Source organism: Ambystoma mexicanum, chromosome 1p (genome assembly GCF_040938575.1).
Source record: "Ambystoma mexicanum isolate Mex_15411 chromosome 1p, UKY_AmexF1_1, whole genome shotgun sequence".
Classification (NCBI taxonomy): Eukaryota; Metazoa; Chordata; class Amphibia; order Caudata; family Ambystomatidae; genus Ambystoma; species Ambystoma mexicanum.
This window is the reverse complement of record NC_090921.1, coordinates 783,458,569-783,602,747: the sequence shown is the minus strand read 5'-3', so window position 1 is coordinate 783,602,747 and position 144,179 is coordinate 783,458,569. Positions and strand designations below refer to the sequence as shown.

The window sequence follows — 144,179 nt, the reverse complement described above, 5'->3', positions numbered from 1 at the left end:
CGCAAAGTTTGGTGCTGTTTCTCCAAGAAGGGGTACAATTAGATGGTGGGGGGTCAAAAGCTATTTAAAAGGCGTATACATTTGGTGCTGTTTCACAAAACTTTGCAAAAGGATTTGAGGCTCAGATTGGAATGTTTTTGCAAAGTTTGGTGGGATTTTGTCAAGAAAGGGCAAAATTAGAGGAATGTTTGAACATTTTTGGTTGGTTTATAACTTTGTTGCTGTTTGACGAATATGTAGCAAAGTTAGGCAGAAAGATTATAGATTACAGACCCAACCTTGAATGTTTGTGCAAAGTCTGAATGGATTTTGTCAAGGCAATGGCTAAATTATATGACAATTTTTTGTATGTACATTTTGACACTTTTCAAAAAATAAAACATTAATGGATTTGCAGCAAACCTGTGCAAGGAGCATTGTCAAGGACCCAAAATCATGGTTTCACAAATGTGTCCGTGTTTTATTTTTTGGAAAGTGTCATAATGTAGGTACAATGGATTTTGTGAAGATATGGTAAGTTATATGACTATTTTTTGTACGTACATTTTGACACTTTTCAAAAACTGAAACATGGACGGATTTGCAGCAAATCTGTGTAAGGAGTATTGGCAGGGACTCGAAAGCATGGTTTTGCAAATTTGCCTGTGTTTTATTTTTTTTAAAGTGTTATAACGTAGGGACAGAAAATAGTGATATAACTTTGGTGACTGAGGTATAGCCGGTGGCTATGGGCAGTGGTGAGATTGTCCGGGTCATGGCCAAAGGCCATGACCCGGACAATCTGGCTAGTGCCCATGACCACAAGGGACCGACTATGGGGTTAAAGAGGGCATGGCCACCAGGGACCGGCTATGTGGGAATGTTTTTCAAAAACGGGATAGGTTTGAATGGGAACAGAAATTCTGCTTGTGGCTACAGCCTGAAGTGCAGGACAGAATTGCAGCAAATATGCAAGAGGTGCATCAGCAAGAACCTCAAAGCATGGTTTTGCAAATTTGTCCTGTGTTTTATTTTTTTGAAAGTGTCAAAATATAAGTACACAACCCAGTGATACACCTTTGGTGCCTGGCCCTCAGCAAGGAGAAATGTGTACTCTGATTTGCTTATTGCGGCATGCGGCATGGCCAAAGCCCTAGGATTGAATGGGAACAAATATTCTGCTTGTGGCTACAGCCTGAAGTGCTGGACTGGATTACAATAAACTTGTGCAACAAGCATGTTTTTGCAGATCTGTCTTGTGTTTTATTTTTCCAAAGTGTCAGAATGTAAGTACAAAAACTAGTGATATAAATTTGGTGTCTGGGTAGTGGTTCTGGCCCTCGGCAAACACAACTGTGTACTCTGATTTGCTTATTGGGGGAATGTGGCATGGCTGAAGCCTATGCCCCATGGATTTGGAGACTGGCCATGGTTGCAAGCCATGAGCACTGGACAGTGGTTACATTATTAGGGTCTTGTGGACACTGACCTAGGATGCAGGGTAGGTGCAGTGAATAATAGGGGTGGTTTGGTTCGGCTGGAGTAATGGTCGAGCATCATGCCGAAGGCAATTCAACGATGACTTGCATCCCCAGCTGCTGATAACAACACACATAGGTATGTGTTGCAAAAAATATGTTTGTTAAAGGAGGTTTATAGTTCTTTCATATAAGTTAAAACTGGAATTATTAATAACTTATATACAGTGATGTTACATCATGAAACATTTTCACTTATAAAAACCTATTCAATTGACAGAAAACACTTTGTTAAAGGGACATTCTGGTTAAGATGCACCCCATCCTTGGGACTCCTCCATCGCAGTAGTTAGCCAGTGGCCTCCCACCCTGGCATCCCTTGGCATTTCCCTCCAGGGCTCCCATGAGCACTTGCGCATCCATACTGCCCCTTCTATTTATGCACTTCTCTCACTGCACAATGCATATGTGCATTTATAGGAGCACTGTGTACACAACGTATTTGTATAGGTATGGGAAATGCAGATTTGTAGAACGTTGTTTAAGTGGCAGTTGGTGTGTGGAACGTTTAATAATATGGTTATATGTAGAGTTTTTTTACGTGATTGGTGGATGGATGTGGGACTGTTTGAAAGCAGTCACTGAGGGAGTGTTACATATATACAAGTAAAAAGGGTAGAAGGTCTGTCCTGCACGATGGTGTGCACGTGCCATCTGGGTGTTTTAATGCTGCATGGCCTGGAAAGGGGAATGCAGAGACAACGGATAGTCGGGAAGGTCCATGGATTATGGTACTTATTGTATGCTAGAGAAAAGTATTTGGATCAGAAAATTGTTTCTGTCCTTTTATCTTTTTCTCTAGTACACAATTGTTAATTATTACCATAATAGAACGTCTTATTGGGTCTCACTACTTTACTGAGAAATGTAAAGTAGATGGAGTCTATAAGATTATTTTTTTAGTTCTATTTTTTAACTGTGAAAAGTGGTTCCTAAAGGAAGCTTTTTTTTATGTTTTTTGATTTTGTATATTTATATACTTTTTTTTAAGGAGAGGCCAGGAAGTAAGGTGTGGGAGGGAAATGAGGGAAGGAGCACCAACCACAGATAAGGGGGGGTGTATAGGGCAAGATGTTGGGCGTGCGTTAAATGTAAAGTAGGGGGCAGTGTTTCTCATGCTCTTTGATTACAGCCTTGAAAGCACTTCAGAAGTGGAGGGTTGCAATATTTACAGAGTACTGTTGTCTTGGAAAGATATGGACCAAGATCCTCTTTTATGGTTTGCAAGGTAGCTGGCGGGATCTTCTGCCCCACAGGAGTGGCCTGTATGGTGGCATTAGCGGTTGAGGAAGATGAGGTAGAAGAAGACAGCCTACTACTTCCTGAGAAAGGAGCAGCATTTCTGAGAGCATCCTGGTGGTTGGATTTGGTGTTGCGTCGAATGGAGGTGGTCCCGTAAGAGCACTGCCCAGGTTGTCCGTGACTGAATGCAGTGTTGCACTCAGTGCATTTCACCTTTTTAGCCTTAGCCTTCGGTACACCCCCAAAGGTGGTAAAGAACCGCCACACCCATGTGTGGCTCTGGGAGCTGGAGGTAGGCACTTGGTCTATCTCATCTTCCTGGTCCTCTTGATTGTTTTCTGCATCATTGTGGTTTTTCTGTTGGGGAGGTCCTCTAGGTGGTGGTGGTGATGTTGGTGTTGGAGATTCCTGTGGATGAGGAATAGTCACGACTGATGCATTTTTAAACTTAAGTAGCAGTTGTGCTAATATTCTTCCAAGTATGTGCTCTCTTGTAGATTGGAAATGGAAAATCAGTAAGAATAGGTGTGGGAGGTGTGCAAGCGTATATCTCTGCTGAAAATGCAGTTTGGAACTGTTCACAAAGCGCGGACCCATTCGCAAAGTGTGGACCCATTCCCAAACATGTCATCAAGCTGCACGCATGCATGTGGTCACGTGACACTCTCCGAAAAGTCTACGATGATGTCAGACATTTGCGAACGTCGGCAAACAGAAAACGGTGCAAAACAGTTTCAGAAAAAGCATAGAAGTGGTAAATATGTTGGTAGTAGGTGGGGAATGGCACAGATTTTACTTGAAACTTTCTAGATTGACTGAAAATGCTGGTATATTGGGGTAAGTATGATAGTAGGAAGTTGTAGCACATTAGGGTGCACTGGCAAAAACCTATGAATTTCAGTGAAAAATCTTTGTTAAAGGGACATTGTGGTTATGTTGCACTAATAAAAACCTTTGAAATTCAGTGAAAATTCTTTATTAAAGGGATATTATGGTTACAAGTAAAACCGAAAACCCCCAGAAATTCACCAGTTATGTTAAACTAAGCAAGTATAACTTGCGCCACCACTGTGTACTGCTAAGACAGTGGACATCAAGTTCAATGACAGAATATCAAAATTCAAAAGATGCTATATATATATAGACATTACCCTTGTCGTATGTTGTTAAGTAATTTGCTTAGGAGTACCTCAGCTCATTGTGGGTGCGATTTCTCGCCGTCACCATAACCAGTACAATGAGGGACCCTGCAATAACTCAGACAGAAAAGAGCCAAGTAAACATTACTTTATTAATGCACAAGCATTCGCGAATGGGCCGCAAGTTCAAACGTCTCGCAAAGCAAGTCGTCGAAGTGCCGCGCCTTCCTCTACACATCGTGCTCTTTTATACTTTTCTGTTTACATTGCCTTGCACATAGCACACGTCCACCCCAGGGCGGATCTCCAGTTGGAGTTTATCTGAAGTATCCAGTTGGAGTTTGACGAACAACCATTGCACATTTGTTATCGTGGTCTATCGTGGTTTCCTGTTATCCCGGTCTTCACATTCTTTCGTGCCCCTTTGTGCCCGTATCTCTGTGCTCGAGGCCATGCTTACTCATTCCTTCCCCCCACCCGTAGTCTGCAGATAGTTTTAGCAGGCTCAGCATGCTTCGACATACAGTGACCAAACACAATTCTTCTGTTAAAAACAAGTTCTTGCCGGGTCAGCAGGTCTTAAACGCCGCCGTATAAAAGAGAAGGCCTCTTCTTTTAGCAAAAAGTACATTCATTTAACACATATGGTGATTAGTACAAACTCCAAGTGTGAGCACAACGTTACATATGCATGCGTACCTTCAATCCACCCTTTGCTCACACTTGAGCATCAATCTAAGCAGTCCTAGCATAAGCAGATGGCAGGAAAGCAACATCATAACATAATGTATGTACCATAATCTTCTCCAGGCCTCCCATGTCAAAAAATTCCTGTTGTACATGGCTTTTATCCATTGGATTTAGGCGCGTTATGCTGGAAGAACACATGGAAACACAGCACGACACACATACCGGGAAGCAATGGATGCAGAGACAAATTCCTACAACGATTGCCGCTAGAACCAGTATGGGCGTAAGGAGCTGCCACCCGATTTCTTTTAGGAGCTTCATCCACCAGCTATCTCCTGACCCTTCCTCCTGGTGGATACTATCCGCTATTTTATGTAGTTTGTTTATTCCATCTAAGATTCCTGTACTTTCTTCTGGTATGTAAACACAACATTGGGACCCCACCATGAAACAGACCCCGCCCCTTTCTGCAGTGAGTATGTCTAAGACATACCTATTCTGGAGAGCCACTAGCCGAATTGCTTTCATTTCATAAGTGATGTTTTCCATTAGGTCTGCGGATTCTTCGATTACGAACTCAAGGGCCCTGCTTAGCTTTTGGATTTCTTGACTGTTCATAAAGATGCCCGCTGGAGGAACCAGGGCCCCCATCAGATCTATAAACGTTTCCCATCCTGTAGGTTGATACGTAGGAATTTTTGGGTTTACTGCTCGTTTATTTCTGCTGTGTATTTCTTTATGCAGAGTAGACGGGGCATATACCATCACAGCCGGCATTATTCTGGCTATGTAACATACCCCAACAAAATCTTTCGCTAACCACAAATAAGCCCTCTTGTTACAGACGTAGGCATGTCCTTCTATCTGTAACAATCCCTTCGTGTAGTTATTTAGATTCACCATTTGACTGCACCCCGAGATCATTCTTTGATTACCTCTTGCGCTTCTCTTAAAACATATATTCTTTGGCCTAAACTCTTGTGTGATGGTGATAGGGGGAGGAGGTTCTCTTACTATCTGTACCATAGCAGGTGCAAGCCCGATTCCCTCAGTTTTGATTTTATAGCGTATCTTTTCCATTAGAAGGGTTTTGTTCTCTCCTCTAACATAACAAGCGGTATTCGGTATCATGTATTGCTGTGCTGACACTATTCTCATGTAAATTAATGTACACCCGGCATCCTCAGTAACTGGCGACGCGTACACTGGGATGCCTTCACTGCTATGTCGGGGCATGTGGGTGCAGATCCAGCAATCAGTTTTATTCACTACCCCATATGTTGTGTTTATTATCTTCACCTATTCATTTTTAGCATAGTCTTCCGGGTCGTGTTGGTCATAGGCATCTCGATTCCTGCTCTTGACCCGATCTATTCTCCCTGTTCCGTTTGACACGGGTAACAAGTTCTTTAATTCATATCTAGATGGATGTTCCAAATACCAGAATAATATGGCGAACGCTATTAATACTACTATCGAGTATACAAAAAAATAAGATTTTGTTCCTTGTGGTGCAAAGTGGTGTTTTTCTCTTACCTTCTGTGTTTGGGGAGCATACATTTATCTGCTCAGGGATTAAACCAGCATATACGGGTGCAGACATAATTCAGTATGTGGCTCAATTATAGGTACGTATGCGTATCAGATGCAACCTAGCGATATAGCTGTATTCCCTATTTAAAGCACCAGTGTCCTTATTACTCTAATAGTGGTAGGTCTCACTGAAAACCTTCATCTGATCTGTCCCACGCCTCGTAGTGCCTGTCCCATGAGGGGAACGCCGGAGGCCCTTCAGGCCACAAGCCCGTTGTCTTCAGTAAGGCACAATCCTGCTAAAACCAACTAGAGAGTCCAAATGTTCATCTCCCTAATGATCAAAGTTCAAAATAGTGTCCTTACACGTTGCTTGGCACATACACGTCACGGGATCGGAGATGATGGGCACACCTACTAATGGCGTCTGGCAGTACTGTTGCAACCTGGGGTTTGTTGGTTCCATTTTCTGGAAGAATCAGTAGTGGAAGCGTCTTCTTGACGTGATTCACATGGTACCAGTGCGGTTTGCCATCAACTTTTACCGCAGTTTGTGTTGCGAGGAGCACTTGAAACGGGCCCTTCCATCTGGGTTGCAGTCCGCTGGTGCGATCGAAGGCTTTTATAACAACCCAGTCACCGGGCTGCACGTCGTGACCTTCTCCTATCAGAGGAGATGGAGCTACTGCGTTCACCTGTGCATTAATAGAAATCAGTCTATTAGTTAACCCAATACAGTACTGTTGTAATGCAGGCCATGCTTGCTCAGACAATCTCTTAGGTGATATGGGAGTCCCCATACTTGGTGGACGCCCCATAACAATTTCGAAAGGAGATAAACCATGTGTACGCTTAGGCATAGTACGCATACTCAATAATGCAATAGGCAATGCATCCGGCCATTTCAGTCCCGTTTCAGCACAAGCCTTTGCCAGTTTGTTCTTCAGTACCTTATTTGTGCCCTCTATAATCCCAGCTGATTGAGGATGAAAAACTGCATGGAAGCGTTGATCAATACCAAGGGCCTTGCAAACTTTGCGTACTACTTCACCAGTAAAATGAGTCCCATTGTCAGACCATAGATATCTGGGGACCATATACAAGGGCACCCAGTGTTTCAATATGCATTGTGCTGTGGAGGTGGCACTATTGTCCCGCAGGGGATATGCTTCCACCCATCCTGAGAACCCACATCTCATCACCAAACAGTAGGAATGTTTATTTACAGGCTCCAGCTGTATAAAGTCCATATACACCACCTCAAAAGGGCAGGTGGGTAACTTACTGTGGCCCGCCGGGGCTGGTACACCTTTCCCCACATTGTATAGAACACATATTTCACATTGTTTTGCCCATTGACGACAATACATTCCCAATCTTTTGTTGTACCACACAGCACTCAAAACTTCTTCCATAGTCCTTGCGTTAACGTGAGTTGGACCATGAGCCACACTCACTATCACAGGTAAGTATGCATCAGGTAGTACCCAAGTATTCGTATTGGTATTTGCCCATAGCCCATCTACCGTCTCCTCGTATTGATCATCCTTGTGCCAAGATAGTCTTTCTTCAATGGTTGCATCTGCTTGGATTTCCTTTACGCGCTCCTTCGTCCCTTCCATAGTCACATCCCTCCCCACTATGAGTTGTCGGGCCTCCCACCATGTATCCCTTGTGGCAGCTAGTTTAGCCATCTGGTCGGCTAAGGAGTTTCCTTGTGTGACATAATCTAGAGTCCTTTTATGCGCTGGGCATTTCACTATGGCCACCATCTTGGGCAATGTAAGGGCTTGTAATAATTCAGCAATCAATTGGGCATGTTTAATAGTATCACCTTGGGAGGTTAAAAACCCACGCTCTCCCCAGAGTTTACCAAAACTGGAAACCACCCCATGAGCGTAGGCTGAATCAGTATAAATTGTCACTTTCATACCGCTGCTTAACACTAATGCTCTCGTTAGCGCAATCAATTCTGGTGCCTGGGCCGATTTTTCACACACTTTCCCACTCTCAATCAACCGCTCCCCTGTGGTTACAGCATACCCTGCTGTTGTCTCCCCATTTGGCAGTTTGAAACAGGAACCATCACAGAATAATATACCCTCATTATCAACCAGCGGGGTGTCTTGCAGGTCTGCTCTACCCTTAGTGTGTTCTTCCATTTGGATCACACAATCATGCCTAATGTCATTAGGTGAGACGGGCAAAGGAAGCAGTGTCGCTGGATTCAAAGTGTTACATCGTTCGATTTTTACATTACTGGCAAACAGAATCATCTCATACTGTGTGAGTCTAGCTGTGGTCAAATGCTGTGTATGCACTCTATTCAGGAGAACGTCCACCGCATGTGGGACTTTTACTGTCACTTCGCTCCCTAGGATGATACCTGCACTTTGTTTTAGGGCTGCCGCTGCTGCGGCCACTGCTCTCATGCATGGGGGTAGGCCTCGAGCTACTGAGTCCAGAGCACTGGAGAAATATGCACATGGTCTCTGTTTACCCCCTTGTTCCTGCGTTAAGACTGACACAGCGCAACCTTCCTGTTCATCAACGAAAAGGCAAAATCTCTTGGTATAATCAGGTGTGCCTAAGGCCGGTGCGTGGCATAGAACATCTTTCATAGCTGTCAGGGCTTTTTCCATCTCAGGTGTCCATTCTAATGGTCCGTTTTCTTGTACTTCTTTTAAGGCTTTTAGCATGGGCTGGATCAATACAGAGAAATCAGGAATCCAGTGCCTACAATAGGATAAAACACCAATTATCCTTCGGAGACCTTTTGCCGTGTCGGGGCCTTTTATGGACTGTATCAAAGCAATGCGATCAGTAGACAGAGTTCGCCCCTCTTCGGACAACTCAAAGCCTAAATAATGGACCTTTTGTTTTACATACTGCAGTTTGGCTAGGGCTACCTTGTGCTTATTCTCTGCTAAGTGCATTAGCACCAATCTGGTCACATAATGGCATTCCTCTTCGGTGGCTGCACATAATAGCAAATCATCAACATATTGTATCAGAGCAGTGTTAGCGGGTAGGGCTAGGTTATCCATCTGTGTTTTTAGTGCTTGGCTGAATATGGCAGGACTTTCTGTATATCCCTGCGGGGCTCTAGTAAATTGGTACTGTCTATCTCGAAGAGTGAAACTAAACAGGTACCTGCTTTCTTCGGCAATAGGAATGCTGAAGAAGGCATTTTTCAAATCAATTACCGTAAACCATTTCGCTATTTTGGGAATTAAAGTGAGTACACTTGCAATATTAGGGACAACTGGATATCTGGGTTCTACTATTTTGTTTATCTCCCTCAAATCAATAATGAAACGATAGGGTACGGCTTCATCACCTTTCTTGTGTACTGGAAGGATCGGAGAGTTACAAGGGCTATCATTTGTTGGCTCTACCACCCCTAACCGTATCATATCCTGTACTATTTGATATAGTGCCTGCTCTCCCTCGTGTGATATGCGATATTGTTTTATCCTGGGCAACCTGGCACCGGGCTTTAGTTTGATTACTACTGGGGAAACATCCAACACCCCTACATCATTCCCATGAGTGGCCCATAGTTCATTCGGGATGTCTTGGAGTTCCGGGGGCAGGGTTTGCGTTACTCCTATCATACCCATAGGTTTGCTTATAGTCATTCTCACCCCCTGAGGGGAGCAATATATTGTGGCCCCTAGTGTCTTTAATGCATCAATACCTAACAAGTTTTCTGGGCAGTGATTGGTCAATAGCCACCCATTCTCCCATTTTACCGCATGAAGTTCCGCTTCTACTATTTCACTTACAGGAGTCTTTATTGGATTTCCCCCAAATCCAAGTGATACCTTGCTTTTATCCGATAATGGGACAGCGGGGACGGCTCTGATATTCACGGAACTGTTTCCAGCTCCCATGTCTACCAGACATCTCAAGTTTCGGTGGGGGCCGATCCTAATGGAGGCATAAGGCCCCCTCTGATCTATAGGTACTTGTACCACTCCCGCTGTCTCATTTCGGCCTCCTCAGGACATATCACTTGTGTTATCCTGGAAGTCGTCATTATAGTATACCCCTTCCCCACATCCTTCGCCCTGGCATACACCTTGTACTTGTGTTGTTTGCCGTGGCTGATACAGTAGATTGGGGGGAGGCGGGGCCGGCCAGGGAACATCCCCTCTTGCTTGTCCGTCAAAGGCATTGGGTTGAGGGGGTTTAAACATTCTATTGTCTTGGTTGCCGTACCCACCAGTCCCATTTCCTGGGGCAAATGTTGTCTGTGAAGGGGGCCGTACGCCCCTTCCTCTCCCACCACTCTGGGGACACTGGGATTTCCAGTGTCCGGGTCTCTTGCAGAAGGCACATACATCTTGGGGTAGCCCATCCCTCCTCCCATATAGCGCACCTCCTTGCACTGTACCTCTACCTGTCCCTTGGCCCCCTATCATGTTGCTACTATAGCCCTGTGACGGGCCGTTATTATTGTAGTTATACCTACCTTGGGGCCCTTGATGCAACTGTTGCATCAACACTTTGGTTTTTAGATCCTTCTCTTGTCGTGCCTTTTGTTGTCCCTTTACTCTTTCCCCTCTTTCACAATACCTGGCCATTTCGAGGAGATCCCGGGGGTTTCTAGTCATCCACGTACTTTCTGCCTTCCTAATGTTCTCCTGGATTGGCCCGTGGAGCCCTTCTATAAAGTTGTGGCAAAGTACCGTTGGCCCGTCTCAGACCCTATCTCTAGCCCATTGTGTGCTTTAAATGCTGCTTCGTAACGCAGGAAGTACTGTGCTACTTCCTCACTTGCGCCCTGTATCACAGCAGACAGTTTCTCCACATTCACATCAAATGGGGGTAATACCTTTTCTAGAGCCCTCAGGACTGCCATGCCATGCCCCCTTAGGGGTTCGGGATATTCCTCATGCAGTTTCCTATTTTTACTCGCCTCCATTACATCTTTCCATTTTATTGTATCATTGTCTTTGGCACGAAAGGGGGTCCATATTTCCTCTGGGACAATAGCTAACAATATGTTATCTACATCCTCTACAGTAAATAACCCGGGTCTGAATAGCTTTCCTACTTCTTTGTAGAATCCTGCCGGGTCTATACGGGGGTCGGGGATGGACTTGGTGATATGCATCAATTCTATTCGAGATAAGGGGACATACACATAGGTGCGCATTATGTTACCAGTAACTGCATCTATGGTGGGTTGACACTCTCTCATTGGCATTGATAGTAACTGTTCCGTGTTTGTTTGTTCACTTACAAGGGCCTGCACTGGTGATGAAGCAGAGGACTGGTGACTAAGGTTTTTCTCTTTTATTTTTTTATAATCTTTTAACAGTTTCTCCACCTTAGCCATTCTCCATTCTTCCGCCCCAGAATCATCCACTCTTATATTAGGTAGCAGTTTCTTATCCAATTCCGTCTTAATCCTATTCCACTGGGACACATATCTAGGCTCCTTTTCCTCTTCTATATCATCCACCCTAATAAGAAGATATTTAATTACGTTTACTTGTATAGGCCAGCCAAGGCCCTCCATCAGACTCACCAGGGTGGACATGGACTGCGAGTGTATGGATGCTATCATACGATTAGCTACGTTTTGGCCCGCCTGGTCTGCATCTTTGAGTTTATCCTCTCTTTCCCTCACCTCTCTTTCCCATGCCCTCTTTTCCTTCTCCCATTCAACACCGCCCCTTATGACTTCCGCTATTATGTCGGACATACATCCCCATAACTGAACACTGGACGCAGTCACTGGTAGTAACGCAACAGCGTCCTGATATGCTGAGGGGAGATCTGCAGTACTCTGTCCTCTCAATTTACAGTTACCTTCATGAAAGGTATATAGTTTAGTGGCCACTGTCCTAAATTCCAAAGGTGTCAAACGCCCCAATTGGTCCCGTAGGCTGTCATTGAGGGGTGTGCCATACAGCCCGGTCATAAGGATTTGCAAGTCTCCATCTCTATCCTTTTCTACAGTAGTCGTTCTCCTATGGTCTATCAACCTATCTGGGTCTCCATACTTCATTGGGAATTCCGCCCTCTCACCCTCACCTTCTCTCGGAGGAGCCGTAGCCCCTGGAAATAACAATTCAGTCGTTGTTTGTTCTGCTTCTAGTCCTATCACATCTTCATACCGAGGCGCCGGCAAGGCAGGATACATACCCCCGCTATTCTTAATCATCATACGTCTATCCAACTGGTCTAGTTTCTCATCCTTCTCTTTTATCTCTAGGTCACGTAATTTTTGATGTACTGTTCTCTTCTGCCCCTTTGCCTTTTGTTTGTTCTGAGCATTGCGCCTGTGCATTGCTTCTACCCTCCATAGTCGTATAGCCTCAAACTGTGTGGGTCTGACCCGTCTTTTTACTAATTCTATTTCTACTTTGGATATGCGGTCCACATCAAAGGACCCGGTGTCTGGCCATTTATGCTCAATCGAATCTTTTGTATATTCAGACCACTCCCTTAAGAACAATGTTGAATTCAATCCATGTTTAATCAACATATCAAATGCAGGGGTTCCTTCAAGAGGGGCATAGTGTCTCTTGCCTATACCACTCTTGCTGGAAGCCGCTTGACCCATTTTGTTGGTATACCGCAATTGCCTAAAAACACTCACCTTTCCCAAATGTGCATTAATAGGCTAACATTAACAGTACATCCTCCTGACATATATCGCCATACCAATATCAATACATCACCGTTTCATCATTATTATTACATAGACGGACATACCACCGTCCTCTTCATAAACCCTAAATCGTTATTTCCTTATTCCATCATGCATCCATCCATACCATTTACCTTAAGGGTCCCGCCAGAGTGTTCCGGACCCGAAGAGCGACAGCCTGCTGTTCCACCGCCGACGGAGCCGGAAAAACAAGGATGACGCGTTGGTTGCAATCAAAGGTGCGGATTCAGTTGTTGGGGCCCCGTGATCAATTCCTTCTCCGGTTCCGCCGCAGCGTTCCTCACCCAGTGACGGACTGTCGCTCCTTCGCATCCCACTTCTGACACCAAAATTGTGGGTGCGATTTCTCGCCGTCACCATAACCAGTACAATGAGGGACCCTGCAATAACTCAGACAGAAAAGAGCCAAGTAAACATTACTTTATTAATGCACAAGCATTCGCGAATGGGCCGCAAGTTCAAACGTCTCGCAAAGCAAGTCGTCGAAGTGCCGCGCCTTCCTCTACACATCGTGCTCTTTTATACTTTTCTGTTTACATTGCCTTGCACATAGCACACGTCCACCCCAGGGCGGATCTCCAGTTGGAGTTTATCTGAAGTATCCAGTTGGAGTTTGACGAACAACCATTGCACATTTGTTATCGTGGTCTATCGTGGTTTCCTGTTATCCCGGTCTTCACATTCTTTCGTGCCCCTTTGTGCCCGTATCTCTGTGCTCGAGGCCATGCTTACTCATTCCTTCCCCCCACTCGTAGTCTGCAGATAGTTTTAGCAGGCTCAGCATGCTTCGACATACAGTGACCAAACACAATTCTTCTGTTAAAAACAAGTTCTTGCCGGGTCAGCAGGTCTTAAACGCCGCCGTATAAAAGAGAAGGCCTCTTCTTTTAGCAAAAAGTACATTCATTTAACGCATATGGTGATTAGTACAAACTCCAAGTGTGAGCACAACGTTACATATGCATGCGTACCTTCATCATGGTGCACATACACAGGGCAATGAACAGGCCTAAGACACACAATTCATTTGTATACATGAAGATGAACTTTTATGTTATTGACATTTTCTGGTGATGTTGATTCTGTCCTCCTTACTGGAGTTTGCCTGTATGTGCCTCACATTTCTATACATACACTTCATATGTATTATTTGTACTAACACACGTCTGTAGTAAGTCTTCAATTGTTAGCTATTTATTCCACAATTAACATCAGTTAAAATTCTGATAGGATTGAAGTTATTATTTAACAGGCCATATTATCAAATCAAAAAATTCTTTACTTCTATGGTGCATGGTGGCACCATTGCCTATGTGTATGTATGATTACGTTCCTGTATTAACAACAACACTCCAATATAATGTTTTGTTTAGATAAGTACATTTTTTAATACATTAAGTAGTTCATGATAGATCTCCCAATCACCCCTCACATCTTGTTACCAACAATATAAACAGAACACCTTGTAAAGACTTTTCATCAAAATTAAAGTAATATGTGATGTCATCGATTACATTTGTGATGTCACCTTTGATGTACTGGGTGTTAGTCTTACCAGTGCACAGTGGTGGCGCGAGTTATGGTTGCTTAGCTTAACATCATTGGCAAATTTCTGGGAGTTTTCGGTTTTACTTGTAACCATAATGTCTCTTTAAAAAAAGTTTTTTCATAGAATTTCATAGGTTTTTATTAGGGCAAATTGACCATAACGTCCCTTTAACAATGTTTTTTCACTGAATATACATATATACAACAGAATTGCTTGCTGTATAAATGCACGATTTCTACCTCCCCCGGGCCACTTTGGGCTACTTTGCCCACGTCAATTTGGGAAAAGCACACACATTTCCTTTTTATAGGCGGACCCCCTACTTTTGTCTGTGGCCCCCACTACACCCCCCCTAAATTTGATTCCTGGAGTCACTACTGTGGAAAGCAACAGATTTGTAAAAGCCCTCAAAGGTGTATAGATACCGCACTGAGAAAGTGTCGCTGGAAATGCCCGGCCAAGAGCAGCCGGTCCCATGGATTGGCCCAGGGGTAGGGTCATGGGGCATGGACCTAGCTAGGGGGTCAGTACTCCTCCTTTTCAGAATCCCTTTTTGTTGCGGCACCCTGCAAGAAATGAACGCACCCAGTCGCCCACCATCCCTGCAGCATTGGACCCAGTCATATGCAGCATCCAAACAATGTAATGTATGATTAATAAAGTGTCTTTTCTTCTGTCGCACGGGCAGTGGTCACACTAGCGACCAAGCTCATTGGCCAATTACAACTATGATGTAACACACCCCTCCAGTTACCCTCTGTGTGGTGAAAGGCAGGGGTGCATCTCAGACAAGAAATGTCACTTCCCCCAGACCGAAGAGGAGGAATGGCAGCCCAAGCCAGGGGTCACCCGCACAATCGTGAGTAGTCACGGTGGCAAATTAAATGGTTGTGAAGTTAAAGCCTAAGAAGAACAATCGCAACTCGCGGGAAGGCAGAACAACCAGGGCAACAAAGAGCCTGTGAAACTTCAATCGACAGGTCGCTTGTGGTGAAATGTGAAATAAAATGTGTTCCCAATTTTGACACTGTTGTAAAAATGTTAATAAACCTGCAGCCTTTTAATTCTTCACATATCAAATCTAGAGGCCTCTGTTATTTATGTCCAAAGCGCACTGGATCTGAAATCGAGAATTGGTTGCAGCAGCAGGAAAGTAGCTGAGTGTCAAGGTGTCCGGTTTTCCTTCGAAGCCTTGCATGTTACTTAAAGATGGCTGCTTCCTGGGCATAAAATAGATACATTCAGCAGGAAACTTCATACACGAGGCTGGAAATGGGCTGGGGATACAGGGCGATCTCCTGTATACCTTCTCCGGGAACTGCAGCACAGAACAGCTTCTCATCGGCACGGCCACCCGAGTTATGGGACTTTGCCACACCTACCACCATCAGACACCCAGCACTATGAAAGTGGCCAAAAGGTGATACAAAACAGTTTTATGCAGCATCCACATGAATAAAGAAAGAAAGAAATTTCCCGGTCTCAGGCAAGGATAGCATAAACAAAATGTAAGGTCTTAGGATAACCCACTTAAACGCCTTCAGTCTCCAGACTGCAGGGCGGAAGCACGAGGCAACAAGAGAGCAGGTATGAAGGAGCACAGTACGTCACGCTTCAGCCCATCGGGTGGTGGACTATGATCGTCTATGGAGCTGCGACGGAAGAGGTAAGAATAGAGCGAGAGCGGAGGAACACGGGGGATCTGCGTGGTGGAGTGTAATGCTCACCTGTGTTCCGGATCTTGTGGGGTGGTGTGTGGAAGTCCAGTGAAGGTCCCCCACCACTCCCACACCAATCCCAAATGGCGTTTATAGGGCACTTGTGGGATCCGCGCAGGAGGTGTGGGGCTGTTCTGATGTCCTCCTCCCTGTCTGGCAAACTGTGTTGGTTGCGAAGGCTCCCTGTAAGGCAAACGAGAGCATGAATTGGGTAGCCGTTGTGCACACCCTCCCCTGTTTTCCCCTTGATGAGAGTGTGTTTACCTTGGTGAGGGGTGAAGGCTGCCAGAAAGCTAACTTGGCCAAGTTACTTCACTGGGTCGAGCGGCGCAGTCGTGTTATGGTGAGGGATCTACAGCATTCAATGTTCCATTGTTTTGCCCTTGGAATGTCTATTTAATGTCCCAATGTTTTGTACTTGCAATGTCTACTAGTCCTAGAACTTGTGTCTGATGTCTTCTTCTTTGCTTGTTTCTTTCAGAGCAGCATCCGGATGCAGTTCCAGTCCAGCACAAGCTTCGGAGCAGCACAGTACGGAGCTTGAAGCAGTAAGGTAGAAATAAGTGTCTATAGCTCCAGTAATGCGGTGCTAGCCCTTGGGCAGATGCCCTTACTAATCACCGTCTTCCTTGGTGTAGGCATGTGAGTTGCAGAGCTGGATCCAGGGGTGCCAGGAGCCAGAAGAGATCAGACAGATAAGTGCTTATTTTCTTGTTTCTTCTTCTTCAGTTTCTTTTTCTCCAGGTGCTGGTCATAAAGTTCTAGAGGATGGGTGCTTGAGGATGGGTGGGGTTTACATAGCCTTACCCATCAAGATGGGTCCAAGATTTCCTGATCCATGAGTTTTCAAAATCTTGCATGATTACAGGTGAATGGGGTCCTTTGATCCAAAATGGCCTTCTTGGCACGCCGCTCGCGCACTGAACCTGTCCACGTCTCTGCATCAAGGACGACCATATGGGGGCCTTAAGGTGGGCTTGTCTGTGTCCCTTTGGGGGTGCTGCTGTGAGTGACTCTATTGTGGGTGTTGTGGGTAGCCCTGCTGGGGCCTGCAGCTCATGTCATGACAGGGAGAAGGGTACCGTGACGTGGAGCGGGAAGGAAATTGCAGGGGAATGCCACCTGAAAATGACCAGGGGAGCAGAAGGATAAAGAGCAACCTTGTGGGGGCGTCCTTTACCCCATTACTGGGCAGTCTGCTGCAACGTCGCTCTTTCAAAAGTAAGATAGGGGCCTACGTACTACCAAACACCAGGGAGCACACAGACATGATGGAGGAAAGTATCCCAAGAGCAGCTACTTCCCACATGAAGAAAGGTCTTGTAGTCAGGGAAATGTGCATTTTGTCAAAGAAATTCTTACAGAAAATCCATTATATTAACTAATGAGAAAATAAAAAAATACATTTCAATATGTTTGCGTTGATCATCATCCAGTTCTGAAAAGAAACTATTTAGCTCAATCACAACATTATAAATGTGCGACTGTACAGATGTTATAAAAAGAAAACAACTACAGCCCCAGATTTGTATCAATCCACGTATTTCCGGCCCCCAATGGCCTGTGTCAGGGTGTATCTTCACGAAAGATATATATATATTTTTTTGTAAATTTGTTTTTATTGGAAATTTTTCAAATGCATACAGCTTAATCATCAACCATGAATGCAGAAACAAACCCCCCCTCTCTCTGCCATCCCCCTCTCACCCCCAGCCTCCCTCTCCCCTCCATAACTATTCGGGATGGAAGCAATCAGCGAGCTTCTGTTTCTTGTAGCATGTGTCCTTAGGAAGAAGAATCCTGGCGGCTTGAAGTCTGTCATTTATAGGCCTCGAGGAAGGGCGCCCATTCAGTTTCTCTGTTAGGTAGGTGGTCGTGCAGGAGGCTAGTTATATTTTACATCTCGTACAGGTCTTTGGCTTTTCTTGCCCAGGTAGTCTCGGTTGGTATAGCGGGCAATTTCCAGCTGATCGTGATGCACGCCCTAGCCGCCAGTAATAGGAAGTGGGTTATGTGTGGAACCTTCCTCCATCGCTCTTCTTGCTGTTCCAGACCAAATAGGACTAGCTTGGGGTTTAGCTCTCTGGGGATCCCTTCAATCTTCCTAATCCACGCTAACACCTCCTTCCAGTATGCCTGGGAATCACATTCACTCCAGCACATAGGACTCGTTTGGGCGAACATTTTCGAGAGCCTCTTTGGATCGAATTGCCACCTGTGTAATCATTTTAGACCATGGAGTTTGTATTGGTCAGAGAGCGACGTCCTGTGTGCTGATCTGCATAGCACTGACCAAAGGTTATCTGTTATTGGGCCCATATCTGTTTCCCATCTTTTTCGGAGTCTCTCTGTTTTGCATTTCCTCGTATCGTTGATTGTCTTGTATAATTTTGAGATGAGACCCTTGGTGTGGGTCGATTCATTTAGAATTTTTCCAGGGGGGTGAGGTCTCTCATAAGGTTAGTATTTCATTCGCCGCTGACAGCGACTCTTTCAATTGGAGAAATTTGAATACATCCAGTGGCCCCATCTGCAGGCCAGCCTCTAGGTCTTCAATTGATATGCACCCCTTGGGTTTTATTAGCTGGCCCACCTTTTCGAGACCGGCTTCGTACCAATCCTGGAATCGTTGTGGCTGAGTTATGTAATTGCGAATCGGGGGGGGCTCAGATACAGCTCATAGGTGAAGGCCATGACGTAAGTCCCTTAATTTCCCCCTTCTGCCACCATAGCCGCAGGAGATATCCCATTGCAAAGTGTTCAATGACGCTTTTCGGGAATGAGTTCTTCGGCTCCCATAGCCACTCTCCCAAGGAAACCAGCCTCATTCTGTAGTTTTCGATTGATACCCATTGATTTTGCTTGTCTTGTCGTAGGTGTGGGAATATGGCCCTGAACTGGGCTGCCCGGTACTAAGTGTACATATCAGGGAGCCCTGTTCCTCCCTTTTCCTTTGGTTGGGTCAGGGTGGCGTATGAGATTCTCAGCTTTTTCCCTTCCCACAAGAATCTGAGGAATGATCTCTTTATCTCTGTAAAATGGAATTCTGGTGTGGCAATGGCGAGCATTTGGTATTGGTATAGTAACTTGGGGAGCACTACCATTTTTATGGCATTGAGCCGTCCTAGCCAGGATATTGTAAGTTTGGACCAACGCTCTAAGTCTTTAGTTATTTCTATCATCGGGGGGGGGGGGGCGCAAGTTAGAATCATAGAGTTTTTCTCTGGTCCTCGTGATATTGATTCCCAAGTATCGCAAAGTTTGCCGTGACGTTGGTATGCCTCCCACTATCGTTGAGTCGTTCCCCTGATGTTCCGGGGACTTGTAAAGAAAGAGTGTTGATTTGTCAGGGTTGACTTTGAGTCCGACCCATTTACCAAATTCTTGGATTGTCCGCAGGACTTTCGGGATATCATTTTGTGGGTTTGCCAAGTAGAGGAGGTTGTCGTCCGCAAACATTGCTAACTTGTATTCATTCTCCCCTATTGTTACCCCACATATTGTTTTTTCTCTCCTGATGTTGTTACTTAGGGGCTCGATGGATAGGGCATATAGAAGTGGAGAGAGGGGACATCTTTGCCTGTTTCCCCTGTATATGGCGAATTCTCTTGATGTAGCATTGTTGACGAACTCCCTTCCTGTTGGGTTCATTTATAAGGCTTTGATCCCTCTTATCAACATCTCCCCGAAGCCCATGTTCCTCAACACGCACCACAGGAACTCCCACTATACCCTGTTGGAGGCTTTCTCAGAGGCCATGCTTAGGAGGGCTTGGTTACCCTCGATGGTCCCTGTATGTTCCCTTAAGTTAAAGGTTTTTCGCATTGCATCCGCTCCTTGTCTGTCTTTTATGAAGCCCACCTGGTCAGGGTGAAGCAGGCAGGGCATGATGTCCTCCATCCCTGTCGCAATCACTCTGGTGTATATTTTAGCATCCGCATTCAGGAGCAATATTAGTCAGTAAGACTTGTGGGGTCCCTCCCTGCCTTGGGGATTACTACTATGTGCGCAGTTGAAAACGATGGGGGAGCATGGCCCGACTCGCTTAAAGAGTGAGGACATGTGGTGGGAGAGGTTTCCTGTGAACTGTTTGTAGAACCCCATGGTGAATCTGTCCTTCCCCGGTGCCCCTCCCTGCGGGAGTCTTTTGATTGCTGCCTCAACTTCTTCTGGGGTGATGTCCGAATCGAGGAGGGATTGTCCCGGTTCTTGTTCACCTCACCTCCCCATTATCATTGGTCTGGAAGTATTCGTCTATCTCTTTGCCCAGTTCTTGTGCATAAATATTGTCCCTCCATGGGGAGACATTGCATCTCCATGTTGTGTTTCTGCGCCCCAATCCCTCCGGCTCTAGGGATGTTTTTACCATATCATGGTCCAGCCAAGCTACCGGTCGTATAGTGCTGTTATGGACCCTGGACTGGTTTTCTTTGTCAATCAGCAAGTAGTCGATCCTAGAGAATGTGTCATGCACTTCTGACTTGAATGTGTAGCCCCGTTTCCCAGGATTGCAGTATCTCCAGGCATCAATCAGCCCCTCCATCTCTAGTGTAGCCTTAAATCTACCTGGGTCCTCCCTCGGGATGCTCTTGTTCATTATTCCTGTCTGTTGCCTATCCAATTGGGGGTCTGCCCATGCATTAAAGTCCCCTCCCAACAACACACAAAGAGACTAGGGGAGTTTAATGACCCAAGAGTTTATCCCCTAAGAGAACACCATAGACAATTAAATACTACAAAACTCTCTAGTCTCTGTATTTTCTCCTTATAGGCTAGACATTAAACAAACAGTTCATTGAACAAATAAAGAATTGTCCAGTTTCCTTATCCATATAATGTAAAATTATATTACATTTTATTACATTGTAATTCAACACAATGTGCACAATTCAATAAAACACATAAAAATACATAACATCAATTCATATCACAATTATCATTTCAAACACATTACAAAATGCCACAAACTGCATAAAAACACATATTATCCATAAAACTACTTTGCCAAATTGCTATAACATCTATAGTGCAAAACACCTCAACCAATGTTGTCTGGCAGATAAAGTGAACAAGGTATTTCTAGTCTCTTTATCTCCCCATAACTGAGATCAATTAAACAAATCCCTATATGCCATCAGGGTTCTAACATAATTTAATAATAAATTCAATCCACTGTTAATCAATACAGTGTCCTTTCAGCCCAACATGTTTCGTTCTTTATTTAATTATACATATTCCACGAGAACTTCTTCAGGGGATCAACAACATTTGGTTAATTAGCACACAATTTTGAAGTAGCGAAAACCACCACCACTATTGCAGCTTATAGGTCCAGACCCTATAGGAGAAAACACAGATATATAGCTGTCATTAATACTGCTATAACACATATCCTTACCACATAGGTCTTTGAATAAACCCGGGAAGCGCTTACAGGTATTTTAAAAATGAATACTTCATTAACCGGTACCGTGTGGGTGTCTTCACAAATAGACCACAACCTAATGTGATACATGACTTATGGTCAGGGAGTCCACAAAAACTGTGTGTGTTACAAAAAACGTTTTGTGTCAATCACTCACACACATTTATTTACAATAAGGCCATATGCACAGACTAAATTCACAATTACTTCTATTGGACATAACTTTCACTTCTACATTGCACTCTCCATTCATTTAAACCTAAAATAATGCAAAACACCTACATATGCCTTAGGTATTAGTCCTCACTACCTTTGGCAACACTTAATCCAGTGCATAGCCCCTTTCACTAGAAAAAAACGGTTTCAATCACACCTCATATGCACTCAGTGTTGCATATATCTCATACCATGTCAATTTATCACAAGGGCTTCAAAGCGTTATAACATCCAATCTTGGAAATGCCCGCCTAGTCCACTGGTACGGCATTCTGTTTGTCAAAATCTCTTCTCATCCGCCTATCCTGCTCAGTGCTGGAAAACGTGCCCTCTAAGTGAGAAAAAGAAACACAGGCCCAACGTCAGTAATCTGACCTTTAAAACAACAAAATGGGTCTTGTGTCCAGTTTACATAGCCCCTATCCTTAAAATATTCTTACTGTTTACAAACAATAACTTACTGTGTTCACGGCAGTGACTAACCCGTCAGCAGTAGAAATCCCCCTGTTGAAGTCCCCTCCCATCATGATCAAGTCTTCCCCCCTCACCTTCAGGGATGCTAGAGCTCCTTCATTCAATGGACCCTGCCCTTGATTGGGCGTGTACACTCCTGTGAGTGCTATTTGGGCGGTTTCCCATTTGCCTCTGATTATAAGGCGCCTGCCTTCTAGTGAGGGCTCCACCGCCTGAATCTCTTGTTGAGGAGAATTCCCACTCCCCCTTTTTTGCGCTCTCCCGATGCCCAGAATGTTTGTCCCACTGTTTTTCCCCTTCCCCTTTGTTCCTCTCCCGCCTTGAGTCTCTTCTCTTGTATGAACAGCACATCGAGCTCCGCCCTCTCAAACTCTCTCACCAGTAGGGATCTTTTAGTAGGTGAGTTGAGCCCCTTCACGTTCAGAGTGCCCACCCTTAGGGTAGCTCCTCCCAGATGGGCATTGGAGCTTTTTGTTTCCCCTAGGTTGGATCCTATTCCTCCGGGTAGTAGAGCACATTTTGCCCTACATATTGCTTAGTCCTCCCAGGATTCCGTGCCTCCCTCTTAATTTTGCTAAGCCGCTTGCTCACCCTTTCCATTCCTCCCACTGCGTTAACCATAACTGATCCCCGTTTGGGAAACCTCCCCCTAACACTGGGGCCCGGACCCCTGGTTTGGTTTCCCGTCCTTGCTTGTCACCCCCCTCGCTTAACCGTATAACTAATTAAACTTGTCAACTGAACCTTTGCCCTTGTTGATGGCTCAGTTCTTTGAGTTGGAGACGCCCATTCAAAACTGAGGGCCAGCAAGATTTAACCCCCCCCCAGCCTCAACAAGGGTGATTTCTGACTCTACTATACCTCTTTTACCTTGTTCGCGTGTGTTGCCAATTGTGCAGCTTGCTTGGTTGGTGCAGGTCTGTGTGACGTGGTGCATTTGGGGCCATCTTTGTATGGCTTCTCATGGGGGTTTCGCTGGCGAGATTGGACTCGGTTTAAAGTATTTTCGACCTCCCTTGCTTCTCTTCTGCCTCTGTGACACTTCTGATCTCTCGCTCCTCTGTGTTGACTGCGAACTCGAGGGGCCTACGGGCCCCCTGTCATCATTTTGATTCTCCAGGCTGTGCAGGACTTGTATTGCTTCCTCAGGGGTTGTGACCCTATAATCTTCTCCTTTGTGTTCGAAGGTCAAGTCGAATGGATAGCCCCATCTGTATCGGATTGATTGGTCAGTGAGCCACGTGGTTAGGGATCTGCATGCTCTCCTCCTCGCCAGCGTGAAGCTTGATAGATCTTGAAATTTTTTTATTTGAGAGCCTTGGAAAGCAATTTCCTGTTTCTGCTTAGCCCGGGCTAGGATCTCCGTCTTTTCTTTGTATCTCAGAAATTTGACTACAACTGAGCGGGGCCCTTTACCAAATGCCCTGCCTCCTCTGTGGGCTCTTTCAATGCAAACTTCTTTCACCCCCTCATCTTCAAAAACTTGGTTGATTATGTCTTGGACAGTTTTTTCCACTTGCTGAGAGGTTTCTCCATCCTTCTCCTTTAGACCCAGTATTCTCAGGTTCAGTTTCCTTTCTCTGTTTTCCATGTCGTCAATTTTGAGTGCCAGTTCCTCCTCTTTTAGTTCAATATCTGTCATTCCGGCATTCAAGTTCATTTCCATTACGTCCTCATTGGTTTGATTGTGCTGGAGATTTTCAACCTTCCCTTCAATAATGTCCACTTTTCCACATATTTCTGATATGGAGGTTTGGATGTCTGATCGCAGTGCTTTTATTTCCACCAGGATTCCTGCGATGTCGATTTTGGTGGCTACTGTGGCCATTTTGTCTGATGTCTGTACCGTGGTTCATTGGACACTTGTTGCTGTTCTCCGATATTGCTGCAGCTTTTTGATGCCCCCCTCTGTGGGCATGTGAAAGTCACTGACTTCCTCCACTCTGATTGCTAGTCCAGAGCTTTGTGCTGATCCAGTTACCCCTCTAGTGCCGTGATCCCGTGCTCCATCCGGCTCCAGTTATTATTTTTGGGTTGCTGGCAGGGTGTTGTTTCCAGCTGGCTTTTCTTTCTGTGCCTCTATCCCGAGTAGTTCACAACAATCAGGCAGCTTGGTGGTGTCTAGGATTGGCCCCTGTGCCCCATCTATCTCCCCCTTTGCCTCTGGGGAGTTGCATTGCTTGGTGCCCCTTTTTGCCACCTCTATGCTGCCTCTTTCTTCTCTGGCTTGCCCCCTGCCGCCGAGGCACTCACAGCCCCTATCCTCCCTGAGCCTTTTGTAAATTTGGGGCTTCGCAGTCAAAGTGGGGTCCCCCTCACTGTTCATGGTCTCCCTGTTGTCTAGGGCTCTCAGAATCCGGGCTCCTGTGTCTCCGTGCTAACTTCTGCCATGGTTCTCCCACAGCGTTTTCAGCCTCCCCTCCCTGCTTTGGGCTTAGCTCCAGGTGTGGCTTGTGCGCTATTCTTCTCTGTGTGTCACTTTAATGTGTGTGCCCTACGCAGGTTGTCAGCTCTACACCCCACTCTCTATCGTGCCTGGGCTTGGGTCTGCATACGCTCTACGGGGGCCCCTCCGTGCCACCAGCACCTGGGAGCTGCTGTCTCAGATCCGCTGTGGGTCTGCTTTCGGGGCGCACTAACCTTCTCCTTGGCGTGGATCTCTCTGCCCTCGCTCTGTCACCTCCCGTTAGGATGCCACGGGGGTCTCCACTGCTTGAGCCGTCCTCACTGGATCTCCCCCTGGTCTTCCTTCCTGCAGCGCTGGTCCAGCGCCGTCTGCACCACTCTCTCTGCCCGGAGCTGATGTGGACCTCTCCATGCCGTCTTCTGGGTTCTCCTGCGAGGCAGTCTCCCGCAAGCTGCTCAGGTCTGCTGCGGCTCCAAGGGTTTCTCCGGGCTGATTCTTCTACGCCTCACCATGATCCCGGCCGGGTCTCAGGATTCTCCACTGGAGGCCGGAGCCTCTCCGCGGCATGTTCATCAAGATTACTGGTTCGTTGCGGGCTGGATCAACTGCCTTATGCGTCTGCCATTTTTTCTTTTTTTTTTTGGATCTTTGCTGGCAGGGATGGGCAGCTTCACAAGTTTGTCATTAACAACTCGTTTCTTCTTCTTTTTTGGCCTGTTTCTCTCCTGCTTTGGTTTTCTCTTCTATTTGCAGGTATTTCTCACTGCTTTTTATCCTTGGGTCTGCTCTAACTCATCGCAAATGTCTCCTCGAGGCTGGGCACCGAACTTTAGGTGGCCATTGCCCTCAGCGCCCCCTGGTGGTCTCCATGAAAGATATTTTAGAAGACATTTTGCCCCATTTAAACAGCACCACCAGCATTCTACATTTCAGATGGTAAAGCTCAATTTCAGGCTTGGTAAGCGCAATCACAGGGCAATTTCTAACCAACTTGGTGCCCAGGGCGAAACACTAGAATGCTACGGTGTGACCAGCGGGGTCTGAGAGCCCACTGGCCCTGTGTTGAAGACATTTTGTTCGTACCACCTCACTTGTATTTCACAAGGGGCAATACTAGACTAACTATATTAATTATTTTCTGATAGAAGGTTATCAATCAAGATGGACAGTCTGGTAAGCTCCTATTGTAATCTTTCAAAATACCTCTTTGAGAGTCGGAATGGGGGACAAATAGCACCAATGAGTGTTCCTGTCTTCTTTGCATTACATCACAGAACATTTCAGAAATATAACAGTCAGAGATCTCTATATTGGATAAACAAGTCTGTGATAAATGGGTTGGATGTGTTAATCTCTAAATACATAACAGACACATGGCTTGGTGCTCACATCAATGTTCACAGCACTCACCCTAACATTAAAATGTTTGTAACCATGAACCATACATAGTCATTCGGACAGCTTTCACTGTTGGTTGCGAGTATAACATAGCTGTAACATCATCAGCCACCCAAATGGGGTACAAGGACTCTTTTGCTTCTCTTTTCTGGAGAATTGTAGATGACGAGGGGCTGGTTCTCAGTGTGAGCATAACCAGCCCCCAATACAGAAACATCTTTAGGGAATTATATCTATAGACTGGAAAGGATACCTCATAACAGACACCCAATAAACACTGCACAAAAAGGATACACAGAAAGCAGTGTACCTCTTACAAACCTTAGCCTGACCAGTAATAAACTGATGAAGCGTTTTTAACAAAAGCAGCGTCTAATCAGGGTCGGATTGGCCCCTTGGCCTGTGGCCGGGCCGAAATCGTCGCTGGGGATTGGGGGCCAGTTTCTGGCTAGGCCTGGGCCGGTTTGGAAGAAGAAAAAGTATTTAAAAAAATATATTTTTTTTCAAAAATATATTTTTTTCTCAAAAAAGCCTTTCATCCTTCTTAGGTTGATAAATGAGTACCAACACAGGTTGGGTGATATTGTATGCATATTTGTTCTATAAAAAAGAACTTAAGCGTAAGAGCTATACAATAACATATTATCTATCATTTGGCCTTGGACATCTGCTTGGATTCAAAGTAATTTAGTGTACTTAGGAGCAATCCTATTTGAAGTCACTTCCTGTTTTGTCAAGGGGTGAAGGGTCGTGTTTCATCGCTTCCCGGGATGTCACTTTGGGGTGGGGTCAAATGACATCACTTCTTGTGATGTCATCAGAGGTTAAGGGCCGTGAGGCAAGGGGTGGGCCACTTTTTTCAGACGAGGGGTGGGCCACTTTTTTTGGGGTGACCGGGCCTATTTCTTCTCCCAGTCCGACCCTGCGTCTAATGCATGGTAAAGGGTCCACAGTCCCTCAGCCACTACCACCTGACGCTTACGCAGGCCTAAGGGATTATTCCTGCAAAAAAGAGCAGGCCCATACTTTATCTAACAGAACTGGCATTAGCATCTCTTATTATTGCTGGCCTGCAGCTAGTGAAAATCATGGTGTGGCAGTGTAGAAAAGGCGTTTGGCATACAGGATGTACAATTTGAGGCAACTTCTTTGATTACTTGATTTGTTTAAGTGTAGGCACAGTATGGCATACTCGTCAGAGCCACATACACACAACGTCCCAGTTTGCTATTGTTTGGACATGGGACGCATCAGACAAAAACAGGCTGTTATATAGAAGACTACTACATAGACGCCATTAACCAACAGGGTGGTGACTTGTGCAGCGCACAAATCATTGCTGCACTCATATCACTGCTGCCTTCATGATGACACACAATGAACCCTGCTTTCTGAATCAAGGTGCCAAGTCACATTGAGGTGCCATCTGGTGTGCCCTAGGCAGTGGTCAGCTTGTTAAGAAAATGAAAAGACCTTTGACGCTGAGCGGTTGTATTAAGTCCATGTCCCAAAGCAGCCACTATAATACTTGAGCAAGACAATTACAATTAACCTTCCCAGGCAGGCACCATATGTAACTAAAAATAAACCAAAAAAACGTTTTGGTTTGTCAAATAAAAAGACTTGAAAATAAAGAACATAGTTGAAAACTTTTTCTGTGTGGCACGTTAATTCTCTTGGAAGAATGCGTAGATTTGGGCAGCTAACTGATTCTTTGTTCTGGCCTTGTTCAGTTCTTAACACTGAAATGTTAAGCACATACTATGTAAAAACAATGGCTTGTTAAATGAGCCATCACTTACAAATTGCCCCCACTTGGAAGGATGTCAACACCAAGAGTGAGGGGCCCAGTGTGTGCCTGCAAAGCATCTCAGAGGCTGCTTCTGAATATGCATTCCTTTGTTTTTATCAAAGAAATGCTTGCATTTTTCACCAGCGAGCTCAGAGGCAGCCGTCTGGGTGGGCCACTTCCTGCGCCCCTCCCTGCCCTCAGCAATTTAGTTCTGCTCGCAGGGCAGTCGCCCCACTTCGCCCGCCCCAAGAAACGGGTCTGCGTAAATAACAGAAACCTGTACAGGAATTCAGGCAATGTGACAATCACATCAAACCACCAGTGCTTTATGTTAAATGAGAACCAGTGCACCAGGGGTATAGCAGGGGAGAAAAAGAGAACAAAGTTGCAAGTTACTGGCTATCCAATTGAGTAACGCACCGCATCAATTCTTCGCGTGCACACAGCACACCATTTCTCACTAGCCAAGACGTAAATTATCTCTAGCGAGTGAACATTTTTCACACTGGGTATAGACACGAATGTATGTCAGGTTCCTAATGGAAGTCAGCTGCAGGAAGAGCGCCTGCCTCTAACAGAATTGATTAGACCACACTAGAGTACAGCCGCCAGTGTAGCTACCGTACACTGCATAACGAGCATGGCCACATGAGGGCATGCTGTGTAGTCTAAGTTGACAGTAAAGCACAAGATAAGTCAGTGTTGGTCTGCGATTGGCAGATAAAGAGGAATGCCTGCTGACATTTCTCAAGCTATCAGAGGTCGAGTTTATTCAGTGAGTAGAGGCACTGGGACGTTTGATACATTTGGGAATTATGTGCTCAGATTGGTTACGTGTACAACATCGGGCCACCACTTTTATGAATGATGCATTTCCCTTTTAATCTGTGGATTGTGCCTACTGCCACTCGCCTGAGGTGAGATAGAAGACCACACAACACACATCAGGACCACCCTACAGTCACTCTCCCTGACTTTTCCTACTGTTATCGCCAGTTTTGCATCAATTGAAGGGTTTTTACATCCACTTCCTGTGATTTCATCCGGAACAAGGGTTGTGTGATGTCACTATTTGTAATGTCATCACAGGCAAAGGTTACATGCTTTCACTTCCGGTGATGTTATAAGCTGCTCAGTGCCATGTGATACCATCCGTGTGGCCGCTCCGATTTTGTGGAATTGACACTAGTGGCTGCTACTCATTACCTCCATGTCCCTCTTCCTCGTCCCAGTACACATCTTTATTATTCATTTATTTATTGTTCGCTTGTTTGGCACTTATACAGCAAGTACATACTGTTTCAAAGCACCCACAGGGCGAAAGGAGGGAACAAGGGAGTGATACATATTGAATACACAACAGAGGAGGTGAAAGGAAAAAAGGACAAACCTACTATGCCCTGTGAGTATTCAGAATGTGAAAGTGCAGCACGTCAATGAGGTATCAATGAGGTATCCTCCCTCCCACAGGAACCCTTCTTCTATTTCATTTTCCTTCCACCCTTGACCCCTTGTGTCATGCCCCTCCCTTGGGGATATAACTCCCCTAACCCCAGTTAAAAAATTACCTGCCCCGGGCAGGGACTTACCTTCACAGGATCCACTTCTTCCTCTCCCAGTGTAGCCAGAGGAGGCACTGGTACTTACCTGACTGTGGGCCTGCTGAGTTAAAACCCTGTGTATCTTCTCTGGGTCGATGCTCCTGGGACCCCTGCAGACGGAGGGGATCCCGGTTGATGGGACTCCTGGGGCCGCATCCCTGCCAGGCACTGGGCGCGGCCTGTGAGGAAGAATGTAGACGTTGAGTCACATCACATTTAGAACGGCAGCTCAGTGGAGTTGGGGCAGCCATTCTGGACTCAGGAGCATAATGGAGGGAACCCAGCAAAGCGGCTGCCCTTCCTTCAATGTGACTAGACTCTGGTTGTACCGGGGTGGGGGAAGGAGCTGGGGGAGGGCTCCCAGATCAGCCATGCTGACGGCCCGTCTTGATTATGCAGCTGGCTGCCATGCTTGCCACGCTCCTGTGATTACTTTAAAATGGGGCTGAATCTCTGGCTTCTGTGTTAGTACACCAAAATATTTTATCATGGGGAACCACACAAAGAAAAAGACGGATACAAAACCAAAACCTCCGTCCTCCTCTAGAGGCAAACATCAGCTTTGAGGTTATACAGCCCGCAGACGGGGAAGGGACAGGCCTCAGAAACAGCCGAAGCCCTGATAAGACCTGTTGGGAGATGCGTTAGGTGGTTTTGACGTCTATGGCTCTGCCAGTCCAAAGTTCCCTGGACCAATCAGACAGTAAGATGGGGGGGCTACTGTATCGAGCTGAAGACTGTCTCGACACCTTCAGGTATTGTCAGGACCCCTCCACCCAGAAACAGCATCAAGGAAAGAGCAATACAGCATCTTCTCAAGAAGGCAATTTAGGGAACCTGTTCAATGGTATTCCTGGTACCCAAACCAGAGGGCAAAGTTCAGGCTAATTATAGACTTGAAGACACTAAACCGCTCCATCATGATTTGCCATTTGAAATTGGAATGTCTTCAGAGGGTGATTGCGCTGATCCAGGAAGGGGATTTCCGGGCATCATTGGATCTACACAATGCCTATTTCCATGTACCGATATGGAAAAGACACCAACAGTTCCTGAGGTTCCTTGTAGGCGAGACGCAATTCGGCCGAAAACAGCTTGCAGCATCTTTACAAAGATCATGGGCCCAGTAGTGGAAACTCTTCATCTTCAAAGTGCCAAGGTTTTCCCCAACCTGGACGATCAGCTACTGAAGGCTTCATCCATGGAAGTGTTGAGCCATCATGTTCAGCTGACTTGGAGGACTCTGAAGGAGTTCGGGCGGCTCGTCATTTGGGGCACGTTTAATTTAGCCCCATTTCAGCATCCCCAATTTATCGATTCCTGATTTTGGACCCTATGGGGAGGGTCTTTCTGCCAATGGCAAGGCCATCCAATCTACAGAAGTCGCTCCGGTCTCTGTTGTCATCGAAGAGAATAGTGAGAGAGTTCCTCAGAACTCTGGGGCATATGGCTCCATGCATCTTTCTGGTACCTTGGGCCCGCCTCCATCTGAGACCATTGTTGTACAACCTACATCGTTTTTGGAAGGAGGAAGATCAGGATTTCGAATGATGGATTTAGATAACCTCATCCTTGAGGAGGAAATGACAGCGGTGGTTTCAACTGAACAACCTACTTAAGTGCTTCCCGCTGGCACAGCCCTGGCTGACCATTGTTACCAATGATACTAGCATGAAGGGCTGGGAGGTAGTACTGGGAACCAGCCACTTGAAGAAGAGTGGTCGGTCAGGGAGGCATCCCACTCTTCCAATTGGGGGTGCAGCTCATCAGCGCGGATCAGGCATTTGCCCCTGCCTTGAAGGGCAGAGCAGTTCTTCTACAAATGGTCAACACTACAACACTTTGCTATATTAACAAACAGGGGGGATGTCAATACAGAGCCCCGGGCCTGTTATGATATGATATGATAAGTCATTTGTAAAGCGCCTGTACACATGCTCAGAACTGACCAACCATACCTTAGATTTAGACGGAATGTCCTCACCTGGCTACGGACCAATGATACCTAACCTCACCTCCTCATGACCTAACTGATATCCGACTCACACCCATGACTGTTCTCCTTAAGGTTTTCTTTGCCTGATTATATTAACTGTATATGTTCTCTGTTATCACTTGTCTGTATCTTGGGTATATCCATTGGGACTATTCATCACTGCAAACATATGCTAGTATCGATGTTATCATTGCCTGTAACCTGTTTTCACACATGTATGTACCACTTAGCTCTGTAACTAAGCTTCTTAAGTTTCCTTGTAATGCTTGCGCCCAGCACCCGAGGGTTTTGGTTTGCGCCATATTAAATAAATAAACAAACAAACAAACAAACATGTGTTACTAGGCGCGACAAACAACCTAGGGTTTTGGGCAGAAAATAACTTTCTGTCCCTCAGGGCTGTTCATATCAGGGGCCTGGACAACATGGTAGCATACAGACTGAGCAGGGTCTTCCTGTGCAGGGAGTGGGAAATTCCGGAGAAAGCCTTCCTCTCCATTCGCAACAAGTTTGTGACACCTTGGATGGATCAGTTTGCTTCCCCCAGAACAAGAAAACCCTCAGGTTCGGTTTCCAATTCATGTGCCGAAAAGCACAGGGGACAGATGCAATGGTTATTCCTTGGCCGGAGGGCCTACTATATGCCTTTATGCCTGTCCCCTTGGTCCAACAGTATTATTGAAAATCAGGGAGACTGAAGTAGTTGTCATTCTGATTCTCCTGGAATTGGTGGTACCTCCTGTGTTTTTCCTTCCGAGATATCCAGTGCCGGTACCGAAAGCTCTGGGGTGGTTCAGTCCTGAGGGGTTTGGACATTTGAACGGGAGAAGCTTCAGAGAAGGGGGCTATCCCAAAGACTGGCAGAATGTATTCAAAGGGATACAACACTGTCTATTTTGAAGTCTTATTCCAGACATTTAGGGTATTTCAGGCCTAAGAAATGAGTTGATCTTGTGTGGACCTGAGTACTCTCCAGTTCCTCGAAGGAACTTTTGATGTGGGGTTAGCTTTTACTGCATGAAGGGCCCAGTGGGTGGCTTCTAGTGCTTTCCAGGTTTAACCGGGTCAGGACCTGCCGAGTGTTCCTTGCATCCAGGCTGCTGAAAGGTATCTCTCTACCTAGACCTGTAACTGCTTCTGGGTTACTCCCCTGGGACCGCCCTCTTGTTTTCAAAACCTTTTTCAAGTCTGCTCCCTTTGAGCCATTAGAGGAGGATTCCCTAAAGTTGTTGTCCTTTTTGGTGGCAATCAAGTCAGCCAGAATATTGGGGTAAATACGTGCTTTAACATGTAGACTTCCATATTCACTTATTCAGGACATCTTATTTCTTCGCTGAGACCCTTCTTTACCCCCCAAAGTTGTTTCTATATTCCACATGCCACAAGAGGTGGTTTTCTCTGCCTTCTTCCCCAACCCTGCGTCTCAGAAGGAGGTGGGCTGGAGCCATCTTGATGTTTGAAGGTCAGTACATATGTATTTGGAATGTTCCAGTCCCTTCAGAAAAGCTGATAGTCTCTTTGTCTCTTTTGGGGGGAATCGGCAGGGGTCCAGGGTATAATTCCCTACAATTAGAAGGTGGATGAGGGACACTATATCATTGGCCTATCAATCCACTGGTACTCCACCCCCCCCCCCCCCTCTGAGTCCAGGGAAGATTCACAGGGGCAAAGGCTCAGGGTGTGTCAATTGATGAACTTTGCAGGGTGGCCACTTAATCCATATCTATTTTTTTTTGCATGTCACTACTGCTTGAATCTTCACAGGGTGGGTGAAGGTGACTTCGGTTCTGACTGTCTGGGGGTTGGTATACAGTGAACCCTGAGTGTTCCTAGTGATGATGTTCATATAGTGGTGCTGGGTGGTGTGCATAGCCTTTTGGCTTGTGTGTGTCCCATTCACCACATTCAGTTGGTATACCTCATACATATGTACAGGGGTGAGGAAGAGGTTTGTGGAGGCGATGGGGAAATATTAACGGTAATCTTCATTATTGCTAATCCAACTCTTCCTTAGCCCAGTACTTATGTCTCGCCTCTCCCTCCTGACGTGGCTTAATGGGGCTATGACTTGGTTATGCTTATGTGGGGTAGGCCGGGCTTAGGGATACGTATATCTCCAAGGGAGGGGTGGGGCGCAAGGGGTCAAAGGTGGAAGGACAAAAAAATAGAAGAAGGGTTCCTGAGGGATGTGGGTCACCTCATAGATATGTACTGGGACGAGGGAAAGTTGGACTAGGAGTAATGAAGATTACCAGTAAGTAAACCCCACATTACCCTTTAGTCCCAGATCATTTCTCTTTCAAAGTTTTGTCATGGAATAGTATTGTAGGCAAAGTGAAGGTGAGGAGTTTGGCTGCGGGCAGGGTGTTGGGTGAGCATTTATTGCCTTCTTTTGCTCTGGGAAGAAAGTCGGCATGGCATTGAATTGTTTCCTTTTTTTAGTTTAGCCCATGGAGCTCATTTTCAATGGGGTGTCAAATTAATGGAAGCCGTAAAAGGCATTTTACGCCTTCCATTAGCGTCACACCCCATTTTCATTCATTTGTATGGCGAAGAGAAGGGACAGAACACAACTTATGTTTCTGCAGCCTCCCTTACTTTCCCCATACAAATGCCCCAGCATTTGCACTGGCATGCATTTCCATGCCATCTCAAATGCTGGGGTTCCCTATGGAGCCTGACTGCTTTATGTGCTAGCAGGCGGACTGCGTAGGGATCCATTGTAAACGCTGCCTACCATGCTTGCATGCAAGCAGCATTTACAATCACAATTAAACACTGCCTGCCATGTGCGTATTTCAGGTAGCGTTCAGTTTTGATTGTAAACCCTACCTCCCATGCGTGTACATGGTAGTCAGCGTTGACACATTTGCACGGCACAGTGCAAATGTGCAAAGCAGAAGGCGGCGCACACGCATGTACACTGCCTTATGCGCACTCTGCAGGACAAATGACCAAACTTTGGTGGCGGGGAGTCACCTATGTGTATGTCTACATGTAACGACTCCTCTCTGCCAAATTATGCAATGGAGCAATATTATCTCCCATGTGTTGGACAAAGGAGTTGATTTACCTTAGTTATTGTTATATTCTTGCCATCTGTGGGGATCCATGCTGTGACGTCCTGAAACGTCTTGCAATTTGAAGAAATGTAATTCAGCTCATGTGTATCCCTGGTCGACAAGAGTCGTGCTTGTTAATGGTGCAAAGCTGGTTTGTGTAGCTACAACCTCCTCCTAGAAGTGAGTGAGCAAAGAGAGCTACAAAGTGCCTGTACATGTGTGGAAATTAAACTGCACTCTGGAATTAACCAACGGTTGCTCTGGTGGAAGCCATGCTACTAACTGGGACATACCTGGATGTAAGAGCCCAAAGCATTGATACGGGGCTGCTAGAAAAACAGCCTCACTGCCAGTGATGTACCAGAATGTTGCCAAGTGTCCACCATTACACTTTCTTTTCACTGTGCACCAGGGAGGAGGGCACCACTGAAGAGGAACTGCCTCCTCTGTGGTGTACGTGTGTGTGTATTACTCTTTTTTTGGGGGGGGGGGCATACACTTGAGAGCCGAGCCAAGTAGAACAAGTGGTGAATAGTATGAACACCAGAGTGTGACTAGACAAAGGTCACATGTCGTTAATAATATGCACCACTAGGGGCACTATTGAGTACCACAATAAGGTCGCACCAGGGTAGATGTGCTTTAGACACCCTCGGATCGGTCAACACATTCACAGTGGTTCAAAGTAATTTTCAGCCAGAAATATACTCATACCGTGGTGCATATATTTGCCTCCCTGGCTCCCTCCTTGCCTGCATTCTGCAACGACTCCTTTGCCACTGGCTCCTTCCCCTCAAACACTCCCTTGTGCATCTCCTCCTAAAAAAGCCGTCTGCGGACACTTCCTGCCCAGCTAACTACCACCCTATCTCCATTACCCCCTTCTTGGGCAAACCCCTGGAGAAGATGTTCATCACCCAACTAATGCATCACACTGAATCTGTTGGCTGTCTCCACTACCACCAACATGGCTTCAGAGCAGCCAGAGGCACAGAAACTGTGCAGATTTTCTCTTAAACCTCAACTCCAACTCTCTTTCCGTTCTCATCCTCCTCGATCTGTCCACTGTCTTTGACACTGTCAATCATGCCACCCTCATAAATCAACTCCGTGATACCCGTGGCATCACGGACCGAGCACTGGGCTGGTTGACCTCTTTCATTTCAGATCGGCCCTCCCAGGTTCAACTGGGCCCTTTTCTCTCCTCTACCTCACTCTATCTCTCGCCGTGGCTTTTCAACATTTACATTGCCGCTCTTGCCCACTTGATATTCACTTTCTCTCCTCATATCCAGTTTTATGCTGTTGACTCACAGCTGTCCTTTAAGCTTCCCTCCTCTACCTCCTCTCCTTCCTCTCTCACTCCTGACTGAATGACTGCTATTCAGGCATGGTGTGCTGCTAATGATCTCCCCCTTAATGCCAGTAAGATTGAAATCCTCCTCATTGGGACTACTGCACCTTCTTTCCCTCCCACTCTCTGGCTGCCCTCCTTGGTCCCCCTCCCCCTTGTGTGAAGCAAAAAACCTGGGTGTCATCTTCAACTCCACTTTTCCCTTCTCACCTCATATCGCTGACCTTGCCAAGAAGGCCAACTTTCAGCTTCATCTCCTCAGAGGCATTCTCCTTTTCTTCACCTTCCCCCAGAAATTCAATGTCTCCAGAGCTCTGGTTCTCTCCAGGCTGGACTACTTCAACAGCGTCTTCCTCAATCTGCCTCTTTCCACCCTCTGCCCTCTTCACCTAATCCAGAATAGGACTGCAAGACTTATCCTTGGGCTCAAGCCCAGAGACCGCATTCCCTCCAGCCCTAAAATCTCTCTATTGGATCCCGGTGGCTGTGAGGAACAAATTCAAGACCATTTGCATCATCCATAAGGCTTTCTGGGGCCTGTGACCTGGCTCCATCCAACTCTATCTCCCAAAAGGCCTCCCTTCAAGAGTCCTTCAGTCCTCTAGCTCCAACTCTCTGCCGATCATATATTTCTCCAAGCAGATAGTGGGGGTAGATCTCTTTCTTCAGCAGGAGCCTCCATCTGGAATGGCCTCCCTGCCTCTCTCAGACTTGAGCCGAATCTTCTTATGTTCCGGAAGCTCCTCAAGACTTTCCTTTTCTCCTCCTTCCCTCTCTGCCTCTCTGCCTCCTTTGCTAATTCCCCACTGTTGCTGCGACTGGTTCCCAGCTCCTTATGAGTCTTACAGGGGCCAGGCCCTCCTCGACCAGTCTCCCCTAGACCCCCTATAACCAGCACTTGCTCTCGGGCACCCTTCCCTGACCAGCCACTGAGTCTGGTCCGCCCCCGCCCCTGCACTAGTTGACCCACACCCCTGGTTCCCCGGGCACTTGCCCTCCTGGGCTCCCTCTAGCACTTGCCCAGTCCCTTGGGCTTCCTCCCTCCTGCACTCCTACCTCTCACCCTTCCCTTATCCCATCCTTTCTCCCTGACCTGCCTCCTCCCCTTGCACTGTTACTGCACTTACACGATCCGAATGTCACAAAGTCTAGTAGAACCATTATTGTTGTTTTCTCCTATGCCTCCCCCCCCCCCCCGTACCTCCTTTGTCTTGCGGTGCCTGAAACACCTTTCCCTGTAAAGGCACAATATAAAGGCTCAATAAATAAAAGAAAAACGTGTTAATGTTATTGTTACTTTTTCATGGTTGTAGTATTATAACATTCTATTTTTGATAGGTCACTATTTATATATTAGTCATATGGTAACTAACATTAAAAAGCTATTTTTGTACAATACTGTATGTCTGTTAGGGTAACATGAGTTCTTTTTAGTTGATTTGTCTTTTTTTAGCAAGTATTATAATTTTTATTAAAACACAGCATGCTGCTTGGGCACCTCTAGGTTTTCATAGTTATATTTAAACTAGCTGCCCACTTGGCTATTTTGGGTTGCAATCCTTATGGGACTAGTGGTGTGAAGCACCATGCTGACCACAGTGCTTCTCTGATTGGATTAGGAGCCTTCCCCAGCATCATGATTTGCAAATGGTCAGACAGCTACTAAGTAATGGTAATGGGTTATTTATAACACGGTTAATACCCAGAGGTTTCTAAGCGCGGACCCCGGGATCGAGCTTGTGTTGCTCTGCGTCATCTTGCTTCCAAGACGAGCGCGTTGCCCTGAGCTATCCTCCAGAGAACAAAGTAGGGTATGTCGGCCACACTTCAGCTTTCTCTGATATCCTGAGCCCCTTTGCCTGACAGCAGAGTAGTATCAAGGCCTGGTATTTCTGGGTGGCCCATGCCTGCGAAAGAGGACTTTTCTGGTGACCTTCTGCACATTCCCAGTAAACTACTGCTAACACACCCTGAAGGTCTCCGCAGGAAGGGAGACTTCCAAAAAACACCTCAGTTCTGCAGAGTTTAAGTTGTGAAAAGCCCCCAGATAAAGAGCTGGCTTCCTCATTGTGACTTGAGATTAATGTTGAGTTGTTGCGGTTGTCACCCTTCAGTGGAACCTGTGAGATTGTCTCAGAGAAGACCTTCTGCTGGCTGGACCTTTCCTTGACGTTGACCAACCGGACTAGTGTGGTTCCCCCCTCCCCCCACCCCACACCCCCACATGCATGCTAAAGGACTTTGACAGAAAGATGGAATGAGAGAGTTGCTGTGAGTAGAGGCCTTTCTTGAGTGCACTGTGACGATCGCCCACTTGCTCGCGGGGTCTTCACCAGTTGCCAATCCTGGAGCGCCTCTGGCCGGCCAGCTCTCTCGTTTCCACATTTTACCAACACTTGTAAGCAGGCAGAGAGCAGGATACAGCACATCGTTTCCTTTTTTCCTACATTGATAAATGCACCAATAAACAAAAAATAAAAAAACCTACTACAAAGGACTAGAGTGGAACACATTAAGCATGTAACAATGGATGTAACAACTGAGCAAACAATTCATGAGATCACCCGCTCCTCTACAAAGCAGGGAAGAGAGGCACAGATGGGGGCCACAAGTGGATCCCCTGAGATACCAATGGAGGAAGTTTACCGTGATTCGGTGATTTGTTGCTCCTACGTTTGACTCTCTAAGTTTGACACAAAGTGGCAGCTCCCCCCAGGACTCTGGTAGAGGCAGGGCACTCATTGGAGGTCAAACTAAGGATTGCATGGACCCAGTTGGGAGTAGAACCTTCACCAGAAGAGAAGCCATGATCTCTGTGCGCCTCCCAAGAGGATCACGAACCTTAGGGATCGAGAGCAGGTGCGGGTTCCACAAAATGTTGCACCATATAGGTGCAAATGGAAGGTCCCAGGGCTGCACCCTGGAAGCAGTCAGGCACAGAGGCTACTCTCTCTCCCATGACCTCATTCCAGACATGGTCATTAGCAATCTGTGTAGAGCCCTTAAGCCCCACAAAGCAATCTTCAGATGACTGTTCATGGATGCCTCCTTGGGTACATGCCCTGCCAACTTTACCTTTACCAGGTCCCCACCTGAAAAGAAGACGCATGTATTGCTTGATAACTATCATAATCATCCTTCATTCGCTCCTGATTGAAAACCATTTCTCACGTGCGTCCTGCACATTTAAGAGGGGCAACGTATCCATGTTACAATGATTGATAAGCCAGCACAGTTTGCATGACAAGGGCGTGTGCCTCCCACTCGTGATCTCAAATGGCGAAGTTCCTGTGGTAGAGTGAGTCATTATTCTATACATGAAAAGCATTTCCCCTATGGCATCTTGCATGCCATCTGACCCCCACACCCTTGCACGACTTCTATAGTGTCTGTGAATCAATGGAATTATTTAACCATACTGTTGTCCTGGGGCGGTAGAGTGTGGTGGTTTGATGTGAAATGCCCCTAGCTCTGTTGAATAGTGTATTTTCTTCTAAGGTGAGCTGTATCCATTGTCCAACATTTTAATCTCTGGGCACCACTCTCCAAGAGTAGGTCACAGAGGAATTCTGTTACAATGAAGCTGATGCTAGAACGAACACATTTTACTTTGGCCCATTTATAAAACATTGTTGATGAGTAAAATGCCAAACCTCCCTCCGGTGCACATTTACGAGAAAGGCACACCAGACTGATTTCTAGCTTACACCAGTGGCTCTCGAGGATGCCCACTGGGGTCAGGAGGGCACACCAGGCCATAAGAGCATTGTCCACAAGGGTTTACAGGATATTGGTTCACACATATTTCACTGTGTGAGTCTATGGCAGGACACCAAAAGTCCATATGCACTACTCTTTTGATTTTGGTGATACCCAAGTGGCCCTAATGGCCCACCTGCTGAAGCCTGTCTCCAACGCCTTTAGGTGACACCACTTGATCTATTTTCCAAAAAATGCCAATCTGCACATATAGCCACGCCAGCATTGAGAAAATATAGTTACTCCAGTTCCAAGACTTGGAGGAGACCGCGTCATTTGATGGAGGTGCGTGACACTTGCTTGAACACCTTCCAGCCATTTTCTCTTGTTATGCGTCCCACAGTGATTGCTGGAATGTCATCAATGGCCATAAAATTTGTGGAACCTCACTGAAAACCTGGCAAGTTAACACTTGCCACAACTCTGGACACAAAGACTGCTGTAAGTAGTTGCCGGAAGCCCTGCAATCAATGTGTAGCACAATGGAGGTGTCCCAGAAATATTGTCTGAAATGGTGTACACCCCATACACACACGAGAGTCTCTCTCTCAATGGCAGAGTGATTCATCTCTTGAGACTTCAGGGCGCTGGAAGCAAAATACACTGTAAATTCCCATGTTTCTTGTATCTGTCAGAAGACAACATCCAAACCCTTACTGCTGGTGTTCACAGTGAGGATTGTTCAGTTGTCCATTGAGAATAGATGCCGGGTAGGCACTTCAACCATTAACTATTTTGCTGTCATAAAAGCAATTTGCTGTTCTTCCCTTCAAATATAGCAACTTCTTTCCTTCATCGGCCTGTGAAGGGGTTCCACCACTTTGGTGTAATCCGGTGCACATTTGCATAAAACTCACAGAGTCCAAGGAATGAGAGCAGTTATTCTATTGTGAATCGTGCAGAAAGACCAGAATGTCGTTCTGGAAATAGACTATTACTCTGATGTTTCTAAAAAGATTGTCCATCGTCTGCTGGAAAACAGAGGTACTCGATGCCAAACCAATGGGTTTCCAGTAGAACAAACAAAGTGACAAATGTACATAGCTCTTTCAATGGCTGGGAGGGCTCTACCCATTCTATGTTGATCTCAAGTCAAGAGCAAAGAAGAATGACACATCCTTAATGTGGCTCCTCATCTACCCTAAATTGGACAAGGGGTGAATGTAAACCTTGATATTGTGGTTGAGGCTACACAGGTCGACACACATCCTGATGTCTTTCTGGTCAACTTTTCAGGCCACCACAATGGGTGCCAACCACTCCGTGGACTCGACCCTCTCTATGATTCCATTCCTACTCATGTCTTTGAGGAGAGAATCAAGCTTGTCTTGCAAGTCGAAGGGCTCTTTGCCCATACAGTATTCCGCTTATGTAGTGATTGAATTGTGTGCAAAGAGATGCTTGAAAACTATCAATATTTCAATAGTATCTGTGAACACTTCCATGAACGGCTTGATCATTGACCATAGATGACCCTGCGGTCTGGAAATTGTTCTTTTTCCAGCTCACACTCCAGTGTGTCCACATGTTGTGGTTGGGTTTGGGCATTTGATTTGTCAACCATGTGATGCTGGAAATCCATTGGAGGGACATGGCCTCCAGATCGTTGTCCTTTATTGCTTTATCATGTATATTCTGTCTTGTTTTCCGCACAGGAGTTCACGTGGGACTCCTGGCGGTGCGGCTCTTCCTCTTTTTGGTTTGGTGAAAAGACCTTTGGGATAACTTTATGGAACCCATGGGTGGGAGTACGACCCTGTACTCCTGGTGTATGTTTTTGTGGAACCTGTGTATGGCCCACAGAGCAGGGTATGGACTGGTGGCAGCTCCATGTTGAATTTGACAGGTGCTCTGAGCATCCTCCATTTCGGGGATACCCAGACCCTGCCATTGGAATCAGTTGATTCCTGATAGGAAACAAGATGGCCCCTGTGGCCTCTTGCTTTCTAGCACCTGTTACCTTATTTTCCCAAAGTCCCGGGAAACCCTGACTCTGTCCCTTCCCCCTGACTGGCTGTTGGGTGGAAGTTCCATATATGGTAGTGTGGGAAAGTCCAGGCCAGACTGGCTGGAGCCTTCCCAATGACTTTATGTTGTGGGTATGCCCGTGGAATGGGACCTGGGTGAATGGAGTGTGTGACGTATACGCATTTCATTTTATGGGTGTCTAGTATCAGGTGTTTGACACCATGACTGAGACAGCCCTGCCGGAAACTGGGATGAATGCAGTGTGGTATGCTGAATGGCACAGTGCTTGTCCAAATCCACATTCCGTGTTGTGAGTGTCTGGATGGAGAAGAATGGCCTAAATGCACTGTGAGCCTAACTGGCTGCCTGACTGCCTGAATTCTCTTCTGAATGATTGGTCGCCTGAGTGTGAACCAGCAAAGTGAATGGGAGATCACCAATATATCTGGGGGCCTCTCACTGATGGAAATCGTTCAGAAGCTGAGGTTTATACTTGATGCTTAACCTTGAAGCCCGCTGGAAGAAGAATAATTGCTGCTGCTGTCTTTCACTAATCTAAAAGCTGCGTGACTGTCTAGGAACTGATCCAAAAGAGGACCTGGCTAGGAGACCTCTTCCCGAGCTAGGAGGGACCATCGTGCACCATCTGATCTTTGCCAAAGCTCCCTGGATGTCAGACCTTCGAAAGGCTGCCGACCGGAGAAGGGGACCGCCGCAGAATCACAAAGCGAAGCACCCGGACATTGAAGTCCATCAATGTCGATGACCGCCGTCGCCGACTGGAGCCACATTGCTCCTTTGCTTAAGACATTTGATTCAAGGACTCCCTTGCTCATCACCATCGACTGCTTTCGTCCTGCCAGAGAAAGTCAGGCCGCTGACGACTGAGGAGAATCTGCCAGTGTGTTTCCCCCCACCTGAAGACCACAGAGACGCTGACGACCCGATGCCCTTTCTGAGCCAAAGTTCTTCATCGACTCTTTGCAGCAACAAACACTCGTCGTTGAGGTGCACCGCACGTCTCAGCTTGCAGGATGTTTTCAACCGATCGTCAACAAGCACCGCAAGAACCGAAGTTGCAGCCGCAATGACAGTGTTCGCCCTTTTTCTTCACTGACTCTCAACAACCCGTGGCTCCTGCCTTAAAGGGAGTGCACTCAAGAAGGGCCTGTCGACGACTCACTGAAGAACTCTACGAGACCAGGTACATTGGGGTCGTAGAACCTTTAGAAGGAATCAAGACTATATTAAGCATAATTGGACTGGGCTTGTCAATACACTTCATTTACAGGTTGCCCAGGTGGGGGATCCTCACCAAGAACTGTCTGTAGGTATCGGGAGTCAGTGTTCTGCCATTGCTTGATTTAACTTGCTTTCTTTCTGTGTCTATCGTTGATTCATCTTATAATCTGATTTGTATGCCATTTGAACTGTTAGCAGTTGATGCATTTTAAAGGAATCAATAGTTAAGAGTGGTACCATGTAGACCTGTATATATTTGCCATTATAGTATTGCCAGAGTGCAGGGTGTGTTATTGTGATTGTGTATATAAAGTGAACCTTATTAATATAAAGACTGTGTTTTCACTAAAATAGTGTGTGGACATCCCTTTGTGGGGGCTTGGGGACTACACTTATTTAAGAACCAGCCCGCATCACCTCCTGAGAGCTTAAGCCTAGATTGCTCGACCATAGCTACCGAATAGAGAATCGTGGCTGGGGTGCTCTGGGCCTCTCCTCTGCCATATAGAGAGCAGGAGTACAGATAACCCCCTCTGGTGCTTTACAAACCATAAGGACCATAAGACCATATAGACTTCCGATGCTGAAGGTGTGTAATGTAGAATGCTCCTTGATGCTTCCAGGTGGAAACTGGGGTCCTCCGGTGGCAACATAGACATTGTCAGTATGCTCCATCCTCTGTATTCCCTCATGCCCCGGAAACTGGGAACAATACTGATAGAAAATCCTGAAAATGCAGAGATGGCCACCATACAAAGGCTACGTATAAACTTGCAATTTCTCCCTATAAGGTTTCTGAGAAATCACAAAGCTTAGTTATCTGGAATGCGCCATTAGGGAAGTTGCATTCCCCCCGGTGGCCCACTTGCACCATTGGTATTGGTCTTAGAAAAGAGTATTCCTCCTTTGGCCATCCAACAGCAGTATCATGTCACTCAGTTTATCTTATAAATCGTTGTTGGTGAACATTTCATCATCTTGGGCGTCCGAGCTAGCAGCATTGGGACCTGGGCCCTGGCTGTCTGTTGGCGCTGCCCCTCACTAACACACCAGAGAGAAATTATTCATCCTCCCACAGACTGAACACCTCCGGGCCCAGACTTTACACTTCTGGAAGTGCTTGGTACTGCCCCATCTAAAGCATTGGTCGGCACCTGGCGGTCTTTGTCCTCCTTTGACCTGATGTGTGCCCTGGTCTCTGCTCTCTCTCTTCTTCTTGCCTGATGCTCAGGCATCACCTTCCTTTGCTTTGGGAGGATTCACAACACACACAAAGTGGAGTTGTTACATATTTTTCTCTGTGATGGTGGCTGTACTCCACACCATGGGCTGCTGAACCCACTTCACTAGTGAGTTTTTTTTGCCCAGAGTAAGGTCCACGGACAACAGCAACCGCTCACAGACATTCTCATCATTGGTGGGCACCACCAGCTGATGCCCCATGACCAGTGTCGTCGCTAGGGCGATCCTGAGGAGGTGGGCCATGCCCCTCCTCTGAAATCTTAGGCACCGCCCCCCACTGCCTCAGCTGGGCTACTTTCTCTGCGCTGTCTGCAGTGCTGTGTCCGTCAGCACAGCATACACACAGGGCCGCAATCAATGCTGGCGCACAACAATGAAGAGCTGTTAAGTTCCCCCTGCAGCCAAAAGCAGTCCCTCCAATCAGAATGTAGTGCACGAAACCGCTAATGATGGGTCATTAGTGACCTAATAGTTTAGTGCCTACATTCTGATGAGAGGGGAGGTGCAGTGGGGTGTGATAAATGGTGTGCACAAAATATTCTCTTCAGGAATGCTTCTGACGTCACACATTGCCCTTTTATAGGCGCCCCCTACTTTTGTCTGTGCCCCCCTCTCTGCCCCTCCTAAATTTGATTCCTGGCGACACCACTGCCCAGGACCTCGTATTGGAATTGAGTAATCTTGCATGTTGTGGTGATTGTCCAAAGGGAAGCAACGTATTGTTCTATCGTCTCAATTGGAAGCCGCTCGCTCGCCGCTCGCTCGTGTACAACCGGTGGATCTTGATGGCAGTCTTCACTTTCCGTTTCAGTGCTTATTAAACCACAGAATTGTTTCTTCAAACACACCAAGAGGAGCCATTACAGGAGGACAAAGTTATGGCCAGGTGATGCCTGCAGACCTTCTCCGTCCTCAGCCAGGATGTCCCTTTTCTTCCATGATGTGTGGTCCGACACCGTCCGCGTCATCAGACGTGTCCGAGGAGGCGAAAAATTAGGTTTTCACCTCTGATACCGAATGAGCGGAACTCTGAGCCACCGTAGAGACTTGACTGGAGGCTCCATGGGCTAAAGCGTGAGCGCAGCTATTGTTCCTGACTTTTCCAACCATGCACTTTACTGAAGTGACTTCAGTATGGGGCAGCAGTGTACTATCAGTGCCCACATGCGTTGGTGGGTTCTACATGGATGAGAAAGCCAGTTTAGAGCGGTGAGAGGCCGCTGAGCGTGGGCCGCTGTGAGTGCTGGCCCATACTACTATTGACGTGTAACCAAGCATCACGGACACCGACAGCATTGCGCATTTTCAAGCTGTCTAGCCAGAGGCTACGACGCAAGAGGCGTGGCATGCACAGGCCGCAATGCACACACCAGGGGCCAAAAAGTGAGGAGCTGTGTCCTTGAAAGGGGGTGCGAGTAATGGGAAACAGCCAGGGACGTCATTTCACCAAAATGCCAGGGGTAGTGGAAGTGACATCACACAACTCTTGACCTCTGATGACATCACAGTAAGTGATGTCATTTGACCCCACCCTGAAGTGATATCGCTGGAAGCGATGGAACACGACCTTTCACCCCTTGATAAAACAGGAAGTGGCATCACATAGCATTGTTCCTAAGTACATTACGAAAAAGATGGTTATGATATCACTATAATGTGACATACATTTCATACAAGAATGGATTGCCATATGTATCTTTAAGATCAGTGTGTATAGGCCCATATTACCAAATTACTGTGAATGCAAGCAGACGTTTATGGACAAATAATATGGATGTGTTATTATATAGCACTTATGCTCAAGCGCTTTATATAGAAAAAATATACACACAATATCACCCAACCTGTGTTGGTAATCGATGAAAGGTTAAGTTGTTTAAGAACAGACTAAATCAGTGACTCACCCCCTGAAGTGTGCCAGAAATAAACCTTTGATGAGTCTAGCAATTATTGTATAGAATTCCAGAAAGACACATTATTTGGTATTCCTATTCTTTCTTATTTAGGGTCAATGCTGAAAGTGTTAGACTTCTGGAACCCCTGCTAATTTTTTTTAGAGGTCTTTAGAGGCCTGAACAAGAAAACAGCCACTCCAGTAGCAAAGAGCCATATGGCGCTGGCCACAGCCCAGGAGCTGCATTACATTTTTTTTTTAAATAAACTTTTTTACATTTCTTTTTTTTTTTTTAGGGGTAGCAAGGGAGACCACAGCGGTAGTAAGGGAGACCCCAGGGGTCAGAGTTGCGACCCCTGTTGACCCTTAAATGACATCCCTGGAAACAGCTGGAGGGTAGGCTGCAGCCAACCATCTGATGCCCATGTAGTGGGCAACTTACCGGAAGAAGAGGTGCAAGCAGCCATGGAAGTAAGATGCCAGAAACAACGCTGGCCAGGTGTGTGGATTCTTCACAGTGGGTGCACGTTCACTACATGGGCCAAAGAGGCAAGTTGTCACTAGTGAAATAAGGATGGCAGCACAGAGCAAAGCCTTTATTTTGTGCACAGCTGAGCAGCCACTTGCCCGCTGGCCTTCACCAACGGACAGCCCTGGGACTTCTGCTGGCCAGCGCTCCCTGTTCCACATTCTACCGTGCTGGTAGTTGCGGGGCAGGGTACAACAGAGTTCAACTTCCAGAACCTTTTCTGTGCAGGACCTACCTGTGTGTCTACCGGACTGAAGGCCCCAGGTTGACTCCTCCAGAGTCAGCCTTTCTGGGACCATCTGACCTCTCCAACAGGTGCTCCTAATGCGCTGTTCAGCAGTAAGCAGTGGGCTCCCCTGTTAACTGCACTTGGAAACCATCTCCTCTACCCAAGAAGACCGAGTGCCACCCTTGGGTATGGTAGAGGGGTATCAGGTCTTGTGCCCGCAATCTTTTGAACACGCACAACAAACACCAATTTTAAAAGCCCACCCTCTGCAACCACAGCCCACTCTTCTCAGAGTGGCCACCAGGAAGTCTCACACACAAGGGAGGAGGTGTGTCTGTTTGTCTGCAGTGGTGGAAATGGAAAAAACATTGGTGGAGGATTCCACAAGGGTTGGGGTGGCGCGAAGTTTGGGGAGGTTGCTGCCCGACGAGGGCGAGTTTAGGGGGGCGGAGCTGGCAGTTGACCTCCGATCAAAGGAAATGTCCAAAATGGAAGTTTTAAACAGCGCTATTTCTTTCTTGCTGCTTCTTTTCCAAACTATGTATCAATTCCACTTTAAACAACTTCCAATGCACTGCTGATGAGTTACTTCACTATGCGGATAATAGTTTTGACCAGTGTTGCTGAGTAAATATTCTTTAAAATGCACAATTTGCATCCCTTTTTTATTAGAAAAACCTCCCGCTTGGGTACTATTCAAACAGGGTGATTCCTGTTCTCCATAAGCAACGTTTTCTTTTACTTGAACCACACCCGGCACAGCTCCTGCAGCTCCCCTCTGAAAGCATTTGGGTGGCTGCATCATGTGTGATAGTTTCATTGTTAACAGGGGTATTTATTTATTCATGCAATGTTTGTCGGAAACCTTTATATTTATTTATTTATGCAATGTTTGTCGGATACAGGTAACCGTCCATGTATCCGACAAACATTGCATAAATAAATAAACCGCTTCGTGGCTGAGGACTAACTTCCTCTTGTGACCCATTGCACAGGGTCCCCAGAGGAAGTTACAGTTTGCTCGCGGGCGCTGTCTCTGTCCGGATCCCGAGATCCGGCTACACATCTGGTGCAGGATCTCGGTTCGGCGAGAGCCGACACAATCTACAGCGCTGTTTGTCTGTGTGTGTGCAGAGTGTCTCAGTGTTTATAGAGGGGAAGGGAGGCACTGGGGGAGCGACAAGAACGGGGACTCGGTGCTTTAGATGAACGTATATTTAAGCAAACACTAAACGCACAGTACACAGAGCTGTACTGTGAGTGAATGCTCCATGCACAAATAGGTTGGTGAGGTGAAGCTGGTGGGGATCACGTTCGTCACTCGTGTTTCGAATGTCGCGCTACTAAACATTAGGTGCATACTTATGGCTACAAGATAAAGGATATGTACTATGCGACCTACTGTATTTTCTGAAAAATGTCTTGGTGAACATGAACGTGCATTTTGTAGAACAGTTGTGAGCATAGAATGAAGTTAGTTTTTTGAATAGTCCAGTTAATTTGGTTGATATGTTTTCCTCCTTCACAATATACTAATATGGTGTTTTGACTAATGTTGTTGAAAACCCCTGAAGAAGGGAGCTCGCTCCCGAAACACGTTGGGTTTTTAACTGGGAAATACTGAAATTTAAAAAAGATGCACTTCACAATATTGAAAACTACTAGTCATTAAGGAATATGTGTTTATAAATTATGATGTAATTGAATTGAAAATTAGCCTTCTTCAGAAACGAGCTACATTGATTAAAGTCAATTTTTGAAATATTGCCTGTTTCTACAGGACAAAAAGCGTGGACAGGGGACAGGAGACGCCATCGATTTGGAGACCAATTCTGTTGTAAACATACTGTCACCATTTTTCGGTGCTTCGGGTGACAATATATTTACGCAAATATCAATATTCAGGTGAGTAGGTCTCTGCACCCGCGGCAGAAGGGCACGCAGAAAAGGGTGCTCTTCGACTTAACATCTGCGCTGTGATTCGATTCAGTTTGTGATGCAAGCGCAAGGCAAATACATCAAATCAAAGGGACCAGCGCCAAAGGTGCTGTGCCAAAACCCCCGGCACCGAAAAGGCTGTGCTGAAACACAGAATACCATCAAACGCATCCGATAGAGAGAAAGTACCGCTCGCATGGGAGCAGTTCATTGTGGGCACCATGGGGCCTGTTTGCTAAGGGCGGGACTGGTGGGGGAGTGGCTCAAAGGGCCCAGTACCGCACGTTGGAGGCACTTGTAAGGCTGCCTCTAAAAAAGGTCTTTTTTGGGAGCAGCTTTCAATGGGCGGTTTTATGACAGAACCAGAAGAAGGTGACAGCCTCTTAATTATGCTTCCACACAAAGGGTACAACATTGTTACATCGACAGTTCATTTTTCGATTCGTTTTTTGCCAACAGGTTTTTGCTGAAAAAGCTCATCGGGAAATATGAGGGGGGTAAGGTAATAGCAGGGGCGGGTACAGGGGGATAGTCTAGCAATTATTGTATAGAATTCCAGAAAGACACATTATTTGGTATTCCTATTCTTTCTTATTTAGGGTCAGTGCTGAAAGTGTTAGACTTCTGGAACCCAGGGGGGTTGGGATTTGTGGGTGGAAACCCCCCAAAAATAATTGTTTTGGTTTGTTTTTTCGGCAAAATACGTTCGGCAAAAAACGAATTGAAAAATGAACTGTCGATGTAGGGACATAGAGCCGCTTAAAGATAGTGAGAGGTGTGTGTCATGCACTCATAGATGTTCCATGTGTGCAGCACCTGTACACAAGATGTAACCTGGGACCTTTTTCAGGATCAAGCAGGCAACATCAATATCAGTCCTTCCCCAGCCACTCCCTGGCTGCCATGTTGCCAGAACAGACAAGCTCTAATGGTCCAAAACCCACCAGTAAAGTGTATGACCTCCAGCATCCCTTGGGATCAGAATGGACCTGTCCAGATGCTTGCATGACTGTGCTCCTGATACTCCTCGTTCGCCCCTCCCCCCCTTCTTCCAAGACATTTGTCTTTGTTGCCAAGACCACGACCCTTGTTCATTGTGTAAAGGCAGGGCCCTGACCAAGACCTGGATGGGCCCTGTTGGTGATCAGGGTCCTTGTCTGCTGGGTGGATTTTCCCTGTGGAACCATCCTACATCAGGACTGCGTCGTTGTCCGAGACGTCTCTGGCACCAGAAACTGGGTATCATTGTAACCTTCCCTCTTGCGACCGGAGCAGCGAGGTATCCAGCCTCCTTGCCTCGACACAGTTGCTAACCCAGAAAAGATCTCCTATTTTGGGAGTATGATTCTGGCCTGGTTTCCGCACTGGAAGTATCGAGATCCATGCTTGCATATCCAGGACCGGCGCCTCGGTTCCCTCGTCCAGAGGTTTTAGACCTCCCTTTTTCAAATGCTAGGTCACTCCTTATGTGGTCTTTGACTATTTTCCAAAGTGCACTGAGGCATATGATTTCTTATATTAAAGTAATTATTTTCACTTAAAAATAATGAGCTGGGCCATGGTCGTGTGTTGACCTTTGCGTCAAAGAAACGTTAGTTATATCGTGTGCCACTCCAGCGCCTCTTCCAAAGCTTCTGTCTTCCAGTTTGACCTCTTTATCGTGGGCCAACCTAGGAAGCGTTAGAGAGGATTGCTAGGGCATTAGCAAACCCATCCTGGATTAGGGGTGGACAGAACCACTCAGACCCTTTTTTCTCACATGGTCTGGGAGCAGGCCGAGCAGGGATGTCAATTGTCCAGAATAGTCTGTATTTTATGCAGGCAAAGTACCTTGGCCATTCTGATTGCTACAGTGGCTCAAAAGTAGAATGAATGGAATGTCCAGTCGGGTTTCATTTTGGGATTGGCGAGAACGTCAAGTGTTCCATTCAATCGACTGGCCTGAAGGTGGTACAGATGCCCTTTGGGCATGATTAGGACAACAGAGTAGAGGGCCCAAAGGCCCTTCATTTTGCAAATTCCTGTCCGCAAGCTCGGGTGTTCCACAGACACCTAGCTAGTCCCCGGGGTGCCGACTACGCGGGTGCCTCGGCACTCTGCAGGAAAAGCAATATGTGTGAAATGTCCCTATTTCTACAATGGTACTTTCCCAAAATCTGGCCACCGACACCACGGGGGATTTTAAAAAGTTGTCTCCATTGGCTCGATCTAAAGAAGCAAAGGCAAAAGTGCGAAACTGTCGGCCTGACTCTCCTGCCATTTCAGCAGTCCAGCAGATAGCTTTACACTACGTGTAGCGCAATTGTAGCATTAATTCGCATACGTGCCCCTAGCGCCCTCCACAGAGCTTAGAGCTATGTTTAAAATGTTCTAAGAGTTTTGTTCTGGGCCATTCACTTGTTGGCGACTCTGGCCCTGCTTGTTGTTTCCGATAGGCTAGGAAGAGAGCTCTCTGCATTCATTCCCTGTCCTACCACTCTGGCTGTGTTCACAGTCCAGGGCTCTGGGCTCTGAAGCCACTCTACCACTCTCCATTTTCGTTTGGAGTGGGACCTATTTCACACTCACTGATTCGTTTTTAGCATGTGATAAATGCCCGGCTGAAATGCTGGGTTGTCGAATCTTTGACCGTTTACTTGGGTGATGTTGATGATGCTGGAATCAAGAAAGCTGGAGTCATTAAATAGCTTTTATACATGGCATAAAGTAACCCTTAGAATATCTTACACGAATATAAGATCACATAACTATGAGGTAACTTGCAAAATTCTTTAGACCTATATTAGGGAGTATTTTATTCCTTATAATGCAAGTTCAATCCCTTCAATACTTGGTCTTATGTTCCTATAATGGAGAAAAACAATTCGAATTTTTTAACCTTTTGCAAAGAAAAAACTAAAACTTCAAAACATACTTTGTAATATATTGCAAACAAATATTGTAGGCAAATTTAATAAAATACGTTTTTTTGTGGTTTAAAATGAGTGGTAATATGCAGATAGTAGACAGCTCACCTGAATTAAACTCCAGCAGTTCGCAAATACACATAGGCCCTCATTACGGGGTTGCCGGAAAACCCACCGGTAGGTGGTGGGTTTCCGGCAACCCCATAACAGCGGTTCTGCCTCCTGATATCCCGGTGCCACCGGGATATCACGAGTGGCGGTGGTAATGGGAACACGGAAGCACTGGCACTATTGCTAACGGTGCCGGTGCTTCCGTGACAACCATGCCGGTAGGGGCCAGAAATCCTGGCAGGTCAAGCCTGCCGGGGGATCCGTGGCCTCTACCAGCATCGTTGTAGTATGTCGGTCAAGAAAGGGTGCCAGTGCTTTGCTACCTGCACCCTTATTTCCGGACCACCATACTCGGAATGAGGGCCATAGTAACATACCTGTCTTGTTATCACCTAAAGGCTACGTTTTCACAGAGTTGTCACAAAAAAGGAGCCTTAGAACCTTGGAATGCCTTTAATTTCCTGATTGTGTGGGATTGCATTTCTGCCCTGTGCTAGCTCAGACTGCAGCATTGTGGCATTGGAACACAACTGTAATTGAAGTTGAGTGGTGATGTAATTTTCTCACTACAGGCAGGACTTTAAGTGGACCGGGGCCTGTCGGGGCTGGGACCCGGCAAGCTCCGAAATCTCGTTTTGAGGTGGGGCCCTGCCGGAGCCCACTAATCTGTGGGGCCACTACACAAAACGGCTTTTTTTCTAAAGCCTGAAGCTCTTGCTCGTGTGCGAGAGCTTCAGGCTTAAGGAAAAAATGACTTTCCACCATAATGGTGACGCCGCACCTGTGAGGCATCCCTTTAAGCAAGAGATACCCGTGGGCTGGCGCCACCATTACGGAGAAAACATGAGGCCGCTGGCAGCAGAGGCCTTGTTTTCTAAATCCTGAGGCCCCGTGCATTCGCGGGAGTTTCAGTCTTCAGGGAAACGGCCTCAGCTTCCAGAGGGCCTCACCCTTTCAGCCTTAATGGTGACGCTGCCCCTCCCCAGCGGCGAGGGGCAGCGCCACCATTAAGGCTGAATAGATGAGGCACTGTCCCCTGCCAGGCAAGCGTTTAGAATATAAATGCAGAGATCAGCACCCTCTCCCCACTGGGGAGAGGGTGCTGATCTCAACGAAAGGCTGCCTGGCAGGGGTGCCTGTAGCCCATTGAGCCGGGGCTCGTCAAGGGGCGTGGCCTAATGAGCCAGCAGGTGACCCCCACTGTTAGGCCACGCCCCCTTGATGAGCCCCGGCTCATTTTGTAGTGCCACTTATGGGCACTGACTACAGGTGAGCAATGACGTCACAGGTAGATTGTTAAAATAACATTATTTACCGGCTTTCATACACCTAGTGCAGACATCCATGTAGTAGAAAAAAATAAACTGCAAGGAAACCGTCGGCCATCTCTCGAAAGAACCTTGAGTGATAGGGAAGGTCCTGTTTCCATTTCTCTGGCTGTGACCTCACTGTCTGTTCTAATAAAGAATTACAGGGTCAGCATTCCTCCAGAAATTGTGTCAGCCCTGGATGCCATGTTGGTTGAAAAAACATCACTTTCCGTGGTAGCCTATGGCACCTATGCCACCAGCATGGCGTCCATGGCTGCTAACTCATTTTTCGCTCTCATGGACTATGGCATGTTATCCTTCTAGTACTTTATTAGAGCTATGTGGGGGTTATTCTCTACTAGCTGTCTTGGCGGTGCGTCAGCCAATCACGTTACTCAAAACCCAGGCTGAGTCTAATGATGCAAGCCCAGTGTCGGAGCAACCCGAGAGCTCTGTGCACCCGCCCAGCACCCGGCGCTGCCTGTACCCCCTCGTCCCCTACCTCCCGCCTGCATCTCAAGCCCCTCAATACCCCATAACCCCTCTCTTTACTGTAACACGGCTCCTCCGCCATGGCCACACCACTTGGCTTCCTGTTTCCATAATGGAAATGGAAGAGGGGCTCAGAGTGGAGCCCCAACTTCCATTTCCATGACAACCATGACTTTCCCTGGCTGCTGCTGCCAACGAAGCACTGCACCTGTTTTTTTGTTTTTTTCATTACTATTAGCACCATGAGGGTTTGCCTCAGGGTGCTAAGGGCAATAATTACGCGTTTGGTGGGCTTCACCATCCCGGTAATGGCACCGGAGCCTGATGCTAAGGCCCTCGCTATGCTCAGACTTATAACTTGGGCCCCAGGCCGTTACCAGCCGGTGAAGCCCATCGAACACGTGATTATTGGCATATCAGCAGCCTTAGGGCCTGATTCATGGCATCTTTTCCTATGGGATTGCGCCTTTATAAAACACTTCCAAGAATCAGGCCCTTGGAATGTACAGAAGCCAATCAGGATGCAAAGGAAGACAGGATGTAACTTCAAGGATAAGTCTGCGTTCCACAGGTTCCAATCAGCCGCGACATCACTCCACTCCCTCTGCTAAAGACTCCTGCCTTCGGTCCCTTGCTGCCCTCTCTCTTCTCCACTAGGCTCAATTTCCTGCTGGCTCCAGTTTTTCCTGTGCCATGATCCCGTCCCACTTCCTTCTCCCAGCGCTTGGCCTGCTTCCCATCGCCCTATCTCCAATGAGACACACAGCTGACAACGCCAACGTAGCATTAAATGGGCGGTTCTCGTTCTCCCCAAACATTATTTTTCATTTCCTCCCTCATTTGAGCCGCACTCAAGGCTCCTAATAGTGATATTGCCCTTTGTAAAGCCTGGTAATGCCCCCCCTTACTCCCCTCCCCAGTAGGTCCCTCACTTCGCGCAAGCCTTTAACTCAGGACAGTGCGACTTGACCAGTTGCTACAGCCCGCTTGGTCACATGATCGTCTAACCCTCGCCCTCCCTCCACCTTCTTGTTTGCAGATCTGCCTGAGCGCCTGGGGACCAATTCCATTGGTGACAGTGCGCCGTACAAATACCTTTAACATTAACATTAACATTAATTAACGAACAATGAAAGAAAAGACACTCTAAAGGGGGAATGGCAATCCGGTTTTAATATTATTTTGTAACAAAACAACTTTTCCACAGTCAGAAAAATCCTGACTCTTTGATAACATTCAACATACAAGGCGAAGTACTGCGCGGTCGGATGGCCCTGAGGGACTGGAGTGGGGATTTGGAAGTGAGGGCGAGAGAGGACTGGGAAGGAATCTGTGTACACTTGTAGTCCAGCACAGGGAGCGATCATACCTGTGGCTTTATCTATATTGTGGCAATATGTAACAGAAACTGAACAAAATAATAAATGTGATGGCTAGGAGGATGAGGAGTAAGGCTTTGACATTGCTTGCGAATTGGACTCAGTCCTGAAAATGGAAGCTAATTTAAAGGAATGTTCCTGTGTTTTTTTATTCAGAGAAGTTGAATGGTGATGCAGCAACGCCGATCATCTGATTGGTGGGAAGGAAACCAGAGTAAGTGAACTAAGATTTTCCAGTGATAAACTTGCCTGGGGAAAGGTCACCAGAGGGTGACATTGCCCCAAATGTGCACTCCCACGAATATCAAGCACTTTCCCCAAGTATTCTGGGATTGGAGATAAAATAGCAAATAATACCTGTCCTAGAATATGTGGGCGGAGCCTTTTAGGGGTGCAGGGAAGAAAATCGCCTGCCATACCACTTTTTCCCTGGGGACATTTTCACATGGAACCAAACTAAGTGGCTGGGATTAATTGACTGGTGAGTAGGCACACCACTGTTTACAGCCAACTATTAAGCACAGAGCTGCGTTTATATAAATTGTGCACATAGTGAGGAAATTCGCCCCTGACGTTGAGCATGGGAAAGTAGCACACCACTTGATATATGTATTACATCCACAGCTAAGGGAGATATTATCACATATGAACAGTGCTGTATTGGCCTACTCGGACGGGCCGTCGTAGCCACGTGCCCCCAGTAATGTGCTATTCGGTTTATAGTGAAACGGTCGAATACATTGTTTCGAAATGCAATAGTTTCGAAACAAAAGGACCGACATTTTTTTTTTAATGTATGCTTTTTTTTCTTCTTTTTTTGGGGGGGTTCCCCCGGGGTCCCCCCCAAACCCCTATTTTTTGGGGGGAAACCACTATTTTTTCCTATACAAAAGCCAAAAAAGAAACATTTAAAAAAAGCATTTGAATATTTTTTTTCGCTCCTTTTGTTTCTAAACTATTGCATTTCGAAACAATGGGCCTCATTACACGGAAGGCGGTAATGGTTAACGGCCACCGTTAATGGTAACGGTGACCGTTAACCATTACCGCCTTACTACGAGGTCCCTTAGCGGGTTGGTGCTTTAACGCCTGCTTTTTGCAGGCGTTAAAAACCAACCCGCTAAGGGACCTCGGAGCTAATTACGGCACCGCAAAATTGCGGTGCCGTAATTAGCGCCTTCCCCATTCCCATAGAGCCCTATGGGGCAGAAATGGGAATGGGGAAGGGCAATGGCGGAAGGGGGATTTACCGCCCCACCAACCTTGGAATGGGGCGGTAAATCCCCTTTCCGCCAAGGCGGTGCCGGTAATTTACCGGCATGGTCCAGGGTGCTAATAGCACCCTGGATCACCGCCTTCCGTGTAATGAGGCCCAATGTATTCGAAACTTTGACTGGACACTGTGCTATTCCTATACAGGCTGTGGGATCAATGAGGTATTTGCCAACAGGCGAGAAATGCAGATGTTGTGTCCCTTGATCACCAGTGTAGCCTCAGAAAGTCAAGCATAGACTTCCTGCATAGAAACTCACAGGATTAACAGTAATCCAGGTAACGGACCATTGATCCGCACAGGGGTGCTGCTGTTTTTAAGGTGGTAAATGAACCCCGTCCCATTCATCTAGGCCGGTGGCCTTAAAGCACTGAATCAAATAACACTGATCTAGTGTGAGACCCTGTAGCGTTTTGATGGTAAACAGACCCTATGCCATCGATTAAGGCTGCATGCTCTTTAGGATTTTTGAAGGGAGTAGGTCCTCTAAACAATGATTCAAGAAACAGAACCTCTAGTTTTGATTTAGGGAGGAGACCATCTGCCATTGATGGGGCGTGGATCAAATAATATTGATGAAAGGGCAGGCCGTAGCCAATGGCTTCCAGATCATTCTTGCCCTGCTACTGCCCATCACTGTGTCACAGAAAAAACTTGCCCCTTAACTCTGCCACCATTGACGTTGGGTTAGGGGGGTGCGTGGGGAAAATAGTTTTAACCTTATTGGGGTTGAGGAAGGGAGGCTGGGGATGGGGATGCTAGAGAGAGGACTCTAGGGGGAAAGGTTCATTACAGACACATAGGTAATGTATTCTAGTCCACATGTACAGGTAAACCACCATGAAGAGAACCCCCTTCCGGGCAAGTCCTAGTAACATCTGAGTAGAAAGGTGTTGCAGGAAGCACCACGGAGGCAGTCGCAGAGCTTTCCGATCCGTGGACCATGTTTCAGGGCACAGCGTTCCCCAACATCACACTGAAAGATAAAGAAAAAAGTTGAGACAGACTTAAGACAGACAAGGCAGTAAGAGGAGAAAGGAACTAATTAATAGAAATAAAAAGAGGAATAAGGAAAAAGACATGGAAGGTTATAGGGAGCAAAAGGGAAAGAAGAGAGCAAGGTAAGAGAAGAGTGAAGGATTGAAGAGACAGATAGGAGGAGAGCATTCAAACTAAATGAAATAGGTGGAAGGCGAGTGAATGAGGGAGGTGAGGAAGAACAAAATGGAAGGAAAGAAACGAAACAAAAGTAAGAAAAGAGTAGAGAAAGGTAATGGGAGGTTAAGGAAGAGATAACGCGAAAGAGTGAAATAAATGATGAGAAGGCGGGCAAAGGGGGCATGGGAGGGAGCCAGGCAGAAAGGGATGGGAAGATAAGGAAGGCATTAGAGAAATGAAAGAAGATAATGAGTGGGTTAGATGGGGAAAGAAGAAAGAGGAGGAGGATAAAGAAGACACTGGATAAATTAAATATGGGAATAGGAGGGGATGTGCAAGAGAGGAGGGGGGGCGCACTTGAGCTGGGAAGTAAAATAAAGGAAGTAAATCCATAGGCAGAGCCCAGTGTAGAGAATCCGAGGCGAACGAGTGTTAACAGGAAGAATGGGGCAAGGGAGGCGATGGAAAGAAGAAAAGTAGAGATTGATAAAGAGTAGAAAAAGAAAAACAAGAATTCAGAATTTTTCAATTTACATGACATGGACATGTCCACACGCTCTCATGTTCGGCTTCAATAATTGTACATTACAATTTGTAAAAGAAAATCTTTGCAATATTATGCACCTTCTAGAAAGTGTGCAAGTAGAGTTCATGAAATCGACAGTGACATAATGTATTAAAAGCAAAGCATGCATTGTTGCTTCGAATCCCTAAAAGCAGGTTGGAGCCTTTATCCAGCCTTGTTTCATGATGCAGACAACAGATAATGGCAAAACCACTCTGTAGGTGTGCTCCTGTCACCACAGGTATCCTTCAAGCACTATACCTTTTGATTCTGTTACACAATTGTAGTCCTCCAATCACAGAACTGATTTGCACATTAAAAAAAATGTGTGCTACCCAGTACTCAGTCCGTACAATCCAAGGCCAATCAGATTTGCAAAAAGTGAAAAAACATACATCAAGGACTGGAAACCGTATTTTGTGGGGTTTTATACTTACATAACTTGTTAGCCCAATCCTAAATACAAAATATTTACTTTTCTTAAACATCTAACATTCAAGATGTGTTTGCACAAACCATTGTTACATTTGCATTCTACTGCAAAGGGTTATTACATATTTTAAAACATTCATACATAGTTTTACAAGGACATTTATGAGCGTGAAAAAAACGACATTTCTAAACAAGATCATTCTATGGGTACTGAACATGTATATATACATATGTATACCATTTTCTCATTAGCTTTTACATTGAACTCTGTCCTTAGGTGTAATACATACATGTTACTAATCTAAAGCACCTCATACAAGTGTTAAACATAGCATAACAATAAAAAAAATCTTAGGTCGATGATCTGTATTTCGGCCACAAATGCAGCCAGCCATCATACTGCCCCATAAGTGAAAATACAGTCTTCATCAGGACAGAATGCTTGAAAACAATCAGGGGCTTCCCACAAGTGTTCACCGCATGGTATATCTGTGTTTCATATGAGATAGATGTCTCATACTCATTAATTAAGCCAACTGAACAAACTTAGGCTCCGGTTGCACAATCACAATTTGGGCCTAGCAGTAAGCAACCTGGTATGCAGCTTTTTTGAAATGCTGAATGAGCCAATACATGTAGGAGGCAGATTGTCATTTGCTCTACCTTACTGCATGGACAACTTCATTCTTGCCTTATTGACATTCTCTCTGCTGTTTGTGTGGTTACATGGCAAAACTACAAAGCTCTTCAATGGATTCAGCAGTCTTCTGCTTGTTGTTGAGTTGGCTTGTCAGCCATTGTACAGAATGGTGAAGTACCATCTCCATTTGTATTCCGAGTGTCGCAAGCAGTCCTTTAGCCTCTAACAGCAATAAAGGACAGTGTTGGCCCCAGTAAATGCATGGAATACATCGATCAGGACCGAGAGCTTTAGCAAACCTATGAGCAGCAAAGAACTGGAAGTTCTTCCCCACTCCAGTTCATCAATGTTCAGACGATGCGCCAATGTTACATCTAGAACTACAGCATCAGTGTCTATAGTGTGTATAAGGAATTTATTATACCTTTCCATTACTTAACTGGAGTAGGATGCAAGTGTCTGCCTCTTCATATGAGCATGGCGCCATTCTCAAGATGTCCTGACGATCTATGCTAGGCACATTGGTAGCATTTGTGGCCCTCATCTGTTTGTGGCAATGGATGCATTAGTTCTTGCCAAGAGGGAAAACAATTGTGTCTTGATTTCCCCAATGCAGAAAGACTCATGCCAGTTTTTTGGAACCAGACTTGTTGGCTCAACACATTTCCAATTATCTTTTTTCCCCTTTAACTGGATGTGTCTTTGGAAGATTGTATAGCTTAAAAAAAGGAGGTCGAGAATGATATAAAAGAAAGGTCTTTCTGGCAAGACCAAGAGAAACGATCTGTATGCACTCTGTACATTATTGGAGATGTCTACCTCTTTGCTTGCTGTCATGATGAAAAGGGATGCCTGTCAAACTGCATAGCATGCCCAAATGTTTTGAACTGCCTTTATTTTCCAAGCCAAGCTTCACAATATCAATATACAGATACCTATTTACTTTCAGCCATTGTGAAACCCACAGAAATGTATTGGAAATGAATTTCCTATTAAATGGCCATATTTAATATTTGTCTGGAGAACACAGATTAATCTTGGTTAAGTATATCTCTGTCTGTGTGAATTCCTGAGCCCAAATTTTAAATCACAGGATACACATTTTGTGTGCTGAACTAAATACTTAGAAAGATCCAAAGCCTAGTGCAGCTTTAAGCAAAGAAAACTGCAATATTTAAAGTGACTGTATTTATTTAGAGTGAAAAGCAAAACTGACACAGCTTTTGGGTTTACTGTATGCTTACCAAGCAAATTGGAAGGGGGAAGCCTGGAATCTCCTGATAAAAAAATTGAAATTCTTTGCATGTTTAACTTTCCTAGCCTGACATAGTTACAAGGCACAGGAAGGGCACACATAATGGGTTCTTTCAGTCCAGTTTGGGCTGGCTCCCAAGATTGTATCAACACACCCTGCTCCAGATGCCATGTAATGGGTTCAAAGCTTACCTTCAAAGAAAATCTGAAACCTATTGCATCATCCATCAAATTCAGAGGCTTTTAAAAGATTCATTAGCCATGAAAAGTTGAGTAAGAGGTGATTGACGTTTTGACACCCGACACACAGTCCTCTGCCTTGGATTAGTCAAGGTGAAAGGTCATGGAAAATATGCACCCCAAGAAAATTATGCTTTGGATAGTGGTAACATGGAAAATTAATATTTAGGCAATGTATCATCTCTGCCCTCTGGTGGAGAATGACTGTAGTTTAACACCAAAGAAATTAATGTTTTTAACATGAGGAAAAAATGACCTAAAAGGTGCAATCACGAAATTGAACGGTGCATCGCCATGCAAGATCCAATTTACTCCAGCTTCTGACAGTTTGTAGATATGAGTAACATCTATAACATGCCCTAATAAAAATTACATGTCGACTTGTTTCAAATGCATGAAAATGGTAAAAAAAATGTCTAATCACATTTCACGCACGTTTTATCATGATAGCACATATTGGTCAGAAGTTATACATAAAAGAAAATTGCCATATTTTAAAAAAAGAACAATTCCCTCCCACCTTTGTTACTCATGTGGATTAGGCAGCCATACCTCTGTACCAAGGCATGGTGGGGTTAGAGGGCAATATAATGCTATACACATAGGGCAGAGGGTGGAGTATGGCATAATGGGCTAGGAAGATACAGATGGAGAGTAAACTGGAAATTAGAGAACAGATGGACTAACTCTACCCAGAGGGCAGATCTATCCATTGAGAGGATAAGACCAGAACAGTCCATAGAAGGAAGACCATTTGGCGCTTGGGGATTGATTTCCAAATAAGCCACCTGAATTGAGGATTTGCAGTAGGAATAATGTCCAGCTGACTGGGTTTCCTGCTGCTTCTCCCAAAACCAGAAGTTACATATGGAAAGGTAAATCAACCTCAAACCCCAAATTGTCCACTTTGATCAGGGTAAAGTTTGGGAAGATAAAAGAAGTGAGAATGCAGGGGGTGCAATTTGAAAACAGGTACATGGTCGCTAATATCCCAATGTTCTGTGTTCCATATATAGATCAAATACACAGTCACAGTGAGATATGGTTTCTTTAAGGCCCAGTTAATGTTGCATGGAAAAACGAAATCCAAATATGAAAGCATTTTGGCTGACACTTTAAACTGGGATTGCCTTTGTAAATTATGTATTATTTAATGATAATGGTTTGTTATTTATATAGCGCCTTAAGCCCAAGCGCTTTATAGAGAACATATTTACATACATGTATCATCCCAACTGAAGTTGGTATTCATTTATTGACCTTGGAAGGATGAAAGGCTGAGTTGGCCTTGTCGAGATTCGAACCTGCGACCTGCAGATCACACATAGATCGCAGCAGCGAGCACTCAACCTGCTGAGCTATCTTACCAGCAATATTTGCAACTGTAGTTAGTGGTTGAAGCTGGTCTTGAGTCATTTAGATCATAGTGGAATCATGACCCACTTGCCTAAGACACATCATGCAGTTAATGCCACTGGTGGAGACCATAGTATAGACTGGATGGTTTTGCAATGAGATGCATGCTTAAAGAAATTAATTCTATCCACTGTGTGCAAATATTCTGCATTCACTTGTCTTTTAGTACACAGGCAGAGTCAGGTGTAAAGTGGGTGAGAATAGGGGTTTCAACAAAGTATCTGTTACTGGAGAATAGTACACCGCCAGTCCAGAAATATAAGGAGACGCAAAGCATTATATGTGCATGCCTCTTTAAGAACTGGCAGGCATCTAGATTGAAAGGAATACATTAATGTTCAAGGAAAGCCACACACACATACATATATGTACAGATTGCAACCAGTGCTCTCATATTGAGTAAAGGTCACTTATACATGTTCAAAGAAAGCTGTGCCGAGGTGCATTGAGACCCACTATACATGTGGTTTCTGTATTTCAGCATACATTGAATAAATTAATAAAAAAGCAATTTTAAATTCCAATTTATAGGAACTTATCCATGCAAGCCTTTCGTTTACACATAACCCCTAACCCCCACATTTATAACTTCACATGTGTATAGAAGAGTTAAGTGAATGAATGAATTGTACTGGATTTAAGTCGTTTGACACCATACTTGTCTTGATGTTGGAGAAAAATAAGTATTTAGAACAGTTATTAATAAATGTTTGTTAGGCAGCACTTCTCTGGTCCCATGCTTGTCTTGATACTGGAGAAAGGCAAGTGCCAAGAGAGTGCTCAAATAGATAAAGCATACCCTAGTACCCTGTGAAACACTACCCAAAAAGTAATCTTTGTAGATAGACTGATGAAAAAACTATAAAAATATATTGGTCTAGTATTTGTAGAATCTATTGTATATGAAATATAGAGCGGATTTTTGAAAGGGGATGTATGTGGGGACTTATAATAGTGAGATTCATATAGGCAGGTCACATTTCATTTTGTTTAAGTATTCATTTTGGATACCTACAATACTGTAGTGGTATCCAGGGTAAAGCTGGATACCCAGTTTGTTGAAACGGTATCACCCCATCACTGCGCATCCCATCACTGTGCATCAAGAAAATGCAGAATTCTCACAGCCCCACCTCACTGCATATATATGTGGGAGGGTGGGCAAGTTAATAATAAATGTGGAGGGTTTGGGCAGGCTGCAGCCCCCCCCGCATTTATCTGCAGTAAAATGGATTAAAACAAAAATAAAGTCGACATTTTGGTGATGCGCAGTAAGAAATGCGCAGTGATCACATAGATCCTGTTGAAAGTATCTTCTTCTTTTTGATTTTGTAGCACCTCACTGTATGTTCTTTGCCCTGAATTGTGGGGTGGGATTGTATAAATGAGAGCAATGGATTGGCGTGTCATGTCTGTGTGTGCCAATAAAACATAAGAAAATAACTCAACCTCAAGCTCTGCCCTATACACTTCACAGATTATGTGTAATCTGGATACAGATTAAAGATGTGATTTGATGTAGGGTGCCAAAACATTATCACAAAATCTTGGAATGTGTTTGCAAACCCTGATCGCAGCATATTGGCGATTGCTGCAGAATCCAAGAATCCAGACAATCGGGCTGGAGATATTTTCTTTCACATGTGTCAGGTGTTCCTGGAAGTGCAGCAAAATCGGAATTTATTTCCATTCTCCGACTCCCCACATGCTCTAGGATAGGTATGGTTTTCATACTGACAAGAAGTAACCCCGATCCCCATTAACTATTTGTGATGCAATGTTAAGTAATTCTTAAATTATGTCAATTGGAACTGTACGTTGACTTTTCTCTGATTGGAGGACGGCTGAAGATATGGAGTGTGTTCTGTTGTATGGGATATGTGGTAAGCTTGGTTTGGTTCACAGACTCTCACTGAAATATGTCTCATGTTGTTTATCTCCAAATTTCTCAGTCTGGAGAACGGCTGTCACAGCTGGATGTAGTATGCTTCTACTGTCCAGTACAACAGGATCACAGCTGGTTTCACTAAATGGGGTTCCCATATCTTCTACTGCTTGTGTGAGAGACTTGACTTCTTTTTCATACGCCATCTGTGAATGCTTTTTGGCCTCGTGGTGACGCTCATCCATGCCCCCCTTAGTTAATTTACCAAATTCTTCAATTAAGCAGACAATCTCAGGACCTGTGACCGTCCACTGACGCAGTGGTAGTGCTGTAGCCCTGGCTGTGTTTACTGCCAGGGCTACAGCACCACCCTCACCTTTCATGGATGCATTGTTCTTCTCAATGGCCTTAGCAGAGAATACATGTGTTGGCTTTTTATGGCTCAGTTCCTTTGCATTAGTTCTTCGTCAGTATTACAATACCACTCTTTAAGTGAAATAATATGACATAAGTGGACAGAAATACATCTTGACCTATTCCACTGGATTTGTTTAGCTAATGAGAAGAGTGGCTGATCAAATGTGACGATTGGCACCTATCAAGGTTTAAGGGATTGAACTGCTGTTGCCACAATATCCATTGAATGCTGCATGATGACCAATGACATGGCGTGGGCTGGAAATAAAGGAAGTAGGGAAGCAAATGTCAACTCACCATATTTTGCAGGTGCTTCTTGTTGTCTTTTGTGGTATGCCGCCTAGGGCACTATTTCATTCCCTTGGGGGTTGCGCGAGCCACAGCCTGTGCCACAGCCTGTGCCACACGCGCTAAGCAGCTATATTCCTTCTCCATGGCTTACTGTACTAGTTGATGGTGCACTTTGTTAAGGCCGTCTTGCTTTGCCACAGGACAGTCTGTTCTGATAAGAGAAGCAGGAAGACTGCTGGTCTAAGACTCAGGAAGATGCCTGGCCTTTTCTCTTGAACCAGTATCATCAAATCTGGTGATGGCCCGATCAAATCCACTGGCATTATTGTACCATGGAATGAGTCATTCAGTGTAGAGCAGGGCTTATGGTCAATATTGTCATACACAGTAGTTGTGAAGAACCCACTTTTGATCTGTAGCTAAATAACAGCCTTTTCCATACTGAAGTGATATAGTTAATTCCTAGCTCTGATGAGATCTCTGGAACAGATTATAGTGCATTTTGATAAAAAAGAGCATCAAGCATACGATAGAGCAGATGGGTACATTTCATAGGTGGCCATTTAAAAAAAAAGTCCAACATTACAGCTCGTGGGAAAACCTGCGATGGCCCTGTAGCCTAACATGATCCCTAGAACATGTAGTAGTTGTGCCCCAAGCCTCATGCTTCTGTCACCAAAAGCCACATTCTTCCAAATGCTTCACACATCTGCCATATTATGAACCAAATCAGACAATGGTTGTACTTTTGGATTAGAGCGCTGCTCAGAACTGGAGTAGACAATGGCACACACTGTGCTGTGGTTTCGATTGTCACACCTAGACTTGAGGGTGTTCTTCTGCTCCTTGCGCCGCCTTTGAAGCTGTTAAAGAACTATTGAGTGTGGATGATGTCATATGGTGGTGGAAATAGCATATGAACATTGCAGTGCGTTGCAAAAAAACATACAGGACATCAAAAAGTGTATAACTCGGGACAAAATGAAAGTAATTTACGAGCCACTGTCCTGTGGCGTGTGATATAAGTATCTATTGGAGACTGTGAATTCCGAGTAAAAGGGTGTACAGCTTCGCAGGAGATGGGAATTATGCAGGTTTTCCGCAGAAAATGCATAGAATTTAAAAATGTGCAAGAGCAAAGAATGAATTCCCCCAAATGTTATAGCTGCGCAGTCAGTATGATCTGTGTAACTGGTCGAGACACTTCTGGAAGATTCACCGCCGTGGAAACACCTCATGCTACCGTCTGCGCTCTCTTGACCACCTGCAATGCGTCCGCTCAGAATCTTCCCCTGCATGACGTCCTGGTGGAGCACGTGACCTGCACGCTACACTCCAACCTGCACTATCATCTCGGAATGCCCCTTGACTGGTTACATGCTGTCTGAATGCCCTCTGGCCGACATCATACCCCTTGGGCCATGCCCTGCCCTCAGAATGACATTTGACAGCTTCTCCTCAGAACCTTTGTACCCGCACTGTGCCCTCTGACAACGCGTTGAGTGCCTTTTGCCCCACACCATTGGGCATCCCCTTATAGGTAGAGTACCCACTCATTGTGCTCCGGCCTGCACTATGCCTTCAGAGTGCACAGAGGTTTTCAGCACACCCTCTCCGCACCCACTGGCCTACGCCGATACCCTGTCATTTTACCGAAAACATTACAGAGTGGTACATTTCACTGCGGTACATAACACCGAAAAACATAAAAAATATTAATTAAATATATATGGGCTAGTGAGGTAAGGAGTTAAAATGAGTTGGGATGGGTTTGGGGTGGCGTTATAAGGTGGAAAAATGGGGGGCCTGGGGAGAGGACCCCCGCAAATGTATGGCTGCGATTAAATGTACCACTCTGTAATTGAGGTTGGTAAAATCACATATAACGCCATACCCGTTGAGCTGCACCAGACCCGCTCAGGCAGGGGTGACTTTTACTCTGTTCTCTGACCTGTATCTTGTGCTCTGACAAAGCCAGGTATGCACGGTAGCCTCTGCCCACCTTCTCCCATTCATCCTGCCTTCTGGGCACCCTCCTTTCTGCACCAGTATAATATTCAAGCCTACCGTGTGTTGTCTTTGGGGAATGTTTCCACATGCATCCTATAAGACATTCCTGGCACCAGAATATTTGGAGAACAGTTTCCAGTGGGATAAATTCATCAGTTTCAGATGCCAGTGGGGGTGGCAAAGCCCCGAGTATATCCATGTGGTGGTCCACTCAGTCTAAGGGTAAACAGTGTACAATAACTATCATTTCACATGCCAGCGCCAAGTATCAAAGCCAGAGTACAAGTACCTAATGACGGACGAGTTAAGATCAGTGTTCATAACTCAGGTATCTCCGGGCTTCTTCTATATATTCCAAACTGAATAAGGTGACTTTGCATTCAAGGTCTTACAGATAATTTCATGATGGGTTGAAAATCATTCCATTGGGCAAGGTGGTGGGGCCTAGGAAAATCTGGTCCAGGGGGCCTGGAAAGACGATTAGTGACTGGGGTCCAGGTTATTCATTTTTATTCAACTTTGCGTCGAAGAAGCCAGCGGTTGCGATGCCGGGAACCCATGATTCCCGAAACACAGAAACAACAACGAACCAAAAATAACTTTTCTAGCACATTCAGAAACGCAATTTATAACTTTATGGAAAAAAGCTGAAACGTAGGAAAGGTGCAAAAGCAAGCTCCCTGGAGACCTCACGCAGATGGAATTCTATTCAGCCTGTGAGGACCACGGGCGAGGTGCAACCCTGAGAAGTTCAGTGAGTTTCAAGTTAAACATCTAGAGTAGGTTTTTGGGTAGATTTTAGGGGAGCTGGAAAATGTTATCAGTTTACGGATCCTTTGCACAGTAATACTTTGCAAACATTTTTGGTAGGTTGCCTATCAAGAGATTTGCTTTCCAGGAGTCTGTGCCGTTGTGGATCTACATTACAGAAGAAACCGTTGAATTGGATTAAGTACTGGCCCAACAAGGATACAGATAATGATGCCTAGACCACAGTCTTTAGAACTTCCTATTAATTGGACTCAAGCTCATCCTGTTTTCTCTTCGCCTCCTCTGCTGCTTACCTCATGTCTTCCCCATGCCTATATCTTTGGCCGTCCAACTCTTGACTTTGAAACTTTGGCCCACTGGCTTGGCAAACTCAGTCCACACCCTGTAACAGGAACTACTCTGGAATAGCCTCAGCACTCGTAGGGCCTGCGCCGCGTGAGCACCTCCCAGGTCAATCATCCAGGATCTAGCACCGCCTGGTCAAGGTATTGCATGTATCCTTGTCATAAAATGCTTTAGCTTGCTAGGTAATGGCAAATGTTGCCAAGAAAGACTACTCTGCCTGGAAATCTTCTGATTGGCACTGCCATGGAACCAAGCTGCTAACCTGCTAACCCTAAACAGGGAACAGCATGCAGGGCTGCGCCATTCTCCTGAAACTTGCCTCTGCGGGTGAGGGTTGGGGAGGGCGTGGAGGAATATATATCTGGCAAAAGAGCTCCTTTCCCAGGGGACTGACTTACATTCTGGGTCAGGCGCGTTTATGCCAGCAGTGGTCATTCCCATTTTACGGGCAGGCCCTTGGGTAGCCGCAGGGTCAGGGGTGACCTTTCCTGTTCTATGGAGGTCGGAACAGGAGGGGTCACCTGTGTCTCTGTGCCATGCGTGCTCAGAGTCCATGGTGAAAGAGTCTGTGTGTGCTCTGTGCATGGAGGCCAACTCTGCAGCAGAATATAACAGACTGACCTTGTCTACATGAAGGTCAAAATACCTAGCTTTAGTGCACTGTTACAGAAAGTTTAGGGTGACCAGATAAAAAAAAAAAACGGGACAAGCCATAGAAGTAGGACTTCAGTAAACATACATAGGACTCCGATAAAACTGTAGTCCTACTTCTATGTCTCTGGCTGTTGCAGGAGTGTGCTCACAGGCACACTCCTCTCATTGGAGGAGAGTGACCAGGGAGGGTAAGGGGGAGAAAATGAGGGTGTGAAAAGCATTTCCGCCCCGTTCACGCAGAGGGTGATTTCCTGGAACTGTCTGGGGAAAATCGGGACTTCTGGTCACCCTAAGGAAGTTGCAGGACAGTGGAGCCACCTGTAAAACCTCTGAGCGGGTTTATCAGTGTTGTTCTCTCCCCTAGGAAAACGATATTGTGTGAAATGGTGAGCATGTGCTCCGAGTAGATGGGGGCAGGTGGGCTGGGGCAGTTGTGAAGTGTTAACATGCATCTTGCAAAATTAGGCAGTGCTGCTTACCTTAAAGTGGGAAAGACGACTCATCATCACCTCTGCCTTGGTTGGGGGAGGCAGGCTAAGTCTCTGGGAGCAGTAGGAGATCCTAAAGCCGAATGCTGAAAAGACAGCTCGGCAGGTTAGGCAACTGTTGCTGAGATGTTCAGTGTTTATACCTGCCTATAATGCCTATGGCTTTGTTTCCAATTCCTGAGGCTAAACCTGCTGCAAAGTGTTGCTGTTTTCGGCTCCCTCGCTTTTCTGTGTTGGGGAATTTCTTCCCCTATGCCTCCACCCCCCCCCTGTCCCCCGTAGCGACAATCCCCCACAGAACACTCATAAGTAAGGTGACCTTCTGTGAGTGAATGGTGAAGTGGGTCATGAACCGGATACGTATAAGAGTCAGAAAGGCTGCTCATTTGAGTATTTGTGTCAGAACACGCACCCTCTGATCAGCAGATTCACTGCCACCACTGCAAACCCTTTCAACCTTACCCGCGGCCCATCACAGCGAAGACCCTGGGAAAAAAGCCTTACTGTGACAAGACCACGCAGACCATGAGGACATCCAACCCATGACTACACCCTCAGCCCCAGAGGATGGAGTAAGGAGGCTCAAGTCTCGGTATCCAATAATCGCCACTGATGGATAAAATCTGTCAGCAAGAAGAAGAAAGAAGCCAGAGCTTTGGATGCTTGGCTAATCTTGGCGAGGAACTCTTCAGCACAGGCATATACATGATCTTATTGCCCCAAAATAGCAGCGCAGTTGCTTGGAGGCGCTGCTAAGAGTGCAAAGATCATCACTGGATAGTGAAAAAACTTGATTTATTTATTTATTTAATTTCAGTGAATCATCACGAGAAAATGATAGATAACGAGGGATCAGGGAGTAACATTCGAGATGATACACGCAGTCAGTGGTTGGAAGTCTGGAGCCCGTGGGGGAATCTGTTTTGGGACAGTTCCGCTGTTTTCCACAGAGTTCCAGTGCTTGGAGCCAAGTGCAGCAGGAGGGTGACCCCCACGGTGCAGCAAACGAACTGATCTCTAGTTCCTAGACAGGAGGATTCTCTGGATTCTAGGCACGAGATACTGTGGGGCCATTATTGAAAGCAGAGGGCCTTCAAACGGATTCGGTGCTCAACGCAGACCCATTTCAGAGATTTCATGGCGATCAGAGAGAGTTTGAGGTTGAATGAGTTGCATCTGTTGAATGCAAGCCTGGCTGAGTCCCAGGCAGGTAGACTGTGTGATTTTCTGTGACGTAGATCAGGGAAGGTTTTCGTCATCATGTGCAGATGGAAGCGGGACTTCTGAGCGTCGCAGGGATTTGAGGGGTGAAGCTCCTGTTGCTGTGAACCAGGATTCTGGTTAAAGGTGAAGGAAGCCATGATACCATGATGTACCACTTCACGAGTAGTGGTCTTTATGGGGGGCGGAGGGGGTTTTGGGGCGGACTATGGATCCACTCGCGCAAAACTGCCCATTGAGCACACTTAAGCGATGGGGAAAATACTAAATGTACCAGCCTAATTCTTGAATAAAGAAGTTATGCAAATGAGTCGATGACGCATTTCCGCCGCTTTGTCTGCTAAAATCAGGTTTTCCGTCTGGCGCTGTCAGGGACAGGGCGCTTAGTCTTCCCTAGCGCAGTGATTAGCCCAGCTGCAATGAGGAAGATGGAGCGGCCGGCCCTTTTCTTGGGCGCAAATAGCCTATCCTTATTTTGAATAATTCCGAATTATGCTAAACCTCTGCCATCCACCTCTCGGATCCTAACTGCTTTGTCTGTTTGGGTAGCACAAATGAGTTCACTATAAATGGCCATAAATTCGATATTTTAGGAGCTTTCTTTTCTGCCTTGGGTGGGGGAAGGGTAACATTTGCAGGCCGGTTGATACACAACATCAAGGCCCGGCGTGTTGCTGGGTTTCAGCCAGGCCTTTCCCTCATATCAGCTCTCACGATTTGATACGGAAACAGAATTGTACATGCTACAAGGTAGTACCATAGCTCAGAGGAATTAGCGCCTACTGCTGACATCTGTGCATCACCTGCAGGTCACGGGGTTTTAATCTTGACATGGCCTCCTCTGCCTTTGGTAAGAGTGATGTCAAAGGTGTTTTGTATAGCACTCAGCTACTGGAATCTTATAGAGCCCCCATGCACCACAAAGGTCCTCTTGGCTCTATATTTCCAATGCAAGTGCTGAAAGGGTGTACTTTGTCCCATCAATACAAAGGGCAGGGAAGGTCTACATGATAAATGGTTCATGAAAGCCTCAGGCGTTGAAGGCTCCAAGAACTGAAGACCTTTGAACAAGGCCGCGCCCGGGAGTGTAGAGCTCCACTACCCCTTTCCACGTGCTAGTCAGGTGTGCTACTCTCAGCATTGCTGGTCACATTGGTGGAAAAGGCAAGGCGTGATTAGTGCTGGCACATGTGCTACTTGTGCTCCTCACAGGTGCGAGTTATTGCAGTATTCTGACAACTTGAGACTGCAATGAAATTACGTTCATTTTTTGTCTATGTGCTTTGACCATTTGAACTCTTTGTAACGGAGGCGTTGGTTGTTTCCACGTGCTCTATGATGAATTGCTATATCCAGTGTCAGCTCATCACACTGCACTGCAGCTCCTACCACTGCGCTGCCACCACCAGCTCCTCAAACTCTCCACCAGTTCAGGCACCACATGCTGTTTACCAGTGACGGCTCATTATACCATCTACCACTGCACCAGTGTCAGCTCGTCACACTGCACAACACTCCCTGGTCATCACATTGTGAAGGGCTGACATTACTGTACCTGCATGTTGCACACATATCTTGTAGAGGAGTAGGTGGGCATGTCATACCTCGCTCCCGCCCCCTCACTCCCGTCATACTGGAACAGCAGGAGAAGAGCCCTATGTGGGACAACAGGTATCATCCCAATACCACATTGAGTATATGAGAGATGATATGCACTCAGACAACTGTATCGAATGTACACTTGAACAGAAAGGGTGGAAGGATGTCGGCACACACTAATGGACATCATAGAGCTGTAAGTGAAATCTGACGAGGTCAGAGTGAAGTCATGAAGGAAAGATACTGAGACATATTGAAATGTTATGCAAATACTTAAAGAATAAAGATGTAATTGAAGTAACAAGAGAAACATGTAATCAAATATGAATAAAACTATGTATTTAAAGAAGATAAAGTAACCTGCCGACTAATAAATATATATAAACAGAAACGCAAGGTAGTTGAGACATATGGAGGCTTGCTGCAGAAGAAAATATAATGTGGCTAGGGCAGCCATGATGGAAAGATGGACGCCAGACTCGTATTGAAACCAATCAAGATACCTCACAGACAGACCAGGGCTGCAGAGTCAAGAGACGCTGGACAAACAGCTTTGCATGAGGAACAAAGAGGAGTCTATTGGCCTGGTATCAAGGATACCACTTCAAGGAATAAATTCAAGGCACAACAGGAGTCAAAGGGATAAGCCATGTGCATAAGACACATTTCTCTTAGATTAAGTAAAGAGCAAAACTTCTCCAAGAGCCAAGTATTGGACTATTAAAGATGTGAAAGCCTATATAATGTGGACTGAGCAAGTCTCTGGAAGCCGAGAGGAATTATGACACCCAGCACAATTGAATCAAATTGTAGTAAATAGAAGGTCGAAATGGACAAGGTCGTGGTCTACTCACACGTGATTCAGAAGTCGAAAACAAGGGCTATTCATAAATCTCCAGGCGAAGAAAATGGTGTACCTACACTCCCTTAAAAGTTCCAAAATAGAGAACAGGCTGCAAGGTCAACTACAAAGGAGAAACCTTGGCTCAGGGCCGGACCCATGAGAGATGATGGACTAATTGGGAAAGTGGGGCGTAGTCTGGCGTTACTGTCGACACCTGGGGTCCACTTTGTCTACGTGCTGCAAATGAGCCGAAAGTTCAAGGTTGGGAAAGTATGTCAACCAATCAGAGGGTCTATGTAGCAACATGCTATACAATGTTGCAAAGACCAAGCCACTGCTATTATTCTGCTATAATCAGTACTATACATATCTAGAGGTGGTTCGAGGCGTGCCCACTAGATATGGGGCATCCAATAAAATTACTAATATATACCTGATATATAGGTATACCTATTCCCTTAACCAATCCCTCCCTTCAATATGTTTATGGGGGGTTTCCTCTCGAGTATAATATTTAAATAATCAGTTGAAGTGGTGCATTTTACATCATAATTTCTGATAAAATGGAGTACAAAGCCATTTAATTTACAATCAGTTCTTTAGGGTAACGCATGAATAAATCCAATGGATGCCAACAGTACACATTGCGCCTTTCTCAACATGTTCCTGATGTTGCACTCACAATACATGCTGGCATTGCCACTTTAAATCACTTTCAAAAAGCTGTGCCAACAACAGATGCTGAATTGCCATTATATATCATTTTCATGAAGCTGTGTCCACATCATAAGCTGACATTGCCACCATAAATCACTTTCATGATGCTATGCCCATATATGTCTGCATTGCCATTGTAAATCAATTTCCTAGTGCTGCACCTTCAGAATAATACCAGAGTTGCTACTGTAAATCACTTAGATGATGATACGCTTGCAATGTGTACCAGAGGTGACATTCCAAATCTATTTCAGGATGTTGAACCCACAAATAATGTGTGAACTGTCACTGTAAATTGCATTGATGATGACGATTCACCCACAGTGCCTGCCAGCATTTCAGTAATGTTCATGATGTTGCCCCCACATTATTCTGGTTAAATGATGTTCATGAATCTGTCCCTACACAGCATTGCAACTGGTGTTTCATGTTCATGATGCTGGTTCAACCGCTCCTCCCCCACCGAGCAACACACATTCTCCCAAGCACCGGCACACGCTTTCAGGAGCGCACACGCACGTACGCATGCGCGCACACACACACACACACACACACATATATATATTGCGGATAGACATTTAGGGGTTGGCATTCAGAGAGCTAATCAATAGGATCAAACAACAAAAGATTATGGCATATATAAAGAGAGCTTGGTGCAATGTGGTTAGGCTGCAGGATACCCAGCTGTTACAAATGCAGCATGATGGTGTTGCCAAGATTTGGGGCAACACTGCTGCTTGGCCTTTTTCATCAGCGTATCTAGAGGGAGAACATTATTATCCACGGGTCAGTGGAATTTTACTTACATTTGACACACATGGGTGAAAGGGGCAGATATGTACTTGTGAATTTGGAAGTTGAGAGAAAGTGATATGCCTTTGTAAATTTGTATGCTTCCAAGGCAACAACTTGCCAGAATATTTTGAGAACCTTATTACACTCTGTCAGGATTCTTTAAGGTGTGTATTTGTGATTGGTGTGCTGGTTGTCGACTTGGACAGTTCATTGACGAAATGTGTGACTTGATCTAAGTCGGCTTGTGTGATCATGCGTTACCTGGACTTCTTTGACTTGGAGATATGAAGGCAGAGAAATGGGGACAGCAAGCAATACTCCCTTTACTCTCGAGGCACGACTTCTCCAGACTGGACAATTTCTTCAAAGGTCATGAGTTCTTGGGTGAGGTATCAGAATGGACGCATCTCCTCAGGACATTTTCATATCACTCCCCTCAGTTGTTGATACTCAAGCTGGGAGAGATTCACAGAAAGATGTAGATGAAGGTGTCGGCAGATTCATTGGTGACGTGTCTTCCCAGGATGCTCTACTCAGTGACATTCAGATGTTCTCCAACCGGAATGGGACGGGGGAGGTGAGCTGGGGACAATGTGGGGGGCCTTTAAGGTGTACATTAGAGGGATGTGTCTGGCGAAAGGGTATGGCATATTAAAACCTATCCGGCTGGAGCTTAAGAAACTAAAACAGATTACAGGTGGACTATGAGGAGTCCAATGATAGAGGGCAATTACCAAAGATAAGGGAGGTCAAGAGCCAATTTGAAGAGTAAAGGAACTAAAATGAACGTTGACGTAGACCCTGGTCAGGAGATGTCCAAAGAAGAAAAAGCCGGCAAGCACATAGTTTTGGTATTAAGTTAGAGGACAAGATCGCTGGTGTACTGAAGGTGAAAGGTTGTGGAGGGGTGATGCAGCTGTGTGGAAATGAGGCCAACCAAACATTTAGGGAGTTCCACAGGTCTTCGTGGAGACAGGAGACTCTGACCCTCGTGGATTAGGCGGGAACATAGCTGCAGCAAGATGACCTGCTCAAACCCAAAGGGAAAAAGTACAGGTACTAGAGCCGCCTATCGCAGAGGTCGGGATTGAGGCCTATGTAACAGCATTCAACTCTGGAGAGGTATCTGGTCCCGAACAGTAACTGGGGTTAGATGAGCCGGATCCTGAGTTTTATAAGGGTTTTGTAGATTCTGGTTAAAGGTGAAGGACGCCATGATGTGCCACTTCACGAGTAGTGTTCTTTAAGTGGGGCGAAGTGGGGCGAGAGGGGCCGGGGAGACTATGGATCCACTCGCTCAAATCTGCCCATTTAGCACATTTAAGCGATGGGGGAAATACTAAATGTAGAAGCTAATTCTTGAATAAAGAAGTTATGCAAATGAGTCGATGACGCATTTCCGCCGCTTTGTCTGCGAAAATCAGGTTTTCCGTCTGGCGCTGTCAGGGACAGGGCGCTTAGTCTTCCCTAGCGCAGTGATTAGCCCAGCTGCAATGAGGAAGATGGAGCGGCCGGCCCTTTTCTTGGGTGCAAATAGCCTATCCTTATTTTGAATAATTCCGAATTATGCTAAACCTCTGCCATCCACCTCTCGGATCCTAACTGCTTTGTCTGTTTGGGTAGCACAAATGAGTTCACTATAAATGGCCATAAATTCGAATTTTTAGGAGCTTTCTTTTCTGCCTTGGGTGGGGGAAGGGTAACATTTGCAGGCCGGTTGATACACAACATCAAGGCCCGGCGTGTTGCTGGGTTTCAGCCAGGCCTTTCCCTCATATCAGCTCTCACGATTTGATACGGAAACAGAATTGTACATGCTACAAGGTAGTACCATAGCTCAGAGGAATTAGCGCCTACTGCTGACATCTGTGCATCACCTGCAGGTCAGGGGGTTTGAATCTTGACATGGCCTCCTCTGCCTTTGGTAAGAGTGATGTCAAAGGTGTTTTGTATAGCACACAGCTACTGGAATCTTATAGAGCCCCCATGCACCACAAGGGTCCTCTTGGCTCTATATTTCCAATGCAAGTGCTGAAAGGGTGTACTTGGTGGCATCAATACAAAGGGCAGGGAAGGTCTACACGATAAATGGTTCATGAAAGCCTCAGGCGTTGAAGGCTCCAAGAACTGAAGACCTTTGAACAAGGCCGCGCCCGGGAGTGTAGAGCTCAACTACCCCTTTCCACGTGCTAGTCAGGTGTGCTACTCTCAGCATTGCTGGTCACATTGGTGGAAAAGGCAAGGCGTGATTAGGGCTGGCACATGTGCTACTTGTGCTCCTCACAGGTGTGAGTTATTGCAGCATTCTGACAACTTGAGACTGCAATGAATTACGTTCAATTTTTGTCTATGTGCTTTGACCATTTGAACTCTTTGTAACGGAGGCGTTGGTTGTTTCCACGTGCTCTATGATGAATTGCTATATCCAGTGTCAGCTCATCACACTGCACTGCAGCTCCTACCACTGCGCTGCCACCACCAGCTCCTCAAACTCTCCACCAGTTCAGGCACCACATGCTGTTTACCAGTGACGGCTCATTATACCATCTACCACTGCACCAGTGTCAGCTCGTCACACTGCACAACACTCCCTGGTCATCACATTGTCAAGGGCTGACATTACTGTACCTGCATGTTGCACACATATCATGTAGAGGAGTAGGTGTGCATGTCGTCCCTAGCTCTGGCCCCCTCACCTCCGTCATACTGGAACAGCAGGAGAAGAGCCCTATGTGGGACAACAGGTATCATCCCAATACCACATTGAGTATATGAGAGATGATATGCACTCAGACAACTGTATCGAATGTACACTTGAACAGAAAGGGTGGAAGGATGTCGGCACACACTAATGGACATCATAGAGCTGTAAGTGAAATCTGACGAGGTCAGAGTGACGTCATGAAGGAAAGATACTGAGACATATTGAAATGTTATGCAAATACTTAAAGAATAAAGATGTAATTGAAGTAACAAGAGAAACATGTAATCAAATATGAATAAAACTATGTATTTAAAGAAGATAAAGTAACCTGCCGACTAATAAATATATATACACAGAAACGCAAGGTAGTTGAGACATATGGAGGCTTGCTGAAGAAGAAAATATAATGTGGCTAGGGCAGCCATGATGGAAAGATGGACGCCAGACTCGTATTGAAACCAATCAAGATACCTCACAGACAGACCAGGGCTGCAGAGTCAAGAGACGCTGGACAAACAGCTTTGCATGAGGAACAAAGAGGAGTCTATTGGCCTGGTATCAAGGATACCACTTCAAGGAATAAATTCAAGGCACAACAGGAGTCAAAGGGATAAGCCATGTGCATAAAACACATTTCTCTTAGATTAAGTAAAGAGCAAAACTTCTCCAAGAGCCAAGTATTGGACTATTAAAGATGTGAAAGCCTATATAATGTGGACTGAGCAAGTCTCTGGAAGCCGAGAGGAATTATGACACCCAGCACAATTGAATCAAATTGTAGTAAATAGAAGGTCGAAATGGACAAAGTCGTGGTCTACTCACACGTGATTCAGAAGTCGAAAACAAGGGCTATTCATAAATCTCCAGGCGAAGAAAATGGTGTACCTACACTCCCTTAAAAGTTCCAAAATAGAGAACAGGCTGCAAGGTCAACTACAAAGGAAAAACCTTGGCTCAGGGCCGGACCCATGAGAGATGATGGACTAATTGGGAAAGTGGGGAGTAGTCTGGCGTTACTGTCGACACCTGGGGTCCACTTTGTCTACGTGCTGCAAATGAGCCGAAAGTTCAAGGTTGGGAAAGTATGTCAACCAATCAGAGGGTCTATGTAGCAACATGCTATACAATGTTGCAAAGACCAAGCCACTGCTATTATTCTGCTATAATCAGTACTATACATATCTAGAGATGGTTCGAGGCGTGCCCACTAGATATGGGGCATCCAATAAAATTACTAATATATAGCTGATATATAGGTATACCTATTCCCTTAACCAATCCATCCCTTCAATATGTTTATGGGGGGTTTCCTCTCGAGTATAATATTTAAATAATCAGTTGAAGTGGTGCATTTTACATCATAATTTCTGATAAAATGGAGTACAAAGCCATTTAATTTACAATCAGTTCTTTAGGGTAACGCATGAAAAAATCCAATGGATGCCAACAGTACACATTGCACCTTTCTCAACATGTTCCTGATGTTGCACTCACAATACATGCTGGCATTGCCACTTTAAATCACTTTCAAAAAGCTGTGCCAACAACAGATGCTGAATTGCCATTATATATCATTTTCATGAAGCTGTGTCCACATCATAAGCTGACATTGCCACCATAAATCACTTTCATGATGCTATGCCCATATATGTCTGCATTGCCATTGTAAATCAATTTCCTAGTGCTGCACCTTCAGAATAATACCAGAGTTGCTACTGTAAATCACTTAGATGATGATACGCTTGCAATGTGTACCAGAGGTGACATTCCAAATCTATTTCAGGATGTTGAACCCACAAATAATGTGTGAACTGTCACTGTAAATTGCATTGATGATGACGATTCACCCACAGTGCCTGCCAGCATTTCAGTAATGTTCATGATGTTGCCCCCACATTATTCTGGTTAAATGATGTTCATGAATCTGTCCCCACACAGCATTGCAACTGGTGTTTCATGTTCATGATGCTGGTTCAACCGCTCCTCCCCCACCGAGCAACACACATTCTCCCAAGCACCGGCACACGCTTTCAGGAGCGCACACGCACGCACGCATGCGCGCGCACACACACACACACACACACACACACACACACACACATATATATATATTGCGGATAGACATTTAGGGGTTGGCATTCAGAGAGCTAATCAATAGGATCAAACAACAAAAGATTATGGCATATATAAAGAGAGCTTGGTGCAATGTGGTTAGGCTGCAGGATACCCAGCTGTTACAAATGCAGCATGATGGTGTTGCCAAGATTTGGGGCAACACCGCTGCTTGGCCTTTTTCATCAGCGTATCTAGAGGGAGAACATTATTATCCACGGGTCAGTGGAATTTTACTTACATTTGACACACATGGGTGAAAGGGGCAGATATGTACTTGTGAATTTGGAAGTTGAGAGAAAGTGATATGCCTTTGTAAATTTGTATGCTTCCAATGCAACAACTTGCCAGAATATTTTGAGAACCTAATTACACTCTGTCAGGATTCTTTAAGGTGTGTATTTGTGATTGGTGTGCTGGTTGTCGACTTGGACAGTTCATTGACGCAATGTGTGACTTGATCTAAGTCGGCTTGTGTGATCATGCGTTACCTGGACTTCTTTGACTTGGAGATATGACGGCAGAGAAATGGGGACAGCAAGCAATACTCCCTTTACTCTCGAGGCACGACTTCTCCAGACTGGACAATTTCTTCAAAGGTCATGAGTTCTTGGGTGAGGTATCAGAATGGACGCATCTCCCCAGGACATTTTCATATCACTCCCCTCAGTTGTTGATACTCAAGCTGAGAGAGATTCACAGAAAGATGTAGATGAAGGTGTCGGCAGATTCATTGGTGACGTGTCTTCCCAGGATGCTCTACTCAGTGACATTCAGATGTTCTCCAACCGGAATGGGATGGGGGAGGTGAGCTGGGGACAATGTGGGGGGCCTTTAAGGTGTACATTAGAGGGATGTGTCTGGCGAAAGGGTATGGCATATTAAAACCTATCCGGCTGGAGCTTAAGAAACTAAAACAGATTACAGGTGGACTATGAGGAGTCCAATGATAGAGTGCAATTACCAAATATAAGGGAGGTCAAGAGCCAATTTGAAGAGTAAAGAAACTAAAATGAACGTTGACGTAGACCCTGGTCAGGAGATGTCCAAAGAAGAAAAAGCCGGCAAGCACATAGTTTTGGTATTAAGTTAGAGGACAAGATCGCTGGTGTACTGAAGGTGAAAGGTTGTGGAGGGGTGATGCAGCTGTGTGGAAATGAGGCCAACCAAACATTTAGGGAGTTCCACAGGTCTTCGTGGAGACAGGAGACTCTGACCCTCGTGGATTAGGCGGGAACATAGCTGCAGCAAGATGACCTGCTCAAACCCAAAGGGAAAAAGTACAGGTACTAGAGCCGCCTATCGCAGAGGTCGGGATTGAGGCCGATGTAACAGCATTCAACTCTGGAGAGGTATCTGGTCCCGAACAGTAACTGGGGTTAGATGAGCCGGATCCTGAGTTTTATAAGGGTTTTGTAGATTCTGGTTAAAGGTGAAGGACGCCATGATGTGCCACTTCACGAGTAGTGTTCTTTAAGTGGGGCGAAGTGGGGCGAGAGGGGCCGGGGAGACTATGGATCCACTCGCTCAAATCTGCCCATTTAGCACATTTAAGCGATGGGGGAAATACTAAATGTAGAAGCTAATTCTTGAATAAAGAAGTTATGCAAATGAGTCGATGACGCATTTCCGCCGCTTTGTCTGCTAAAATCAGGTTTTCCGTCTGGCGCTGTCAGGGACAGGGCGCTTAGTCTTCCCTAGCGCAGTGATTAGCCCAGCTGCAATGAGGAAGATGGAGCGGCCGGCCCTTTTCTTGGGCGCAAATAGCCTATCCTTATTTTGAATAATTACGAATTATGCTAAACCTCTGCCATCCACCTCTCGGATCCTAACTGCTTTGTCTGTTTGGGTAGCACAAATGAGTTCACTATAAATGGCCATAAATTCGAATTTTTACGAGCTTTCTTTTCTGCCTTGGGTGGGGGAAGGGTAACATTTGCAGGCCGGTTGATACACAACATCAAGGCCCGGCGTGTTGCTGGGTTTCAGCCAGGCCTTTCCCTCATATCAGCTCTCACGATTTGATACGGAAACAGAATTGTACATGCTACAAGGTAGTACCATAGCTCAGAGGAATTAGCGCCTACTGCTGACATCTGTGCATCACCTGCAGGTCAGGGGGTTTGAATCTTGACATGGCCTCCTCTGCCTTTGGTAAGAGTGATGTCAAAGGTGTTTTGTATAGCACTCAGCTACTGGAATCTTATAGAGCCCACATGCACCACAAAGGTCCTCTTGGCTCTATATTTCCAATGCAAGTGATGAAAGGGTGTACTTTGTCCCATCAATACAAAGGGCAGGGAAGGTCTACACAATAAATGGTTCATTTGCTCCAGCAGGAGGCAGGAGTCTAGCGTGAAGCTCTTGAGTACTAACTTCTGAAAGCCTCAGGCGTTGAAGGCTCCAAGAACTGAAGACCTTTGAACAAGGCCGAGCCCGGGAGTGTAGAGCTCCACTACCCCTTTCCACGTGCTAGTCAGGTGTGCTACTCTCAGCATTGCTGGTCATATTGGTGAAAAAGGCAAGGCGTGATTAGTGCTGGCCCATGTGCTACTTTTGCTCCTCACAGGTGCGAGTTATTGCAGTATTCTGACAAATTGAGACTGCAATGAAATTACGTTCATTTTTTGTCTATGTGCTTTGACCATTTTAACTCTTTGTAATGGAGGCGTTGGTTGTTTCCACGTGCTCTATGATGAATTGCTATATCCAGTGTCAGCTCATCACACTGCACTACAGCTCCTCCCACTGCGCTGCCACCACCAGCTCCTCAAACTCTCCACCAGTTCAGGCACCACATGCTGTTTACCAGTGACGGCTCATTATACCACCTACCACTGCACCAGTGTCAGCTCGTCACACTGCACAACACTCCCGGGTCATCACATTGTCAAGGGCTGACATTACTGTACCTGCATGTTGCACACATATCTTGTAGAGGAGTAGGTGGGCATGTCATCCCTCGCTCCCGGCCCCTCACCCCCGTCATACTGGAATAGCAGGAGAAGAGCCCTATGTGGGACAACAGGTATCATCCCAATACCACATTGAGTATATGAGAGATGATATGCACTCAGACATCTGTATCGAATGTACACTTGCACTGAAAGGGTGGAAGGATGTCGGCACACACTAATGGACATCATAGAGCTGTAAGTGAAATCTGACGAGGTCAGAGTGAAGTCATGAAGGAAAGATACTGAGACATATTGAAATGTTAGTTGAAGTAACAACATAAACATGCAATCAAATATGAATAAATCATGTATTTAAAGAAGATAAAGTAACCTGCCGACTTATAAATATATATACACAGAAACACAAGGTAGTTGAGACATATAGAGGCTTGCTGCAGAAGAAAATATAATGTGGCTAGGGCAGCCATGATGGAAAGATGGGCGCCAGACTCGTATTGAAACCAATCAAGATACCTCAGAGACAGACCAGGGCTGCAGAGTCAGGAGACGCTGGACAAACAGCTTTGCATGAGGAACAAAGAGGAGTCTATTGGCCTGGTATCAAGGATACCACTTCAAGGAATAATTTCAAGGCACAACAGGAGTCAAAGGGTAAGCCATGTGCATAAGACACATTTCTCTTAGATTAAGTAAAGATGAAAACATCTCCAAGAGCCAAGTATTGGACTATTAAAGATGTGAAAGCCTATATAATGTGGACTGAGCAAGTCTCTGGAAGCCGAGAGGAGTAATGACACCCAGCACAATTGAATCAAATTTTAGTAAATAGAAGGTCGAAATGGACAAAGTCTTGGTCTACTCACACGTGATTCAGAAGTCGAAAACAAGGGCCATTCATAAATCTCCAGGTGAAGAAAATGGTATACCTACACTCCCTTAAAGGTTCCAAAATAGAGAACAGGCTGCAAGGTCAACTACAAAGGAGAAACCTTCTCTCATGGCCGGGCCCATGAGAGATGATGAACTAATTGGGAAAGTGGGAAGTAGTCTGGCGTTACTGTCGACACCTGGGGTCCACTTTGTCTACGTGTTGCTAATGAGCCGAAAGTTCAAGGTTGGGAAAGTATGCCAACCAATCAGAGGGTCTATGTAGCAACATGATATACAATGTTGCAAAGACCAACCCACTGCTATTATTCTGCTATAATTAGTATTATACGTATCCAGAGGTGGTTCGAGGCGTGCCCACTAGATAAGAGGCATCCAATAAAATTACTAATATATAGCTGATATATAGCTATACCTATTCCCTTAACCAATCCCTCCCTTCAATATGTTTATGGGGGGTTTCCTCTCGAGTATACTTTTTAAATAATCAGTTGAAGTGGTGCATTTTACATCATAATTTCTGATAAAATGGTGTACAATGCCATTTAAATTACAATCAGTTCTTTAGGGTAACGCATGAAAAAATCCAATGGATGCCAACAGTACACATTGCGCATTTCTCAACATGTTCCTGATGTTGCACTCACAATACATGCTGGCATTGCCACTTTAAATCATTTTCAAAAAGCTGGGCCAACAACAGATGCTGAATTGCCATTATATATCATTTTCATGAAGCTGTGTCCACATCATACGCTGACATTGCCACCATAAATCACTTTCATGATGCTATGTCCATATATGTCTGCATTGCCATTGTAAATCAATTTCCTGGTGCTGCACCTTCAGAATAATACCAGAGCTGCTACTGTGAATCACTTGGACGATGATACGTCTGCAATGTGTACCAGTGGTACCATTCCAAATCTATTTCAGGATGTGGAAGCCACAAATAATGTGAACTGTCACTGTAAATTGCATTGATGATGACGATTCACCCACAGTGCCTGCCAGCATTTGAGTAATGTTCATGATGTTGCCCCCACATTATTCTGGTTAAATAATGTTCATGAATCTGTTCCCATAGAGCATTGCAACTGGTGTTTCATGTTCATGATGCTGGTTCAACCGCTCCACCCCCACCGAGCAACACACATTCTCCCAAGCACCGACCCATGCACCGGCACATGCTACCACAGCCGATTTGAAGAGTAAAGGAACTAAAATGAACGTTGACGTAGAACCTGGTCAGGAGATGTCCAAAGAAGAAAAAGCCGGCAAGCACATAGATTTGGTATTAAGTTACAGGACAAGATCGCTGGTGTACTGAAGGTGAAGGGTTGTGGAGGGGTGATGCAGCTGTATGGAAATGAGGCCCACCAAACATTTAGGGAGTTCCACAGGTCTTCGTGGAGACAGGAGACTCTGACCCTCGTGGATTAGGCGGGAACATAGCTGCAGCAAGATGACCTGCTCAAACCCAAAGGGAAAAAGTACAGGTACTAGAGCCGCCTAACTCAGAGGTCGGGATTGAGACCGATGTAACAGCATTCAACTCTGGAGAGGTATCTGGTCCCGAACAGTAACTGGGGTTAGATGAATCGGATCCTGAATTTTATAAGGGTTTTGTAGATGTTCAAACCCCAAAGCTTAAGGCAGTACATCATGAGGTGATTCAGTCAGAGAAATGTCCCACCTTTATGCCAATAGCCAAGATTATGGAGCTGTTGAAACTGGAAAAGTGTGTGCATTGGGGGGTTTACCCCTGAACCCTCTTTAATCATGCTCTCCCTCCAATCCATAGCCCTCCCTACCAAACCCCCGGCACATAGAAATGCGCACAAATGCAGACACACACACACACACACACACCTTCTCGTCAGCCCCTCCCCTCCACACTACAAACACTACCCCACAATGTACAAAGGCACAAAAATAAACACTTACCTAACAGCCGACTTCTGTCTTCCCGTCCCATCCACACCTGTCAGCCCCGGCGTACACACATGTGCGGCAGGGATGTGACTGTTAAATTTGGAAAGGCCACTCTGAGCGGTTTCAGAACGGCCTTTCTAAATTGGCTTTTTCACTCAATACTCCATAATGAGGGATAGAATGAGAGAGAAATGGAGTAGTAAATAAAGGAGTTGAGTCCATTATGCTTTAGATGCAGCAAACGTGCTGCTCTACTTGCTTGTCACAAGGTAAGATCTAGAGGAGATCTTAGACATGGTGGTCCACTCCAGGAAGGTCTCCAGGTTGAAAATGAGCAGCCCTTAGACATGGTGGACCAATCCAGGAAGATCTCCAGGTCTATGTTTATGTTTGTTTATGCTTACTTGTTTATATTGCGCCGGAGCCCGCAGGCATCAGGTTGAAATTATTTTGGAATAAATCCAAATTGTTTTATAGTTGGGAGGTGGGGCATGCCCTTGAGCTAGTCCTCTGTGGGAGAATTTCTGATATTTGGTCCTTCATATTAATAGGGAGGCGGCTGACAGTAGTAAGAGAAATCTGGAGGAGGTCCTGGCTTGTTTTGAGGAGAACAAATTGACGGATCGCTCAATTTGTCCATTGTGATGGCTGGCAGGATAGCCCTAGTAAAAATCACAGTAGTCCCTAATTTGCTGGGTGTGTTGTCTAATGTGGGGTGTACAGAGTAACAGGCATTCTTTAAGCGCTGTAGAGTACTATCTGAAAACTTGATATGAGCAGATAGGGCTCCCGAATAGTCTTGAAGACCCAAACCTGGCCTTGCATGCATGTGGGCCAAATGTCCCAGATCTATGTTTGTTTTATATAGCGGCACAATAACAGCATGCAGCTCATTGGCAGGATACAGGTTGGGTTGGTCAACAGGGCTAAAGGAGAAGACGCAAATGTCCCTCGTTGCACCAGTGAGTATCCTTGTGTTCCCAGGTAAGGATCTGTTTGCCCGGTGTTCCCTGCTTCAATCTAAAAAATGGATCTGGCTTCACGCACTGTCTGTGCGGGGAATGACCAATCCTCGTACCCTCAGTCTACTGGTCTGGGACGCGCTGTTGTCTTTCAGGGGGATAAGGACAACAGTGAGAGTGAGGTGGAGCAAGGAGCAACTACAGATGGCGGGACATCTATGTGGAAAGGACAAACTCCTCGGCTTGAGAGCAGATTGAAGAAATGTTGGGACCTTTCAAACAACAACTTCTGTTCCCAGCATTTATAGAGTTTACTGCAGAGTTCAACCAAGTGAACCAATTGTAGGAATAAGTACAACAGTGGGGCATCGAACCTCCCTACTGTTTCTCATTACGTTTTTCAATACAATACTACTGTTCAAAATTGGCTGGATGAATCCAGCTCGCTTTCAAAGGAGAAACCTGCATATGTTGTGCTGAAACTAGGAAGTGTCCTAACCCAAAGGTCCATTTCATCCAGCCACTGTTTGAAGGTTCCTGCCAAAACTGGGGGTTCACCTATCCAAGGTAGACAAACTGGAAGCCAAACCGTCTATAAGACTTCTTGGTTTATCTCATTCAAGTCCTGCACAGTTCATTAATATGGATTTAGGACTTTCTTCCTGGAAAATTAATGTGGAAGTCATGGCTCTCAGTTTGTTGGAAAATAATGAACACAGAATCCTAAAATGTATTTGAAAAATAGTTTTTTACCACCTCATCTCCACAATACACGACCTTTCAAAGAGCAAAAGACAGTTCATGTGAGCTGGCACAAAACATATAAAGTGGAAAACAAGAATATCTACAAAAAAGGGGTTTACAAAGCTATATAAAAAAAATTGAATGGCAAAATGTGCTTTTAAAACTCAAAAGCAAATCAGCTGTGAAAGAATATATCAGAAAAGTACTAAATCGTATCAACCTGCCTAATTTTTCTTTTTCTTTAATATCTCTTAAAACTCCGCAGAATTCTTTTTATTTTGGTGTAATCAATCAGACACATTAGAGATCATGGGTGCCCGGAGAAATATTCCCCGTGATTTCAGGACTTCTGCGCTTTCATCTAATTGTGCAACTGATAACTTGAGACATCCCTGTATTGAATGTACATGTGATGATCTAAGAAAACAGGTCTTTCAGAGATTCGTGAACAGGTTGCAGGGCTTTAAATACAAACTTTTCTGGAGATGACTGATGGAGCGAATGATATTATTTAAATACTGAGAGCTAAATACCTTTTATTTCTTTCTTTATTTATTTGTATTTGTAAAGCACACTACAGCCCAAGGGCATCGACGCTATGTTGCAAGAAGATGTCTTAGTTACAGGAGTATGTTGGCATGCTCGAGGGTTACAGAGTGCATCACCTACGCAAAGTAAAAACAGATAGATGAGGAAGAAAGTGATTAATAGATTCAGACAGTAGTAGGTTACATTACGTGGTTGATGGGTTACAGCAGGAGTCGAGGTGCAAAGGTCCAAGGGAGCCGGATCATACAAACAGCCATGTTTTAATGGCTTTCCTGAAGGCTGCGTGTGAGTCAATGCTCCTTAGGTGAGTTGGTAGGGAGTTCCATTGTGAGGCAGCGATGACCGGGAAACTGGAGCCTTCTGCGCGGGCCCTCAGGGTTTTAGGAACAATGACCCGGTTGGAATAGGCTGTTCTTGTAGGCCTGGCCGAGTGGGGCTTTACAAATCTCTGAGAGAGCTATCAAGGCGCAGTGTTGTTGAGACATTTGTGTGTGATGGCGAGGGTTTTGAAGGTTATGCGTTCCTTGATTGGGAGCCACCAGACTAGCCTTCAGGTGGCAGAGATGTGTTCTTTTTTTGCGATCCCAGTAGCCACCTTAATTGTGAAAATGTTTAAAGTTTCAATCTATAGATAATCAATGGGATTTACATTCTTTTTTACTGCCTCTTCTCTTCTCTTTTTTCTTCTGTAGTTTCTCCTTTTTTTGATTCATAACAAAATGTTCAAAGTTTGTATAATCTATACAGCACCATAATAACAAAGTGTTGGGGGGGGTTCCTAAGGATTACATTTGAACACGCACAGGTGAGGGAAGCAGTTATGGAAAGGTCAGGAGCTGAAGGACTTACCCCCTCTAAGATATTGTAATGAATAAAAGAAACTGACATACATGAATCACTGACAAATGGTCTGGGCTGAATGTCACAATTAAGACCCCCTGAAGGTAATGAGCAGATTGGAAATGGATTTGCGTGTTGATTTCTATGAGGGGTTGTGGCAATGCGCCTGTTAGTACATCCTAAATGTAAATGTAAGATATTACATTTGTGTTTGTATTATTTATTCGAAGAACAGGGACGTAGATTTCGATCAGAAATGACATGAAATAACACATTTACAGATGAGGAGCCATTTCCGGGAAGTGCGCATGTACAATAGCACAAAGATAAGAACAAGTGGTGATCCAGTTTGCAAGGGTGTGAACCAAGTGGGACCTATGCCAAGGACAAAATAAAAATAAAAACAAATACATATAAGAATCAGGAGACTTAAAAAGCTAACATTAAGCTAGTGCATCAAAAGAAAGGGGAGTATTGAACAATATACAAAATGACACAATTACGCAGCTCTGGAGGAAGCGGTGTGTCCAGGTAGGAAAGATGGTGGAGAGACCAGGGGAGCTCCCTCCATGCCAAGTAACTGACTTTTAAGCCGAGCTTTGAAGAGATCCACAGAGGGCTGGCTTTGATTTTGATGGGGAGAAAGAGCGGAAACGAGAGGAGGAACAGGAGGGCCATGGGATGTGAGTTTGAGTGCAGAGAAAGAAGGAGCTATATGGTGAATAGACAGGAATACAGTCAGACAGGTACAGAGAAGCAAGAACATTGGTGACTTTGTACACTAGGAGAAGGAACTTGAAAGGGGAGCAGTTGTGGCAGAAGTGAGAGAGGTACTGGGTAAATTGTAGAGAGTGTGTGTGTAGCAAAGTTGAGGACTTTGTCTAAAGGGGGGGTAGAGAGGAGGGTAAAGAGGTAGGGATGAGCAGTAGCAAAGTTTGTTGAACGCAAGGGTGGAGATTAGAGTTTTCATAGAGTAGTAAATCAAAAACGGGCACATTTTCTAAGTGCTGAGAAGATTATTCCGAGTAGCAGAGGAGGTGGTAGTGAAGAATTGTTGCAGTCGTCTGCAGATATCAAACAGGACCCCAAGCTTGCATTCTTGGGTGAAGGAGCAAGAAGTTCAGGGGGCAGAAGATAGGAGAGGGGAGTGATGGAATTGGAAGACCGGAAAAAAATGACTTCAATTTTTTTAAAGTTCATCATAAGGACGGCGAGCTTTAGTCTTGGTAGGAGCAGCATGAATGCCCATGTCAACTACAGACGCGAAGGACCACATGTCCAGCTTTGTTGGTGGTATCTCCAAGTTGGGGGACGTGGGCAGGAGGAATCATTGGGTTGCAAAGCCTGCTGGTGTTACTGCGTGCAGCTATTCTGTGGACAGTCACAGGGCAGCAAAGGAGGATGTTCTTATTTCTTTTCAACCTGCTTTTCCTGTCGTACCTGTTTCCCCAGAATGAGACCAGAATGAGACCACAACAGAACACTCTCCCTTTCCTGTTACCGCAATTCCTCGTGCTTTCTAATCCAGCTCTCATATTCTCTACCCTTATCCCCATATCGATCTCTCTGTTTTCTCACTCTTCCTCACTGCTTTCAGAGTTCCCCCCTCTATCTCTCCCCCTCTCTCTGCTCTGACCGCTAAAGCTTGCTATGTCTGATACATACAGCATCCATTTTAGACCAATTGTGTTTCTCCTCCTAACTCCTCTGACATTCTCCTCAGTTGTCCTTCTCACTCTTTAGTTTTCACTCTTCACTCCTCCTTCTTATACCGTCTCTTCTCCATCACTGACTCCCGACACATGAGCCTTAATTTCTTGCTTCTCTTCCTTCCTAATTGGTTCTACTCACTCCTCATACCTCATTCCAGAGATGGATTTAACAGTCAGCAAGGAGCAGATGCCCACTTGGTTCCCTGCTTTGCCTCTTTCGCCTCAAAGACAAACTGCCAGGGCTGCACATGGCCTCCCAGTGTGGGCAAGATTATGTTTTCAGCACCTCTCAAGAGACCCTTTACAAGGGGAAGTGATGGGAACAGGTAAGTGGCAGCGGCCATTGCTGTGGCACTTTCTTTCCTTAGTCTTGTGCATGGTTTTAATAAGCTATTTAAGGGTTATTTGTGGGTGAAACAATGGGCTAGTCATGCATTTTATTCCACTTTGTGTCTTTAGGTTCTTATTACTCTGCATTCTGGAACGTGTAGTCTTCCATACAGGATGGGCAAAATACATCTGCAATCGTAAGCGGTCGTTTGCCCAGTTCTGCAGAAGGTACAAATTGGCAGTAAAAGTGTTTACAGCCACCTTTTATGCCCTAAATTTGAAGAGCAAAGGACCTCATCACATTTGGGCGCAGCAGTAAAAGCTATTATCGTTGCATTTACTGCTCCGCCTAATCTTGAGTTGGGCGTAAAGTTGGCCTTTTTGCTGGAGGTAAAAATCTTCACTTTTGGAAAGTTTTCAGCACTATTAGCGCGGCGCTAACTGTGCCGGTGCTAATAGCGCTGAGGAATGGAGAATGTTGGGGATGTATTGCCTTGCCACTGCTGTGAACCAGTGCAAATTGCGCCAGACTGCGTAACGGTAACGCTAATTGCGTTGAGCGGTATCGCACTTACTGCCGGGATACCGCCCAACTCGTAATGAGGCCGTAGATATGCTCACTCGATCTTCCAGGTCTGTTTGTCAAATTAACTTGGTTTCTGCTAGTATGTACTTTCATTCCAGCAGAAAACGAAGGGACTCCTTTGGAATCAGCCTTTTAAACCTGCTAAAAGCAGCAGATTTCAGAGTAATCCATCGCAGATGCCTTCCATAATCATTAATTGTAAAAGGATTTTATACTTTTCCAAACATGTAGTCAAAATGAAAAGAGTAAAGGTGATTTCACCTGTGTTTTACTCTTTACTTTTCAACTACGTTGTGGAAACGATCACAATTGCGCAGAGGCAACCTTTTGCCCAAACTGGCCTCCTCCATGCAATTTAGGATTCAAAACAAAATGACCCCCACACTATTTTTGATGAAAATTTTGTATAATGTTTTGTACATTATCAGGTTAATTTATCTTGTGATTGTATACTTTTAAAGTCATCTGTATAAAATGGACTATTGATTTATGTGTCTAAACGCAAAGATTCACACATAGGAGCTCATTTTGCTCCTAATCGTAATTTGACGGCAGAGAGACGTTACATTAGCACTGCGATGTAAACGGCTCCCCGCTTCCACATTTTCAGCATTTGAATGGTGGAGTGCATTTGTGCAGAGCAAAAGGGGGAATACATGTGTGCATGCCCCCTTTAGCCTGCACTTTTGCACTCAGCTGTGCAAAGTGAGTCAACACTGCCTGGCATGCTCGCTCGAATGCCACACTCTGTTTACTTGTAATGGTCGGGCAGCGTGTACAATGGGTCCCTATGGCATCTGCTTGCCTTCTGCTGAGGCATAAAGCAGGCGGACCCCATAGGAATCGCCAGCATTTGCACAGCCATTAAAATCTATGCGGGTGCAAATGTTGTAGCATTTGTATCGCAGAGACGAAGGACGGTAGTGGAAACGCAAGTTGCGATCTGTCCCTCCTCTCCACGATACAAAGGATGGAAAATGTGGCATGGCATGAATGGAAGGCATTAAAGCCTTACTTAAGGCTTTCACATCTTCCATTCAGGTTACACCACAAAAGAGCATGAGCTCCAAATTGTACCAGCTGGAGCTGGAAAGATACGTGTTCAAGAACCAAAACTGCACAGTAGTCTCAAGTCCCACCTTTACCATTTAACCAAAGTGTGTGATCCTGGGCAAATCATTTCATCTCCCTATGCCTTATCTGCCAAAATGAGGAGCCCTAGAAGTGGATAGGTTTGAAGTGTACGCTCTTCCAAAAAAACTCACTCATGGTTTACTAGCCTCGTGTTGCTCCATATACACAGTGGTCGAAGTGGGCGGGCGGTGCTCCTATACTTTTTAAAATCACGTTTTACTGTTCCTATACTTTTATTTTAAAAAGAAACCATTCTGGAATGCATTTGTTTGTTTTTTTTTTATTGTGCATGGGAGGGGGCGTTGCGGTGGGGTTTGTGGGGAGCGGGGTAGGCCAGCAAGGTGCATAGTTCCACTACTTCTTTTCATACACTTCGACCACTGCATATACAATCATAGCGACCCCTCATATTCACTATACAAAGCAGGTTACATTTCCAATTGCTGTTGCTGTTGCCTCCTGGTGCTCTCTCTTGCGCCCCCCAATTAAAATTCTGCCACAAAAATCCATTTTGTGTGTGGCAAAGTGTCATTTTTTATGCTGCAAAATGGCCGATTGCATGCTGCTGGGATCCCCAATCCCTCCTCGGAAGCCTGCTGGGTGTAGCTACTGCGTTCAGGGAGGCATTGTGGGAGCACTCTGAAGCTGCGATGGAGTAAGAGGTGGGTACCTCATTGCTCAGCCCTCATAGGGGAGAGAAGGCATCGTCCTTGATTCTCCCCAGCTAGTCCAAGAAGGTTTGGGGGCGGGTGCTTGTACTGTGTGTATTGTGTGGGAGCAGGGGTAAACGGAATGGTGATAAGTAGCGGATGGAAGGTGACTGGGTGAAAGGTGGAGGACCAGATGCTATAGAAAGGGGAGAGCAAATTGGAAGGAATGATCATAGATTAATATTTCCCCATTACTTTTCTTGCTTCTCTTTTGCTCTGGTTTTGTACTTTACGTATAGCTCAGTTTCTGCATATATGTTGAATAAAAGGTGCATACCTTTTATTCTTAGTGTGTTGATTAATTGTGATTCACTTCTCACGCTCTTGCTCAAGGATCTGTGATGTGCAGCTTTACTGTGGCATAGGCAGTGTTTCTCATGGGCAAGGGGAAATTAGATGGAAGGTGAAGAGAGACGTGGATGGAAGTTGAGAGGGGTGGGGAACGTTTGGAAGATGAGGAGAGAAGCACATGCAAGTTTTAAGGAGTAGGATATGATAGAGCAGGTGGAAGAGGAAGGGGGAGCAAAAGAGCTTGGAAGGAGCACAGGAGAGCATCTGAATTTGAAAGGGATGAGCGGATTGAGGGGTGATCGGGTTTCCCTGTTGAAAAAATGAGTGATCCTGAGCAAATCCCTTCATGGCAGGACTTACATGTCTTTACCTCAATGCTTTTGCATCATTATACATTTGCATTGATGCATTAGCATTGGTGTATTTTTTTTTTTTAAATCAGGGGACAAATCCCCAGTTTCCCCACATCCTCGCCCCTTTTTTACTCCACCCCCTACCTCTTTTTCACTATTTGCTTTTTTAACATCTGTTTCCCTTTTCCTTCTAAAACGAGCAAACCAAATGTGAGCCTGACTCAGACTCCATACAGCACGGGCTGCTTTTTCTGTTTTTTCTGTTTTTTCTGTGATGACCATGGCACACTGTGCCCCTTGTGCCGTACTATATTTAAATCAATAATTAACAATGGACGGTTGACAATTTATCCGTTGTCCCTTGTTGTTAGGGTAACTCACCCCAGCCCCCTATCCCACTTGCTAAGCATATATTGACCCTGGGGTCCCCCCTTTCCACGTTCCATTCTTCCCCCTCTTGACTTCCTTTGGTTTAACTAACCCCTCCTTCACTCAGAACTCCCAACCCCAGGCCACTCCCACCCCCGTTCCCAGCCCACACGAGCCGCTGAACACTTCTCCCACCCCAGGACTGCTCATGACGCCCTCTGAGTGACACCACTGCTGACCAATGAGCCAACCGCACGACTCCATTCGGCCCATTGAGCCACGTCCAATCAGAGCGCGCCTCCCTTCAACCATGGCCTCCTCTCCACGCACCCTCAATAGGACTAGCCTCACGGGGCTCCCGACTCCGGACCCATTGGGGTCGGCCATTACACACACCCAGCCGGCCCAATTCCCACCTCGGGCACCTCTCCACCCCCTTTGCATGCGGCGTGCACAGGTTGCCTAATAGCTTGTCCGTGTGCACACACCTAAGTACACCTATGGGAGCGCCGACTTGGTCACCTTCCTTCCCTGCACTGCGATTCCGCTCCCCATTTCGGGTCTCTAACCCCCATGGGTCATTCTCTTTATCCCTTGCGGACACTGAATACGGGGATGTCTGGCCACTGCCCCCACCCCCTCTACACAGTCCTCCCCGTGCAAGCATCCATCCGCACCATCACCCTATCTCCAACGAGACCTCCAGTGCTTATCAGCACCCGGGCCACCCACCCGTCAAGCCGGCACAACCTTGCCCGCTGCACCCTGCCCACGCCTCATGGGGACTTGCTCCCCATCTTCCATTCAGCCCCTCGACGTCCTTCCCACCTTGGGGAACACTTGCCAACACGGCCCCGACAACAATCTTTGGACTTGAACTAACCAGAACTTCTCCTCAGCCGCACTGCCAGCTCCAGGCATGTAAACCCTGCAGAACGCCGGTCCTACTTTTGTCACATCCCTGGCACACCCTTGCCTCCTTTCTCTATTCTCCCCAACGAAGACCAGTTTAACAACCGCAATCCATATCATCCTCTCTTTTTTCAGATGGGCCAACAAGCCACGAGCCTATTCCCTATCCAGGGTGACTCTTTCTGATGCTCCAACGTGAGCCCCATAACAACCCATTAGGTAAGCACCGGCCCCCTGGGCCACCTACTTTCCTTTTCTTCTGTCTAATACTCCACCCAATGCCAGACTATTCAGGCTCAACTAACTCTCCCTTATTTTATTTATTTATTTATTTATTACATTTGTTATACGCCCAGTCCCGGGGGTATCACGGCGTAGTTACAGACAATGGGGGAATGCAATCTTAGAAAGTACACAGAGGAAAACACAGGAATAACAGTCAGTAATATACAATAATATGCGAGGCAGTCAAGAATATACAGCAAAATGCAAAGCAGTCAGATATGTACAGTTAATTGGAGCGGATTAGTGCTCTAGTTCAGTTAGAACTTATTGAAGAGCCAAGTCTTCAGGAGGAAGCTTTTGAATTTACGGAAGGAGGTTTTGTTCATAATGTGGGTAGATAGCGCATTCCAGTGTCTAGGTGCCAGTGTTTTGAAGCTACTGCCCCCTGCTTTCTCTCTTTTGTATCTGGGGGTTTCGAGGTATGCGTTTTTGTTGGACCTGAGAAGTCTAGTCTGGGGCTTCATCGTGACTGTATTGTTGAGGTATTTGGGTGCTTTGTTAGCCCTGCATTTGTGGGTGATGCTCAGGGTTTTAAATAGAATTCTGGCTTGGATGGGGAGCCAGTGGTGGTCTCTTCTGGTGTTGGAGATATGTTCAGATTTTTCGATGCCTAAGGCTGCTCTGAGGGCTTTGTTCTGCATGAGTTGGAGTTTGGCTAAGTTGGCTTTGGACGTGCCCAGGAAAAGGATATTACAATAGTCTAGCTTAGACAGTATGAGTAATCCGCTCCAATTAACTGTACATATCTGACTGCTTTGCATTTTGCTGTATTTTCTTGACTGCCTCGCATATTATTGTATATTACTGACTGTTATTCCTGTGTTTTCCTCTGTGTACTTTCTAAGATTGCATTCCCCCATTGTCTGTAACTACATTGTCTGGGCGTATAACAAATGTAATAAATAAATAAATAAATAAAATAAGGGAGAGTTAGTTGAGCCTGAATAGTCTGGCATTGGGTGGAGTATTAGACAGAAGAAAAGGAAAGTAGGTGGCCCAGGGGGCCGGTGCTTACCTAATGGGTTGTTATGGGCTCACGTTGGAGCATCAGAAAGAGTCACCCTGGATAGGGAATAGGCTCGTGGCTTGTTGGCCCATCTGAAAAAAGAGAGGATGATATGGATTGCGGTTGCTAAACTGGTCATCGTTGGGGAGAATAGAGAAAGGAGGCAAGGGTGTGCCAGGGATGTGACAAAAGTAGGACCGGCGTTCTGCAGGGTTTACATGCCTGGAGCTGGCAGTGCGGCTGAGGAGAAGTTCCGGTTAGTTCAAGTCCAAAGATTGTTGTCGGGGCCGTGTTGGCAAGTGTTCCCCAAGGTGGGAAGGACGTCGAGGGGCTGAATGGAAGATGGGGAGCAAGTCCCCATGAGGCGTGGGCAGGGTGCAGCGGGCAAGGTTGTGGCCGGCTTGACGGGTGGGTGGCCCGGGTGCTGATAAGCACTGGAGGTCTCGTTGGAGATAGGGTGATGGTGCGGCTGGATGCTTGCACGGGGGAGGACTGTGTAGAGGGGGTGGGGGCAGTGGCCAGACATCCCCCTATTCAGTGTCCCCAAGGGATAAAGAGAATGACCCACGGGGGTTAGAGACCCGAAATGGGGAGCGGAATCGCAGTGCAGGGAAGGAAGGTGACCAAGTCGGCGCTCCCATAGGTGTACTTAGGTGTGTGCACACAGACAAGCTATTAGGCAACCTGTGCACGCCGCATGCAAAGGGGGCGGAGAGGTGCCCGAGGTGGGAATTGGGCTGGCTGGGTGTGTGTAATGGCCGACCCCAATGGGTCCGGAGTCGGGAGCCCCGTGAGGGGAGTCCTATTGAGGGTGCGTGGAGAGGAGGCCATGGTTGAGGCAGGGATAATGGGCGGGGCTGCTGGGACAGTGGAGGGGGGAAGAGGCTTACCTGCGGTTCACTTGCCATCTGGTATCCATTAGTTCCTGACTGGCAATGTTGTCTCCTGGGTGAGTTAAAAGCACCCGCTTCCTGGTTTGGAAGGGAGGCGCGCTCTGATTGGACGTGGCTCAATGGGCCGGATGGAGTCGTGCGGTTGGCTCATTGGTCAGAAGTGGTGTCACTCAGAGGGCGTCATGAGCAGTCCTGGGGTGGGAGAAGTGTTCAGCGGCTCGTGTGGGCTGGGAACGGGGGTGGGAGTGGCCTGGGGTTGGGAGTTCTGAGTGAAGGAGGGGTTAGTTAAACCAAAGGAAGTCAAGAGGGGGAAGAATGGAACGTGGAAAGGGGGGACCCCAGGGTCAATATATGCTTAGCAAGTGGGATAGGGGGCTGGGGTGAGTTACCCTAACAACAAGGGACAACGGATAAATTGTCAACCGTCCATTGTTAATTATTGATTTAAATATAGTACGGCACAAGGGGCACAGTGTGCCATGGTCATCACAGAAAAAACAGAAAAAACAGAAAAAGCAGCCCGTGCTGTATGGAGTCTGAGTCAGGCTTACATTTGGTTTGCTCGTTTTAGAAGGAAAAGGGAAACAGATGTTAAAAAAGCAAATAGTGAAAAAGAGGTAGGGGGTGGAGTAAAAAAAGGGGCGAGGATGTGGGGAAACTGGGGATTTGTCCCCTGATTTAAAAAAAAAAAATACACCAATGCTAATGCATCAATGCAAATGTATAATGATGCAAAAGCATTGAGGTAAAGACATGTAAGTCCTGCCATGAAGGTATTTGCTCAGGATCACTCTTTCTTCTCTTTCTCTCGCCTGATTCCTGTCCTTGGTCATGAGTCATTCTTCTCACTTCTCATGCCACACCTCCTTTTCATTCTTTAAACCTCAGTCCTCACTTTTCCTTGCTTCTCATTTCTCCTTCCCAAATATCCTCTTTACCCATCATATCTGAATCCTGACTCCTCAATTTTCCTCTCCATTCATCATTTCTTCTCCTCAGTCATCACTCGTCCTCCTCACGCCTCATGCTTCAGTCCTCCTCCTCACATCTTCTCTCCTGCTCCTCTTTCCCCACTTTCGTTACCCCCTGTCTCTTTGATTCTTGGTGTTGCACACAATATGTTTATTAGGACTGGTTAAAGTAGACCAATGAATAGCCTTATATTCTCACACGGGTCCTGTTAGAAAAGAATTGTGGGCCTGCAGCCCATGATCTGAAGCAGAATCGGGAAAGTCTCACCATGCCGATAGCCCAAGCGAAGCCTCGGGTGTGTAAGTGTTACAGTACGGGAAGTGGAGGAGAAATGGGCTGTTTGTCTACAGTATGGCTGCTGCGCAGAATGGAGACACCAATGCAATAAGCCACCTGGGCTCAGAGTCAGAGACTTGCATGCCTTTCAAACCCGCTTAGAAGTTCCACTGTTGACCAAGGCATTTCTCCCCTCCCCACTCTCCTCCACCGTATCCACGTTTTCACTGTAGTACAGAAATCTGCAAAAACACTCACAGGCCCTGAGGCTTGGCTTGGATCATACGCTTGGCGAGGCTCTCCTCTCTCCTGTCAGTCAACGTGTCTACATGGTTAGCGAAATAATGGAGGTAGCTGGACCAGGCCTCCAACGGCCCGCCAGTTTCTCGTTATTTTGTGCTACGTTTGTGTTTGCGTACCCCAAAAGAAAAACAAATGTGTAGCGGGTGTCTCGCCCCTGCTCAGAAACAGGCAGCATGGTCTCCCATGCAAATAAAGCACACAGGTGGACTGTGCTGCCTGCCATTCAGGCGATGGGGTGGCGATGGGGTGGCACCCCCTACCCATAGTGAAGGCCGCCACTGTTTACATTTTAGGTTTTCATTGGAATGATTTGATTAAATTAATTAATGCTTTTACTAGACAAGAACCAAGGGGTATGAAGCTACATTGAGTGATTTTGGCTTCATTTTGGTTTAATGTTGGAATATTATTATTTTAGTCAGTTTTGATGGCTTATTCATTCTATTACATTGGTCACAACTGTTAAAATAGATTGTACTGCCTTTTATACCAGTTAAGGGCACTCAAATTGGCCATTTGGCCACGTCTTTTATAAATTCCTTAGGATTATAAAACTATGCCAGACACTTCTTAGGCCCCGCAGTCAAATATTGTTTCTCGATTTCTTTGCCCCTTCTTGATTTCCTTCTTGTTGCTCCGTAGGTCTCCTCTCTTGCTTCTATTTTCTTCCCTTTTCTTCCACTCACTCCCTAATGTTCGCTCCATACTTTCTCTCTCTTTCCCATGTCTTCCCCTCTTGGCTTCTCGCACTGGTCTATTACATTTTCCTCTCTTTGACATATTTTCTCTCACTTTCATTGGATTGTCCCCCACTTGCTAATCATTCTCCCATTTTCTGAACAGCATTCCCCTTTTCTGTCCTCTGCCAATATTTGCATCTCCCGAATCTCCCATTTCCTCTTCTTCCTTTCCACCCCTCACATTCCCTACTTTTGAAATGTTCCTCATTTTGGCTCTCAGCCCATCCAACCCCCATGTTCATATTCTCTGCTTCTTGTAAATTCTTCCTGTCTCTGTCCTCCCACGCCATATGCCCACTTTCATTCTTTCTTTTCCTACTTAAGCCTTCTCTCTTCTCCTTGCCTCGCTTATATCACATTTAGCCCTTCTCTAATTTCCCCCTCTCTCAATTCTCCCCTATGCTTGCACTTTATACCGTTTCCACAAGTATCTAATTCAATTGCATTCTCCCTCTTTTCCCTTCTGTCATCTCGCTTTCAACCATAATATTCTCTGCCCGCTATAGTTCTCCTTTTTCATGTCCCTCCTGCCCCTCACTTCGGCCATCTAAAATCTTCTTCTCTGAAATGTCCTCATATCTCCTTTTTTCCAGAATGGTATTGTCTTCTTCCCCTTCTTGCCATACATTCTCTCTCTCCTTTCCCCTTGCTTCAATTCCTCACATTCTGCTCATGGGATCTCTGATTTCTCCTTTGCCCCTCTTTGTCCCTGACCCCCTTTTTCTTCCTCTCCTTTTCTCTGATGCCCCCATGCAATCCTTCTCCCTGCTCATCAACCTTCAGGGCAGACCGCAAGTGCCCAGTGCTGGGATTCTTTTTGGCTGCTGGTGCGAGGAACGGGGAAGAGGGTGAGGGAGTTTAAAGGAGAAGCTGATGGGTTTGGATGCACTGATCCGGTGTAATTTAGCAGGTAGAGCATGACGATGGTGATGATGATGATGATGATGATGGTGGTGGTGATGATGGTGATGGTGATGGTGATGATGATCACTGGATTTGTTCCACTGTTAAAGCCAAACAAACAGACCTTGCAGCGCCTGCTCTCCACCTACAAGTTAGGTGCAGCAGAAGAATCATGGAAAAAGGTGTCCATGAAATAACATTCCTACTTGCACATATTTCTGCTGAATATATGCCCACGCCATGCGGCAGCAGAGGCAACAGGTGTGCTCCCATTCTTGCCCCCACGGAACAGCAAATTGATTCCTTGAGAGTTGTTATTTAGTGTTGCATTCTTAGAAAGGAAAGGCCACTTGTTCGCTCGATCACCTTAAGCAGGAGAAACAGATGTTCTGTCTAGAGAATTTCACCCACCCAGTTCTGTCTACAAAATCTTTGACACACATTAAAGACCCTCTCAGCCGCTCCAGGCACGGCTCAGCCCCTGCAAAAGCTCAAGGAACCTAAACCGTCAGGCCTCCAGTGTTCCATACCCAGCTAAACCCCTGGACAAGTTCATCTATCAACAACACAGAACACAGTGACAGAAATGACATCCTCTGCCATGGCCAAATAGGTTTCACACCAATGAAAGGAAGCGAATCAGACCAATCAACAATCTGGGATAACCTAAAGATGAAGTGGATACAGACCAATTAAATGCTTTCAACCTCCTGGACAGCTCTCAACACCATACCCCACGAGATGCTCATCAAAAGAGTGGAGGGAACTGGCCTGACCCAAACATCACTGCCTTCCTTTCTTCCTCTTCCTCTTAAACCCCAAGGAAACCACTGACATCTCATGCAACATCACATGCAGTGTACCACATTGTCCATGCTTGTCACATCTCATCTTCAATCAGTACATGGCACCGCTCATAAAGAGTCTCAGTAATCATGGACTCACCTGATGCAGCTATGCAGGCTAGACGCACATTATCTGCAAACAAGTATCTGATACCAGTGAACACCAGCTGGATCTCTTGCTTAGAGTCCCCTGGATGACAAGGAACAGGCCGAAACCCTACTCAAACAAAACAGAAATTATGACGTGCCTGACAATAGGGGCTCTTACAATAGGACCTCTGGTCGGAAACTGTTTAATCCCCTTAAAGCCCATCAGACGCATTATGCCATACCTGGCATTCATACAGTGATCACCTCCGTTCATCTCCCTCTCAAGAATTAACTATGCCAACAGCCTGTACACAGGCCTGCACAGAATACCTGTTACTGCAACTAAAGACAATTCAAAATGCTCCTCATGATGCGACTAAAATGATGGGGACTTACATCCAAACCTCTACGATCCCTACACCAGCTGCATGTTAAATGCAAGTTTAAGTTCAAAACATTCTGCAGTGACCACTGAGCCTTCTAGTAGTAAGGTGAAATAAATTCTTCTCGTACATACAGAGCAGAAAGCTCAGAACCTTCGTCACGGCACCACGATACCACAAGAAACACCAAGGAAGTTCCACCTTCACAGTGATGGTCACTAACCTCGGGAATGCACAACCTCAAGGATCACCTCACCTTCTGAAAGTCACTAAAAACTTGGAAGACCTCAGAATAAAACACAAGCTATACCAATGATATGAATAAGGCACACCCAAAGGATGGGGTGAATAAATAAGGATTGGTGCATACCACTCAACTCTGGCCAACCTAACTCTGCCCGGTACCCACAGCAGAGCCACCCATGGAAACCAGTCTAACATGCTACAACCCGTAGACGTCAGCAACCAGACAAGGACAGGACAAGGGTGACAAATTCTCATATTTAATCCATGTAGTACTTCTACGTACACCCAACTTCACCTCCTGTGCAAAGTCCCTTGGGTTCCATATCGACAAACACCTCTCCTTTAAGACACACATAGCTAAGAAAACTGAGGCAGCTTGGTATCCGCTTTCCCTCCTGTGGAAAGTAAAGTGCTTCCTCCCTCCGGACACCTTTAGACCCACCATTCAAGCACAGGTCCAATCCCACCTGGATGGGGGCAATGCCCTCCTCGAGCGCCTCTCGTCGTCCTCCTTTGCGCCCCTGAGAAGTGACCTACTCGTGGCTGCACGCCTCCTCAACGGTCTATGCAGGTAAAATCCCATCACTCCCGGCCCTCATCGACCTTCACTGGCTCCCACTGCATGCACAAATCACCTACATGTCTTGCTGCATCATCTATAAGGCAGCCACCCTCAAATCACCCAGCTACCTCGCAGAGAAACTCAGCATCTCCGGCAGACAATGCGAAACCGAAGCCAGGACATGCTCCCGAAAGGAAAGGACCAGAAAACAAGCCTTCTCTGCTTATGCCCCAAGACTATGGAACCTTCTCCCTGTCAGCATCAGACTCGCCCCCACGCTCCTATAATTCAGAAGATAACTCAAGACCTACCTCCTCAAGGAGTCTCTGCTACAATTCAGAAAATAACTCAAGACCTACCTCCTTAAGGAGTCTCTCCTCCTCAACACCTAGGCCATCACATCGACCCATATCATCTGACTCGTTAGACGCCCTTCCAACCCTCTCTTCCCCACCACCCTGTACAGCTCGTCTGTGCTGCTCTGTATCCTACCCCCGCTGTATATCTGTTCTGTTGTTACCTCTATAAAGCACTCCATTATGCATCTGTATTGCTGTATACCTCTGTACAGCTCTCTGTTGCTTCTCAAAGTTAGGTTTGCGCTCAATAAATAAAATAATAATAATAATAATAGTAATAATAATAATAATAATAATATGTACTCCACATGCATGGAGTCCTGCACCCTGACCTCTTCACTTCACACAAATTCCACTAAGCCTAACTCAGTTTTCACCTCCTAACCACCAACCATCAGCTGGTCATATGCACAAACCACAGAAACACACCTGCGTGAACACTACTCCACACCCTGCCAACTGCCTACACTGCACCACACATCTCTAGTCTCACCGCACCTGTATAGTATACATTATTCACAGTAACAGGCTAAGATCATTACATTGGAAGGTTCCTTCTGGCAACATACACTCACCTAAACCCTAATACCCAGTAACCAACTAGAAGACATTAAACTAGGTTCTTCCCATCGGGACCCATCAGCATAGCAGCACACACAACTCTCCTATACGTCTTTCCCCACTAACCCTCCTTCCCACTCCTCTTCTTTCAGTACCCACCACAAAGAGACCTCACAAACATGTCAGAAGCTGTGCCGTGCAAGTCCCGGTTACAGTGCATTACACTACCTGCCTAATTGCTTCTTTTCTGTTACCACCCATAGCCTCAGCATGCCTTCTGCTATCCACCACAGTTATCTCTCCACCCTGTACCCCACATCCACCCCGTCACCCCAGTACTCACCCTGGGCAGCTGACTGGCTTTCTTCTCCACCGATAACCTGTTGTCTTGATTATTTTCTAGAAGCTCTTCGAGAGCGTCCACCTGGAAAAGAAAAAGCTGGAGAGTCAGTGACGGGTCAGTGAGAAGAAAACATGTAAGCCTCATGCTTCATATATATATATATATATTCAGTGAAAAATAGTAGTTAAAGGGACGTTATGGTTAAGCTTCACTTATAAAAACCTATCAAATTCATTGAAAAAAACTTTGTTAAAGGGAAGTTATGGTTAATAGTAAAATCGAAAAACCGAAGAAATTCGCCAGTTATGCTAAGCTAAGCAACCATAACTCGCCTCACCACTGTACCCTGCCAAGACAAACACCCAGGGCAACAAAGATGACATCACAAATGACATCATCAATGACATCACATGTCTGGGTTGGTTGTTTTTGTTCAGTGACAGTATTCATTTTAAGCTGAGGACACTATGTGGTTATACTATATTGAAACCATGATACACATACTATAACCTTGTTCTTTATTCTGAAGTTCTTTTCCTTAGGGTTTGCCCTGAGGTCTTAATGCACATACATAGATCAGGAAGCAGGTCCCACACAGACAATTAATTTCTTAAGAATGTGATATGCTTTTACTTATCATTGTACTACCTAAACATACCATCTTAAGAATATGTTAGTTCTATGATCCCTATTGCATTCATTGTTTCTATTATTTGATTTCTGTATTCACAATAACACTTCAGTACAGAGCTTATTTTTCAATAAGCCCCTTTTATGTGACATGGAGTAGTTTATTACAAGGCTACTGATCACCTTTGATATGGTGTAAATGACATTGTAAGTGATGCCCCTATTATATGGAATGTAATCAGTGAAGTCATCGATGATGTCATTTATGATGTCATTTTTGATGTCCAGGGTGTTAGTGTTTACAGTGCATGGCAGTGGTGTGAGTTATTGTTGCATAGTTTACCATAACTGGCACATTTCTTGGGTTTTTCAATTTTACTAGTAACCATATCATCCCTTTAACAAAGTTTTTTCAATGAATTTGATAGGTTTTTATTAGTGCAACTTAACCATAACATCCCTTTAACAAAGTTTTTCACTGAATTTCATAGGTTTTTGGCACTGCAACTTAACCATAACGTCCCTTTAACAATGTTTTTTTACTGATTTTGATAGTTTTTGTAGTACAACCTAACCATAACGTCCCTTTAACAAGGTTTTTTCACTGAATTTCAAAGGTTTTTATTAGTGCAACTTAACCATAATGTTCCATTAACAAAGTCTTTTCACTAAATTTGATAGTTTTTAGTTTTTCACTGAATCGTTTTTTGTGTGCAACCTCATAGGTGTCTATTAGTGGAAATGTTTCATGATGTTACGTCACTGTATATACATTATTAATAATTCCTCTTTTAACATATATGAAAGAAATATAAACCTCCTTTAACAATCATATTTTTTGCAACGCATACTGATGTGTGTTGTTATCAGCAGCACATGCTGGGGATGCAAATTTTGGTTGAATTGCCTAGGGCATGATGCTCGACCATGACCGCAGCTCGACCAAACCACCCCTGTGATCCACTGTACCTACCCTGCATCCTAGTTCACTGTCCACTATACCGTCATAATGTGACCAATGGCCAGTGCTAATGACTTGCATTCATGGCCAGTCTCCAAAATCCATGGGGAATGCCGCATGGCCCAAAGAGCAAAACATGAGTAGACTTTTTTCCTTGCCGAGGCCCAGGCACACTGCCCAGGCACCAATGTTATATCACTATTTTTTGTACTTATATTTTGACGCTTTTGAAAAAGTAAAATACAGGACAGATTTGCAAAAGCATGCTTTCAGGTCCTTGCTGATGCTCCCCATGCAGGTTTGCTGAAATCCCATCCAGCACATCAGGCTGTAGCCATGAGTAGAATTTGTTTTCCCATTCAAAACTAGAGCTTCGGCCATGCTGCATGCCCTAATAAGCAAATCAGAGTAGAAGTGTCTCCTTTCCGAGGGCCAGGCCCACTGCCCAGACACCAAAGTTACTCACTAGTTTTTGTACTAACATTTTCACACTTTGGAAAAATTGTGTCCTTGCTGAGCGCCAGCCCCACTGCCCAGGCACCAAAGTTATATCACTATTTTTTGTACTTACATTTTGACACTTTCAAAAAAGTAAAACACAAGAAAGATTTGCAAAAGCGTACTTTCAGATCCTTGCTGACGCTCATCGCGCAAGTTTGTATCAATCCTGTCCACCACTCCGGGCTGAAGCAGTGAATAGGATTTATTTTCCCATTCAAACCTAGGACTTCAACCATGCTGCATGCCCCAATAAGAAAATCAGAGTACACATTTGTCCTTTCTCAGGAACGGGTCCACTGCTGCCAAAATTATATCACTATTTTTTGTACTTCCATTTTGACACTTCAGAATAAATAAAACACAGGAGAGATTTGCAAAAAGTAGCTTCCAGGACCTTGCTGATTGATGTTCCTTGCGCAAGTTTGCTGAAATCCCATCCAGAACTTTAGGCTGTAGCCACAAGCAGAATTTATTTTCCCATTCAAACCTATCCCGATTTCGAAACACTTTACCACATAGCTAGTCCCTGGTGGCCATGGCCACTTTAACCGCATTGCCTGTCCCTCATGGTCATGGCCAGTGGCCAGATTGTCCGGATCATGGCCAGACAATCTGGCCACTGGCCATGGCCATAGGCTATACCTCAGTCACCAAAGGTATATCACTTATTTTGTACTTACACTATGACACTTGTCAAAAAATAAAACACGGACAGATTTGTGAAACCATACTTTTGGTTCTTGTCAATGCTCCTTGCACAAGTTTGCTGCAAATCGGTCCATGTTTTTTTTCTCCAAAAGTGTCAAAATGTACATACAAAAAATAGTCATATAACTTAGCCCCCACTTGACCTCAAAACTTGCACAAACATTCAAGGTTGGGTCTATAATTGTTTTTGCAAACCTTTGTGCAGAGCAGTCAAACAGCACCAAAATTATAAGCCACCCAAAAATGTTGAGACCCTCCCTTTAATTGACCAATCAGCGGGTGCATACCATGTCTGCACATGTCACTTGCATACAATGTCTGCGAGTGTCACACGGCTCTCTTATTGGTCAAGAGGTTTCGGTGGACACCGAACCAGGAAGTGAGTCTTTGGACCGGACGCAGTTGTCACACATTTTTTTTACCTACATTTTGGCCATTTCTTAAACAACTACTGGATGGATCTACACCAATTCTGTAAATGCCTGCTTTGAGGACCAAGCCCCCACACCTTGTGCATGTTTAGTGCAAATTCGTCCAGTGGTTTGGGCTGTAGGTGTAAGCAAAACATTTTTTCCATTATGTCGAAGAGGATTTCAAAGGTTTTGGGACCCCCCCCTATAACTTTGCTCCCCCATGACAAAACAACTCCGAACTTTGCATAATCATTCGAAGGTGGTCATATACTTCTTCTGCAAAGTTTGGTGAGGATTCCTCAACCGGCACCAAGGTTATAAGCTGCCAAAAAGTGTTCCTCCTTTGGGTTGAGCATCTTAACCATAACAAATGGCTGCTACCACAGGCCGGGTAAAAGATTGTCCGGGAGACTCTGTTATTGCCTGTAACGGTACCTTATCAACCTGGCAGAAGCTGGCTGTGGATGTGATGGGTCCCATTCAAGGATTGGGGGATGGTTTTAAGTTCATTTTTGTAATGGTGGTCTATCATACCAAGTGGGTGAAGTGGTGTGCTGCAAGAGATGCCACTACTGTGCAATTGATTACGTTTTCAATTCCACAGTAGCATATATGTATATATGTGAAGAAAATACGTACCATGGTATGCTTTTTGGAAGGCACTCCTGGAGCAGCGGACCGTGGCAAATCCCTCAGTCCACAAGAAATCACAGTTTCAATGTCCACAAAATTGAATTTTAATTTGCAAATAGGTGAACACGGAAGCACACAACAATGACGCGTTTTGCGGTAATCAATATGCGCTTTACGTTAAATATGTATTTATTTTTCGATATTGCTTCGACTATCTAGTTGTGTACTGATGTATACAGCATGAGAGGCAACTTTTCTTGTAGCTGAACTGAATCGCCTCCAGGCTCTTTGATCTTTAGAGGGGAAGGACATCTCCCGTCTCAGGCTATGTCTGGGACTTAACAATGTTCTTTGGAAAACCTGAGGGGATAATGAGACAATAACCTTGAATACATTTCTTTCAAGACTTTCACTCCTCTTCCTTCATGGAAAAAATAGGGTGACTTTTGTTGCCCTTTCCTGGGTGAGAAGAGTTGGGTGACTTCTATTGCCTTCTCCTTGGTGAGAAGTGTAGGGTGACATCTACTGCCCTATCCTGGGTGAAGAGAGTAAAGTGACTTCTACTTCCCTCTGCTATGTGAGGAGAGTTGGTAGGTTTCTACTGCCATCTCCTGGGTGAGAAGAGTTGGGAGACTTCTACTGCTTTCTCTTTGGGCGAGGAGTGCAGAGTGACTTCTACTTCCCATACCAAGTTGAGGAGAGTTGGGTGACTTGTACTGCCGTCTCCTGGGGAGGAGAGTTGGGTTACTTCTATCGACCTATCTGGGTGAGGAGAGTTGTGTTGCTTCTACTTTTCTCTGCTAGGTGAGGACAGTTTTGTGGCTCCTAGAGTGCTCTCCTGGGTGAGGAGAGCAGGGGGACTTCTACTGCCCTCACCTGGTTGAAGAGAGTTGGGTGACTTCTACTGTTCTCTGATAGGTGAGGACATTATGATGGCTTCCTGTAGCACTAAAATGGTTGAGAAAAGTAGGGTGTTTTATACTGCCCACTCCTTGGTGAAGACAGTATAGTGACTTCTACTTCTGTCTCCTTTGTGAAGAGAGTTTGGTGGCTTCTACTGCCCTCTACTGGGTGGGAAAGGATGGCTGACTTCTACAGACCTCTCCTGGAAGAGGAGAGTTGTGTGATGTCTACTGTTCTGTGCTAGGTGAGGATAGTATGGTGGCTCCTATTGCGCTCTCCTGGGTGAGGGATATAGGGTGAATTCTACTGCCCTCTCTTGGGTGAAGAGGGTAGAGTTACTTCGACTGCCCTCTCCTGGGTGAGGAGACTTGGGTGGCTTCTACTGCTCTCTCCTGGGTGAGAAGAGTAAAGTTTCTCCAACTGGACAGGCCTCACCCGAGTGAGGCAGGTTGGGTGACTTCTGCCTTCTCCTGAGTGAGGAGAGTAGAGTGACTTCTACTGCACACTCCTGGGTGAGCAGAGCTGGTACTTCTACTGCTCTCTACTAGATGTGGAGGGTTTGGTGGCTTCTAGGCTCCATCTGGAGTAGGAGAGTAAGATGACTACTGTAATGAAGAGGCAGGGGACACCATATAAAGGAGGCAGCTTTAATGAAGCAACCCCATGTCAGAGTAGTCTCCTTCCAACTGATCCTGGTGCCAGTGTTCCAGTTCCAGAAGTTCCATGACATGGAATCAAGAATACACACAACGGTAAACATCAGCTTGCACATAATGATTTGTACAGAATAACAACGTAGAACCCAAACCATAACACCCCTACCGCATTGCGCGCGTGCGCGCGCGCGCAAACACTCACGCACACACACACGCACACACACACCCCCATCAACCCCCTCCTCCCGTATCATGTATCCAGTGCACGTAATATTGGGGCTTCCTTGGTTCTGTCCATACCCTTGTCCCTTGTATAGCGTCTGATATCCCCACAATGCCTCCTCTCAGTCTCCACCCCTACACCAGTATCTTTCCTTATTTGCAGCATTCTTGACCAACTTCGTGCTCACTTCCCACCACTTCACCCCAACACCCCCCAGCACTCTCACGTTTCCCCTCAAGGGGCAGAACCCCACTCCTGTCCTGCACCGAAATACGAGTTGTAGTCCATAAGTGCTATCTGCCAACTTGACATACCCTTCTTCCTCATTCGCTACCCTGGTAGGTGCCAAGTATACTGGAAGTCCCTGTCCTATAAACCGAGGGTTTCTCAACCTGACCACATCTCAACCAACACATGCACTGCCTTCATCCTGTGCTTGCCCCTCACTGCTTCTACTTCGGCCACCTGCCTTTTTTTAGCTTGCTCAACCACGGCTTCCATGTCAATATGAACCTGGGCACCTCCACCCAAACGCAAGGGTACCAACGTGAATCCTCTTTTCCAGCCACGCATGAATTAAGGTGTGCACCCCGTCAAGATAGATGGGGTACAATTGATGGAAAATTCAGAATCGACGTGATTTTAATTGTTTTTTTTATCGTGAAAGGTTTCATTTAAAAACAAAAAACAAATAAATAAATAGATTGCATGTGTGCCCTCGCTCAAGCATGAATAGCTGACAGTATTTATTGAAATTCTGATGTTCCCCCATCAGCATTATTATTATTATTATTATTATTATTATTATTATTATTATTATTATTATTATTATTATATTATTTATTGGACCTAGCTTCAAGAAGCAACAGAGCGCTTCACAGAGAAATACAACAGTACAGATACATAACAGAGCGCTTTACAGAGGTGAAAACAGAAGAGATATACAGAGGGGGTAGAATACAGAAGGGCACAGAGGAGGGGTCAGAAGTACAGGGTGGCAGGGAGGAGATGGCGGATGCTGTCTAGAGAGTCAGGTGGTGCAGGGTTTGATGTGATGGCCTAGGTTTTCAGGCGTAGAGACTCTTTGAACAGGTGGGTCTTGAGTTATTTTCTGAATTGTAGGAGCGTGGGAGCTAGTCTGATGCTGATGGGGAGGAGAGTCTATAGTCTTGGGGCATAGGCAGAGAAGGCTTGTTTTCTGATCTTTTCTGTTTTACAGCGGAGGATTTCAAGTCTGCACGTGTCCTGGCTTCTGGTGTTGCACTGTCCAGCAGAGATGCTGAGTTTCTCTGCAAAGCAGCTGGGTGACTTGAGGGTGCCTTTCCCACCGGATAGGGGGTTTTCCAGGTTTGGCGAGGAAAGGAGGTGGTGTAAGAATCCCTGCAGCTGCCATCTCCACTGAAGTTGGCTGGCCAGGCAACGCGCCCCAGCTACTGGGAGCAGTTCAGGTTGCTCCCTCAAAGCAGCCCTTTGGCAGTACTTGTTTACATGCCTCCTTGCTGCTAGGCTTTGCCAATGCTTGCATGCTCAGCAGCCCGATCTGAAATCCAGCGAAGGAAAACATGTGTATGCACACACGTGGATCTGGTTGGTGCTGTCCCCTTAAGGGACGCGCACGCGGCGGCGTGACGTTGCACGCCGCCGAGTGCATTATAAATGAAGGGGGCGTTCCCAGATGCTGGCAGTGTGACCGGGGAGCCCGAACAGACAAGACGTGTTGGTGTCCGTCTCTGTGCATGTTTGGGGGCTCACAGGCATCGCTTCCTGGGGGTCCTGTACAGACTCCCAACAGTGGCGACGAGGCCCGGGCCCAGCAGTGATTGCGGAATACATTTTTTTATTATTCCGGAGCGGATGACGGTCCTCATCCATTCCATGCCGCGGGCCGGGTAGGCCCCACGCGGCGACGGCCATCTTGAATTCATGCATTGGATGTTCGAGGGGGCGACGTTTCGGGCTGTGATTGACATCCAAGCAACATTTTTGGGTATTATGAGAGTGGGCAGTGTGCTCTGTCCACTCATGCCCAAATCTGGTATTTTCACACAGTTTTGGGCAGACTACGTCGAGTGTGGTGGGGAAGAAGGGGTGAGGGGCCTAGGCCTGCTTGACCCTCCCTCCTCCCCAGCTCAAATTTTTGGAACATCCAGGCTGGGTCACTGCAGCCTGCAGCTGAGGAGCTTCATCTTCATCTTCACCTTCATCATCATGCTCAGATGTTTTATGTGTGTGTGAGCCTCCCTGTTGATCTGGATATCTTCTGCTACACATCTTCTTTATCATCATCATCAGGCCTGGACTTGTGCGTCCTGTGAATGTCTGGACTGGTGCACTTCAAGGACCTTGGTGGGGTGAGTTGCAGCCCCCAGTTCATGCAGGGGGTGCCTGTGTGCTCTAGCCCATGAGTGCGCCTGAGAAGCAGGACGGTGGGCAGTTTCCAGCCCAGCCACAGCCCCAAGCTCAGCCTGTGGCACCACCAGCACAACCTCAAGCCCAGCCACAGCCTCAAGCCCAGCTACAGCCGCAAGCTCAGCCACAGCCTCAAGTCCAGCCGGTGGCGCATCCAGCCATGCAGGCGGCCCCCCCGATCATGGCGCAGATGCGGGCCACTGCGGCGCTACAGCCCATTCCAGAGTTTGACATCTCATGTCCCCCATCCAGCCTAGGGCCCAGGTGGAAGCGGTGGGTGGACCGCTTGGACATGTACTTCAGGGCTACTATGGAGACGGATGATGACAGCAAAGTAGCGACCTTGCTGTATGCGGCTGGACCTGCCATGCAAGAAATCTTTGAGTCCCTCCACACAGCCAGCGCCTCCTATGCAGCGGCAAAGACTGCCCTTCAAGAACATTTTTTGCCTCTCGCTAATGCTGATTATGAAAGGTTCATAATGCTGTCAGCGCGGCAGAAGGAGGACGAGACACTGGATACCTTCTATGGCCATCTCAGGCGCCTCTCATTGGCATGTGCCTGGGGTGATGCAGATGACATGATCAGGACTATGCTGATTCAGGCCTGCTCGTCTGGGAAACTGAGACGGCAGGTGCTGAGAGAACCAGGCACTACACTTGCTGAATCCTTGAACTGGGGCTCTGCCATGAGGTGTCAGAGGCCAGGGTGTTCAGAATGGAAGCTGGGTCTCGCCCGTGAAGACAGAGGAGGTATGCGCCATGTGGCGGGGTGGCAGAGGTGTCAGGAGACCAGGTACTAGCTTCTGTGATAGAGGAGGGAGAGCTGGCGGGTCGTGCCAGAAGTGCGGCTATGACTTGCCCCACCCTGCTGAATGCCCAGCGGCGGGGAGAACGCGCGGGAGGTGTGGTCTGGCGGATCACTATGCCCGCGTCTGTAAGGCAGCCCTGCCGGTGATGGTGCCCAGAGGCCCAGTTGAGTCAGGGTTCCTGCGTCAAAATCGCCCCCCATACATGGCTCAGGTAGATCAGGGTAAAGAGGGACCCCTGCAGAAGAGGAGGAGGAAGAGGAGGAGAACATCTTCTTTGTCTCCAGTGTGGGGGCTCTCACATCAAAGAACAGACGTCAACCAAGGTGTGTGGTGGAGGTGAACAAGTCGCCCATCCCGGTGTTCGTGGACACGGGGGCGTCGGTCAACGTGATGGCCTGTGGACACTATGATGCAATGGAAACGCCACCCAAACTGGTCAGTCCGAAGGCCTGCATCTTTGCTTTCGGTGGTCTCGAACCAATTCCCCTGGATGCCATTTTTGTGGCAAAGGTGGAGCATGACGGCTCGAAGATCATGGACCGCTTCTACGTCACACCGGTGAGCACAAATACCCTCCTGAGTTGTGCTGCGGCAGAGGCCTTAGGCATTGTTAGCTTTGCCTACTCTGTATAGCTTGAGGACATACATGATCTGCTGGACAAATACTCTGCGCTGTTCCAGGGAATTGGCCAAATGTCTGGGGACCCGGTGAGGCTGCACATTGACAAATCTGTGCAGCCCATAGCCCTGAAACATCGGAGGGTGCCATTCCACCTCTGGGAGCAGGTGGACAAAGAACTGGACAATCTGGTGAACCTCGATATCATTGAGGAAGTGGAGGGTCCAACACCATGGGTTTCACCAATCGTGGTGGCAAGGAAGCGAAGCAACCCGCCGCTGTTCGAATATGCGTCGGCATGAGGTTACCCAATAAAGCCATCAAAAGGGAGAGACACCTGACCCCAACCATCGACGACATCATAGCAGAGGTACAAGGTGCTCGGTTTTTCTCAAAGTTGGACATTCGAGCTGGCTATCACCAAGTTGTCCTCCACCCCGAGTCAAGATACATAACCACATTCACCACTCACCGTGGACTCTATAGGTATGAGAGACTCCGTTTTGGCGTGTCATCGGCAGCAGAGGTGTTTCAGAACATCATCAGAGGTGCCCTCGCTGAGCTGGATGGAGTTTTAAACACTAGTGACGACATCCTGGTGTTCGCCAAGACTAAGATGGACCATCTGCGCAAATTGGCCAGGACATTTGAGATACTGCGTTCACAGGGCCTCACGCTCCACAGGGAGAAATGTGAGTTTTTGCACCCGACCATCGAATTCTTTGGATTTGTCTTCAAGGAAGGAGGTGTGTCGCCTGATCTGAGGAACGTGCAAGACATTAAGAAGGCCCAACCACCGGAGTCTGTGTCGGACGTGAGGAGTTTTCTCGGTATGGTAATGTACTGTGGGCATTTCATAAAGAACTTGGCATCGAGATCGGAACCCCTGAGGGCCCTCAAAAAGAAGGAAACGACCTGGCACTGGGGCCCTCTCGAAGAAGCAGCTTTAGAGGACATCAAGAGCACCCTCACAGCTGAAGACAAGATGGAGTTCTTTGACCCCACTCTTTCATAGGAAATCATCGTCGACGCCAGCCCGTTCGGCCTAGGGGCGGTATTGAGACAAATTGATCGGGATGGTGGTGTTCGCCCCGTGGCCTACGCCAGTAAGGCGCTGTCCGAAACCGAGCAGCGGTACTCGCAAATCGAGCGTGAGGCCCTGGCAGTCCAATGGTGGTGCTGGCACTTCAGGCTGTACATCCTGGGCCGTCCGGTTATGGTCGTGACGGACCACAAACCCCTGTTGCCCATATTGGCAGGGTCCTCGTCCAAGCCACCAGCGAGGATTGAACGGTGGATGCTTGTCCTCCTTGAATATGGTGTCGCCCTGGTGTACAGGCCTGGGGCGAATAATGCGGCGGACGACCTGTCCAGGTATCCTGGTGGGGAGGGGAAAGACAGGTGTGCTGAAGAAGCGGATGATCACGTCCGCATGGTGGTTGAAGCGGCCACCCCCAATGCCATGCCCCGTGAAGACCTGGAGGCAGCGGCGGTTCAGGATGAGTGCTTTCAAATACTCAAGCATGCGATGCAGCAGGGGTCATGGAAAACTGTACTGGAGTCCCTGGTCGGGTGCACGCAGGAAGTCAAGGTGGGGCTAGAACAACTGTGGAAAGTGAGGGAAGAACTGTCATTCTCAGCTTGTGGCTTTCTCTTAAGTGGTGATCGGATAGTCATGCCCCAGGCGAAAATCAAAGAGGTGATCAGTCTGGCCCACCTTGGACACCAGGGAGCCGCCAAGACCAAGGCTCGACTACGCCTCAAAGTGTGGTTCCCTGAGCTGGAACGGAAGGTCGATGACTTTGTTGCCGCATGTGTCTGGTGCCAGGCAGCATCCCCGCTGCAAAGAGAGCCAGTGATCGAGGAAATGCCTAGGGGGACGCGACCATGGGAGGTGGTGCATGCAGACTTTGGATCCACCACTCTGGGCACAAACTTCCTGGTGGTGGTGGATGAATACTCCCGCTATCTGGAGGTCGAGTTCGTGGACTCAGTGGCGTTTGAGCACGTGGTGGTCGCCATCAAGAAAGTGTTTGTCTCCCACGGTTTTCCCCTCACCCTGTGTTCAGACAACGGGGCGCCGTTTCAGAGTGAGCGTTTCTCAGACTTACTGGAGGGGTATGGAATCCAACATCGGAAGATCACCCCGCTCTGGCCCCGGGCCAATGGTGAGGCTGATGAGAACTCTCAATAAAACCTTCCGGATAGCCCAAGGCCAGGGACAGTGCCTGCAGAGGGCTCTTTACCAGTTCCTACGAGTATTACGCACGACACCCCACGCCTCCACGGGAGTTGCCCCAGCTGAGACCCTGTTCAAACGGTGCCCCAGAGGTTTGCTGCCTGCGGTGGGGGATAAAGAGCCCGGAGTGATCAATGATCAGCAGGTGGAGTTGGATCACCGGCTGCAGACGGAGCAGGAGAACGTGAGAAGAGGACTCCGCCCGCAACGGCTGGAACCGGGAGATGAGGTGCTTGTAAGGAACAGACACCCCCATGGAAAGCTCTCTCTCCCGTATGAACCGGAGCCACTTGATGTGGTGGCTGTCAAGGGGTCCATGGTGACAGCCTGGGGACGGGAGGTTGGCCGTCACCCGGAACGTGAGTTTCTTTAAGAAGCTACGGGACCCCAGGACAGAGCCTCCCCTTGAACCGGACAGGATGGAGGTACAGGATGAAGGCGGAGGCCATCTCCCCATGCCTGTATCCACAGCCCGGGGAGTGGCGCCGGATGGACTGCCCGTGCCGGAGGCTAGCGGGAGGTACCCCCAGAGGGTTGGGTGAGGGAAACCCGCTTACCTCAACGATTACGTGCTGGGACATGTCTCATAACTGGCCCGGGGGTTCCACATGGTAGTTACGGGGATCCAGGGTGGTTGTGAATAAAGGGGTGTTGTGGGGAGTTTTTCTGATTGTGTTGTTTGATGTTATTGTTGTTGTTTGACACTGATACTATGTTGTTGTTTGTCCTCATAGAAAAGGAGGAGTGTGGTGCTGTCCCCTTAAGGGACGTGCACGTGGCAGCGTGACATTGCATGCTGCCGCGTGCATTATAAATAAAGAGGCGTTCCTGGCCGCTGGCAGTGCGACCATGGTACCTGAACAGACAAGACGTGTTGGTGTCCGTCTGTGCATGTTTGGGGGCTCCCGGGCCTCGCTTCCTGGGGGTCCTGTACAGACTCTCAACAGTCTCTTGCCTGAGGAGCAAACAGCAGCAAGGCTGAGCAGGCCACTCCAGTGCCCCTCTTTCCGCTCCGAAGAACAGAAAACATCACTCCCACCGTGACGCTGCGGGAAGCAGCGATGCTGCCCGGGCGCCGCAGCACCCCCACCTGAGACACTGGGGGAGATAGAAAGTAATGTCGCCAGGGTCTCATAGACACCGGGTGCCAGAGTGCTCGACACAGGGAAGTGGCACCCTCACTATCACCTGCTCTGCTGTTCTGTGGCTCTGCAGGCCCTGGCCGGCCTGGACATGGCTGTTGCACCTCGTCGATAGTATTAGGGGGAGGAGCTGTGCTGCCGCAAGTAAGTACGTTTATTAACAGGCCTGCGGAAATGGAGTAGACTGCTTCCAGCCGAGTAGCCTTCCACCAACCGACACCCTAACACTAGCCCTGCGTTCCTAGACGAACACGGCTTTAGCTAAGAACGCAACATAAACCACACCACCATAATTTCCATAAGACCTTACCTCCACATCGTTCCATAGACAAGAGCAAGCACATTGCACACCTGTCAGACAACACAGATAGCACCAGGAAACCATGCAAATGGCAAGCATTGTGCTATATAAAGTGCCTACCAGAAGATCACATGAAAAGATATAGCTAGAGCGAGGTATGCATCCCATATAACACACTTCGAGTTGATGTGCGTCCATCAATGAATGGAGGTTGCTGATGGCCAAAGACCCCAGAAGGCCGAAGTCTTCCATGGCTCTCATACTTTGTACCATGTCACAAGATCGCACAATGGGCCTCATTACAAGTTTGGTGGTGTGACCAAAAATTGTGGTAATGCAGTCCTAACTGCAAGGATGCTAAATGTTTCATGTGCAGCAGTGGGAGGCACTTCTCCACCAGTCTGTTCTGTTCAGCAAGAAACGCAAATTACATAAATTGCAAAAGCAAAGGTCATTTTGCCTGTATGTGTGCAAGGAGGGGGGCAGTGCGCATGGTATAAACGATGACTCCACGACCTGAACAAGAGGTGAATGAGACATACAAGTCAGAGGCTGCCGAAGGGAGCCTCAGGCATGTGTTCCAAATCTCAGCCATTACGTGTAATAAGAAGGGGCCTGTGGATATGTTCACTCTAAACGGAAGGCCTTGTCCATGAATGTGGACAGCACTTCACTGTGGATCGTCATATCCAAAGACACTTTTGTCGGAACTCTGGGAGCCCATGACATCCAGCTGTGTGGTTATCGAGAAGTCCTGGGGAAATTCTCAGCATTGGTGGGATACAAAAGATGGAAATGTGGTGCGGAGATGTATGTCGCTGTTAAAGTATAATCCCTTTTGGAATGGGAAGGCAGCATTGTGCATTCAGATACAAGCAAATGATATGATATGATAGGTTATTTATAACACGCTTAATACCCAGAGGTTTCTAAGCACGGACCCTGGGATCAAACCTGTGTTGCTACGTGCCGCCTTGCTTCCGAGGTGAGCACGTTGCGGCTGAGCTAATCTCCCGAGACAACCATGTGCAATAGAACCTGTGTCAATAGCCGAAGTGGGGGACAAGTGGTCCACAAACTTTCCAGAGGGGTTCACGGATGAGTTGGGAAGGCTGCAAGATTTTGAGCACCACATCACAGTTAGAGTGGGTGTGGCACCAGCGGTTCACAAGGTGAGGCCTGTGCCTCATCATCTTAGTGACAAGCTCAGGGCGACCTGGATGCGTTGCTGCAATGAGACGTCATCGAGAGAGTGAAGGGGACAGATTGTTTATTCCCAATAGTTTTTGTGACCAAGAGCAATGGTAACTTGAGGGTGTGCGTCGACCTCAGAGAACTGAACAAGAGCATGTTGGTTGAACGCCACTCTTCACCCATCATTTTGGACGTGTTGGTCACACTGGGAGAGGCCAAATTCTTCTTGCTTATTTTAGCAGCCTATCATCAAGTCCCATTGATGTTTGAGTGCCAGGATGTCACAGCCTTTGTCACCACTGGAGTAACTTTTAAGTATTGCAGGATGCCATTCAGCCTCGCATCGGCAGTGGCAGTGTTCCAGTGCATAATGGAAAAGGTGTTGGAGAACATTTGGAATGTGGTTGTTTTTCAAGATGATGTCCTGATTTATGCGAACTCCGATGGGGAGCATAGTAGTGTGCTAAGAACTGTTTTGGGAAGGCTGAGGGAGGCAGAGTTTACTGTTCAACACAGCAAGTGCAGGATTGGAGTGGACAGCGTTGAATACCTCAGACATCAGATTTTTTTTTTTTTTTATTGGTTTATACAAACCTTTAAAAAAAACAAGTCTTAAAGTAAAATTCGCACATTTACACAATTACGAACAAACGCATCAAGAATGTCGAAAACATTGCATAAATTATATGAAAAATAAAATCAGTCAAACACTATTTGAATAGATGGAAAGCTTAAAGAAGTACATATTTCAGTCCCCATTACATGCTGGATTTAGTAAGTTCTTCTTCGATTTCTTTTAGAAGAAGTGTCAAGGCATAGGTAAACCTTTTGTTTGCTTCCATGAAGCATTCTTCCCACCATTCTTCCATTGTGTGGTGAACTTTTTCTGCAACAATTGCTTCAAATAGTGTCAGATTTCTGCTCAGGGAATTAAGCCCAAGACAGATCTGGTATAGGTGATAAGCAAGGTGCCTCAATCTAATGACAAGGACCAATTAAGATGATTTGTGGAGTTAGCAGAATATTACCACAAATTTGTTTGCAACTTTGCGTAATATCATACCCCTCAGATCTCTGCTTAAAAAGGGCGTGAAGTATGACTAGTCGAGTGAATGTGGTGGGGCTTTTGAGAGAATCGAGGCAGATATAGCAAGCGCCCCTACCCTTGGGAAATTCTGTGACAAGAATAGGATGTGTCTTACTGTGGATGTAAGTCTGTTGGGGCTGGGGCGTCGTTGACGTAGGTGGTTCTGACAGGGAGGAGCTTGTTGTAGCTTTTGCATCAAGGCCTCTCAGAGGAGTTGAAGGAAATTACTCAGTGGTAGAAAGAGAGGCACTGGCCATGTTTTGGGTGATTCTTCATTTCAAGTTTTACACATGGGGCAGGCGTTTTATTGTCAGGACTGACCATAAGTCATTGGGGCAGATGTTGTCAGGATCGGGTTGGAGCAGTGGTTTGCCTAGGTTATCGAGATGGCTACTAGGTTTGCAGAGTTCTGATTTTCAGGTGTGCTATGTGCCTGGCAAGAGGAACATGGTGATGAATTGCCTGTCAAGGTTGCCTGTGATGTCTGCAGCAGACAGTGATGATGCTCATGGGGAAGAAGTTGTTGTGGCTAGTATTGGCCAAGCAGCGGTTGGAGAGGCAGAATGGAATATGGCAGAGAATGAAGTGTTGAAATTTGTGATGGAGTCGACTGTAGTGGGTTGGCTGGAGAAGAGAATTTTGGAGAACATTTTTTAACCATTCCTTGAGGTGAAGGATGAGTTGTCCTTGGCAGGAGGTAAGCTTAGGATGGGAGATAAGCTCATTCCACCAGAGGATGTTAGAGGGGAAATAGGTTAACTTGGTGCATCAGGGACATCTAGGGGCCAATGTCACCAGGAGGAGATTGTGACAAAGCTACTAGTGGCCGATGATGTACAAGTATGTGGAGGGCAAAGAGAGGGATTGTGGCGCATGCCTGGTCAGTGATAGGAGCTAGGTGGTCTGGGAGACTCTGTTATTGCCTGTAACACTACCTTGTCAACCCTGGCAGAAGCTGGCTGTGGACGTGATGGGTCCCATTCAAGGATTGGGGATGGTTTTACGTTCATTTTTGTAATGGTGGACTATCATACTGAGTGGGTGAAGTGGTGAGCTGCAAGAGATGCCACTACTGTAGATTTGATTACTTTCTCTGTGGGTTTGTTTTTTCAGGATGGACTCCCAACAGAGATTATAACAGACAACGGGGTTCAGTGTTGCTCTGAAAATATGAAGACATTCTTGGGTGAATACTCCATCAGGCATATGTGCACAGCCTTTTAGCATCCCAGGGCCAACGGTCTGGTTGAGATACTCAACAGATTATAAAAGGAGTTATTCAGTTGGATTTGCGGGCAGGTTTGCTGTGGCAGGTTGTACTTAGACAAATGATGTGGGGTTACTGCACGACCCCACACTCTGTGACAAAGGTTTCCCCTTTTGTGTTGTTGAAGGGGTGTGAGCCAGGGACCCAATTGTGTCCTGGTTGGATGGGAATGGTAGGTGCTGCATGGGTGGATCGGAGGCAATAACGAGGGCGATACAGGAAAGTCAGAGTCTCTATAATGTGGTTTTTGATGAGGCCAACAGGGTGAAGTCACAAGACTGGAAGGTTGAAGATTTGGTCCTAATCAAGAACCCCAGGATTGGTCTTAAGTGTCCTGAAATCAAATGTTTGGGTCCTTAAAGTATCCCTGCAGTCTCGAGAGAAAAGCTCAGGGGCAACGTGCTGGTCATGGAAGGAAGATGACACAGAGAAACACAGATCCGATCCTCAGGTCCGTGCTTAGAAACCTCTGGGTATTAAGCGTGTTATAAATAACCTATCATATCATGGGGTGGTTGTAGTGGAAGGTGGTGAGGGGTGGTCAAAGGGAAGGGTGGTCCATTCAAGAGGCTTGCTGGTCTGGGCACAAGTGATGCTGGAGGTGAGAAAGTGGGTGGTAATGAGCGCAGTGCTACCAGGCACAGGGTGCGTGGTAGAGTGAAGAAGACCCCTGCACACCTCAAGGATTTTTTGTTGTTATGTTCTGTGAATCTCAGTTCTTGTTAAAAGTTCATCTGCTTGCATTGCACTGTCAGTTGTAAGGCCTTTTGATTATGGATGCCTTTGTTTCCGACCGTCCTTGTTTTGTTCTTTTCCCCTGCCCTCTGTTTCCTCTGCTGCTCCTCCCTCACTTCCTCTCCTGGCCTCGGTTGGAAATTGGAGGGAGGAGGGATGTGTTGTGTTCTTAGCTCGAGCCGCCTTCCCTGCGAACACAGGGCTCGTGCTATGGTGTCGGTTGGTGGAAGGCTACTCAGCTGGGAGCAGCCTGTCTCTGCAAGCCTGCTAATAAACGCGCTTACTGGCGGCAGCAGGCTCCTCGCCTCAATAGATCAGCTTGCCTTTCACCCTTCCCACCCCGGGTGTCTACATTATTCTCGTTCGTGTTATTGTTAAATACATCTATTCTCTGACTCGGGCGGGGTGGGGCTGGGGTAAGATATCCAAGCAAGCACCTGGTTAAACAGACCCCCAGAATCACTGAAGGAGACACTGACATCATACAAGGTCCAACTGAACCCAACTTGCGCTATTTTTTTTAATGTGTTTTTACTTTTCTTGCCGTAAAACGTGTACTCTTTTATTGGAATGTTCCTGTGCATTTCATGTACATTGCATGGACGGGACAGCCGAAATGTGCACTTTTGTGCAATTCGGCGCACTTTTGTTATTTGTCCTTCGAAGTGCAATAAAAGTGTTAAACCGGTTTGGATCCATGTCATTACGACCCCCAGAAGCCCGATGGCCGAAAATGCTGACTTTTTTTTATCCAACTCCCTTTACACCCCATGCATATGCGGGGTGAGACCCCCTGCAGCCCCTCTCACTTGTATTATATCCCATCCCCCCTCACACATATATATGTGATGTAAGGGGGGCTTGAAAAAAAATAAAAAGTCGAAACCCAACCCAAGTGACCCCAGCATACATCCACTCACCCACCCTACCTTAGCTCACCCTGCACCACCCATACACCATTTACGCCCACCAATGCTCACCCTAATGTACTCCAAACATCCTGTGTTGATCACCCTAGCTTACGCTGAAGCTCACCTCAGCATACCCCATCCATTTTAGCTCACCCATATCACATTACCTCACCACAGTTTACCCCCACCCAGCTGAGCTTACCCATATCACATTACCTCACCACAGTTTACCCCCACCCAGCTGAGCTTACCCAGATCACATTACCTCACCACAGTTTACCCCCACCCAGCTGAGCTTACCCAGATCACATTACCTCACCACAGTTTACCCCCACCCAGCTGAGCTTACCCATATCACATTACCTCACCACAGTTTACCCCCACCCAGCTGAGCTTACCCAGATCACATTACCTCACCACAGTTTACCCCCACCCAGCTGAGCTTACCCATATCACATTACCTCACCACAGTTTACCCCCACCCAGCTGAGCTTACCCAGATCACATTACCTCACCATAGTTTACCCCCACCCAGCTGAGCTTACCCAGATCACATTACCTCACCACAGTTTACCCCACCCATTTTAGCTCACCCAGATCACATTACCTCACCAGTCTACCCCCACCCGTCTTAGCTCACCCAGATCACATTACTTCACCACAGTTTGCACCACCCAGCTTAGGTCACCTCAGCTTGAAGCCCACCCCAGTTTATTGCTCACACTACCTTACCCCTCCCATCCTTGCTCACCCTAGCCTACTTCTCAGCCCACCCACTCAGCTCAGACCCCATCTGACCACACTGGTGTGACCCCTTCTTAACGCAACCCCATATTACTGCAACCCACCCTCTCTGGCTCACACCAGTTTACTACCACCCACTCTAGCTCTGCTGCCACAAAATCTACACGCTAACTTTCCCTACCCCCCTCACTTACCCCTGTTTACCACCATCGACCCTAGCTTACCCCAGTTTATCCACACACACCTGCCCCAGCCACCCTAACTCACCCTATTTATCCTCGTCATCCAGCCAAGCTCACCCCAGCTTACTCCCACCAGTGCAACCCCACTCAGCCCAGTTTACCTGCACCCACCCTAGCTTATCCCAGTTCATCCCCACACACACTTACCCTCAGTTATTCTAGCTTACCCCAGCCAACCTAACCAGTGAAAGAAGTGTATCACAAAGCAGGGGCGTTGCTAGGGGGGGCTAAAGGGGCTATAGCCGCGGATCTTTTGGTTGTAGCCCCGGATAGAATCTCAGGAGCTACAGCCAAAAGGCTAGCTAGCCCCCAGTCCCAACAGTTCCGACATCAGCATAGCCCCGGGTCTTTTCCAGACCTAGCAACTCCCCTGCCACAAAGGTAGTGGGACTGTGACTCCGGCGGGGGACAGAGTAGGAAGGGAAGGAGCGACGTGCTGCACATTTTTCCAGTGTTGCAGTCATGCGGGTTGACAGTCAATTGAGTTTAAATAGATTTCAGTTTAGCTGTAACTGGTATCCGGTGGAGAAGTGTGCTTTAACTTAATAAAGAACAGTTTCGGAAAGAAAATGGTTACAAAAAGTAGTGGAGATGTTAACAGTAAAAAATAAAAGTAGTGGAACACCGCTCCCGGCTGCTCCCGCTCACTTCCGCCACTGAACCTAACTCACCCTATTTATCCTCACCCAACCAAGCTCACCCCCGCTTTCTCCCACCCATCGAAGCTCGCTCAGCCTGGCTTACCCGCAGCCATCCTAGCTGAACCCCAGCCACCCTAATGTACCCCTTTTACGCTCACCCAGCCAAGCTCACCCACCTTTCCCCCACCCATCCAGCCCCGCTCAGGCCAGTGTACCTCCACCCAAGCTTATGCCAATGTATCCCCACCCATCTAAGCTTGCCCCCATCCATGCAACCTACTTGAGAGCAGCTAAACCACCGCCCACCCTAGCTTCCCCCAGTTTAACCTCAATCGCCCAAGCTTGCTCCCACACACCCATCCAGCTAGTTCAGCCCAGCTTACCCCCACCCACTCTAGCTCACCCACAGTATCCGCACCCACTCTAGTACCTCAGACTACCCCATTTACCAACCCTAGCCAGTGGCACCTCCGGGAATTTTTCATAGGAGTGGCCTGATGAGGTCACTGGGGTGGCACACCAAAACAAACATATAACTGAATTTCCGGCCGATGGGGGGGTGCGTTTTATAAGGGTGGCCCCCTTGGTTGCGTCTCCGGCCCTAGGTAACACTTTGGTAACAGGCACCCAATGGTTCCATTTACCTTAAGAATACCTTCGAAAATGAGTGAACACATTGTAAACAGGGCCTTATGTTTGTAGCGCAAAATAACAAACCCCACAAATTCCCCGGCTATAACTCCAAATGAAACCGTGACTTTAACACCACTGTCCCAGCACAACCACATCCTGGCCATTGTACAGCTCATGAGATCACACAGAACTACACAAATGACACGCACTTGCTAACAGTCCCTACAGGACAAGGGGAACACAAACAGCTAAGGAAAAACGTAGCCCCCCGGACTGCTCAGGGTCACTTTCAGTTTATTTTTACGTCCAACACAAAACAGAGCCCAGATGAACTGTGTAGACTATTTTCAAGACCCGCTTTCCCCTGTCAATCAGCACAACGAGGCGCCAGGGGCAGTGCCGGGCTGTGACAGAGTTATGATTGCTTTGGGTACCATAACTGGAGAGTTTCTAGGTGTTTGTTGCATTTCGCTGCAATGCTAATTTGCAGTTAAGAACGTTTTATTCACTGAATTGCAAAGCTTCTACACAAATACAATGCAATATATAATGAGCACGCAGAATGTGTTGCGTCCTGGGGAGGGATCAGGCCAAAAAGTGGATGCCATCTCCCAAACCAATGCAAAAAGCTGCCTTTTTCTTGGGTGAGGTATTTAAAGGTGGACATATGCTGGGAAAAACAGCTCACTGGGTTAATACACCTGCTGCAGAGATGCATTTCCTTTACTCAGCCTAGAGTCCCAGGCCCACCAGAACACGTTTGGGATGGTGGCAGAAGTCCTACTTTTATGTTTGTGGTCTGTCCCGGTTTTTTATTTTCAACATCTTGTCACCCTATGATGGATGTCCCCACTATGAAGCACAACTGCTCCCCACCACTCCTTCCACCCACCTCAGAATGTGGTGCTGGATATTGGCGGGGTGCATGTCGGCTTCCTACTCCACATTTCTCAACAGCTCAAAAGCGGCCCTTGCGTTTTTCATTCTCCTGAGGCCGTAAAATGAGTGCCACTGAGTTAGGAATGAACAAAGAACAACCAGTATAAGAAGGTCCAAGAGCTAATCCTGGCTGCAATGTCCTCCAAAGAAACGGAAAACATTGACTATTCATGCAACGCAGGTGCTCTCAGAATGTAAACAATTTGCAGTTCTGATTTACGCCACACTGTAAAACAAGTACTAACAAAGCCAACAGTTTTGGCTTGTGTTAAGGAACGAGATAGGCATTTGCCATGCACTACCATAATGGTGCCTAGCTATGATTGATAAAATCTGGCGAATGGTTTGAAGGCCTGTGCTTAAGATGCAGTGGCTGGCAAATGACTAATGCATTAGCAAAGGTACCCATTCCCCGAACGGGCTCTGTAGACATGATAACCCTCTCATTAGTTGCTGAAAATGAATGATCTTGTAGGTCGCTGTTCTGCCTTACCCTGGCGTGGTGCAGTTTGTTGCGGTGCATTGTGGTGCAAATATCTCGGAAATAGTGTATCCTAGAGCCTTGAAACGTGGTTTTCAAGGTCCCATTGGGACCCCGAGTTTTGTTTCTCATTTCGGGACTGGTTGAGAAAGAACATTTTTTTCTTTCCCTTCCCGGTGAACATGGTTTACGGCTTCGTCAACAGGCACCATCTCGCAAAAATCCTCTGGAAAAGTAATTTCACTTGATGCGGCAAACATTTTGAAACTTCTGGAATGCTACCTGCCTTCACCTTTGCCTCTCATACATTTTTTGTTTCCCTTCCCAGTGAACATGGTTTACGGCTTGGTCGGCAGGCCACAAACACATTTAGACGTTTCAGAAATCCAGGGAAAGAGGTGGGAGGTCCACATGTCAAGTAGCCAGTAATGTCTGCAGGGTCCTAAAAGGTAACTATGCACAATTTGGTTCAGATTGGTGAAACTGTTTGGAATTGTATAAGGAACAGCGCTTCGTGCCATAAACCCAGACACAACTTTTGCCTTTCGGGAGGAAGGATAGCTCAGGGGCGACGCGATTGTTTAGGAAGCAAGGCAATGCGGCGCACCGCAGGTTTGAGTCCTGATTCCATGCTTAGAAACCATTCGCTGGTATTAAGCATGTTATAAATGTAAAAATAAATAAACATATAGAAGATGTACAAGAGACAAAACTATTGTCTTTGCCAATGCTAATTTTTAAAAGGAATTCAGTGAAAGGGACAGATGCAAGGGACACGTATTGCGTATAGGTCATGTGGCTGAAGACACAGTTGGTTAAGACATTTTGCTTACATGGGAAGCTAGTCTACAGCTGGAATTAAGCCATTACCATTCAGAATACTGCTCAGAAATAACAAGGGCATCACCTTAAGAGCACAGAGCTACCAAAGAGATCCCAGTGGGGTGTGGAGAAGTTGGGTGGGGAGTGGCAGTTACTGGGTGGGAATGCCCACTGGGTCTAGCATGGCCATGTGTGGTAAACCACACCCAGAGGCTGTGTGTGCCTCCGCACGCCCCATCTCTCGCCTATCTTCACTTCCCACGCCACGCCTATACTGTTGGCTTGCGGTGACACCTAATAGCGAAAAATATATATATATATATTAACGTAACTAAAAAAGAATGCGTGGAGTAACAACTAATGAAGGCCGAAGCACCAGACGCCCTTGGTTTAACTTGAAGATGTCTGGGTCCTTAATGCTGACAGTGACCGGGCTGAATGCCCGCGGGCAGCAGACTCAGCCTTTTGTCCTTCCGCTGATCGCCCGCGGGCAGCAGACTCAGCCTTTTGTCCTTCCGACGAAATGAACCCCCGGAAGTCCAGATTTTTGTGAGTTGATAACATGTGTAATGAATTATTAGTATTATTATTCTCTGACTCGGGTGAGCTCCAAGCTATTAGCTAAGCAGACCACCAGAAGTCACGGCAGCCGACGCGGACATCACAGCAGCTCCGAGTGAATGAAACATCTGCTAATTGTTTACTTTCCTTGACATAAAAATGTGTCTTCTTCGCTTAATTGAATGTTCCATGCGGAATAAATCTGAGTGGGGTATGCTCTGCAGCCCTAAGTCCCCGCCCTCTCCACCCCCCTACTCGCCCCCGCGCCCCCGCTGCTATGCGGAACGCTCTTTAAATACAATAAAATACGCATGATTTGCCCTGCCTGCATTTGCGTTTTCATGTAATCCGGTCCCCTCTGCGCAATGTGCGTCATTGCCACAGCGAAGTGTAGAGCGAAGTGCTAAACTCGGCAAAAACAGGCGGCAACATTTCTCTTTGCACTTCGTCGTCCATAAATTGTAAATGCCTCTACTTGTAGGAGCCATTCAACAAGAATTCCTATGGATTTCGCCTCCTCGTCTCAGGTGCGAAAACCAGGTCGATTCCATAGGAATCCATGGTTCTGCGCCAGCATGGGAATGTTACGCTGGCGCGAAACCAAACGCTTGCATTGGCGGGACGGAAATTCAACGACGAGAACGTATATCCTATTCCGTGCCTCCACGCCGCCCATAAACACAATGCAAATCCGCTGGAGCTTCAAAACACGGTATTATGACAGGCGTAACACGTTTACGTCTGTGTTTAGCACCGTTTTCTTTTCGCTCCTGGGTGGAGGGTGGGGGGAGCGAGTGCAAAATGAGGCCCCCTGGCTGCAGCTGTACTATTTGTCATCGTCACCTACCACCTAACATTGTACAATAGATGTACAAACCAACCCCCCACCTCGAGGACCGATTCCCCATCAGGTGTGTGGCAGATACACAGAGGGGCTGGCTCATTGTCCATTCCACTAAAGCTTAACACAAGGTGCTAATAGCGGGCGTAAATGGGTTGCACCAGTTTTAACACCATTTTTTTAAGCTGTAGGATACTTTCAACATGTTTGCAGGTGAAATGGGGGCACGGAACAGGAGGACCCCTTGCCACCATGCATTCCCACCCTACCGGCATTTTGAAAGTCTTTGGAGCGTAAAACATACTGGGAAATGTAGGAGTAACACATTTACACCAAAGACAGGGGTAATGTCTTTATGCCTGTCTTAACACCCATTTTTATTCTCTAGGTATTTTTTGAGGTTGGGGACACGGAACGGAATTAACGTTTCCACCACCCTATTCTCTCCTGCTACCCAAAAAAAGTCTGTTTGAGGCCAGGATAGTATTTTACTGCTGACGTAAAACCAGTGGATTGCCTGGCGTCTGTCTGCCTTTTTTTTACACCTGCAGAAAAATTCCATAGGAATCCATTGTAAATGGGGTCTGCCATGCGTAAATGACAGGCAGCATTTACTCTATACACACAAAAAATGCAAGAAGGATTAAGGGCGATTGTGTCTTTTTTTTATTGCTTTTTTGCACTTTGTGGAGCAAATGATGAAAATTGCACAGAGGGGAACTTTTTAAAACTAAGTGCAAATGTAACAGGTCCCCTCCATGTGGCGCGGGTGTCTCCCCGGATCTTTTAAAACCATGTACGCCCTTCAGATGCAGAAGCTGAGACTCGAACACAGGTTATCAGGATGAAAAGGAGACATTAGGCCTCATTACGAGTCCGGCGGTAACCGAGGCGGTAAAACCGCCTGGTTACCCCGGACTCGTATTACCATCCCGCCTCCGTGACTCCCGGAATTACCGGGGCATTACAACCCCGGTGTCCCGGGAATTCCTGGAGGCGGAATGGTGTTAATCCCCATTCCCATTGAGTCCCATAGGACTCAATGGGAATGGGGATCATGGAAACACCGGCACCATCTTGTGATGGTGCCGGTGTTTCCATGTCCGCCTGCAGGCAGGCGGTGTTAAACCTGCCAGGTCAGACCTGGCGGGTTTGACGCCTCCACCTGCAGGAGTTGTGATCGCCCGGCATGGAAACAACGGTGGTGGCGGGTTTACTGCCACCGTTGTTTCCATACCGGGCGAGTTAGTCCGGCGGTAACCGCAGCGGTAAAACCGCTTGGTTACCGCCAGACTCGTATTGCCATTCCGCCTCCGTGACTCCCGGAAATACCAGGGCATTACTACCCTGGTGTCCTGGGAATCCCGGAGGCGGAATGGTGTAAATCCCCATTCCCATTGAGTCCCACAGGACACAAAGTGGAAACACCGACACCATCTCCTGCAGGCGGGAGGTGTTCAACCCGCCAGGTCAGACCAGGCGGGAAGATCACCTCCCGCCTGCAGGACTCGGGATCGGGCGGTCTGGAATTAACAGTGGCGGTAAACCGGCCGCCACTGTTAATTCCGGACCGCCCGATCCTGACCTGAAATGAGGCCCATTGTCTTGATAGACTACTTGAACATCTTGTCAGAATGCATGTGAACATCTCTGTTAGGAGTGCACACTGCAGAAAATATTTAAGCAATGCTTGTAGGTTTAAAAGGTGTGCACCTTTTATACTTTCCTTTCGGCAGCATACGAAACACTCCTTGGGTTATTTCCTGGTGGTAATAACTAATTGATCTCCTGAAATGGAAATGTCGGGGGTCTTAGAAAATTCTCTCACATTGGCAAACTCCCCCTCCCCACCACCGCCTGTCGCTGGTGGGATCCCACAGTTATTCATTTCCATTTCCAGCCCTGCTTCATTGTACTATACTCATTTTTAGTTTGGATGAAATGATTGCATTAGAGCACAGGCAGGGAGCAATGGCTTATGAGGAGGGACACACAGCCTGTGGGTGTTGTTTGGTTATTTGCCCACCCATTCACTTCCCATGGCCATGCTAATCCCTATGGCCATTCCCAACCAGTTCCTCCCCCTCCCTGCCCAAAACACCCCCTCATGGGAACTCTTTGAGCTCACTTGTAGCAAGCCTTACTATCAAACTTTGTACTAGAAGTGCCTGCCAGTGTCTTTTTAAAACCACTCTTCTCAGAGTTAATGACTTAATTGGAGCTGTAAATCTACTACTGGTGTAATAAGAAAACTTCACCAGACCAGGCTTCAGCCACTCAATTTAAAAGAACTATGCGTGTCCTTCACTAAAGTCCCGTTAAAAACAAGCATTGTCAAAGCCAACAGTTTTGGCTTGTGTATACGTATTAGGCATTTGCCAGGCACTGCTATTAGATGGCGAGGGAATCACACCCTTTTGCACCTGCTACTATCAATGGCCAATCAATACCGCTATGGCAGTGCCTGGCAAGCGCCTTTCCTGTGCCAACACAAAAACCCAAACTGTTGCCATTGCCACTGCTTGATCTCCAAAGAGTGAGTAATTGCACGCTGGCATGAATGCATTGGAGTCCTAGGGAGTCACACTGTGTTTAGCGCTTGCTTAAAAGGAGGATTCTCAAGGAATCCATTGCACATGCTGCATAAACAGCAGGTGGAACACACACACGCACGCACACACACACAGTAAAAGAGGGATGTGAAGGTGATTTCAATTGTTCTAACACTCTTTCTTTCCACTTCGTTATACAAGTGGAGAAAATTGCACAGAAAATCGCTGAGAAATTTACTTTCAAAATAAAAGAGCACCACAACCTGCAAGGCTGGTCCTTTACAGCTGCGTCCGTGGTCATCGTCTGTCTTTCAAGAAAGGGCAGCACCCCAGAGAGGGCAGTAGCCCACCCTCCTGCTGCCCCCACCCAAACACACCGGGTTCCTTGCAAGCACAAGGGGTCTCGATGCACTTGGCTGCAGCTTTTACCCCCCTCCACCCTCTCGTCCCCGCAACTCCTAGGTGCTTGGTAGTTCCACAGAGATAAAGATATATGGGTATGTTTGAACAACGCATATAATAACTGCAGCTGGGCTACGTTGAAAGAAATACAACGCATGCGGTGCAGCTGTCCTGTTCGTCATCGTATTTCACCACTGCCGCACCCCAAGGAGTCCCGGCCCTTCTGGGGAACCCCCTTAGCCCCAACTCACCAATGTCCTGGCAGAGTAGTTGTGCTGCGGTGCCAGGTCCTCCGGCGATGCCCCTTCCTCGGAGCCCTGCGCCTGGCAGCCGAGGAGCAGCAGGGAGAGGCAGAGCCCGAGGAGCAGAGCAGAGAGCCCCCTGGAGCTGGCGCCCAGCCCCCCGGCTCGTCTCTGATCCATCTCTGGTGCTGGATGTCGGTTGAGACCCTGTACTGAGAGGGGGGCGTCTGCGGGATCAGAGCGGCACAGCGGGCGGTGGGAGTGTGTGGAGCGACCCCGCATCCCTCCCCTGCTTATATACCCAAGCTACCTCTGCCATCAGCCCCCCACAGCACCGCGCAAGGGAATAACCGCCCCCACCCCAACCTCGGAAAAGAGAGGCCGTGGTAATTAGAAGACGAAGAAAAAGCTGTTTTCGGATCACTGCTCCCTCGGGCGCTGTGTGGGCAGCGCTCAGAGAAAGCGATCTGACACGTCACCCAGCGACGCAGACTGCGAACTGCGGACTCGCGGTCTCCACACAATCAGGCCCCGCACAGTCTCCGGCTTTACTCTTGCTCTCTCACTCTAATACATATACTGCTTCAGCGCTGCCTACGCACCCAAGGGGGCCTTAATACCCAACTCAAGTGCCCCCTTTATGGACGGCAAACGCATGGAAGGCTGTGTCGGCTCCGCTTGGATGTGTGCCTGACAGAGGAAAGTGACCAATAGGGCGACTGCCAGGTGGGGGCCACACCAGGCGGGTGGCAAGAAGCCTCAGGACCAAAGGGAGTGACTGAGTCATAACCACGGGCATGGGTGCCCAAGACTGCGACTCGCGCTGCTGGTCTGACATTCAGGGGGTGCTGCTGCGTACCATGTAATGGGGTGTGCTGTGTGGGGGGACGGAGGCGGGTAATCGCAGGATCCCTGGGCACAGCAAGCACGCATACGTTTAGGTTTGTTGTATAGTAGTTGCCAGTTTACGCAGTTCACAATTATGGTGGGACTCCAAATTCAACAATCATTGTGAGCTAATACACCTGTGGACTTTTAATACTCCAGAATATTGGGGGTGTCGATCTATTGGTAGCAAATCCTCGTTTTTTAAATGAAACTTCGCTTTCCACTTATATTAAGTGTTTGCTGAAATATAATAACTGTTGAACCCATATGCATGCATTAGTATTGGCCGAACCCCAAACCCTCTCCCGTAATAATTGGCTCACAACTTGTGTCAAGTGTTGGCAATAAAAGGCCGTAGGATTTTATTGTACAGATATGGATTATGGCAATAACAATATCACATATCATGATGGTATCATACTTTTGGGCACCGGGTCCTGAGGTTACCCCCTCTGACCCGTGCCGCCTTCTTGTGTCCCACGACTTGTTGTGGGCACCGTACAGTGCCTTGTACTTCTTTTTGTTCTTCTCCCCTTTTTGTAGGGTGGGCGGGTTCTGTGGTAAAGAAGCAAGAAGATTTGGAAGACACTGAGTAACCAGTGAACCTCCTGTTTGCTTGGGTCCCCGTTGGGTCCACAAACAGATTGGGCCTCATTCCGAGTATGGCGGTAAGGGATAGCGGCCACCGCTAACGAGAGCGGTGGCGGTAATCCCTTACCGCCATACTCTGAGTTCCCTTAGCGCCATGGTGCTTTTAACACCTGCTTTTAGCAGGCGTTAAATACCATGGCGCTAAGGGACCTTGATGTTAATTACGCCACCGTAATTTACGGTGGCGTAATTGACGCCTTCCCCACTCCCATTATGCCCTATGGGGCAAGAATGGGAATGGGGAAGGGTAAATGGGGATTGGGGAATTACCGCCCCGCCAACCTTGGAATGGGGCGGTAATTCCGCCAACCACCAAGGCGCTGCCGGTCCGGGTACGGCGTCAACCAAGGCGTTAATAGCGCCATTGGTTAGCGCCGTACTCGGAATGAGGCCCATTGTGTTTACTCAGATCATGCTGCACTCATTTATAGGACCCAGGGAGGCCCTAGGTCTTTGTTGTTTATGTGGTGGGGGCTGCTGTTGTCACAGCCCCCCCCCCCCCGGCCGGATAGCCGACTGTCTGGCCCCCTGGTGGGGGCAGATCTTTTGAACCTAGGCCCTGCCTGACGGTTGTTTTCCTTATGGCGCTTAGCACCTTGCTGTTTGGAGGAAGGGTGAGATGACTGTTCGCACCTTACCCTTCCGTGGCTTTGTGCTGCCGAGACTGCGTGTCTCCGTAGCTGGGCGGAGGAGAGGAGCAGGCACGGGGAGGTTGGGGCTGCCCCTCTTCCAGCTACCGATGGTAACAGCAGTTACCCTGCCTCGCTTGTGGGATGCCCATGCAGCAACGCCCATGTCAATCAAAGCACTGCATCTGCCCGTGCTTCGGTTGACAACATATTTAAGCAACACTTGCTTGCAGGCAGGGCTTTAAGTGGGCCGGGACCAGGCAGGTCTGAGCTCTGGCAGGCTCACAAATATCTTTCTAAGGCGGGGCTGTGCCAGGGTTCACTAATGTTACCTGGCAGCCCAGGCCTCTAGAGGACAAGATTGTTTTGCTGAATCCTGAAGCTCTCACTCTTTTGCGAGTGCTTCGGGCTTCAGAAAAAAATGCCTTTAATCCATAATGGGGGCGCCCGCACCGGCGAGGCATCCCTTCAAACAAGAGATGCCTGCCGGCCGGCATCTGTATTATCGAAGAAAAGGTGTGGACGCTGGAAGCCAAGGCCTTTTTTTCTAAAGCCTGAAGCTCCCGCTCATTCGTGGGAGCTTCAGGCTTCAGGAAAAAAGGCCTCGGCTTCCAGCAGCCTCACCTTTTCAGTCTTAATGGTGCTGCTGTCCCACCCCGGGCATGATGCCTGGTGAGGGGCAACGCCACCATTACGGCTGAAAAGGTGAGGCGCTGTCCTCTGCCAGGCAAGACGTTACTAATTAAATGCAACGATCAGCACCCTCTCCCCCCCACCCCAGGGGAAGAGGGTGCTGATCTCTACAAAGGGCTGCCTGGCAGGGGTGCCTGTAGCCCATTAAGCTGGGGCTCATCAAGGGGGCGTGGCCTAACGAGTCAGCAGGCGACCCTCCAGTTAGGCCATGCCCACTTCATGAGCCCTGGCTAATTTTCCTGTGCCACTTAAGGCACTGCTCGCAGGTCCTTGCGCCATGCTGGCCGCGGCCAACAGGGCACGCCTAAAAGGGACCCGGGCCAAAAGCGCTTTGCTGAAATGGCCGGCGCCCAAAGCGATGCGCCAGAATGCCCGCCTTCGTTTGGAGCTATTGAAGAGACATTAACATAACATGTCTCCTCTCTAAGGGATGACAAGCAACCCAAGCCTTATTTTGAACTTGCACAAAACGTGCAACATTCTACGGCAAATTATGCACATCAGTCATCCCTTTGCCATAGGGTGAGCAGTCCATCCCAAGTGCTAGACCACAAGGCCGAAACGTGGCTGGAGTTACTAGTGTTACCTGGCAGAGGGGATGTGGCCTAGCCATTTGGACTGGGCTGCTCCTATTGGTGTCAGGACCAAGAGTGATTTGCACATGGCTGGTCACCTTGTGTAATGACACAGACAGGCTGAGCAAATAGGGCGTTGAAGGCTGACTGGAGCAAAGATGGGGGTTCGTAAAAATTCAGAGCCTATCACCCGTCACTTTTTGATTTACCTCCACTTTCGTCTCCAGAATTTAATTTCTCATTAAACCCACTATTTTTTCACCTATTCTTACGTCGACACTTGATCATTTTATATGTGATTTCTAAGGCACCTGACCTGGTTGATGCACCTGCTGCAGAGATCTGTGTGTAAACTGAAGGTCACAAGCTATAGATGAACCAGAAAAGTGTTTCTTCCTTCTGAGAATGGTAGAAGGAGTAGCGTGCGTTGTTGGCTCATGTACTCCAGTTACGGGATGTTGGTGGATGTGTTGAAGATTGGCAAACTGAGCGGCTATCAGTCGTAAGCCCCATCAGGCAAACATGGTAGCAGCAGGGATCTCCCACATTTCCTGGGTGGTGGGGAAGAGCGTGGAACAACTGAAGCAATGTGTGGCAGGTGGCAAGTATCCCACATGCCCAAGATCTAAGTGTTCACCACACTACTTACAAACAGTGTAATAGGGGAAGACATCGCATCATAAAAAATCAGCACACAGTTGTGTCAATTGCGCTATTCCTTTTTCTTCTCAAAATAATATGTTGCATTTGTTAATTTCACTGGATCTCCCTTGCCAAGCAAACAAATATATAATTTGGTGGTTACAGTTCTAAACATACACATTCAAACTTTTGAAAACTGAGTAGTGTGGGTTCACTTTGCTTCTCTTACCTGATCCCTACCTAAGTAATAAAACACAGACAACTTATGTGTATGGAAAAGTTGTAGGCCGTAGGCATTTTATTTTCTTACATAAAATACAACACAATAAAATAATTACACTGCCATATGCTTTTGGGCACATTGTGTCCAGTCCTGAGTCGTCCTTGTTATCCCTGGGCCTTCGTTCCTGGGCACATGCCGCCTACGACATGTCTTGGACCGTGTACCGAAAGAGTACTCAGCGTTCCTTCTTCTGCCTGCTCCTTCTTTTCTTGGACCGTGTACCAAAAGAGTACTCGGCGTTCTTACTTCTGCTTGCTCCTTCTTTCTCGGACCGTGTACCGAGAGAGTACTCGGCGTCCCTGCTCCTGCCTGTGCCCTTCTTCTTCCGTTATTCTTGTAGGGTGGGTTGGGTGGCAAACTTTTTTCCTTCCCCCTTCTCCAGGTACCAAGAGCCTACCAGAGTGAGGTGAGCTCTTACCTGGTTTGTGCCGCCTCTCCTTTTCCAGGCTTACTTATACCCCCCCGGCCTTTTGTTCCTTCCTGGGGGCGGCTGGGTTATCCCCCCCTGACCCCTTGCTGTTACAATTCGCACCTACCCAGGTGCTCTCCTTTTCCAGACTTACTTATACCCCCCCGGCCTTTTGTTCCTTCCTGGGGGCGGCCGGGTTACCCCCCCAGACCCTTTGCTGTTACAATTCGCACCAACCCAGGTGCTGTTTCCTGCCCTTCCTGGGCTTTTGTTTCCTGTGGCGCCATTCGGACGCCCCTCCCTACGCTTTTGTGCCGTTTTCCCCCACCCCGCGCCTAAACTCCCAGACCCTATATCGTCCCGCATTTCATGCGGCCCGGGGCGTGGGTCATAGGCTGAGTAGTGTGGGTTCACTTTGCTTCTCTTACCTGATCCCTACCTAAGTAATAAAACACAGACAACTTATGTGTATGGAAAAGTTGTAGGCCGTAGGCATTTTATTTTCTTACAGAAAATACAACACAACAAAATAATTACACTGCCATATGCTTTTGGGCACATTGTGTCCAGTCCCCAAGTTGCCCAAGGCTCCTCCTGAGTCATCCTTGTTAGCCCTGGGCCTTCGTTCCTGGGCACATGCCGCCACACCTGAGCGGGTGTTCCTTACGCCCGCTCAGGTCCCCCCAAAAGCACCTTACCTACAACCCAGTTCTTGGAGTGCCCTAAAATTGTTGTTGGCAAAACCCCATCCCTTTCCTTGATAGGTGCACCCCCTCCTGGTGAAACATGTTCGGATTGTTCCGGTGTAGGCCATGTCTTATGAAATGCAGCCCTGTGCTCCTGCAGTACTTTTCTACTGATTTATTTAGTTTCTTTCTGGCTATTTCAATTGTGTGCCTCCTTTGTGCCCCATACCAGACCCTTCTTGGTATTATTTCTGACATAAAGATCTCGGTTTTTCGCCAGCTGCGGGCTATGCTATGCCGCGGCTCGCAAATGTTCCTCTGTAATTTCCCCCCTATTTGTACTCGCCAGGTCGTTCCCTCCGAGGTGTATACCCAGAACTCGGGGGAGGGGCCCTGAAAACTATCCGGACCGACAGCCAGTCGTGAATGTCCTCCCAGTGCATCCCCGGGAGGCCTCACCAGGATGTAATCGCTGTCGTCCCTATGCATTAATAGCTGCCCGTCGACCTCTGGTCGGGGGTCTAGGAATTCTTGTGCGATGCATCTGGGACAGTGGTCTTTCTCTCTCCTATAATTTTTTGTCGTTGCACTCCCCCGTTTGGCATGCTTTAGCTTTCTGAAGCATTATAGACATCCCCTTGTCAACCATACTAACATCCCTCCTTGCCAGTCCATCTCTTCCCACCGTATTACTGGCCCCCGGCTCCCCTACCCTGAAAGCCCCGTAATATGCCAGCGCAATGTGCTGCCCTGAACCCCGCGGCTTCGCCTGTGTTGCTACTTGCCTCCCGTAATACTTTTGACCGACTTATCAGCTTCCCAAAGCTCACCCATCTACTGTTACCTGGCTTCTTCCCCTTTAATTTAGCCCCTCCTCTCACAGCATGTTTTATTCTAGTGCTGTCGGTTGGGTTCCGTCTGCCCGACATTTTTGTAGTGCGCCGGCGCCCATCTTTTCTTTTACCCTTTGGCAAATTCCTCTTCAAGAATTACCCATATTTCTTCAATTGCGATTTTACTTCTTTTACCTTGTTTCCACCAACCAGCTTTAACTTTTCTCTTTTGGTAAATGCCCCTTTGAGACATTTCCACATTTATCAATACAAATGTTTCCACCTCTTTTACAACACATCTTTTTACCACTTTTCTTTTTTTCCCTTTGGCAAATGCCCCTCTGAGAAATTCACACCTTGCTTTCAAATAGCAATTTTTTCCACCTCTTAACGCCTGTTTCCGCCAACACCTCTTTTACCACTTTACTTTTTTCCTTTGGCCAATGCCCCTTTGAGAAATTCACACTTTTTCTCCACTTGCAATTTTTTCCACCTCTTTTCCATCTGTTTCCACCAACACATCTTTTGCATGCTCTTCGTACTTCTTACCCGTCTTTTACGTTAGGGCGTTCATGGTCAGCTTTCCGCTGACCCTTTCTTTTCTCCGTTCTTCTCCCACTTCTTTTGAGTCGACCTTGTGGCCAACCGAGCTTTCCTTTCTATTGCCTCCACCGGGACCCATGCCTTCCGTGGTGTGGGCGTTCTTTCCTTGCCGACCTTGTGGCCAACCGTGCCTTCCTTTCGATAGCCTCCACCGGGACCCATGCCTTCCGTGGCGTGGGCGTTCTTTCCTTGCCGGCGTCTGGTCTTGGCTCCCTGAATTTTTCCCACGGCAAGCGTGAGATTGCATCAGCCACCACATTTGTTTCTCCAGCGATATGCCTCACCTTTATGCCTCTAATCATTCTTAGGCTTTCCAGCGTGATTGCGCTCATTATTTCCAACACTCTTGTGCCTGACGCACTTTCTTTATTCAACACGTGCACCACCGCCATGTTATCTGAACATACTGTTAACTCCCTATTCCCTAGCTCTTCCTCCCATGCGCATAACGCGACCCATATCGGGGAGGGCTCTACCGTGTTATATTATTTGTTCTTTCTGCCACCTGCCATGTTTTTTGGCCACTCGCCTGCACGCCATTGTTTCCCCAGTATTGCGCCAAACCCAAGGCCACCTGCTGCATGGTGAACAATACCCTTTTACTTCCTCGTTCACCAGTGTTTGCCCTATTGCCGACCCATTGAAGATTTCAGCAGTTCTTCCCACACTTCCAGCTCTTTCTTGATTTCTCCACTTAACCTGACTCTGTGGTGCCCCCATTGTAGCACCTCTCGTTTTCAGCTCAATACTTCTCTGGAACTCCCTCCCCTGTGGTATGCTTCTCCCTGCAGCGTTTCGCTTTCCTGCAAGCGCTTCCAATTCTCTTGCTGTCGCTAGCAAATCCATCCTCCTGTCACAGGGATCCGACACCTTCCGTTGTTTGAGTCAATTTCTCTCCCTAGGAATTGGATAATCTGTGTTGGGCCCCCCGTTTTTCCCTCTGCCAGAGGAAAACCCCACTTGCTTGTTATTTCTACGATAGAATATGCGCCTGAGCTGGCGCACCCCATCGGGAGGCAGTTGTCGATGAAGTATTCCCCTTCCCAATGCCTATATACCCTTCTTCGCGATCTGATGTTGACTGGCAACGGGCGGAATGCCATCCATGCCCCTTTTCCCGCTTTCCTGACCAGTTCTACTGTCTCCTTGAAGTCTGAATATGCCACCGTTGTATCGCTCTAGGTCGTTTCTTGTCTGTGTATTTCTGGAGCCACCTTTCCCTCTCTCGATTTTTTTCCGGTATGGCCCCCTTACCGCCCCCATTCCTATTTCCGCGTCTCATCGCTTCTGCCGCTCGGAGCTGTGGCCCTTGTGCACTTGGAGCTGCTGTGTTCACCCTTGCATCTCTCGCACTTGTGGCTGAACTTGCACTTCCATCCCCAGCTACATGGTACCCCCTTTTCAAAACTCCTACATTGTCTTGGTTCTGCTCGTGTTCTCTCCGTGCTCCCACTGCCCCCCCCTGCGTTGTTGGGGGCAGGCTGCTCTGCCACCCTCTCTGTGACCCATAATTTCTGCTCCGCAAACTCTGGTCTCTATTTCCGTCATAACTGGATTCGTACTTACTGCTGTTGTATCTATACTCCGATTTGTAATCCTTCTGCCAATACTGCCTTCCCTGCTGCCCCCTTGCGCTCCGCTCCTTGGAATCCCATTTCTCATTTAGCACATTAAATATGTAAACATTAAAGTTTTCTTCATCCCAACCCATATCTGGAAAGCAGTCCATCTCCTTTCTGAACTCGTGATCGTACTCCAGCCATGCGTCACCTCCAAACGCTGCATGTACCTTCAGCACCCTCTGTTGATACGCAACTAATGCTACCCCGTCTTCTGGGAATTTTTGTAATATAATTGTAGACATTATGGTGAAGGCCGACAACCAGTTGTCAAAATTCCTTACTACTGGCCCCTTTTTAAGTAAACTTTTCTCGTCCTCCTTCATGTCCTCTAGGGCCACATTCATCCCCCTCTTTTGACAATCTAACAATGTAAAGATATCGATCAATTCCTTCCCCCCTATTTTTTCCTTTACTTGTCATTTATGTACCAAGCCATCGCTTTTATTGACCTGCCCTGTGCATCTTTACCCATGGTTGGCCTGCCATATTTCGTCATGAGTGGCCCCCCATTTTCTGCCGCTGCCCGTCGGTGTTGCCCCCGGTGGTGTGTCCCATGCCCCTACATTAGGCCCTGTCGGTGCACCTTGTGGTGCCGGGATTATTGGTGCCCCTTGCAGCACCGGAACGACTGGTGCCCCTTGTGGTGCCATGATCGGGGTTTCCCTGGGTTCTACTGGTGCCCCTTGTGGTGCCAGGACCGGGGTTTCCCTGGGTTCTGCCCCAGGCCCCCCTGTCCCTCTCTGTTTTTCCCTGCTCACCATTCCCCTCCATTTTACCCAAGCCCTTAGATGATCCCTTTCTTTGTCATCACTGCTTGCTTCATTTGAGGAACTCCCCTGCTGCTCCTCCCTGGATCCCTTCCCCCGTCTGCTCTTCTTGTCATTGGTTCTGGGCGACTTACCCGAAACCGTGACGCTGTTTTTAAACATTTTTACGATTTTATTCCCCACATTATTATTCACAGTACCTTTCTTTTTATCCTTTATCCTTTTTCTTGGTCGGTGCGTCTGTCTGTTCATCTGATCTCTTCGACTCCGCTCTTCCCCTTTTCTGTCCTTGCAGTACCTCGTCTTCTCCTTCGCTGCTGCTGGGCTCTATGCACAGCAGAGGTGACGTTGTCCTCGCCCTTTCTTCTTTCTGCATTCTCTCCAGCACCCATTGTGCCCCGTAGTCCTTCTCTGCCTTTCTCGCCCATTATGAGAATTCTTGGGCCCTTTTTGCTCTTCCTTCCGCCATCCTTCTTGTCTGAATTCTGTCAGCCACGCTTCCCGTTTGACCACGGCGAAAGTCCTTTGTTTGTTCGCAGTTGGGATCATAGCCACTGCGTTTAGGCCGAATTCCGAGAGGTAGGAAAATGCGTGAGCCCGCAAGAGCAAACTTTTTTCCTTCCCCTTCTCCAGGTACCAAGAGCCTACCCGAGAGAGGTGAGCTCTTACCTGGTTTGTGCCGCCTCTCCTTTTCCAGGCTTACTTATACCCCCCCGGCCTTTTGTTCCTTCCTGGGGGCGGCCGGGTTATCCCCCCTGACTCCTTGCTGTTACAATTCGCACCTACCCAGGTGCTCTCCTTTTCCAGGCTTACTTATACCCCCCCCCGGCCTTTTGTTCCTTCCTGGGGGCGGCAGGGTTACCCCCATGACCTCTTGCTGTTACAATTCGCACCTACCCAGGTGCTGTTTCCTGCCCTTCCTGGGCTTTTGTTTCCTGTGGCGCCATTCGGACGCCCCTCCCTACGCTTTCGCACCGTTTTCCCCCACCCGCACCTAAACTCCCAGACCCTCTATCGTCCCGCATTTCATGCGGCCCGGGGCCTGGGTCACAAGCGGCCGCCTGGCCCACCCTGCCCTAAGGCCAGCCCTGCCTCCTTCCTACTGTTGTATACAATGTATAATTTGCAGAGCGTGCCTCTGCGATGACCCAAGAGAAATTGAAATTGACTTTGTACACCACACGGGAGAATGGAAATTCAAAACCTGACAGTGGAAAAACTTAAGGGAGGTCCTGTGACAGCACGTCACTTGCGCTCCTCCCCGTGGGTTCAGTGTGGTCGCTTATCTAATTTAGCCTCTAGTTCTCTAGCACACATCACGCCTACCAGGACGCTTCTACAGATAATTCATGATTGCACGCTGTCTTCGTCATCAATGAAATGCAAAATAACTGATATTTTCTCTAAAGGTTGTAGTCTGAGTTTGGGAGAGTATGGACAACAGAGGCCCCACTAATGAACCTGGTACATTTTGAGGAAGAAGGTGTATGCACTTTTCAACTGGAGCCTCCACAATACCTCAATCAAATTCTACTTACTGACCTGGCGTGCAACCTCACAATGAGCTCAATTTCTGCGACGCACGCTGTGATTGATTCGCAAGGACACCTGCTCGCGGTCATGGAGACCGAAGAACAATTTCAAATGAACCAACAAATCCTGACAACACAAGGGGGACCTAATAAGCGTTAGTGAAGTAACTTTGATAGCATTAAACCTTGTTGTGAACTCGTTTCTGAACGTTTTTGAGCTGTTAAAGGGTGAAGTACAGGGTCACTCTGGGATCCTAATGGAAATGACAAAGGAATTAAGTTGCTGCGATTCCTCCATAGTGGGCTTAAAAGAAGCAGTTTACGCTAACCATCTTGGAGGGATGGAAACTGTTAAACCAGAATTGCGTCATCATGCGACTCGCTTCAGAGACTTAAAGCTAGTAGGGACAGCGTACCTATAAAATGCAGAACGGGCCGCTCTGGCAAGTGGCAACCAGGCCACAATTAGCCGAAATGAGTCAGTAACATTGGTCACTGAGGAAGAGCTAGACACAGTGCTTTAAGTGGGATTGGAAACCGAGGGGCGGCCCTAGTTAGAGTGTGTGGCCTAAGGATACGCCCCTAATGAGAGGCCCCCCCCCGCGCGGTTAAGGACAGGGGTGGCTGGTAAAAGTTGGAGCTGGGGCATACTGGCATTATTACCTTTGATGCGTCCAGCCCCTCCTTTTAAACAAAAGCAGGGGCTGGGCGCACCCAAAGGTGTGACACCAGTGTGCCCCAGCTCCCATGCAGCAGGCAGCACTTTCATTCAAGGAGCATGCTTTAACCACGGTCTCCTTGACTGAAAGGTCTGTACTTGAAATAGGAGGAGGGCTGGAGAGCCCAGTCTCTCCTTTTGTTTTCGAGTAACTAGTTATCACACAGCATCATGTTAGTTACTCGAAACAAAAGGAGAGTTCGGCAGTCCAGCCCTCCTCCTGTTTCGAGTACGTAGACATCAGGCAGCCCGCACTGCATGGTTACGCCTACTGCTTGCTGCTCTCAGTACTTCAGTTTAGAAAAAAGAAAAGGCGATGCCTTTTCTTTTTTCAACCGAAGTGCTGACACCTGCAGGCAGCTCGTGTAACCGTGCAGCTTCTACACGGGCTGCCTAAGGTGTCGGCTGGCCGGGACTAGTCAGGAGGGGAGGGGCCGGCAAGGCCCCAGCTCAGGAGCCTTTTCTGAAGACTTCCAGGGCCCAGCCCCAGCAGGCCCCGGCCCACTTAAAGCCCTGGCTAGACCATAACGATCTGGATGACACGCCATCATCTCAGTCTGTCCTGGAAGAGTTTGCGAGGTTGGCTCATCTTCCATGTGAGGTGGAGAACAACCGGCCCATAGAACTCTTGATGGAATCTGCTACACCAAAAAGGAGAAAAAGAAAGAAGAAGGAACAGGGCAATACCATCTCCTGAGGAAGGGAACCTCTCTAGCAAAAATAAAAAAATATGAAGCGACGTAACACCAAGAAAGGTTAGAAATTCAAATGTGTGTGGGCCCTATCCCTTCCAAGGCTGAATGAGAAGGAAACAGGTGGAGCAGTGATAAGATGTACGCTTCTCTGTACAAATGACCCGGTAGCTGTAGATTATAAAAGTACACTTGTTTAATTGGTTACAGGTTCAGGATACAGTCATTAGGTAGACACACGCACACGCAGGCACACGCACACACACAAACACACACACGCGCGCGCGCGCCCTGTCTCAGGGCCAGACTACCAGATAGCATGGGTGGCAAAATCTCCCAAAATATAGTGCTGGGTACTAACCCCAGTGTGAAAAACCAGAGGGTGTTTCACATCCTAGTCCCCTGAGATCCCATACTCAGCTGGCCAGGGAAAGGCCATCGCTTTTTGATCCCGACACTGGGGGACGGAGCAGGACATTTTGGCTTGACTGCTAGGAGCAGGATGTTATGGCGCATCCGTCATTCGGTGAGCCCTGTTCACCGCAGCCAGTTGGGAGCGGGGACCTCATGGCGCCAGGATGTTTTGGCATGTTGGGACAAACTCCCAGGTATGCCGGAGGGCCACTAGGAGTTTGCGTACTATGGGAAGGCCCAACACCTTCCACAGGACAAACGGAGGACTAAGTCAACGGCAAGCTCAAACTGCACTTTATTATAGGCAAAACCAACAGGGATCAGCACAGGGACAGAAGACATCCATGGACATCTCAACTTCTCCTGGTTGCAGGCCAGTATTGTACCCGAATGAAGTCAGAGTGACGTTACGACCTGGGCCCTTCTCCAGAAAACTTATCGGACCACTGGATTGGTCATCAGGCGCCTAATAACTTATATGGTTGCCTCTCCCATGTCAGATAGCTGGCAGGGTCCTTCTCCAAGTCACTATCTATAACAATATTGCAGTGTGAGGGTTTTACCATGTATGTACCACCTCAGGCTATGAGAGTGCTTGTTCGCTGCGTGCAACCCTTGTCTCAACATCTTTGTTGTGGTCCTCTGTCTGGTAGCGTGAGATCGTCTCTCTTTCCCAATGCCGGTCGCTGTCCATTGTCTGCGTTAGCCAGATTACATGTTCAGAGACCATGATTTGGAGCTGTGCAGCTATGAATTATGAGGAATTATTCATATTTATTGCAGCTGGTGCTACTGTCGTTCAGGGAATGGAATGTCATCCGTATCTTTTGGCCTTCGCTGTGGGCCTTGTCCCACACTTCTTGCTCTCTGTTCAGCCTGAATTCAGCTCAGCTCAGCTCTTGCTGAGAGGCCTGTGGCCTGCTGTAATTTTCCTAAACCATAATGCGGCGTCTACAGTGTTTGTACTATTCTATATTCTACATAGGTTAGTCACACTTGGCTCTGTCAGGTCCCATAGCTGCTCCTGCAGTAGCATGAGGTTATTCGCATGTAAGCATCTGCAAGCTTTACTCAGGATCTCTTGCTTCTTGCGGTTCCCGCGTTGCTGCGTTTAGCTAATGACAAAATAATTAAAGCAATGGCAGTATGTATATGTGTCTGTCCTCTGTCTATAGAACTGTACGCTCGTGTACTTCTTGTATTCAGGTGTGTGTTCATGTCCTGAAGTGCGGATGGCACGTGTGCTTCATGTCTAACGCTGCTAAGTTATGGTGTCTCTAACGACATAAGCAACATGGTTTTGTGGCGCTTTAACCGATACTGTCGATTGAGTTGTCTTTGGTTGCAGCGTGGGGCTCCTCGTCCACTCTGGGGTAGATTTGTACCGCACTTGGCCTGTAGGCCTGGCTGAGGCGGCACCTCTCGACATATTTGTCAATCATAGGTCTGTTGGGAATTCGTCCGAAAT

At 46.9% G+C, this 144,179-nt stretch overlaps 1 protein-coding gene across 1 annotated transcript; it reads right to left on the bottom strand.

The window, feature by feature from the left end:
• Nucleotides 1-54,568: 54,568 nt before the first annotated feature.
• Nucleotides 54,569-130,537, bottom strand: LOC138580749 (cocaine- and amphetamine-regulated transcript protein-like). The gene is made up of 3 exons (XM_069651535.1): nt 130,084-130,537; nt 102,632-102,712; nt 54,569-57,049 (listed from the first exon to the last, which is right to left on the bottom strand). Exons 1-3 carry the CDS (start codon nt 130,354-130,356, stop codon nt 56,942-56,944), a joined length of 462 nt encoding a protein of 153 aa, XP_069507636.1. The 5' UTR covers nt 130,357-130,537; the 3' UTR covers nt 54,569-56,941.
• Nucleotides 130,538-144,179: the final 13,642 nt, after the last annotated feature.

Excerpts from the sequence above, each read along its gene's own strand:
- LOC138580749 (XM_069651535.1), bottom strand. The coding sequence starts at position 130,356 with ATGCGGGGTCGCTCCACACACTCCCACCGCCCGCTGTGCCGCTCTGAT. Across the intron at positions 102,713-130,083 it reads ACTACTCTGCCAGGACATTG|GTGGACGCTCTCGAAGAGCT; the intron begins GTGAGTTGGGGC and ends TTTCTTTTCCAG. Across the intron at positions 57,050-102,631 it reads AAGCCAGTCAGCTGCCCAGG|TGTGATGTTGGGGAACGCTG; the intron begins GTGAGTACTGGG and ends TTTATCTTTCAG.